Source organism: Taudactylus pleione, unplaced genomic scaffold (genome assembly GCF_031769625.1).
Source record: "Taudactylus pleione unplaced genomic scaffold, aTauple2 ptg000305l, whole genome shotgun sequence".
NCBI lineage: Eukaryota > Metazoa > Chordata > Amphibia > Anura > Myobatrachidae > Taudactylus > Taudactylus pleione.
The window spans coordinates 9,750,848-9,879,527 of NW_028284706.1; the positions used below are offsets into that span (position 1 = coordinate 9,750,848).

Sequence of the window (128,680 nt, forward strand, 5' to 3'; positions counted from 1 at the left end):
CATTAACCATTACAATAGTGACTCAATGCAGAAACATATACACAAATCACACTGATCTGTGTATGTTTCTGGCAAACTCACAGCTCAGGAGATGGTCTATTTGAAACTTCTAATTAGCTGCCAGTTTGCAACAATTACACCTGAGATTGTAATCTCGTTTCTTAGTAAATTCCCGAGTTGTATCTTTCTCATGAAAAGTACTTCAGAGTTTGGCCGATGGTGAGTTTATTCGAGTTTGCAATCTCACACGTGTTTTACAGTGAAAAGGGAGAAATCTCTCCCAAACTCACCCTAGTTTATCTTTAATAAATTTGCAATTTGAAAAAATACCTAAACTCACCCGAGATTGCAATCTCGACCAAACTCGAATCTTAGTAAATTTACTCCTTAGAATCTTTTTCAAATTACAAAGAAGAAACTTATACATTTGCATTAAGAATTTTGAAGCTGTGACAGGTCTCACATAATATGTGACCTACAGTATACACAAAAATGTAAAAAAACATTAGAAAGTAAGCCAGCAAAGTGCTACTGAGTAAACATTTGAAAAATATCCATAATGTGAAACATTTTCAGGGACAGATCTTTGAAAATTGTGACACTCCCTGTAAATCACTTGCAGTTGTCAGCTATGCTTTACCTCTGTTCTCTTCTGTCAACTCACAGCTTTTTTCAGTAAAAAAAAAATATAATCTCTTATGGTGCCACTCCTCCTGCAGCACAATAATGTCTGGTATAAGACACAGATGCTGTCATTTCTTACTCGCGCTGCATCACGCAGACAGAATACACCAGAGAATGCTGCTGCTCCTCGGCTCTCTGGTGCTGCTAGCTGTGCTGGGGACTGCAGGTATGAAGTAATGCTAGATCTTTGGAGAAGGGACAATTCTTTGCCACTGACCTTCTTTAAATTATCCTGTATTCACTAATAATGATTAAATAGTAATATAAAAAAAATGAAGCAGTGTATATAAAAGCATTTAATTACCTATGTCATCATTTCACTATAATTAGTTGTATTATAAAATGTAATCAATATTTATTGATACACACATACATATATATTGACTGTAATTACCTCAGCTCTGACTACTGGCCAAGCAATGTCATCGCCTGAACTCATAGGTTTTCCAGTAGCCACAACTTTTGTATTTCTGTATTTCTGTGTGTTTATATTGTGACAATAGGTTTATTTATGAAGTGTAACAGATGTCTATACATAGCAGGTATATTCAGCATAAAAAATCTAATTCAGAAGGCATGTACAAAGATCAAGTCAATAAGAGCACAAAGGGGCTGGTGCAGAATTAAATATCAGCCTGCTTGTGGAGCATATCTTGCATCCTTTCACCCTCCACATGTTCCAGAACCAAGTGTATGTATGCGTGATGAAGAGCCATATGCAATTCAGTTGCATCTCTATGTGCAACCGAAGCAGCGTAACTGGGCAATAATGGAGCATTCCCACAGAGACAATGTTCAGTGAGGCTGTGTTGAGGGCCATGCAGAGCAGGCTGAAAGCATAAATATGCCTGCTGCCAGACTTATGGTGCGTACACACGGTGCAATTTTTTTAACTAATATTGCTGTTTTCAACGGATTGGAACAACAAATCTTTTAAAAATTGGCTTGTCTAGGCACGATAACGATGCTGATGTGCATTCCCGCTGGTCGTTGGTCGTGGTCTTTGATGTCTTGAACATGCAGAAAAATCACCAAAAAATTTGGCACACATCGTTTCATGTAACGCACGATGCACGATTTCATTGACGACGAACGATTTGTTGTCACTGTTCCTGGACACTCCCCTCCAGCGTTTTGCTCCAGCTGATGGAGAGTCAGAAGATGCATCGTGAGGTTGCTTGCTGCCAAACGATATATCGTTAATGATTTGCAGTCATTAACGACCCATCTATATCGTTTGATCGTTTGTACAATCACTGCATATTTCTGCACAATATTGTTTGTCCGAGAGTGTTCAGGAGTTTAAGGGAAATCGATAACAAGATCTCATCTTGGTCTAAATCGCACCGTGTGTAAGTAGCTTCACAGTATGTTTTGCACCAGTGATATGTCTGGTGCATGTTCACACTGATGATGGATATCAAACTGGGCATCCGGATAGGGACAATCTGCTTGAAAAGATGTGTACAACTCTGCGTGCAGGCGAAAATGTACATTAATTTATGTGTACGTAATGCAGGGTCATTTATGCCCAACTTGTGTGTACCTCTGCATCAGCCCTATAATGTACATCTAAGGAGAGCCTTGGTCTTAGATTTTGTGGAGTAGAAAAGAGTTGAGCCTGATCAAGGGAACCACAGTTTCCATAAATTGATAGGCAGACAATATTTAATTAATCATTGGGCCATATTTGCCTACTCTCCCAGAGGTTGTGGGAGTCTTTTTGATTTTTCGAGTAGTCTCCTGCACCCCTGGAGTAGTAGGTGGATCTCTCACTCCCACCCACTTCCTAGTGAAGTGGGCAGGATGGGGATATAATATGGGGAATCTTGAATCCGTACAGAGTGGCTGGGATAAAATGTGAAAAATAATGTTCAGAATTAATATTCTAAACAAAAATTACATTAAATATTTATTGCTTTGTTATCATTAGTGGAACACAATAAAGATGATCGTTCATTACATTAAACTGTAAGTGTAGTCTTATTATTCATTTGTCTGTCCATTTTAATGCTGTTTTCACATTGTACAGCACTATATTACTCCTATTGGTGACTTTTTGCACTAAATTGTTTCCATGGAATCCTGCTTCCCATATCCTAATTGGTCTCTCTACCAAATATGGTGGCATTGATTGTTAGAGCAAGCTACAGGCGGCTCTCTTATTGCCACACCGAATACTGCATTTATAGAATGGAGATAGGGAGAGGGGAGAGAGAGAGAGAGAGAGAGAGAGAGAGAGAGAGAGAGAGAGATGCAGGAATAGAGCAAAGCAGCAACATTTGGAGGTCTCAAGCTTGGGAAAGGGCCCTTTATGATTCGTAATGTTGCTATTTTGCATAATGCACAACTTTATCGGGCATATTCAATTACCCACGGGACTTCTCCCACGAGTAATTGAGGGGTGAAAGTCCCACGGCGCGTTGGTTAAGCTATTCAATAGAATAGCTTTTTCCCTGCGTCCAAAAAACAGGACTTCCACGCGAGAACACACTGATTCCACGAGAACTGCGGAATCAGTGTGTTATTCTTGCTCGCGCGAGGCCGAATAGGGCGGCCTCACGCTGATTTTACCTCTCACCTACATGAGGTGCGAGGTAAAATCAAACAGCGGGGACTCGCGTGCGGGGTCTCAGGGACACCCGCGCATGGAATCCCCGCTAAATGAATTCCGTCCAGTGGGCCAATTAGCCGCGGGTTAAACCCCACAGCTAATTGAACATGCCCCTATGTCTCAGTATGTCTCCTGGAGTGCATACTTTATCTTTTCCTTGACTTTATTACCATTATACCTCTGATACCATGATAGTATATACGTATCATTCATAACACATTCTATTTCTTCATTTCTTGACAGGATCTACACCATCATGTTATGGTAAGTTGTAAAAGCACAGACATATTGAACAGATACTTGTTGCAGAGGTCATTCTCAATACAACAATTCTATAATGGCATGTACTTATTCATAATTACATGATAATAGCCTTTTATACAGGTGCAGTGATGATCAAATGTGTTTTCACACAGAGTGGATAATGTATTCTGCATTGTAGTTTATAGCAGTGTTTCCCAACTCCACTCCTCATGGACCGCTAACCATGCATGTTTTACAGATCTCCTCATTGTCACAAGTGAAATAATTATTACTGCCTGTGATCTTTTAAAATGTGTCAGCCAATCATGACTGCTAACACTAGGGGGTCAATTTACTAAGATTCGAGTTTGGTTGAGTTAGCATTCTCTGGAGAGTTTGGGAATTTTTATCCACTTGCAAATTTACTAATGTCAAACTTGGGAGAGAAATCTCCTTTGCTACAGGAAAAGTGCAGAGTTAGCAAACTCTCTTCAATTCACCATCGGTCAAACTCAAATAACTTTTCACTAGTGAAGATAGGATTTACCAAGATGAGAGTTTCAAAACTCTCACGAGAACGGACAAAACTCCTGTCCAAATTTGTGAAATTAATTCATCTGCCTGTGAGCTGCAAGCTCTGCAGAAACATATACAGGTCAGTGTGATCCATGTATGTTTCTGCCCAAAAAAAGTAAAATGTTTATAAAAAATTATGTAGGGTCCCCACCCCCAAAAAAGAAAAAAGCATAACTAGCCCTGGACTGCTCAGCCAGTCCTGGTTCCTAAAAATATGGGGTAAAAAATGAGTAGGGTTACCCTGTATTTTAGTAACCAGCACTGGGCTGCTAAGCCTGTAATGGTTTTAAAAATAGGGAGGGGGAAATTGCACAGGGGTAATAGTAGTGTCAAAAATTAGAAACTGTTTTTACCATGGAACTACAGGTTACATATAGCGGCCGCTCTTTGGCTGTGACCCACATGTACCCAACACATATACCAATACTTGTCCAGCATGGATCGCGTCACTCGTGAGACCAACGCAAGGGCAAAGGTGAGTATAGAATTTTTTCAGGTACCTCCTTTGGATTCTACTTGGACAAGTGGACAGAACATCTGGCAGCAGGTATGTGTGAGTGTTGTAAGGGTATGTAATAAACTTTTACTTTTCACGGTGTGTGTGTGTACTGTGTTTTTTTGACAATTTTTTTATAGTGGGAGTATGGGTGCCAGCTGCCTGCTGGCACTTGTAGTTCCACAAGTGCCAAAGGGCAGGCATGCTGGCACCTGTAGTTCCACAGTAAAAATCAATAGTTTCTTATTTTTGACACTACTATTACCCCCGTATCCACAGCCCACGGGTGCGGGGAATAGCCCCGGACTTCAGACTAAGCCTGGGACACTCGGGATAGGGGGGACCCCTTTATTGGGGGGGGTCCCCACCTCCCCTGAGATCCCCAGCTTGAGCTGACCGGCTTGTGGTGAAAATGCTTTGTCTAGGAAGACCCAATGATAAGGTCCCCTGGCTGTGGCATTACACCCCCCGCCGGATTAAGCCCAGTGCTGGTTTTAAAAACAGGGGGTCCTATACATTCTTTCCCCCCTATTTTTACAACCAAGACTAGCTCAGCAGCCCAGCGCTGGTTCCTAAAATATTGGGGGACCCTATTCATTTTTTTCCTCATATTTTTAGGAGCCAGGACTGGCTGAGCAGCCCAAGGCTGGTTATGCTTTGGGGGGGACTCTACAGTATCTACTTCAAAACTTGCAACTCGGGGGGGAGAATCTCGATCTGCTTCACCATCGGCCAACTCGCTCTCAGCTACACTCACATCTTTGTAAATTTGCCAGTTTCAAAAGGGTAAACTCACCCAAGTTTTGGTGAGGTAAATCGAGTTGAAAACAAAAAATTTGATCAGATTCAATTCTTAGTAAATTTATCCCTAGGAGTTTTGAAAAACACGCACTGTTTAGGGTCCCTGAAGACTGGAGTTAGGAAACACTGGTTTATAATATATTATCCATTGTACCATTGTCCTGCTGAAAGGTGAACACTCTCCCAAAATTTATTTTGCACCATCCACCCTCCAGTTTTAATGTCCAGTCCTGCTGAAGAATACCATCCCACAACATAATGATTCCACCACCATACTTCACTGTTGGGGGTTGTGTTTGCTGGCAAATGCTGTAGGTAGTGTTAGGTTTGCACCACACATAGAATTTTGAAATGAGTCTAAAAAGCTAAATTTTTGTCTCATTTGACCATAAAATCTTATCCTGCTTTCTAGTTGGGTCACTCCAATGTTTTTGGCAAACTTCATGCTTTTTCTATGGTAATGTTTTAATGTTTCTTTGTGTATGTTAATATTTTTGGTTTTAATTTTCTTAGAATGCATTTCATTTTCACAGCTTTCCTTCATAGCTACAGTACGACCAATGTTATTTGATTAGGGTTGTTTTTTTTCACAAAAATTGGACCTTTATTAATGATTAACAAATAGAGACTACATGAAATCCAAATGCTAGGGCAATATATTTCATGTGTGTAAACTTGGTGCTTCCATAGCACAGAGTTACATGGTGTCCCTAAAATAGCTTTATTTATTGTGTTACTAATGGTCATCTGCATCATCACATAAGGGAGGCCATCCAAGATGTTACCACCTCCAGGGGCACCGAGAGGGGGGGGAGTGGGTAGAAATTGCCCCTCTTCCTGAGGGGCCCGACAGGCGCCCAGGTCTGACCCCGCCCCCCCCTCCCTCACAGCAGCCCAGCACACAGAGTGTGCTGAGCTGCAGTGGGAGACTGCTCGTGGCTGCTGAGCAGCAGCCACAGCAGTCTCCTATGCCTGTGGGGGGGAGCGATCACACTGATCGCATCCCCCTGGCTTTGCACCAGGCTGAGAGGGCTCAGAGCGCTGAAAATCTTCATTTTTTTTAAGGGGGCGTGGCTATGCCTCACACGATTAGGCCACGCCCCCTGTTACCTAGGCTTGCCGCAGCTCTTGGCGGGCCTGACCACCTCCACAATGATGTCTGAGCCTTTCCTTCTATCTATCCCTCCCAGTGTCTCCTACCTTTGTGACAGGGGGTTAGGACTTAAGCCTGCCTAAGTCACCAGGCACTACTTTTTTCCCTCTTAATCCAAGTACAGTATCTCCAGTATGTCAAATGTGCTCATTGAAACATACATTCACACTAATTTTCACCTGACTTGCACAGCTACATGACACAAGGGATACTGCAGAAAATATAATGACATATCACATTAAACATAGTAATTACATGACAACATGGCATGTCAATACAACACATGAAAATACACTTTACATATCCAACTCACACCTTTTGGAGTTATAGTTATGGATCCAACAGAAATTGTGGGACCTGGGACTGAAAAATAGGCAGGGCCCCTCAACTCCCTCCCCACATGTTTCTGCAACTCCAGCCCTGCAGTGTCTCTCCAGCTCCAACCATCCCCTTTCTGTCTTTATAGCCAGCACACCTTTTGTCTTCCTAGCCAGCAACCTTTCTTTCATCCCAGTCAGCACCCCTTCTGTCTCCCCAGCCTGCACCTCTTCTGTCTCCCCAACCAGCACCCCTTCTGTCTCCACACCAGCCTCTCTTCTGTCTCCCCAGTCAGCCCCTTCTTTCTCCCCAGCAAGCCCCCTCTGTCTCTCCAGCCAAATTTATGTCTCCAGCCAGCATCTCCTGTCTCCACTGCCAGCCCCTCTTCTGTTTCTCCAGCCAGCTTTGCTTCTTCTCCAGTCAGCACCCCTTCTGTCTCTAGCCAGCCCATTCTGTCTCCCCAGCCAGTCCATTTTGTCTCCCCAGCCAGCACCCTTCTGTCTCCCAAGCCAGCCCCCTCCTGTGTCTCGAGCCAGCCGAAGCCTGTGTGTCTCCAGCCAGCCCCAGCCTGTGTGTCTCCAGCCAGCCCCAGCCTGTGTGTCTCCAGCCAGCCCCAGCCTGTGTGTCTCCAGCCAGCCCCAGCCTGTGTGTCTTCAGCCAGCCCCAGCCTGTGTGTCTCCAGCCAGCCCCAGCCTGTGTGTCTCCAGCCAGCCCCAGCCTGTGTGTCTCCAGCCAACCCAGCCTGTGTGTGTCTCCAGCCAGCCCGAGCCTGTGTGTCTCCAGCCAGCCCCAGCCTGTGTGTCTCAGCCAGCCCAGCCTGTGTGTGTCTCCAGCCAGCCCCAGCCTGTGTGTCTCCAGCCAGCCCCAGCCTGTGTGTCTCCAGCCAGCCTCAACATCACTTACTTACATTTTCCTGCCTTCTGATTGGCAGCTTAATTTTTGCATCTCTCAACAGTGTGACGTTATGTTCAGTGCGCTGCATTACAAAAAAAAAACATTATTGCCCTGTACATGCCCCTTCACCAGGCCTGTAGAATCAGCCTGACATTGGGGAGTCAGGGACTTTGGGCCTGTAAATCCACTGAGAGAAGATCTGGGAACTCCTGGTGGCCCTAGGCAGTAGGGCCAGGGGTAGGCCCTCCTCTATATCCGGGCCCAGGACTTCAGTCCCAACAGTCCCCCCTAATGGTGGCCCTAGCCACAATTTATGAATGTAATGTTCCAAACAAACTCTCATGGACCCCAACAAAATATAAACAAAGGAGAACCTGCCTTGGCCTGCCCTTGATTCCACTTGCCTTATGGCCCTTGGTGTCTTGGGCATCAGGAAGGTGCTTCCAAGAGTGTTGCTCTGGCTTGGTCTCGAAGTTCCACACACTCCACAGGTTGGTGCCATATGCCCCACATGGGTTCCTAAATGTGAACCCTGCTGGTGCAATACACTTATTTGAGGAGTCAGGATTAAGTGTGGATCACCCCTCATGATAGCTCTACTTTGCTCTGGCAATAGAGTGTACATGGAATCTGCAACCAGAAGTGTCACAGAATACATGGGTGTTTATCACATAATACCTGGTGGTGAGGACACATGTGGACAACAGGTGCAGTGTATAATCAAAGAATGGTGGGTGCAACACCATCTTGTGGAGCACTTCTCAGTAAGCCATACTAGTTACATGGAGGCACTCATATCATGGGTACTTCTCCCAGGATGGTCTATCAATAGTTTCCAATAGATTTCCAAAAACTTCCAGCAATCCGCCTCTTGCTTTCTCCAAGGGTGTTGATAGTACAGGAAGTTTCTCCCTACTACCTGCATTTACATTAGTTGCAGCACATTGCCCCTGTCACAATTCTAGAGGCTTTGCCAAGCAGCACTTGCTTATAGGGATTTACCCTCCTATCTAAATCGATGAGGTGACACCAGGGGACCTCTTTCATGAGCCTTACAGAGGCTCATGGTTTATAGGGAGAGCTTGCCTTTCTCAATCAACAATATTGTCACTTGCTGCTTGTGGCCATGGGCCCTTCAGCTGTAAGGAGAGCTGAGGTATTCTTCTCTTCCACTATGTGGACCTGGCAATGCCACCTAATGTTCATGTGGGAATCTCAATCAAAAATTGTCTAGTCCTTGTACTTATCTAGAAGCAATCTGCTGAAGTTGGCAAAACTAAGGATGGTTCTAAGACTCTAAAAGCTATGCTATAAGAAAAGTGTAGAATGCTTCATATTTATAAATTGGTTTTATACAAAAACAGATTGCAATTTACCAGAAGTAGTATGTTTTACTGAACAAACTTCAGGCAGTGTGCATATGTCTGACAAGATGTAAACAAATAGAATACTTTAACCATTTACATTTACTCTAAAAAAAATTTTTTTTTTCTTTCAGTTGGAAAAACTGGGGACGCTCCTCTCTGTTCCACATGCAATGGGACCTGTACTGCAATCTCTGGGTGCAAGTGTTCAACCACCTCATCATCATGTCTACCTGATCCTCAGACTTGTCTCTTGAACTCTACAGCCTGTTGTCCCCCAGGCCTGTCCTGGTACAATCCACAGGCTTGCTGTGTAGGTCAGTATTTGTATATATACAGAGGCAGATCTACTGTGAAACTAATGAAGTTTAAGCTTCAGGGCCCCTAACCCCAGAGAGGCCCTGAAGCTATTTTTTTTAATTAGTACATTTTTTAACAAAATCAATGGAGTTTTTTGAGTATGTGTTATTAAAACAAGGTTATTTTAGTGGTAGAATCATAAGCCAATATGTTGAAGTACTTAATATTGACCTTAGAATATGCTGTACAGTAGTGCATGTAGGGGGGATTTCTGAGTACTCAGAAACCACCCTGATCAGTAATGGCTGGCAGACATTCTATCTTCAGCTCCAACCAGAGGATAACTCTTATGAGCTGGCTGGGCACAGAATAGAGAGCTACTGTCAGTGCAGAGTGCAATACTACCAGATGCCACTAGATGTTCCGATCTCCATTTGTGCTATCCATCTGCCAGAAGATGGCCCTGCAGTGCTGACCACAAACTGAAAGTTGAGCTGACTGAGGGTGGCATGCAGCTTAGAGGCAGGAGCCTGCAGCATCAGGGAGAGACCTGACTCAGGGGGATTCCAGAGATTCCACACAGGAGGATCAATAGCTGGGATCCTACAGAGGAAGTGAGTACATTTTGGTTTTGTATGTGATCTATCTGCAATCTCTCTCTGGAGGGTTCTACATCTATCTATCTATCTATCTATCTATCTATCTATCTATCTATCTACAGTGTCTCTCTCTCTCTGGGGGGTTTCTATATCCACCAGCATATGGACTAAGAAACAGGCAGCTATTGAAGCGTCTGCACCAGCACTTTATTGGACTTTTTTATTCAGCTAAGTTTTATGATTTTTTTACTTAGCTATACCTAATATATACCTCGATTTATGTAATATTGTTTTTTATCTATTGTACCTTCCCCCTCCTTTTTTATAGACCCCACGTTGTCATTACCCTTTTTGTCCCCTATATTCTATTAAAACTTTTTTATATATACATACATCAATTTTATTAAGAGTATTTTTTATTCACTCCCTAATACACTATTATTAATTTTTTCACATTTTTCACTATATATTCAAATTGCACGGGTCACTCTTTTGGAATACTGGAATATTCATAATTGGAATATATCTACTAACTCCTCCTAAAAATCTGGTACGCATATAAAACTTACTTGTCGTATGTCCAACATCTTCCTACTAAATATACTACACTATCAGGCGCCTTTTCCTCTTTCCCTCTCTATATATATATACATATATATATGTATGTATAGCTAGTGAATTCTTAGTGCGTGTAGAAGCAAAATAAGGTTATCCGTGGTTAATCCTTGTCTTTGCCAGGGAAAACAGAATACATATCAATACAGGTGTCGGGACACCCGGAAGTGTGTGTACATGTAAAAAATGGCGAGGCACCCCCGAAAAAGATGGGGTGTCAGCTCAATCCAATAATAAACAAGGGGTGGTTGGATTCTTAGAGGAACAACGTGGGAACAAAAGAATTGGACCAGAGTGCCTAAGGTGCCGTACAGTGCAACTTACCGTATACAAGTGTCAAGTGCAAGTGCTTGTAGTGCATATATAATGTATGACCTATTAAAAAGAACTGTATCGCACAGACATGTTGGTAAAAATATACTTAACATATATGGTGAATAACCTAATTACAAAACTGTCACACAGACAGGTAGGTGAAAATATAAATATTATAGCCATTATACATGAAGACCTGTGATCCAGGCAACTATCCATATCCATACGTTCTAAACAGAAGATGACATCACCAGACATCCACTAACATGTTGACTGCTACAGTTCTACACATGCGCAATGTAGAGGAACAGGATCGCGGGGAGCGGTAGGGCCACGGGACTCACATCCGGCAACACGAAGCCAGATGAACATGGATGGGAGCCGGACCGGATATGATGCAGAGCTGACACATAGGTGAATACGCCGGGTGAAAACAGAAGTTTGACCTTACCAGAAGTGATGCAAGGAAAACAGACCAGGACTTACCGGAAGTGGGGCAGCGCTAACATAAATATTTACAAGCTGATCACATTTCAATTTTATAATTTTGCAAAATTCGGGAACTTCGGGCCTGATTCAGACCCACTCGCGAGCGGCTGTCTGCTCGCAAGTGGGTCGATGTTCTGGACTGAGCATACGCACGACGGACGTCGTGCGCATGCGCCAGACGCGACGAGCAAAGGAAAGTCCTTCGCTCGTTGTGTCTGATCAAAGGGGGCGTGCTGTCGATGTTGTTTGACAGCACGCCCCCTTTGGTAGGCGTGCCACCCTGACGGGGGCGTTCCCACGGGAACGCCTCCCGTCAGAAGCCGGCCCACTGACATCACTAGTGATGCCAGTGGGAGTGATTTTGGCTCTGATAGAGCCAAAATCACTCCGGAGCTTGCGGTTGAAAACCTCAACCGCAGGCTCCGGCTCGCAGTTTCGATGGCCGCGATGGTCGTGACCATCACGGCCATCAAAATGCACGCTCGTATAGCCTGTGGGTGGTGACCCTCAGCTATACGAGCGTCCAGGAGGATGCTCCATTTTCATGGAGGCCGGCCCTCATTCAGAGCGTGCGCTCTGCTCAGAGCGTACGGCTCTGAATGAGGGCCTTCATCCCTGCAACAGGGTATAAACAGCTGACCATATCTAAGGCACACTATCCCCTTGAAGAAGTCCACTAGTAGACGAAACGCTTGGGAGCCTGCACCTCACTGATAATATCCTCCAAAAACAAGATAAGATATTTATCTATGTTCCAGCACTTTATATATATATTCATATGTTTTCATTTATGCTTTTATTATTTTCTCGTCTGATTTTGTTATTCATTTTAACATTGTATGTATGTTACACATGTCCCTATTTTATTCATTAAATTGTATAATATTTATATTTTCACCTACCTGTCTGTCTGACAGTTTTTTAATTAGGTTATTCACCATATATGTTAAGTATATTTTTACCAACATGTCTGTGCGATACAGTTCTTTTTAATAGGTCATACATTATATATGCACTACAAGCACTTGCACTTTACACTTGTATACAATAAGTTGCACTGTACGGCACCTTATTCGCTCTGATCCAATTCTATTGTTCCTATATATATATATATATATATTATATATCTATCTACAGTCTCTCTCTCTGGGGGGTTGCTACATCTATCTCTCTATCTATCTACAGTCTCTCACTCCCTGGGAGGTTTCTACATCTATAATCTATCTACAGTCTCTCACTCTCTAAGGGGTTTCTACATCTATCAATCTATCTATCTACAGTTTCTCAGTCTCTCTGGGGGTTTCTGCATCTATCTATTTATCTATCTATGTACAGACTCTTACTCTCTAGGGAGTTTCTACATCTATCTATCTACAGTCTCTCACTCTCTGGATGGTTTCTACATCGATCTATCTACAGTCTCTCTCTCTCTCTCTGGGAGGCTTCTACATAAATCTATCTGCTTACAGTGTCTCACTCTGACTGGGTTGCTATATCTATTTATCTATCTACAGACTCTCTCTGGGAGGTTTCTACATAAAGCTATCTATCTATCTATCTACATTGTCTCACTCTCTGGGAGGTTTCTACATCTATCTATCTATAGTCTCTCTCTCTCCCTCTCTGGGGGGGTTTCTACATCTATCTCTCTATCTATCTACAGTCTCTCACTCCCTGGGAGGTTTTTACATCTAGCTATCTATCTACAGTCTCTCACTCTGTGGGAGGTTTCAACAACTATAATCTATCTACAGTCTCTCACTCTCTAAGGGGTTTCTACATCTATCTATCTACAGTTTCTCACTCTGGTGGGTTTTTACATCTATCAATCTATCTACAGTTTCTCACTCTCTCTGGGGGTTTCTGCATCTATCAATCTATCTATCTATCTATCAATCTATATACAGACTCTTACTCTCTAGGGAGATTCTACATCTATCTATCTACAGTCTCTCAGTCTCTGGACGGTTTCTACATCAATCTATCTACAGTCTCCCTCTCTCTCTCTCTCTCTCTTTCTCTGGGAGGCTTCTACATAAATCTATCTGCTTACAGTGTCTCACTCTCTGGTGGGGTTGCTACATCTATTTATCTATCTACAGACTCTCTCTGGGAGGTTTCTACATAAATCTATCTATCTACAGTGTCTCACTCTCTGGGAGGTTTCTACATCTATCTATCTATCTATCTACAGTCTCTCACTCTCTGGGAGGTTTCTACATCTATCTATCTACAGTCTCTCACTTTCTCGGGGGTTTGTACATCTATCTATCTACAGTCTCTCACTCTCTGGAGGGTTTCTACATCTATCTATCTATCTATCTACAGTTTCTCATTCGCTCTGGGGGGTTTCTACATCTATCTATCTATCTATCTATATATCTATCTATTTAAAGTCTCTCACTATCTGGGGGGTTTCTACAGTGCATCCGGAAAATATTCACAGCGCTTCACTTTTTCCACATTTTGTTATGTGGAACATCCTCACGCCTAATCAGTATAATTTCTGAGAGATTGTGCAAGTTTAGAAGATCTATTACCCTAACTGAATATTTTCACCATATATTATACAGGTGTACCAAAAAACTGTATACAACTAATATATTTATGAATTATATAACTGTATTCATTGAGAAAACAATTTATTGATAAATAATATGTAGCATGGATGCCCTTTTATTTTAAAGGTATTAATAAAAGTTAAATGTTATATGAATCCAATATGTATTCACAATTAAGGGGCATATTCAATTGGTTGCTAGAATAGCAAAAAAACCCGCACCTGCAAGGTTTTCCCAGCAGGTGCAGGTTTTTTGCTATTCAAATAGCTGTGGATTTTTTCTTTTTTTATGTGCCGGGAGGTTTTTCTTTATGCAACTCCAGAGCAAGTGTGATTTTTCCTAAAATCGCTTATTTTAGAAACATCACCGGGACTTGGTCTGGTACCCCCCTTGAGAACTAATTAAGCAATTGGAAGTTACCAATTAGCTTAATTAGTCCTTAATTACTTACCTTTTCGAAGCGGTGTCTTCTTCATCCAGCATCGGAAGCTGGGTCTTCTGCAGTATGTCATTGTGTGTGAGTGTTTATTACTGTCTGTAAGTGTGTATGTGTGTGTGTGTGCCCCCACCCAGTGTCTGTGTTGCCCCCCCAGAATGGGTGCTGAGAGAACTACATCTCCCAACAGCCCTTGCCAATACCTCCAGCCCCTGGAGCCTCCCAGCAGCCCTCGGGACTCCCAGCGGCCCCCTCTCCAGTAGGAAGACAGATAGTAGGCCCTCGGGAGCCACGGAGACCACCAGAGACTCTTTTTTGGGTCTTTTTACGCAGGTTTTCAGAGCTGAAAACCTCGCGACCACTTATTTTTAATTGGATACCACGGGTATCGGGAGCGCGCATACCCGCGGTATTCCAAAATTGGGCACAAGGTTTTTTTCCTCACTAAACCTTGTGCCCAATTGAATATGTCCCTAACAGTGCCCCAGCAATAAGCCCTTTCTTTCTCCTTTTCTCCTTTCATGGTTAAAATGTGGACATGTTCATAATGCAGATATTTAACCTGTCGATACCATATATTTTTGTTTAGGGTTAGGAATATTTTTAGGGAGAGGGTTAGGGTTAGTAGTTATGCATAAAACTGTATGTTGGCATTCTGGTGTCACTATGTTAAATGTCAACATTTTAACCATGTCAACATATTGCTTGTATACCTAATGTCCATGTCGATATTCAGAACCTTGTTGATATTCTTAATATTGACTTATCATACCACACCTGTCCAGATACCTAGTGATGATGACTGCAGCAGCGACATAAGAACAGTGGGCAGGACAGGCTTCCATATGCTGTTGGATTTTAACTATACAAAGGCGGATTCTCACATTACCATAGGGCCTGATTCAGAGATGTACATTCATCTGATGATGAATGTAAATCTATGATGTTTGTGGGTCTGCGTCTGCGCAGGACTCAATCTGCGCATGTGCAGAACGGGTTCTGCCATTACACTCACAGACCCCCCCAGCATTTGGTGGGTCACCATTCCCGGAAACGGGGGCATGCCATCCCCATTTTCTGGGAGGGATGAGGTCAGGATCTGCATCGGACACAGATTCCTGGGCTTTTACTTGACCATCAGTCGGTCAGCTCTAGCTCCCACTCTTCACCAAAGGACCAACCATCACGAGCATCGATTGCAATGGTGATCCCAGCCTGCGACGTTGGTCACAGTGCTGGGATCACAAATGCAGCAAGGAGGTGTCAGCTATAGCGAGCGGCCAAAATGATGGTCGCGATGGTCTTGACCATCGCGACCATCGGGCTTGCGACGAGACCCTGCGGTATGGTCTCGCTGCCGCGAGCCCAGGAGTGCTTTTGGGAACGTCTCCTTCTGAGCAGCCACGCCCCTGGCATGCCCACCAAAGGGGGCGTGCTGTCAATTACCATCGACAGCACGCCCCCTTTGGTGCGAGACCCATAACGACGGCTTGGCCGTCGTTATTCGAGTCTCGCACATGTGCATGATGGAGCCGCCTCCGTCGTGTGCATGCGCACTTGGGCACCATCGACCCACTTGCGAGTGCTCAGCGCTCCCAAGTGAGTGAGAATCAGGCCCTCAGTTCCTGAACCTCTCATTAACTATGACATAATGTCCTGTGCCAAAATGAATTTCCATAAGATAAGTTTTATTTTAGAGTCCCTTTTGATTGCCTTCCTTTCTAAATACTATATATATGTATATATATATATATATATATATGGATTGGGTATGAAATCCCAGCAGTCAGCATTTCTGCTGTAAAAATGCCATCAGCGGCATCCTGATGCTGGGAATCCTGACAGGGGTCGGGTAAGTATTTTAACCTTCCCCCTTCTCCTCCTAACCCTCCCTTCTTGCACCCTAATCCTAACCATTTCCCACCCCTCACCCTAACCTACCCTGTTAGGGCCTAAACCTAACCGTCCCCCCTTGGTGCTTATCCCTAACCTTCCCCCAGTGGTGCCTAACCCTAACCTCTCCCCCTAACCCCCACATGGTGCCTGAAGCTAACCTTCCTCCCCGCGGCTAACTGTTAAGGGCACCCCGGCTTACCTTCAATCGGAATTCCATCAGTCAGGATTCCGGCATCAGTCTTTGGGCGGCATTGGGATATAGCCGCCTATATTAAATCCCGGGTCAGGATTCTGAGACCGGGATTTCAACAGACGGCATCCCAGCCATCGGGATTTTAACTACATCCCATACTGTGTATGTATATATATATATATATATATATATATATATGTGTGTTTGTGTGTGTGTACAATGATAGAAATGTGGTGCTGTATCTAGAAATAACTCCAATTATTGTAGATTAAGGGAACCAATGTGTTTCACCAGTTCTCTGAGGAAGCCAGAGGACTGGTGAAACGCGTTGGACCCCTTGATCATTAACCTCTTCCATTTGGTCACCCTTTATATTCCTGTTTGGACTCATTTGCATGTCTTACAATGCATCTCCACTGGAAACTACCACAACTAAGATAAGCACCTTTCATTACTTTGTTTTTATCTATGTAAAGAAGTTTGTGAATAAATTCAATTAAATTGTGAAATAATACCACACTATGGAGGCAAGTTATTTTGCTTGAATAAGGTTGCTGCAATACCATTTGGTGGTGAAGAGATTTCCAAGTGGAAAGAGGGTTTCAAAAACTTTTCCCTGGAGGGATACTCTGAAGCTGACTATAAAAGACTGCTTTATACGCTTAACTGACAAGTGTATCCATGGTACGAATAGATATTGGAATACCTTGTTGAGATTAACTGGTATTTAATATACTACACTATCAGGCGCTTGTCTTTCTCCCCATTTTTTATATATATATATATATATATATATATGTGTGTGTGTATATATATGTGTGTAATATATGTGCATATATAGTATATATAAAAATGTTTTTCTATAGCTCCATCCCCAGTAGCTCTGCCCGCAGTTCCTGAACCTATTTTTCCCCAGCCCTGGTTACCACTATACAGTACACAGAGCATCCCAGAACAGTGAGCATCCTAATGATTCTATACAGTACACAGAGCTTCCCAGTTAACACTATACAGTACAAAGAGCATCCCAGTACACTGATCACCCCAGTAACTGCTATACAGTACATAGAGCACTCTAGTGACCACCATACATTGAGTTTCCTACCCAGTGACTGTTGTACAGTACACAGAGTATCCCAATGATCACCAAACAGTATACATAGCATCCCAGTGACAGCCATACAGTACATTAAGTAGCCCATACAGTACCAGCCATGACATAGTGCATCCTAGTGAAAATCATACAGTACACTGAGCATCCCAGTGACTGCCATAAAATTTATAGATCATCATATTGACTATCAAATAGAGCATTTTTGTGAATGCCACCCAATATTATCCCTCATCATTAATTAACCCCTCAAAAATAATTTATTCCCTCAGCTTCATTGGAACAGCATCAGCCAACATAAAGAACCCCAGTAACTCCCTCATCCAAATTATTCATTATCTGCCACATCATCAATTATTAATCCTTTATTCTTAACATTAACACACCCCATTTCAGCCTCACTCACTTGTTGCTGATCTGGGTATCCTGGCTCCCACAGGCAATAGCAATAAAGCAGAGGAAGCGTGTCCTGTGCTACATCTAAGGGGCCATCAGCAGAGGTAGGAGCCATGCACTGTAGCAATAGACAGTATGGTGCCAATTTTAGAGCAGGGAAGATGCTAGCGGAATATCCTATATACTGCAGCAGTAATACAGCAGTTAATAATAGTAATGATAGCATTAAAAACTCCTCAATCTGGGCCTGATTCAGAAGTGTACATAGTGTCAATGCCGCACGCAAGCAGCCAATGTTTTCTCTGTGCACATGCGTCTGAGTCACACTGCACATAAGAGGCAGATCCAAATTGCACACAAAGAGAAGAAACTTTGGTGGGCATTTCAGGTAACCCCCCGTTACCGCTAGCCAGTCACGGACCATGTTACAGGCATGTTGGGGTAAGCGACTGCACCTAAAGATGTAGTTCACCTGAAACAGGTGATTTTCAGATGGAGAATCTGTATCTCCATAGGACTCGTGCAATCTTCGATGGTGTATCTTAATATGCACAGCGACTAATTAGCTCCACAGCCAGTGCATATCTCAGTAGGAAGACGCAGTGTGCATTAAAACGCAGTCGCAGCTGCAACTGTGTCCACCTCTGAATCAGGCCCCAATCTGCATCAGGAGAAGAAGTGTTAGTGCAGCCTGCTGGGTGATTATCCCCCAAACAGTAAGAATCTGTGCATTCAATCTCTCCCATTCGGAAATTGGAGTGTAATGAGTTTACTATTAAAATGTTTTTGGGATAAAAATCTTTGATAACTAGAATGAGTAGGTCACTGATTAACATTAGGAAACAATACTGGAAGCAATACTGCAAAACTGAATATTAATTGGATTTGTAGATTGCTACATGTGTCACCATGTAACAATCTGCCTAAACTTCTGCTGGATTTATGGATTTGTAACATTTCACAATCAATACCAAACATAAGAAATATATATTCAACAGACATTAGCAGTCATGCACATTAATTATTAATCGGTCTGTGACAGCAATGATTACACTTATGTACTCACTAATGAAACTATATTAAAAAATATAAAAATAGACAATACTGTAAACATTTTTTTAATATACAGTAGCAGCAAACATGCTACATTTAGATCATTGTTAACCAATGTGACTTTATGTAATGACAAAGGGACTGATTCAGAGTTGGGAGCACTCATCACCTGGACAAACCACGCTGCAATGCAAGGGGAGCAGATACATTTATATTTTTTGCATGAATGGTAAATACTGGCTGCTGTTGCATGTAGCCCACAAATACTGGACAGCTTTATTTTTACAGTTTAATTCTGAGTTCACCTAGGACACGCAGAATCGTTCACATAGGAGGCTATATTCATACGGATAATATGCACATGCCATAGGGCTGGTGAAACTTCCGATGGTGCAACTAAGATTTATCAAGCATGATCGCCGCATCTCAGTCCTTGCACATTGGAATGTACATCAGGGAAGGGCTTGTAGTGGTATTAGCATAAAGTCACAGACGCAACTGCGGCAAAAGTATCAGGCACAAAGTTGGGAGGAGCTTATAAACATGTCGACATTTTGACCATGTCAGCATTATGCTTCCCATGTGTCAGTTATCCCTTTATTTTATATACTGTACAACAATAACAATCCATTCTTCATGTCTTCAGAAAATGTGGACATTAAAAAAAAGGTAACAGGATAACTACAAAAGCATATACTTTATTATAAATGTTAACCTTCATTGTCAATGTTTTTTCTCTAACAGAGGCACCATCCTGTTCTCCAGCATGTCTGTCAGACGAAGTGTGCCAATATGTCAACAGTGCTACAGATTGTGCAGCTAACAAAACCTTCTACAAAACCCCGGGCCTTAGTAAGTTGTTTTATTAGACCATTCATTGTGCTGTTTGTATGTACCACAAAACAAATATTGTGTACACATAGGTGCTGATGCAGAGATGCATGCAAGTCAGCCATTATTGCCCCCATTGTGAGCATGGAACTAAGGGCTCGATTCGGACACGCTCGCCTGATGCGTATGCAAATCCGGTTAACTAACAGCAAAGCAGGCGTTCGCATGGCAAGGCATTAGCATGCCCACTATGTCTTGGCGTGCGATCACTCTGTGTATGCAGACGCCCACCAGCCTGTCTTAAGACGCCCACTTGCGCATGTCATCTCCAGGATGTGTATGCAACCATTGGAAGTGAACGCAGCACTGGTGGTTGACCATACCCTACCACAAGCACTGTGAGCACTTCAGTGTACAATGCAGCCAGGTGACGTGTACTATGACGCTGCATCTTAATTATGCATGCTTCTGAAATGGCATTGAGATGCTCAGGCACGCCTGCATTCACACCTCCACTCCCCCATTTACAAAGACCAACCCCTGTCACCACCCACAAATGGCTTCTCCTGTCACTCACTCTGCTGAGCAGTCTATGCGCGCTCGATCACTCAGAATCGTTCGTGCACACGCACTGCGATGTGTATGCATGCACACATTGCAAAAATCAGCTGGCTGCATGCGAACGCTTCCTAGCGAGCGGGTCTGAAACGGACCCTAAATACATATATGCTTATGAATGCAGAGTTGTACGCATCTGTCCTTATGCTTTGATGACCCTCATCATTATCACAATTCACTTGCACCAGCCTATATTCAGTAGAAAATATAAGCCCCGCTTTGTGGAATGGAATGGCACCCTGCAGCCAAAAACGCTGCTGCAGTACCGCCCGGAGCGGCCTTTGGAAGCTACAGATGTGCACACTGCAGCTCTAACAACCCCTGGAGCATTTTAAGAATCAGTGCTCCGGTTAGTGCTGTAAATCCCGGACACTGGCTGCCCCACCCACCTCAGCATGACATCTTGATGGTACAGGGCACAGAAAAGCACTCTTACTGCACTGCTTGCACGCTCAGGTCTAAAGCATGTATAGTGTGAAAGCATAAATGTTCTACTCTGCAACAGCCCCATAATGTCTAGTAACATTTTTATGATGTGTTTTTTCTTGCAGGTGTGCACAATGTGAGCAGTAGAGTGACCTGCAAAGGCTCCAACATGACATTGTCTGTGGGTAAAAATTTGCTGGAGGTTCTGCATTACAACCCCTCTGCCGCTACGTTGTTGCAGTACACCTGTACAGGTGCGGTAGTCAGTACACTGGAAGGGAAGCGTGTGTACTCCCTGACTGTGCCAAGCAGTTACGATTCATGCGGGAATAAGATGACAGTAAGTTGGGAAATAAATTAAGCAGCATTATAGAATATGAAATGATTTAAAATACTCTTTGCTAATTCTTTTGTGCCATATCTTGAATTTATACCATTATATTTATACCATATACCACAATTTGTACTGACTAACCCTTTAAAATATTACTATAATAATACATAACAATAAGATATGCATCTTTTAAACACTTTTTAGTATTCAGTAAAGACTATTTTTCACTGCACAAGCTCTATAGCCAAGGATATGACTACATGGATGATCAGAGTTGTAAGAATTTCAGTCATAACTCCACTTGTGGCTGGGCTGCTACTATTACTGAGTTGTGCATTTGTGCAGACTTCTGTCTAACAGATCTATTGCACAATTTTTTATGTTTAAAAACTACACTGTGGGCCCGATTCAGCATATGCAGGTCTGCTGTGAAAGTATACCTAGCGCCTATTGAGTCACCTGTAATGATTATATAAAATATATAAAAAATATATACATTATATTCCTAGCAGCCAACCAGCACTAATACATGGAGATTGCCAATCTTCACACACAGAAAATATACCACAAAAAAATGTGTAGTACGCAGTGACGCTCAGAAATAATAAACCATATTTTAATAAATGACATAAATTTATTAACAATTATAATTCCAAAAACTGTATAGGACCTGGTAATATAAGCACATATAATAAAATATCTATAATAGTACTGTTAAAATGAGATCAAATAGAAAAAGAAATATCCGCACAGACCACTTTATATAAGATTATCCTTCCTTATTCCTTATTAATGTTCATATAAATGTGATAACAGTATATAACTTTTACGGACGGAGGTGCTCCCAGGACTATAATAAATCCCCATGAAATAGACAAAAGAAGCAAAGTATTCCTATATTGGGGCACTCACGGATTAATCATAATAAACTCCAGTGACCATACAAATCATAAAACATAACTTTTATTACGTCCTTTTAAAATAAAAACAATAGCGAAATATAATTATAAATATATAAAATTATGTGTTCTCCAATTATAAATCTTATCGTGGTAATCTTATTATTATACTATATATCGTCTATAGGTGTATTAATTCCACGTTATGTTGTTCTGTGTTGAATGTCTCACCAATAAATATATCGATCAATTCATAGAACAAATCCCTATATGAAATAAATATTTGTGGTTTGTTGAAGAGACTGCTGCCAGACAGCACTCAATCAATTCATTATGTCCAAAAAATCTGATGTTGTCTGTTAAACTATGGTTGTTATATTGATAGGTAGAAAATGTCACCTAAAATATTAATAGCTATTGTGACCCAAGACAAACTAACTGTTATGTGAATATTCAAGCAATGTTGGTGACTTGGCCGATGACAGTGTGTCACTGTCCTAACGGCTTTACTCATTAAATAATCACTGCTCTCTGTTCACTGAGCTGAGAGTCTGATAATACAGAATAGTCCCCTGATATGCTTAAATATCTAGCTACTCATTTGCATATGGGTATTCCAGCAGACTATGTTAGCATTTTAGGTGACTGTGTTAACATTGTTCATTCCGACTGCCTCATTAAATATTCAATGTTCTTATTAATTGAGCTCTAAAACCTCGCAGTCTGATATACCGATAGTCTCCTGATATACTACAAGGTTTAACTTTAAGTTATGGCACCTAAAGAGTGTTATAATTAGTTCAGCTGTAATATACAGAGGTTTCTTATTTTTATTAGATTTTATAGCCTTATTGGCAACATAGTAACGTTGTCCGTTCCGACTACCACATGAATAATCACTGCTCTCATTACTGAGCTCTACAATTCCATAGTCTGTTAGAACGTGAATAATCTCCTGATCCACCACTCTATCTAGCGACTTCTATTCACTTTCTCATTACACATTACTAGTTAGATGTTATGGCCTTGCTGGCAACATTATAACCTTGTCCGCTCCGACTACCTCATGAATATTCACTGCTCTCATTAGTGAGCTCTACACTTCCGTAGTCTGTTAGAGCGTGAACAGTCTCCTAACTCACTGCTCTGTCTAGCGGCTTCTGTTTACTTTCTCATTGGACTTAGCTATAATTGACATGGTATTCAACACGAACAAACATATTATAATAAAGACACATTAATTAAAAAACAACACAGGTCACACTATGCATCGCGTGCCCGTGTAACCCGATGCGCGTTTCGCATCATCTGCTTTATCAAAGGAGCAACCCGACCATCTGGTTACTGCTCACTATATCCTGAACTTCCTCCAATCGTTGTTGGAGTCCATGATTGACATGCGTTTTGGCCAATAGGACGTTATTCTCAACTGGTTCATTAAAGCTCATGATTGACATTGTTATTAGCCAATAGGATATGCCTGTCAGCGTATGCATTCGCTATTGCCTAGTCCATTGTAAAGATATGGCAAAGAAATAGAGGGGAAACATATCAATGGAAAAATTAAAAAATTAAATTAAATTAAGGTGTATTTAATTCTGATAAACATCTATCCTGGTTAATAAGGTATATTATAGTATGTATATATATATATATATATATATATATGTATATAATATATTTATCTTAATCCATTCTAGATATATTATAATGCAAATTGAATTGTAGAATAAAATTAGTATGATGTGAAAGTATAATTAATAAAAATAAGTGATACTGCTATTGTATGTGAGATGTACTTATGTGAAAATGTATTCTTATTTGTAAGTATTTATAATAATATTATATTATTAAAAATAAATAAATGTGAACATAAGTATTCCAACTAGTGATTGTGAAACAATTGTTCGGTGAAAAATTTAAAAATTAAAAAAATATATGGAGTGATATATAATAAATATTAAGTATTTAAGTTGTTATAAGATAAAATAAATTAATCACACATATTCCATGTCATATATCAATAATCACTCTTCCAGAGTGGAAAATATACCCTTCAAATATATAAATATATAGACTATTTCAAAAAAACTCCATAATTGATGTTATCATTTAACCCTAATGGTTGTAATCCACCCAATAAGAATATCCAGTGGCTCTCTCTTTCCAAAAGTTTCTGGATGATATTCCCCTAATTCCTAGATGTATCCTTTCCACTCCAAAAACTCTCATATGTTTTGGCTCACTCTGATGTTGATCATAAAAATGTCTTGAGACTGAGGTCAACTGTTTAAACTTCATCAAGTCTGACACTGAGTTCCTAATATTCCCTGCATGCTCAAGTATCCTATGCTTCAGGGGTCTGAATGTCATACCAATATTCCGTTTATCGCATGGACACATAATACAGTATACCACTCCAGCAGTGTTGCAATTAATATAATCTTGAATAACTCATTTAGTATTGTACTTATCTCTAAATTCCGTTGTCTTGATCATATAATTGCATGCTTTGCAGCTTCCGCATTTATATGAGCCTTTGACTACCACCTTTCTTTCTCTCTTGTTCTTGAAATGACTACAAACCAATTTATCTTTTAAGTTAGTGGACCGCCGCCAACTAATATTAGCCCTTGGTCCCAAGGCTTTAGACAGATCTTCATCCAAAATCAGTACAGGCCAGTGCTTCTGTATTACTTGTTGAATCTGCTGCCATTCCATACAGAAGTCCCCCACGAACCGAATCACTTCTGGTTAATTTTTCTTGATATGATTAGGATATAGAAGGGAATTTCTATTTTTCTGGTTGGCCTCATACCATGCTTTTTTAATAGCCCTTTTACTGTAGCCTCTTTTCAACAGTCGATTTTTTAGTTCTTCTGATCTAATGGAAAATGTCTGGGGATTAGAACAATTTCTCTTGAGACGTAGGAATTCTCCCTTCTGTATCCCTTTGAGTACTGGTGGAAAATGTGCACTGGATCTGTGAAGTACACTGGGTCTGATTCAGAGCCGCTCATAAGTGGCCGCTCATTCGCTCCGAGCGATGTTTGCCCAACTGCGTCAATATATCCCTGTGATATATTTCCACAGATCAAGAATCATCAGGGACGGAGTAATCGGATCATTCATTCCGATTAAGAGAGAACTTACCCTCCCATTTAACAAAGGATTTTTTAGATCTACCTCAAAAAACTCCTCTAGATCAGAGGCCCCCAAGAGGAAGATCAGGAGGGGGAAGAAACATCAGAAACCGAGATCGATGGGAAGTAGTGGAAACTCCGAGGTATCAGAGGCGTGCACAAAGGAGGAAATTAAATCTTTGATAAATACTGATGATGATAGATTACGAATTGTCAATTTGACGAATAGGAATCTAAATGATGCACACATCAATGTACTGAGTAGGGGACTTACTTTTTCCCTGGAATTAAATTTTGATAGATGTAAATGGGAGAAAGATCTCCAATTGCTTGGGAGAAAACTTTTACTTACTAAATTCTATTCCTCCACCTCGGTGAGTAAAGATAATCAATCTCAATGCAACACTAGTAATACAATATTGACTAATGATGATATGGAAGCATTATCCATTTTACAGAATCTTGGTGAGGATTCAGCAAATTCTGAGCCTACATCAAGACCAATACGTAAAAAGAAACGATCCTTTTTTCCGCAGACAAATATATGTCCTGTGGTTCTTACATTTATAGATTTGGTATCTAGAGATCTCGATGAGATGTGGAAAAACAAGAATCGATACCATAAACACATTACTAACCTCAACTTAGAAGACCAGAGAGCTCTCAGAGAAATTCAAAAATGGGAAGATGTGGTGGTTAAGCCCTCTGACAAGGGGGGTAATGTAGTGTTGTGGAGTAAAGAACAATACATATCAGAAACAATGAGACAATTAAATGACATCAATTGCTACAAACATCTGATATTTAACCCATTGGATAATTTCAAAAGACAATATGATAACATGATTGAGGAAGCCCATCAACAAGGTATATTGACTAAAACAGAATACTTATTTTTGAAAGTTGAAGAACCAGTCATTGCAACGTTTTACATGTTGCCTAAAATTCACAAAAATGACATTCTACCACCGGGTCGCCCGATAGTGTCTGGAATTAAAAATCTAACTGAACAAGCCAGCAAATTCCTGGATACGCATTTAAGAAAATATGTGACGACCCTTCCTTCCTACACACAAGATACGATGGATGTATTACGTAAATTGGATGAAGTCCATATAGAAGAAGGTGTACTTTTGGCAACATGTGACGTTGAGTCACTATATACAAGCATTTTACATGAAAGATGCATTCAGTCAGTAAGATACTACTTGGAGAAAGAAACAACTACGGATTTTGGTGACTTCCTCATTCAATTGTTAACTTTTGTATTAACAAAATATTTATTTGTATTCAATGACCAGTTTTATATACAGGTCAGGGGCACAGCCATGGGAGCATCCTGTGCCCCTACCTATGCTAATATTTATTTAGGATGGTGGGAGGAGATGGCCGTTTTCAATGACAAACATAAAGATTGCACCCGCCATATATTGATTTTTAATGAGATATATTGACGATCTGTTAATAGTATGGGATGGACCTCAAGAAAAGTTTGTTACATTCATTAATCTTCTCAATGATAATGATCTGAACCTTAAACTTACATATGAAGTAAGTAAAGAAGATGTTACCTTTTTAGATTTAAAAATAAGGAGAATGGAAGATGGGAAACTATCAACAGATTTGTACAGAAAACACACCGCAACAAATAGTGGGCCTGATTCAGAGCCGGACGCAATTAGTGCTCGCTCGTCCAGAAAATAGGGGTGGCTATTCAAATGAACCGTTCGCTCTTTGCGGTCTGTTCACGCCTCTAGGTCTGAATGAGCAAACAAAACTTGCAGTGGTTTTTTGGAAAAATACGCCCCCTGGCCACTCGCATCCTATGTCATGTCCGCTATTTATTAGATTAATTGAGTACATCAACCAGCGTATGAACTGCTCACTATTCTTGTGGTTGGTTTTTGCTACCACAATCTTGCGAGCAGTTCTGGCTATAAAATAACCCAGTGACGTGGTCAATGATGCTACTGTTTTAATTATGCACACCCTTAAAACGCCCGTTTTGACCTTTAAGCACGCCTGCGTTCGGATCTCCACTCCCCGTTTTCAAGCACCTTCCCCTGTTACCACCCACATACGCCTCATTCTGTCACTCAAAATAGCAGGCATTCGCTATTTAGCGAACAAATGAATTTCGGCCACACTGACTGGTTCGCGCATGCGTATAACGATCCGTAAGCATGCGCAGTTGGGCAAACATCGCTTGGAGCGAACGAGCGGCCGCTTACGAGCGGCTCTGAATCAGGCCCAGTGTACTTCACAGATCCAGAGCACATTTTCCACCAATACTCAAAGGGATACCGAAGGGAGAATTCCTACGTCTCAAGAGAAATTGCTCTAATCCCCAGACATTTTCCATTAGATCAGAAGAACTAAAAAATCGACTGTTAAAAAGAGGCTACAGTAAAAGGGCTATTAAAAAAGCATGGTATGAGGCCAACCAGAAAAATAGAAATTCCCTTCTATATCCTAATCAAATCAAGAAAAATTAACCAGAAGTGATTCGGTTCGTGGGGGACTTCTGTATGGAATGGCAGCAGATTCAACAAGTAATACAGAAGCACTGGCCTGTGCTGATTTTGGATGAAGATCTGTCTAAAGCCTTGGGACCAAGGGCTAATATTAGTTGGCGGTGGTCCGCTAACTTAAAAGATAAATTGGTATGTAGTCATTTCAAGAACAAGAGAGAAAGAAAGGTGGTAGTCAAGGGCTCATATAAATGCGGAAGCTGCAAAGCATGCAATTATATGATCAAGACAATGGAATTTAGAGATAAGTACAATACTAAATGAGTTATTCAAGATTATATTAATTGCAACACTGCCGGAGTGGTATACTGTATTATGTGTCCATGCGATAAACGGTATATTGGTATGACATCCAGACCCCTGAAGCATAGGATACTTGAGCATGCAGGGAATATTAGGAACTCAGTGTCAGACTTGATGAAGTTTAAACAGTTGACCTCAGTCTCAAGACATTTTTATGATCAACATCAGAGTGAGCCAAAACATATGAGAGTTTTTGGAGTGGAAAGGATACATCTAGGATTTAGGGGTTGCAATATCATCCAGAAACTTTTGGAAAAAGAGAGCCACTGGATATTCTTATTGGGTGGATTACAACCATTAGGGTTAAATGATAACATCAATTACGGAGTTTTTTTGAAATAGATAGTCTATATATTTATATATTTGAAGGGTATATTTTCCACTCTGGAAGAGTGATTATTGATATATGACATGGAATATGTGTGATTAATTTATTTTATCTTATAACAACTTAAATACTTAATATTATTATTTATCACTCCATATATTTTTTTAATTTTTTAATTTTTCACCAAACAATTGTTTCACAATCACTAGTTGGAATACTAGCGTTCACATTTATTTATTTTTAATAATATAATATTATTATAAATACTTACAAATAAGAATACATTTTCACATAAGTACATCTCACATACAATAGCAGTATCACTTATTTTTATTAATTATACTTTCACATCATACTAATTTTATTCTACAATTCACTATTTATATTATTTATTAATGAACACTAGATAATGCACAATAATTTATTAGGTCAGTGTTATAATATATCTAGAATGGATTAAGATAAATATATATATATATATATATATATATATATACTATAATATACCTTAGTAACCAGGATAGATGTTTATCAGAATTAAATCAACTTAATTTAATTTAATTTAAAAAAATTTCCATTGATATGTTTCCCCTCTATTTCTTTGCCATATCTTTACAATGGACTAGGCAATAGCGAATGCATACGCTGACAGGCATATCCTATTGGCTAATAACAATGTCAATCATGAGCTTTAATGAACCAGTTGAGAATAACGTCCTTTTGGCCAAAACGCATGTCAATCATGGACTCCAACAACGATTGGAGGAAGTTCAGGATATAGTGAGCAGTAACCAGATGGTCGGGTTGCTCCTTTGATAAAGCAGATGATGCGAAACGCGCATCGGGTTACACGGGCACGCGATGCATAGTGTGACCTGTGTTGTTTTTTAATTAATGTGTCTTTATTATAATATGTTTGTTCGTGTTGAATACCATGTCAATTATAGTTAAGTCCAATGAGAAAGTAAACAGAAGCCACTAGACAGAGCGGTGAGTTAGGAGACTGTTCACGCTCTAACAGACTACGGAAGTGTAGAGCTCACTAATGAGAGCAGTGAATATTCATGAGGTAGTCAGAGCGGACAAGGTTATAATGTTGCCAGCAAGGCCATAACATCTAACTAGTAATGTGTAATGAGAAAATGAATAGAAGCCCCTAGATAGAGCGGTGGATCAGGAGATTATTCACGTTCTAACAGACTATGGAATTGTAGAGCTCAGTAATGAGAGCAGTGATTATTCATGTGGTAGTCGGAACGGACAACGTTACTATGTTTCCAATAAGGCTATAAAATCTAATAAAAATAAGAAACCTCTGTATATCACAGCTGAACTAATTATAACACTCTTTAGGTGCCATAACTTATGGTTAAACATTGTGGCATATCAGGAGACTATCGGTATATCAGAAGACTGTGAGAGTTTAGAGCTCAATTAATAAGAACATTGAATATTTAATGAGGCAGTCGGAATGAACAATGTTAACACAGTCACCTAAAAGGCTAACATAGTCTGCTGGAATACCCATATGCAAATGAGTAGCTAGATATTTAAGCATATCAGGGGACTATTCTGTATTATCAGACTCTCAGCTCAGTGAACAGAGAGCAGTGATTATTTAATGAGTAAAGCCGTTAGGACAGTGACACACTGTCATCGGCCAAGTCACCAACATTGCTTGAATATTCACATAACAGTTAGGTTGTCTTGGGTCACAAAAGCTATTAATATTTTAGGTCACATTTTCTACCTATCAATATAACAACCATAGTTTAACAGACAACATCAGATTTTTTGGACATAATGAATTGATTGAGTGCTGTCTGGCACCAGTCTCTTCAACAAACCACAAATATTTATTTCATATAGGGATTTGTTCTATGAATTGATCGATATATTTATTGGTGAGACATTCAACACAGAAAAACATAATGTGGAATTAATACACCTATAGACGATATATAGTATAATAATAAGATTACCACGATAAGATTTATAATTGGAGAACACATAATTTTATATATTTATAATTATATTTCGCTATTGTTTTTATTTTAAAAGGACGTAATAAAAGTTATGTTTTATGATTTGTATGGTCACTGGAGTTTATTATGATTAATCCGTGAGTGCCCCAATATAGGAATACTTTGCTTCTTTTGTCTATTTCAAAATGAGATCAAAACCAGGAGAAAATAATTTGAAGTAGTCTTATAACCGTTAAGCCACACAATGCAACAATGTTTCTTCAGTGTTCCAAAAGTTGCAATATATTTCATTAGCAAATAAAAGCACACTTTATATGAAACTGTAGCAATGTCTCCAGTAACGGTCAGAAGCACAATCATTTAAATATTCAACCTTTAATTACTACTCCCTAGTCAATAGAGAATAGTAGCTGTTTGTAATTTAAAGGCATAAAAGTATATAAATCTCTTTCTCGGTCTGGGGTCTGGTTGTTTAAGGCAGTGTTTCCCAACCTCGGTCCTCAAGGCAGCACACTAACAGTCCAGGTTTTAGTGATATCCAGGCTTGAGCACAGATGGTTAAATCAAAACAACTGAGGTACTTATTAAGAGACCTGTGCTCAAGTATGGCTATCCTCAAAACCTGGACCGTGGTTGGGAACCCCTGATTTAAGGCTTATAGAGGAGAAACAATCTCTATGATAAAAGATAGCTGATGTTACACATATCCCCATTAATACTCCCTGTCCGCATGTCTCTGAGCACACATTAAGTAGCTTGCGGAAGCTCCACTTGGCTGCTGCCGCAAAATGCAAACCTGATACAAGGCCAAATTCAGGTAAGCAAGGTGAGCTGGCAATTAGGGATATTGGGCCTCATTCAGAGGCAGTCGTTAGATGCAAGCGGTCGCTCTGAATCAGGGCAGCCGCTTGCATCCTGAACGACCGCCTCCTTGTCGATCGCTAAGCTGTGGGTTAACACCCACAGCTCTAACGACCGACATGGGTGATAGTCGCGATGGTCAAGATCATCGTGACCATCGGGGCTTACGACCAGACCCTAGGGTAGGGTCTGGGCACTCATAAGCCCCAGGGAGCTTCCTGCTCTGTTTGATAAGGAAGTTCCCCACTGACATCAGCAATGATGTCAATGGGGACGCCCCCAAACGGCAAGCGTTCCGACTGGAACGCCTCCATTTGGCCAGGTACGCCCCCGGCCCGCCCAGCAAATGGTGTGAGCTGTCACTCAACCATGACAGCTTGCCCTGTCTGCTACGAGACCCCTAATGACAGAGCGCCCGTCGTTAGCCAGGTTTTGCGCATGTGCTCGACGGAGCCGGCTCCATCGTGCGCATGTGCTGTGGGGCAACATCGAGTCAGTTGTGAGTGCTCAGCACTCATGACCGACTCTGAATGAGCTCCATTGTCCCAGGCAGTCAGCCAGTGTATAATACAGTCACAGTGAGTTAGGCTAGCCAGGCCATCCAGAGGAAAAGTTTGTTGGCAGTAAAGGGTGAGACCCAGCCAAAAGATTTTTCTGGACATAGGAGAGGTAATTCAGCATGGTGTGGTGCTAATGATCAGTGGCACCTGTATACCTCAACGCGTTTCTCCATGTACTACGGCTTTCTCAAGAAGTAGGTGCTGCTGTGAAAGTATGCTAATATGTGCAATCGCAAAGCACTCTCACGGACAACATGCAGACATCCACTTCCACTCTCGCACATCTGTAAAACCTTGCAATCCAGCTAAAATATCTGTAACATCGGAGCCACTCACACATTTACAGCAGGTTAGACCTCACTTATAAATTGCTAACCGTGCTGTATGAAGTGAGCACTCAAGCTGCGTATGCCATCGTAGTGGCTAATTTATGCATGCCCCTGAAACGGCATTCAAACGCACTGACACCTGCGTTTTTCCAACCACCTCCTCATTACCACCCCCAAACGGTACTTCCTGTCAATCACTCTGTGATGGGTCTGTGTAGTCACTGTGATCGCAGTCCCGATCTTAGTGGGGCATACGCATGAGCAGTACACACTGGCATCACAAGGAGGGTGCGGGGGGTGCACCAGCTGAGGGGTGACACCAAAGTGCTGGCTCGCCCTCCGTGACAGGAGCCAGGTCCTGCATTATGTGCAGCACTCAGCTCCTAGCTCAGTGAGAGAGCCGGCACTCAAACAGGCTTGTCCCCGGGGGGCAGCCTGCACCTCCAGCAGCCCTGGTGTAACAAAACATGGGGGTTCGACCCGTGGGGCCACGCCCCCACCCGCGAGGCCATGCCCACTCGCGAGGCCACACGCACTGAAGAGTACCTGTCCTCCCTACTTGCACCAGGTGCGATGTCAGGTAAGGACGCCACTGGCAGTACGCAACAATCGGCTGCCTGCATACACAATCTCATCAGTGAACATTGTTGAATCAGGCCCTGTTTACTGACTAACCTTCTTACATGATGATATAACAATACATGCATACGTTGCGCACCAGGTACAGGGCTGTTGCAAGCCCTAGTTGATAATGGTAACAGCTACTTCCCCAAGTGGATGAATAGGGGAAACAACTTGGTATACTGGCGAAAATACTTAGATCCGTGCCCATACTTTTGTGTGTATGGCCCCTTTATGTGTACTCCACAGTTTTAATGTACCTGCAGACTAAAACCAATCAAAATTGATTAAAATCAGTCAACATAGATATTGTGTTTCTGGGGCTAAATCACACATTTACTAACAGACAATTTTTGATTTTTTTTGTAAGTATTAGTAAATGTGTAAATTAGCCCCAGAAACACAACATCGATGTTGATGGATTTTTATTTTAAATTGATCAAAATCAGCCTAGAGTAAAAATACCACTATGAATCCCGCTCATAACCCACAGCAAAGGGATTTAAATAGAGCTCAATGAAACCTTATTTATGTTTGAAATAAAGAGTGGTGAAATATTGGGACGTCTTTATTACGTGTTACTATTATACATTTGACTGCACACATACTTTTGAAAGATAATTTTTTATTGGTAGAAAGACACCTAAAAATGCTCCTTCCCATACAAATTCCACATGAAAGGTTATAAAAGCAACCCTTGTAAAGTACAGGTCAAGATCTGGTGTCCATCACCTTTCAGGTTGTGTGCAAACAAATCCAAAAGGCTTTGGGCCTGAATCAGAGATGGACGTTAATACGATCGCATCTGCAGTTTCACACAGAACGCAGCTGCCTATCCTAATAGTTGCAAAGCTTACCAAAGCATAAGGACACCCACCGATGTATATCGAGCGGCCATCTTGTCCTTACGGAAGGTCTGATTAGCCACAGATTCAGCAGCTCTCCTGACACACAGTGAGCTCTCATACTGAGTAGGAGATAGCAAGGGCTAATTTATGCATGCCCATGTAACGGCGTTCAACCAGTCAGACACGCCTGTGGTTTTTTACCCTTCTCCCCCGGTACCTCCCCTAAACACTGACCACCTGTCACTCACTTTGCAAATTGGTTTTCTGTGCATGTGGAATCACAACACAAACGCAGCGTGTGTGCAGTGTAGCTTAAACGCATGCGCAATGGCAAACAATCGCTTGATCTACATCAAAATCTTCATTGCATCTGTCTCTGAATCAGGCCCTCTATGTCTCTATGAATACCTAATAATCTTTATACCCAAATGTCGCTATTTAGCGGTGTATGTCGCACAAGAAATAATTGCTTTCCAGACTTTGAGTGTGTTCCAAAGCACAAAACGTTATTATTCACATAAAAAGCATTTAGTTACACGCTGTGATCTAAATACAATTAGCGCAAAAGATTATACATAAACAAGGTACAGTCGATACATACGCAGGCGCTCTGGATCCAGATTTCCGGCATCAAAGGTGAAGCCTCTGTCAAAAGAAAGAATATGATGACTAACTACTGGAAATAGAGTGCCTGAATATACAGTATACAGTACAGAGAGTGGGCAATACAAAAGAAACGAGTTGGCATAATCCTATTGGTTCTTCTTCTTGGTTCTTCTGTCATAGGTCAGTTTGTACAATGGTAGTTCAGCCCTCCAATGGCTCTTTGTGTGTGTTTTAACTAATCAATAGACACTACATACAAAGTACTTTCTAACACCTAATTCTCTATAAACCATAACTTGCAGACGCATGTTGCGATCTGCAAACAGATTGTGGTTTAGAATGGTACCAAACATGGTCTGCTTATCAGGTACTCAACCTTAGATATCAAATACATACATTTTACATCATAATTAATAACTTTAATATAAACCATAATGTGCATATGAGTGCGTGTATATTTATGATTATATGTAAGTATGCGTCGTGTGTCTTCATGCAGGGTAAAAGGTGCGCTGTATGCAGGGGTTGTTTATAGCGCAAAACATGCACTGTGTGTGTTCCTATTTATAATTGCAACTGTATATATATGTGTGCACACATTGTAGATACCAATGTGATCGTTTGAGTGTATATATATAAATATATATATATATACATAGCTTCAAACAGTAATATCACTTCTGTCCGAACTAAAACAATGACAGACAATGGAGTTTGTCCTGTTCACAGGTGGAGCAAGCTTTGGCAAGAAGTCTGATAACTTTAACAAAAGGCTTTCCTATGTTTATTCAGAATACAATTCTCAGTTCTTCTTAACCACATCAGCATGGGACACAAGACCTACAATTGCTAACAATAGCTAAATGTCTGACAATTGTTTCTAAATCCACATTCAGAACACTCCCTATGAGCATATCAGTGTCTGTGTTATACTTCGATTGCCACAGACATACTGCATCTGTATGCAAAGTAAACACTCACAGTATCTTTGTGTATTCCAATTACTAGTCCCAGGCATGTCCACAAGACTTGTCTGTCAGCACTGAATATATAAAGTCTTTAAATATATGTGTATTCATAATTATGTAAAGACTTTAACAGTGTGCAGTAAAATGGCAGATGTACACAACGCTAAAATAGTGCCATGCACAATAATATAATACTGACTATGCCAGATGGCATCATGCAAATATTATTTTTACAATTTAGGCCTCAGCCAAATATCCGGCTTCGACATCTCCCAGCAAACCAATGTCTTTTTTTTACCCTTCAAATCTCACATAAATAAATCAAAATCATCTAGTTACAGTCCTTTACCTGCAGGTTGGACAAAGCTAGGGGGGCTAGCAGGGCTTGTGCCTCTAATGGCGGAGGGGGTACCAGAGCTGAGACCTGGGGTGGGATCCAATATTTTATCTTTTGAAAACCTTGGAGTAGGGATGGAGGTTGGCCGGGTGCATATAGAAAATCCCTGCCTGACAGCCTGCTCTCTAAACTGCAAGATTAACACATGAGATCACCACAGTGTCAGATTAAGGTCAACATGGGTCTGGATCTAAATTTTATGAAAGGCTGCTCACACTTCCTCATTACATCTCACTGCTCTCCACCCTGCAGCTCATTACCCCCCCACCACACACCTCATTGCTCCACCCACAGCACTGCCCTCATAACAGTTCCCCCATATCTCATTGCCTTTCCACAGTTGACACTGTCCCAACAAGCTTACTGCTCCCCCCACAGCTGAATTCTGCATCACACCTCACTTTTGCCCGACCAAGCAGCTTACTGACCCCTAATGCTCACACTGCCCCATCACAGCTCACTGCTATCCCCTCACAGCTCACTACCTCCCTACTGCTCTTAATAATCCCATCACAGCTCACTGCCCCCACAGCTCACACTGCCTCATCACACCTCACTGTCCCCCCAGCTTACTGCCCACATCACACCTCACTGCTCCCTCCGCAGCTCACTTTCCCATCCCATCACACTGCACTGCCCCCCGACACGGCAACTCACTACCCCTCTACTACTCACACTGCCTCATCACATCTCATTGCTCCCCTCCTCACATCTCACCGCCCATTAACTGCTCTCTGCTCCCATCACAGATCACTGCCCCATAACATCTCACATAATTGGTCCCTTCTGCACCTCACTGCCCCATCACACCTTGCTGCATCCCTCAAACCTCACTGCTCCCTCTGCAACTCACTGCTCCAGCCCACAGATCATTGGCCCCTTACTGTTTACACCATACTTGCCTACTTTCAGGGAGATTGTGACAGCAACACCCATGAGCATGGCAGTAAAGTGGACCTGTACTGCTACGTCTGAGAGGCGTGCCATAAAACTGACCTGCATCCAAATGTAAACGAACCTAAAAGCAGTTAGAAAGATCTACTTGTTGATGAAAACACACTGAGACTTTTCAGAAAATGCATGTAGCCATAGGGATCATTGTGCCGTATAACTAGAGATGAGCGGGTCCAGTTCTCAAAGAACCAGACCCACCCGAACATTGCAATTCTGATTCGGATCTAGCTCGAGTTTCCCGCCTGACTCAGATCTGAACACAAGGCAAAACTTCATCCTCCCACTCTTGGATTCTCATGGGTTTTAGATTCTATAAAGGTCCTGGTGATTGGTGCCATTTACACTGTGGAGAGTGTACAGAACAGACATGTTCTGTTCTACTCTGTTGTTCAAGGAAGCAGTGTTGTTGGGCTAGGGTTGCAGTACATAAAGTGGGGGGTGTTGCTGTGTCACTGTTGTCTTGTCAATCAAAGGGCTCTGTTCTTCTCTGCTGTTCAAGGGTGCAGTGTTGTAGGGCTGGGGCTGCAGTACATAAAGTGGGGGGTACTGCTGTGTCACTGCTGTACTGTCAATCAAGGGGCTAAGGCTGCAGTTCATAAAGGGGTACTGTGTCATCCAGGGGTGCTCTGTCAATCCAGGGGTGCTTTTCTCAGTGTAAAAAAAATATATATATTTATTTTTTTGTGTGCTAGCTACGCTATTGTTCGGTGACACTGCCGGCCAGACCGCAGTTTATCATCCACGTATTTGTGACTCTGCAGGTTGTTCTTCTGCACTCCGCAGGGGTGCTTTAAAGTCCATAAAAGGGTGCTGTGTTGTTAATCAACGGGCTGCTGCCTTGTCCAGGGGTGCTCTTCCCCAGTGTAAAAAAAATAAAAGTTAAATAAAATTAGCATTCCACAGAAAATAAAAAAAATTAAAATTTTTAGTTTTTTTATGTGTGTGCTAGCTATGCTATTATTGTTTGATGACACTGCCGGCCCGACCGCAGTTTATCATCCACGTATTGTGACCTTATAAGTCATAGCGCAGTGTTATTTTTATTCATAACACTGTAAGTGGTAGCGCAATGTTTTATTCTTTTCTTATTCATAAAAAATATTGTGACACTGTAGGGATTCCTATGGCATGGTGTTGCAGCTGTATGTATATATATATATATATATATATATATATACATATGTTATTATTTTCTAATTCATAAATAGTTTTGTGACACTGTAAGTGGAAGCACAGTGTTTTACTCATAAAAAATATTGTGACACTGTAAGTGGTAGCGAAGTGTTTTACTCATAAAAAATATTGTGACACTGTAAGTGGTAGCACAGTGTGTTATACTTTTCTTATTCATAAAAAATCTTGTGACAGTAAGTTGTAGTGCAGTGTGTTTTTCTTATTCATAAAAAATATTGTGACACCGTAAGTGGTAGAGCAGTGTTTTACTCATAAAAAATATTGTGACACTGTAAGTGGTAGCACAGTGTGTTATTCTTTTCTTATTCATTAAAAATATTGTGACACTGTAGGTCATTGATACTGCAGTGTAATATTTTAAATTGGTACAAATTGACGTGTGTGCTGTACCCCACTTTATTTGTGTTTGTTGATATAGAGAATGATCAGTTGAGAGGAAAGCAGGAACCACATACAGTAGTGCTGGAGCTGCTGCCAGTGCCACCAGTCATGACGCTACTAGACTGTCTACATAATCTACTAAAGCTGATGCCCAAGGGCATACAGGGCTTAAGTCAGGGCATGTATAATCAAAGAAACAATCTTTTACAGTTGTAAAGAAAAAAACATCAAAGGAAAAGTTAGCTGCAGCAAGACATAAATTGGCAATATGCCTTTCACCATACGAAATGGCAAGGAAAGACTAAGGCCTTGGCTTTTATTTATGACTGGTGGTTCTGCCTCTTATGATGATGTAAGCCCATCTCCCTGCAGACATTTAAAAAAAATTAAAATCGCTAAGGCAAAGGAACCAACTTTGCACTCAGAAATGTCACAAATCCCTGAGGAGAGTCTAAGTGTGTCAATGGGTGCCATGTGTGAGCCTGACCTTTCCAAAACTGTACTCGAAGAGGAGCCTCCTTCCACAACTTGTGCATCCTCTACAAATGAGGGAATGAGCAGCACAAGTCAACATGCTGACATAGAAATTGAGGATGCTTCTGTGGAAGTGCACCAGGATGAGGAGGATATTAGTGTAGCTGATGCTAATAAGGATGTAGATGACGAGGATGCTAATCATGAGGATGTTCTTATATGTGGAATTATTTCTACCCAAATCCGGACAACAATTGTCAAGCCATCTGTACCTGATGTCCTGCCAGAGTAAGTAGAAGTAGGGACCCTAACCATCTAGGAACCTCCTCCCTGTTACATCATCTATAGCGCATCCATCAAAAGTGTTTGCAGAATTCAGAAACTTTGGCTAAAAAAGTAAAATCAAGCAGTCCAGCATCAGCTATCTGCCTTCTGTCTGCTATATCCAAGTACCTAGCATCTTCACCACCAACACCTTCTTCAATAATAGCCTCAATCATGAGCGGAAGAAGTCCTGCATTCAATTTGATGAGGCTAACTCAGTCCTCCCTTATCCTGGATTATTCATAAGAATCCTTGAGCTCTATGCCTGCTGCTGCTGGGAGTGGATTTTCATCCCAGAAAGGGACCAGGAAGACTACTAGTGGTAGTTCTAAAAAACAATTGATTGCTAAACAATCCTTTGCAAGGGGGAGAAAGTATGACAGCAGTAACCCAGTTGTAAAGCGGATCACTGACGCCATAACATCTATGCTGGTATTATATGTGCGTCCCATATCCGCTATTAGTGCAGTGGGTTTTAGACAGTGAATTGAGATCCTCTATTCCCGCTACTAAATCCCATCTAGGTTCCACATCACTAGAAAAGCAATTCCCAGCCTGTACAGGGATGTTAAAAAAATTTAATTAGTGTCCTCCAAAATGGCACTGTAGCCAATGTCCACACAACCACAGATATGAGGACAATTGGAACAGGGCAAATGCAAGATTACATGACTATAACAGCCCACTGGGTGGGTGTAATTACTTCAGCGTCACCAACAGCAGCAGCTAAGAAAAAGCAGCTTATTCAGAGGCATGCTACTCTCTGTATAACTGGTTTCACTAAGAGGCATACTGCTGGCAACCTCTCAGAAAAACTCAGGGAAGTCATTGCAAAATTGCTTACCCCGATTGGACTCTCCTCGGGATTTGTGATTTCTGATAATGCCACCAATATTGCATTACAGCTGGGTGAATTCCAACACGTCCCATGTTTTGAACGATAATAGATGCTTGCGATCCACACTGCACCAGGCTGCTAATAACCTGCGTGATAATAACCAATCACAAACCAGTAGATACATAGAATATAACTGGTTAAATAGCGCTCTGGTTGGGGTGCAGGTTAAATAGTATCATATGTCCCATAAGTGTGCAAAAATAAGTCTTATAGTAATAGTCACTGATTTTAGTCCACTTGTATATATTCCGTTTCCAATTCTTCTGTACAGTAAAAAACCTGGTCTCTCCACTGGGTTCTCACACCATTACCCCTCAATGTCAGTAGGCCATAAAAGACAAAAGTGGGGAAAACATATAGTGTAAAACCATTTACATTTATTTCAAATGAAGTATAGATAAAAAGTGGTCACGAACCATCAAGGACCTTTAGATGAAAGGCACAATATTAAGCATATAGGGGTATATATTGCTCCCCCTATTAAGCAATACCTTTCCACCATTTACAGGATTTGAATGGCTGCAACCCAAGATACACCAACGCGTTTCAACCAGTAAGTGGTCTTTCTCAAGGTGTGTTGTATGGTAAAGCTGACTAGGTTTTATAGTGAGAAGTAACTTCTCCCCTCAAAAGGGGCTTGACTAATCTGTCTGCACTTCTAAATAGAAAGGTCACTGTTCACATAGTAATATCTTATTTTATACCGCTATGTGTGTGTTTCAATCTCCTAATAATGTTATCTTTAACCAAGATATGTCCCACTGTATATTTAGTATTGCGGGGTTCCATGTTTCCGCCATGCGTTCCACCCAGTGGAACGCATCACGTGTTCGCTATTCTGAGTCCCATGATATTATTGTGGTGACAGCAGGGTTCTGTGTTATTGCGATGCATTCCACCTGGTGGAATGCATCACGTATGCAATCCCGAGTCACGTGGTGTTTATTCCAGCACGTGACTTCGGTAGAGCGTTCTGTCCGGAGAGTGAAGTTTCTTAGCATCACGTTCCACTCCTCGGCATGTCACGTGATATATATCACGTGATACACCACATATTGGAGTGTAGCGCTCCCTTTAGGGATTATTGCATTCCAGTTTTAATCATGTGAATTACTGTCACGTGACGTGCGTGAGTACTGAAACCGGTTATTGGAAGAAATTTCTATTTCCTAAGCAGTTTATTAAATGCTCGCTATAGTGATACATTTAATTAATTTTCTACTATAGAGTCAGGCAAATTTGTTTATGTTACATCACTATGTTATATCCAGCGGGATCACTGATCTACAAATAAGTGGCATCTGTATAGTATATTGCCCTGAGATTAATATTACATGAAGAGCATTAATAAATATCACCATGAACATATGTACCACGCAATGTGAATATAAATATAACACAATATAAATATAAATATAAAACAAGTAAGAACTTATATGAACATAAAACCTATAAACGAAGATAAATAAGAATTAAAGATGTAAAAGCAATGAAAGAATTAAAAATATTATGAGGGAATGCATATCAATTTACAGAGAAAGGTATGAATTTTTTGGGCAATTACATTTCTACTAGTATCACAAGAACCACTTGAGCTCGAAGTCTGAGTTGAGGCCGTCTGGTTCTAATGTTTTTGCCTCATATATATATCTCATCTCTGCTTTAGCAAGACATCTTTCCACTCCTCTTCTTCTCCAATTGCCTTCCACTTTTTTAATACCTTTAATAAGTTTAATTTCATTAACTGAACCCTGATGCTTCTCCAGAAAATGCTTAGACTGCTTTGCTTTGCTTAGAATGCTTTGGTTCGTGACACCCCTTCTAATAATTCTTAGGTGTTCCGCTCATCTTTCTCTCAACTTCCTTGATGTTTTGCCTATGCATTGTAGGCCACAGTTACACTCTATTACATATATACAGTTATTGCTATTGCATGTTATGAACTCTTTTATTTTAAACATTGTTGCATTTGAACTTGATTTGAATGTTTCAATTTTAGTTGTCTGTTTAGTATGTGTAGTACATACTATACAGGACCTACAAAGGTGGAAACCCTTCGTTTTTATCCTTCCTGTTCTCTTATCTGGTCTGGCGCTTTTCACTAGCCTATTGGTGATGTTGGGCGCTCTCCTATATGTAAACATGGGTTTATCCGGAATTATATATTTTAAAATTGGGTCCTGCTTTAATAGATACCAGTTTCTTCTAAATATGTTTTCAACTGATTTATATTTGTTATTATAGGTAGAAACAAATGCAACTCTTGGTTTCTTTGTTACGGTAGTGTTTGTATGACTTTTATATTCAATTAGTTCATTCTGTGGAATATTTCTCAACTCATCAATACTATATTCTATTGTTTCCTGATTATATCCCTTCACAATAAATTTTTGTTTTAAATTCTCAACTTGCTCATTAAAAATATCTTCATTTCTGCAATTTCTATGAACATATGTACCATGCAATGTGAATATAAATATAACACAATATAAATATAAATATAAAACAATTAAGAACTTATATGAACATAAAACCTATAAACGAAGATAAATAAGAATTAAAGATGTTAAAGCAATGAAAGAATTAAAAGTATTATGAGGGAACGCATATCAATTTACAGAGAAAGGTATGAATTTTTTGGGCAATTACATTTCTACTAGTATCACAAGAACCACTTGAGCTCGAAGTCTGAGTTGAGGCCGTCTGGGTCTAATGTTTTTGCCTCATATATATATCTCATCTCTGCTTTAGCAAGAAATCTTTCCACTCATCTTGTTCTCCAATTGCCTTCCACTTTTTTAATACCTTTAATAAGTTTAATTCCATTAACTGAACCCTGATGCTTCTCCAGAAAATGCTTAGACAATGAATGGTTCGTGACACCCCTTATAATATTTCTTAGGTGTTCCGCCCACCTTTCTCTCAACTTCCTTGATGTTTTGCCTATGTATTGTAGGCCAAAGTTACACTCTATTACATATATACAGTTATTGCTATTGCATGTTATGAACTCATTTATTTTAAATGTTGTTGCATTTGAACTTGATTTGAATTTTTCAATTTTAGTTGTCTGTTTAGTATGTGTAGTACATACTATACAGGACCCACACCGGTGGAAACCCTTCATTTTTATCCTTCCTGTTCTCTTATCTGGTCTGGCGCTTTTCACTAGCCTATTGATGATGTTGGGTGCTCTCCTATATGTAAACATGGGTTTATCCGGAATTATATATTTTAAAATTGGGTCCTGCTTTAATAGATACCAGTTTCTTCTAAATATGTTTTCAACTGATTTATATTTGTTATTATAGGTAGAAACAAATGCAATTCTTGGTTTCTTTGTTACGGTAGTGTTTGTATTACTTTTATATTCAATTAGTTCATTCTGTGGAATATTTCTCAACTCATCAATGGTATATTCTATTGTTTCCTGATTATATCCCTTCACAATAAATTTTTGTTTTAAATTCTCAACCTGGTCATTAAAAATATCTTCATTTCTGCAATTTCTATGGATTCTGCGTATTTGTCCCTTCGGGATATTCTTAAGCCATCTTGGATGGTGGTGGCTGGTCATGTTAATATATGAATTGTTGTCCGTTGGTTTTTCATAGTTTCTGGTGCACAAACTATCTTCTGTTTTATAAATAACTAAATCTAGAAAGTTGACTTAATTAAGATTAATATTAAAAGTTAGAAAAATATTAAAACTGTTATTATTAAGATATTCACAAAATGGTTTAAGATCATGCTCATTGCCTCCCCAAATAAAAAATATATCATCTATGAATCTTAACCAAACTAGTACTTTGTCACTGTAGGGGTTATTGTTCCATATCTTAAGATCTTCCCAGCATCCCATAAATAAATTGGCGCATGCCAGTGCCACTCTACTCCCCATTGCTGTACCTTTTATTTGAAGATAATACTGTCTGTTGAACCAAAAATAGTTATTGTGTAATATAAAATCTAGTGATTCTTTAATAAAATCAAGTTTGCCCATATCCACCTGTTCCTGGTTTTTCATTAAAAAATATTCCACAGCACTGATCCCCAAATGGTGATCAATGATTGTATACGGAGATGATACATCTGCTGTGATTAGAAAATGTTGCGGAGTGACTTTTATGTCTTTCACGTGTTTAATAGTATCTATAGTATCTTTAATATAGGATTGAACTTTAATGACTTCTGGTTGTAATAGAAAGTCTATATAATGTGCAAGGTTGGAAGTAATGGAATCTGTACCAGCTATTATGGGGCAGCCTGGGGGGTTAGTTATGTCTTTGTGAATCTTTGGAAGAATGTATATGACAGGCAATACTGGATGTTCCTTAATAAGATATTTTTTCTCTTGGGATGTTATAGTTCCTTTATCTTCATATTTATTGATAAGATTAATGAGATTATTCTCTATTCTTTCTGTGGGGTTTCCTTATAAAAGGGTGTATGTGGTTCTATCTCCTAGTTATCTCAAAACTGCTTGGTTATATTTATCCATATCCATAATGACAATCCCACCACCCTTGTCTGCAGGTTTGATGGTTATATTATAGTTTTTCTCCAAACCAATTAATGCCTCATGTTCAGTTTTGGTGAGATTTTGTTGTCCAATCTGTTAGGTGTTGAATTTATTCAATCTGTTAACCGGAGCAAATTTAAGCCCCTTACTCAGGAGATTGATTTCATCCTTTTGTAGAATTATAAATTTTGGTGGATATTTTGGAACCCTCTTCTTCAGTGATCTGTTTAGTATCATTTATTTTGGGCAGTTTTTTTACTCCTTTCCCCCTTTTGCCCCTATGTGTATGTTTCTTGTTTGCAGTTATACCCATCTGTTTCTTCTCCTGTCCCTCTCCAAAAAAACTTCCCTATCCTGGCCAGCTTTACTATACAACACACCTTGAGAAAGACCACTTACTGGTTGAAACGCATTGGTGTATCTTGGTTTCCTGTAAACGGTGGAAAGGTATTGCTTAATAGGGGGAGCAATATATACCCCTATATGCTTAATATTGTGCCTTTCATCTAAAGGTCCTTGATGGTACGCGACCACTTTTTATCTATACTTTGTTTGAAATAAAACACTATATGTTTTCCCCACTTTTGTCATTTATGGCCTACTGACATTGAGGGGTAATGGTGTGAGAACCCAGTGGAGAGACCAGGTTTTTTACTGTACAGAAGAATTGGAAACAGAATATATACAAGTGGACTAAAATCAGTGACTATTACTATAAGACTTATTTTTGCACACTTATGGGACATATGATACTATTTAACCTGCACCCCAACCAGAGCACTATTTATCCATTTATATTCTATGTATCTATTGGTTTGTGATTGGTGATTATTACGCAGGTTATTAGCAGCCTGGTGCAGTGTGGATCGCAAGCATCTATTATCTTTCATTACATTTACCTTGTCACCACATTTGTTTGCTGACCATGCTGGGGTACAGAGATAAGAGAAAGATGTTAGTCAATACCGTGTTTGACATGGTTGATGATAACTATCACAAGAATGATAATGTTGAATTGCTTGATGCTGATGTAGACAATTTAATAAGGAGGTTGGAAAAAGCTCTAACAGCTGAGAGCAAATTATGGTGGGAAATTACAACTTTAGAAAGATATATATCAGAAGAACTTATTCCCAAAGGATTGCAAATGTACAAACCATGTACATTTAAAACTATAAATGTAAATTTTTAAAAGGATTGGCAAATCATTCTAGACAGATGTTCCTTTTCATTGATGGATTTAATTATTAAGGAAAGGAAAATTGAACTAATTGAGAAAGAGAAACAGATTAATGAACTTACTTTGCTCATTAGTCCATTTAGAGAATCACAAGAATGTAAAGATCTAGAAAGTGAAATGGAAGTAAGAATAATACGTAAGGAAAAGGAAATCATTAATAGGAAACAAAGGAAATACATTAGAGACAAGAAAGAGACACTTAATACAATAGAAATCGAAAATGAGGATGATCAAAGCTTCGTAGAACCAGAAACCCCCCAGGAATGTCCAATACACACACCCAGATTTAATTACACTCCGCATTTTAAACCTAGGAATAGAAATTCTGACATGAATAGAAGATATCCTTCTCATTATCAACAATACAGAAGGACTGTCAGATATCATAATAGAAGAGATAATATAAGAGATAACTCTCAATCTAATGAAAGAAAGGATGTTTATAAGAAAAATAGAGAAAAGAAGAAAGCTATCCAAATAGGTATACAGGTACCCCCCAGAAAACATGGAGAAATAGAAATACAGGTATACTGGCATATCATATACGAGGTTATTTTACTACATCCAATCGATTTGAACCCTTGGATAGGGAAGTTTTTTTGGAGAGGGACAGGAGAAGAATTAGATGGGTATAACTGCAAACAAGAAACATACACATAGGGGCAAAAGGGGGAAAAGAGTAAAAAAAACTTCCCAAAATAAATTATACTAAACAGATCACTGAAGAAGAGGGTTCCAAAAAATCCACCAAAATTTATAATTTAAGTTCACACATTCTACAAAAGGATGAAATCAATCTCCTGAGTAAGGGGCTTAAATTTGCTCAGGTTAACAGATTGAATAAATTCAACACCTATGTAGATATACAGAAATTTGTTTTCTTAATTTATCTCTAAAAGAATACTTTATAAATCAAAAAATTGACAGCAATGAGGTGAATAATAGTATCTTTAGACCCAAATCTACTTTTAATCCCACTTTTAATCAAGGTTGCTTTTTAGAGAGTTTTAACGAAATAGTGTGTTCCGAAATAGAAAAATTAGACTGTAAACAGATTGGACAACAAAATCTCACCAAAACTGAACATGAGGCATTAATGGGTTTGGAAAAAAACTATAATATAACCATCAAACCTGCAGACAAGGGTGGTGGGATTGTCATTATGGATACGGATAAATATAACCAAGAAGTTTTGAGACAACTAGGAGACAGAACCACATACACCCTTTTAAAAGGAAACCCCACAGAAAGAATAGAGAATAATCTCATTAATCTTATCAATAAATATTTAGATAAAGGAACTATAACATCCCAAGAGAAAAAATATCTTATTAAGGAACATCCAGTATTGCCTGTCATATACATTCTTCCAAAGATTCACAAAGATGTAATTAACCCCCCAGGCTGCCCCATAATAGCTGGTACAGATTCCATTACTTCCAACCTTGCACATTATATAGACTTTCTATTACAACCAGAAGTCATTAAAGTTCAATCCTATATTAAAGATACTATAGATACTATTAAACACGTGAAAGACATAAAAGTCACTCCGCAACATTTTCTAATCACAGCAGATGTATCATCTCTGTATACAATCATTGATCTCCATTTGGGGATCAGTGCTGTGGAATATTTTTTAATGAAAAACCAGGAACAGGTGGATATGGTACAGCAATGGGGAGTAGAGTGGGACCGGCATACGCCAATTTATTTATGGGATGGTGGGAAGATCTTAAGATATGGAACAATAACTCCTACAGTGACAAAGTACTAGTTTGGTTAAGATTCATAGATGATATATTTTTTATTTGGGGAGGCAATGAGCATGATCTTAAACCGTTTTGTGAATATCTTAATAATAACAGTTTTAATATTTTTCTAACTTTTAATATTAATCTTTATGAAGTCAACTTTCTAGATTTAGTTATTTATAAAACAGAAGATAGTTTGTGCACCAGAAACTATGAAAAACCAACGGACAGCAATTCATATATTAACATGACCAGCCACCACCATCCAAGATGGCTTAAGAATATCCCGAAGGGACAAATACGCAGAATCCATAGAAATTGCAGAAATGAAGATATTTTTAATGACCAGGTTGAGAATTTAAAACAAAAATTTATTGTGAAGGGATATAATCAGGAAACAATAGAATATAGTATTGATGAGTTGAGAAATATTCCACAGAATGAACTAATTGAATATAAAAGTCATACAAACACTACCGTAACAAAGAAACCAAGAGTTGCATTTGTTTCTACCTGTAATAACAAATATAAATCAGTTGAAAACATATTTAGAAGAAACTGGTATCTATTAAAGCAGGACCCAATTTTAAAATATATAATTCCGGATAAACCCATGTTTACATATAGGAGAGCGCCCAACATCACCAATAGGCTAGTGAAAAGCGCCAGACCAGATAAGAGAACAGGAAGGATAAAAACGAAGGGTTTCCACCTTTGTAGGTCCTGTATAGTATGTACTACACATACTAAACAGACAACTAAAATTGAAACATTCAAATCAAGTTCAAATGCAACAATGTTTAAAATAAATTAGTTATAACATGCAATAGCAATAACTGTATATATGTAATAGAGTGTAACTGTGGCCTACAATGCATAGGTAAAACATCAAGGAAGTTGAGAGAAAGATGAGCGGAACACCTAAGAATTATTAGAAGGGGTGTCACGAACCAAAGCATTCTAAGCAAATCAAAGCAGTCTAAGCATTTTCTGGAGAAGCATCAGGGTTCAGTTAATGAAATTAAACTTATTAAAGGTATTAAAAAAGTGGTAGGCAATTGGAGAAGAAGAGGAGTGGAAAGATGTCTTGCTAAAGCAGAGATGAGATATATATATGAGGCAAAAACATTAGAACCAGACGGCCTCAACTCAGACTTCGAGCTCAAGTGGTTCTTGTGATACTAGTAGAAATGTAATTGCCCAAAAAATTCATACCTTTCTCTGTAAATTGATATGCATTCCCTCATAACAGTTTTAATTCTTTCATTGCTTTAACATCTTTAATTCTTATTTATCTTCGTTTATAGGTTTTATGTTCATATAAGTTCTTAATCGTTTTATATTTATATTGTGTTATATTTATATTCACATTGCGTGGTACATATGTTCATGGTGATATTTATTAATGCTCTTCATGTAATATTAATCTCAGGGCAATATACTATACAGATGCCACTTAATTGTAGATCAGTGATCCCGCTGGATATAACATAGTGACGTCACATAAACAAATTTGCCTGACTCTATAGTAGAAAATTAATTAAATGTATCACTATAGCGAGCATTTATTAAACTGCTTAGGAAATAGAAATTTCTTCCAATAACCGGTTTCAGCACTCACGCACGTCACGTGACAGTAATTCACATGATTAAAACTGGAATGCAATAATCCCTAAAGGGACCGCTACACTCCAATATGTGGTGTATCACGTGATATATATCACGTGACATGCCGAGGAGTGGAACGTGATGCTAAGAAACTTCACTCTCCGGACAGAACGCTCTACCGAAGTCACGTGCTGGAATAAACACCACGTGACTCGGGATGGCATATGTGATGCATTCCACCAGGTGGAATGCATCGCAATAACACAGAACCCCGCTGTCACCACAATAATATCATGGGACTCAGAATAGCGAACACGTGATGCGTTCCACTGGGTGGAACGCATGGCGGAAACATGGAACCCCGCAATACTAAATATACAGTGGGACATATCTTGGTTAAAGATAACATTATTAGGAGATTGAAACACACACATAGCGGTATAAAATAAGATATTACTATGTGAACAGTGACCTTTCTATTTAGAAGTGCAGACAGATTAGTCAAGCCCCATTTGAGGGGAGGAGTTACTTCTCACTATAAAACCTAGTCAGCTTTACCATACAACACACCTTGAGAAAGACCACTTACTGGTTGAAACGCGTTGGTGTATCTTGGGTTGCAGCCATTCAAATCCTGTAAATGGTGGAAAGGTATTGCTTAATAGGGGGAGCAATATATACCCCTATATGCTTAATATTGTGCCTTTCATCTAAAGGTCCTTGATGGTTCGTGACCACTTTTTATCTATACTTCGTTTGAAATAAATGTAAATGGTTTTACACTATATGTTTTCCCCACTTTTGTCTTTTATGGCCTACTGACATTGAGGGGTAATGGTGTGAGAACCCAGTGGAGAGACCAGGTTTTTTACTGTACAGAAGAATTGGAAACGGAATATATACAAGTGGACTAAAATCAGTGACTATTACTATAAGACTTATTTTTGCACACTTATGGGACATATGATACTATTTAACCTGCACCCCAAGCAGAGCGCTATTTAACCAGTTATATTCTATGTATCTACTGGTTTGTGATTGGTGATTATCACGCAGGTTATTAGCAGCCTGGTGCAGTGTGGATCGCAAGCATCTATTATCGTTCAAAACATGGGACGTGTTGGAATTCACCCAGCTGTAATGCAATATTGGTGGAATTGTCAGAAATCACAAATCCCGAGGAGAGTCCAATCGGGGTAAGCAATTTTGCAATGACTTCCCTGAGTTTTTCTGAGAGGTTGCCAGCAGAATGCCTCTTAGTGAAACCAGTTATACAGAGAGTAGCATGCCTCTGAATAAGCTGCTTTTTCTTAGCTGCTGCTGTTGGTGACGCTGAAGTAATTACACCCACCCAGTGGGCTGTTATAGTCATGTAATCTTGCATTTGCCCTGTTCCAATTGTCCTCATATCTGTGGTTGTGTGGACATTGGGTACAGTGCCATTTTGGAGGACACTAATTAAATTTTTTTAACATCCCTGTACAGGCTGGGAATTGCTTTTCTAGTGATGTGGAACCTAGATGGGATTTAGTAGCGGGAATAGAGGATCTCAATTCACTGTCTAAAACCCACTGCACTAATAGTGGATATGGGACGCACATATAATACCAGCATAGATGTTATGGCGTCAGTGATCCGCTTTACAACTGGGTGACTGCTGTCATACTTTCTCCCCCTTGCAAAGGATTGTTTAGCAATCAATTGTTTTTTAGAACTACCACTAGTAGTCTTCCTGGTCCCTTTCTGGGATGAAAATCCACTCCCAGCAGCAGCAGGCATAGAGCTCAAGGATTCTTATGAATAATCCAGGATAAGGGAGGACTGAGTTAGCCTCATCAAATTGAATGCAGGACTTCTTCCGCTCATGATTGAGGCTATTATTGAAGAAGGTGTTGGTGGTGAAGATGCTAGGTGCTTGGATATAGCAGACAGAAGGCAGATAGCTGATGCTGGACTGCTTGATGTTACTTTTTTAGCCAAAGTTTCTGAATTCTGCAAACACTTTTGATGGATGCGCTATAGATGATGTAACGTGATGCTAAGAAACTTCTCTCTCCGGACAGAACGCTCTACCGAAGTCACGTGCTGGAATAAACACCACGTGACTCGGGATTGCATACGTGATGCATTCCACCAGGTGGAATGCATCGCAATAACACAGAACCCCGCTGTCACCACAATAATATCATGGGACTCGGAATAGTGAACACGTGATGCGTTCCACCGGGTGGAACGCATCGCGGAAACACAGAACCCCGCAATACTAAATATACAGTGGGACATATCTTGGTTAAAGATAACATTATTAGGAGATTGAAACACACACATAGCGGTATAAAATAAGATATTACTATGTGAATGGTGACCTTTTTATTTAGAATTGCAGACAGATTAGTCAAGCCCCTTTTGAGGGGTGGAGTTACTTCTCACTATAAAACCTGGCCAGCTTTACCATACAACACACCTTGAGAAAGACCACTTACTGGTTGAATCGCATTGGTGTATCTTGGGTTGCAGCCATTCAAATCCTGTAAACGGTGGAAAGGTATTGCTTAATAGGGGGAGCAATATATACCCCTATATGCTTAATATTGTGCCTTTCATCTAAAGGTCCTTGATGGTACACGACCACTTTTTATCTATACTTTGTTTGAAATAAATGTAAATGGTTTTACACTATATGTTTTCCCCACTTTTGTCTTTTATGGCCTACTGACATTGAGGGGTAATGGTGTGAGAACCCAGTGGAGAGACCAGCTTTTTACTGTACAGAAGAATTGGAAACGGAATATATACAAGTGGACTAAAATCAGTGACTATTACTATAAGACTTATTTTTGCACACTTATGGGACATATGATACTATTTAACCTGCACCCCAACCAGAGCGCTATTTAACCATTTATATTCTACGTCCCATGTTTTGCTCACACAATCAACTTGGTGGTGCAAATTTGTTTTTAAAAATGACAGGGCTCTCCGTGGTCCTCAAAATTTCTGGGCATTTTTGCCATTCAGCAGGTGCATGTAGAACATGCATGTCAAACTCAAAATACCAACTGGGCCGAATATTTAAGGTCTAAGGGTATGTGGGTCGCAAGAAAAAATGTTTTATATGCAATTTTGAAAGGTTTCTTATTAATAAAAACAAATGCAGTGCCCCTTGTAGTAGTGCCCCTTATGCAATGCTCCCCTGTATTAACGTCCTTATGCAATGCCCCCTGAAGTTGTGTCCACTAGGTAATGCCCCCTGTATAAGAGCCCATTATGCAATGCTACTGTAGTTGTGACAATTATGCAATGCCCCCTGTCTAAGAGCTACTTATGCAAATACACTGTAGATGTGCCCATTATGCAATGCCCCCTGTATAAGAGCTTCTTATGCATTGCCACTGTAGTTGTGCCCATTATGCAGTGCCCCCTGTATAAGAGCCCCTTATGCAATGCCCCCTGTATTAGAGCCCCTTATGCAGTGCCCCCAGTAGTGCACATTATGCAGTGCCCACAGTAGTGCCTGTTATGCAGTGCCTCTAATAGTGCCCATTATGCAGTGCCTCCAGTAATACCCCTAGTAGTGCCCCTTATGTTGTGCCCCCAGTAATGTCCCTAGTAGTGCCCACAGTAGTGTCCATTATACAGTGCCCACAGTAGTGTCCATTATGCAGTGCCCTCAGTAGTGCCCCTTCTGCAGTGTCCCCCATAATGCCCCTAGTAGTGCCCCATTGGTAGTGCCCATTATGCAGTGACCCTAGTAGTTCCCCCAGTAGTGCCCATTATGCAGTGCCCCTTATGTTGTGCCTCCAGTAATGCCCTTTAATTCTAGGGGCCTTGTTCCTCCTCCCAGTATAGAACAGGCCCCACTGCTGTACATACCTCTCTCTTACTTACCTCTATTGATGCTAGCCACTGGGCACCGCTCCTGCATAAACGCTGCCGCTAACTGGATCTAACTAGATCCAGCAGAGTCCTCTCATCATGGGTGATGCCATGACGTCACCCGTGCACCCACAAACTGCATCACTGGGAATGCTGGCCTCTGAAGCGATCAGAGGCTTCTTTAGTCTCTGATAGCTTTAGAGACCAGCATTCTCAGTTTTAAATACTGTAAACACTGCCCGATTGGAGCTGAGCTCCGATCGCAACTGGGGTTTGGGCCGCATGATATTTGTATTTGGGCACACATAGTTGGGCTGCAAATAATGTTTATTTGGACCGCATGTGGCCCGCGGGTCGCATGTTTGACATGCCTGATGTAGAAGACTGCAGCACCTGTAAGAAATGTTGAATTTGCCCTGTCACCAGCTGAAGTCAGAGGTAATTATGAGGTGGAAACCACCCTTTATATGCTTGAGCGGATGGAGAAACAGCAAAAAGCCTTCCAAAGCTTCATGAAGAATGACATAGGAAGAGGAGGGGGACTGTACATTATTCAAGCTCAGTGGAAAATACTTTCCATGTTGTGCAGAGTGCTGAAACCATTTGAAATAATCACCTGTGAAGTGAGTTCAGACACTGCCAGCTTGAGTCAGGTGATTCCCCTCTTTAGACTGTTGGAAAAGCAGCTTGAGAAACTGAAGGAGGAGCTGAAATGAAGAGATTCTGCTAAGTATGTCAGACTTGTAGATCAAATCCTTTATTCATTTCGCCAGGATCCAAGGGTTGTCACGATCTTCCAATCAGAGCAGTACATTTTGGTGACCGTGCTCAATCCTAGGTTTAAGTTATATAATGTGTCTTTCTTCCCAGTGGACACAGATATGAAGAGATGCAAAGAGCAGTTGGTAAGCAAATTGTCAGCTCAAGCGGCAAATGATGCTGTGATGGCTCCTCCTTCAGTTTCTACAGCAAGTGTGGCTGCCAGGGAAAAACTGAACTTTCCCAAAAAAAGACACACTGCCGATGCAGATGAGTCAACACAACCAAGTTTTGAAATTTGGTCTGGTCTAAAAGATATACCTACAATTAATGAGATCTTTACCTTGACTCCATCTAATACTGTCACCATTCAAAGAATGGTTGTGGACTATTTTAATGATAGCATCCAAATAGGCATGTCAGACAGTCTGTTTCACTACTGGCAAAAAAATTTTTAATTTGGAGGCCATTGCACAAACTGGCTTTGCTTTACTTGAGCCCTCCAGTGTGTACTCAGAAAGAGTTTTCAGCACAGAGATCAGCGTAGGATCAGCGTAGGAGGCCACTTCCTCAAAATGTGGATGTTCATCAAAATAAACTACAAATTCCATGTGGAAGACCTTTACTGCCAATCACATCCAAAAATGTAGGCACCTGAGGCTGTAATGGTGGATTCCAGCGGGGATTAATTATTATTGTGTGAAGATGATGTACACACTAGCAATGTCAGCTGCCCATTGGTAGCTTGTTTTGTGGGAACCCAAACAAACCAATCACTTCAGCCACAATTGGCAGTCCCTGTCGCTGAAGTGATTGGTTTGTTAAACTGTGCATGTCCTATATACAACATAAGGGTGGGTGGAAGGGCCCAAGGGCAATTCTTTGCATTATGTGCTGTTTGGGGCATTGCTGCCTGACATTTTTAATTTGAAAAGTTAGTGAAACTGGCATCCTGTCTGCCACTGCTGTGTTGCAATAGTTTAAAAGATGTCCTGTTTTTTTTTCAATTACAGTGCTTTTGTGATGCTGTTTTGATACTTACTTTTTTTTCTAGAGTTTCATACTGTATTTATTTCAGCTAAAGTCACAAACTTGCAAAATACTATTATGCCATTTTCCAACCTTGATTTGTAGATACCAACCTGCTGGGCTTGGTTTTCCTTGATCATAACAGTCATGTTTGGTCAGATGCAACTCAAACACCAAATAGAAAGGCTATTTTGTGATGGTATCTGGAGATGTTCTCTCTCCTCCCCTCCCAACCTTCCCATCCATAATCCCAGAAGCACAATGATAACAGATGTTTAGTACCAGACTTTAATAATCCCTCTGCCCCCGGCAGAGGGATTCAGAGCATCCGTTTTGTGTGCTGCCACAGACAGCATCTCCTGCATGCCCCTTTCATTTAAAAAAAAAAATACTGGACTACCACAAGAGCTCAACTGGGGCAAAGACTGATGTGACTGAGTCTAATATTCTTTGAAATAACTCCCCACCTCCCTCCCTCATAAATTTGCTTTGGAATACAAAGCTTAAATTAAATTTACTATAAATCAACCCTTCCTTTCCCTACCTTAAACTACATACATACTCAGAAATATGTTACCATATAAAATTCAGACGCAATGGTGATTTGTGCTATAATGGTACCTATAATTACCAAGCTGCTCCTAAATGGAATCTCATCTGATATCCCACCTTCCCATAAAAATAAAATGATCTGGAATTGTCAGTACTTTAGATTCAAAAGTCTTGTTACCTACAGTATACAATAAGTTGACTATCCAGACAAGGAGCACTTACATAAGAATATTGAACAGTTTATTATATATAAATTAACCACAAAACAAGAAAAAATAGATAAAAATGCATTAATATAAACAGTATATAAAAGATATACACATATATAAAATATATACACATAATAAAATTCAGCTGGTAATTTAAGCTGTAATTGCTCTCATATAGGTAAAATAACAATCCAAATAATGGATACACCTCTGCAGTAGGTGTTTCAAGTATGTATCAGTGTTAAATACCCTGTGCTCCAACACTTCTGGCAAAGAGATGAATAGTTTTGCGATCTCAATTTAGCTCTTTTTATTTATTGCTGTAGTATAGATCCAAATGCCAAAAAAGCTGTAAAAAATGATGAAGCTCATATAGTCTTTCACACCAGAATAGTTGATGTTAATACTTGAGCTGGAACATGATATCCGTATTGCCACTCTTATTTTCTAGTATATAGTAGATATTTTAATTAGCATAAGTGGGCAGTTTGTAGCATAAGATCAACAATGCATGTTTCAGCCCTGGTAGTTTGAACGGGATGCAGTTTATAGACCGGTAGACTGAATGCCGCCGGTCTATATCTTGACACGAGGAACCCGACAGGGAACTTCAGATAGGCGTCAGAATTTTGACACCTATCTAAATCCTGATGCTGAAACAATGAAGGATGGCAGCCCTAATGAGTTAAGTCCAGCACGTCCTTTGCGTTAGTCGCGGAGGGGAGGGTTAGGTTTAGGGAGTGTCAAGGGGTTTAGGGTTAGGTTTTGGGGGGGAAGGTTAGGGTTAGGCACCTTTAGGGGGGATAGTTAGGGTTAGGCACCCCCGGGGGCAGGTTAGGGTTAGGCACCCCCCTGGGAGGGTTAGGTTTTTACAGTGCAGGAAGGGGGTTTTAGGTTCAGACACCCGCGGGGGGACACTTAGGGTTAGGCACCACCCCAGGAGTTTTAGCATTCGGCACCCCTAAGGGAGGGTTAGGGAGGGAGAGGGGAGGGCTAGGGCACTTACCAGACAGCGTCGGGGTCTCCTGCTGTTGGGCTTCTCTAAACAGCCGCCGGTATTACTACTAATAATACTGATTCCGTTTGAACTTATCATCCATATGTATACATGGTTATAGTTTCCAAGCAATACCAGGGTGAATGTATCTTACCGCCGACCAGCTGGTGGGAGCGCGCAGCAATCTGTCAGCTGATTTTGGACAGAGCTCTGTGATTACCGCAGGAGGACTTTGTGATGTTCCTTCATACCACGGTCTCTTGTTCCGGAAGGCACCTGTTCTACAGCCAGAGCATAGTTGATAAAGGAGCAGGTAACCAACATGAGAGATGGAAGGAGACCCTTACTCGTTTCTCCACTGTATAGCAAAGCTATTTTGCCAGATGGTGTCTACCCTATCTACCAGCTGGCAGCGGATTTCTTTAGAGGATATCTGCTGTCCTCCACATTCTTGGTTTGTTCAACTCTAGTGGTTGGTGGCCCACTATCCATACCACAGCAGCCAACAGTAACCCGGCCCTACCAATACTGAAAAGCTGGTTCCTGATCCTGAGCTTCTCCTTCTTCTGTGCTGATCACAACATAGTGGTCTATTATCACACAGTGCCTTTATAAGGATGAGTCCACTTATATTGACTTTTACTGGCCCTCATACTGAGGTGCCTACACTATATGTCTCCAGTTCCCTAGCTGTTCCTTATGAGCTCTCTCTTCCTGGCTGCCTCCCATGTACTTTCCCAAGCTGGTTGATATTGCCCTCTGTTGCTATTAATTTATATTGTGACATCCTGCCTAACTTAAATTTTGTCATATTTCCAGTTCATTCATAGGCATAGTTTGGGGACAGCTATTCTCAGCTCTGAGGAACATATTTTCTATGGCTGTGATGTGCCACCTAGTGGTCATCACTTAAACAATTCCAGGACATTAAATTAGCTCTATTCTCACTGGCAGTTCTAGACCTAATTGCCAGAACTCAATCTGGAATGAACATTTGGAAAACATCTGAATGGGGCTTTTTCCTGCAACACATGATACCATTTTGTTTCCTTTTGGCCCTGTGTCATAACTGAATATTTCCCACATTGTGACACTGGCTTTTCACTGATGTCTTAATTCAGGATAACTTGGGCCCTGTCATCTGATGCTACCAACGCATCTGTGCCTTTTTGTATAATTTATTTCACTGTCCTTATAATATTATAATATATATATAATTTTTTTATCTGCAGGAGTCTGCACATTAGCTGCTTTGTCTCATAAAAATAAGAAATCCTCACCTGGCATTATCCTGGGTATATTTAACACTAAACCCAAACCGCTAGCACCAACCATCAATCAATCTAGCTCATCCAATTCACTGTCACCTTCAGAGATGTAGATAGACCCTGCCATTTAGGCAGTTCTCACTAATCTTGTGAATGGAATTAAACTTACTTTTCAGCAAGAACGGAAGCTGGCTGTGGATGACTTCAAACCTGATATTGCTGCTTTGGGTATTAGAACAGATGTCCTAAGACAAATAATTTATATCGCTTTCAGGGAGTGGTAGACAGAAAGTTGGCACTGCTATTTTTGGAGATTGCAGATCTTAAAGACAAACAGGTAGACCAGGAAAATAGGTGCAGAAGAAACAATATCTGGATTAGGAATGTTTCTGAAATGTTCACTCCAGCTGGGCTTCAAGTTTCCTCAAGGACCTCTTTATGCATTTACTGGCCATTGAACACAAATTTCTACTTCATTACACTACTTACTAGAGTTTTGCGGTTTGGGTTCCACGGAAAAAAAACATGATGGTCTTTCTGCCATGTTCAGATCTTAAAATAAGGCTAAACATCATCTTCCCGACGTTGGACCTCGCATGCTTTGAATTACATATTAAAGTCCCTCCATCGTGATTGGGCACCATTTCACACAAGAGAATGGAGAGAGAAGTTGTGGGAACTGGGCTGCAGGACTAAATAAATGCCAATAAGAGGAGTGGACAGGAAAAGTCTTATATAGGAGCCCTTATTCCAGTATTCAGGAGCACTTTGTATAAATAAAAAAATTGATAAGAGCACTGGTAAGGCAGGGGCACTGTGGGCCTGATTCAGAGCTGAATGCTCTGACCAGAGCGCTCGCTCTGAATCAGGGCCCTCCTCCCTAAAAATGGAGCGGCCTCTTGGACGCTCGCATAGCTGTGGGTTACCACCCACAGCTATGCGAGCGTCCATGATGATGGTCACGATGGTCAAGACCATCGCGACCATCGGGCTTGCGAAGATACCCTGTTGTAGGGTCTCGGTGCCCGCAAGGCCTGGAGTGATTTTGGCCCTATCAGAGCCAAAATCACTCCCACTGACATCACTAGTGATGTCAGTGGGGCCGGCTCCAGACGGTAGGCGTTCCCATGGGAACGCCTCCATCTGGCAGCCACGCCCCCGGCATGCCCACCAAAGGGGGTATGCTGTCACTCACCATCGACAGCACGCCCCCTTTGGTGCGAGACCCCGAGCGACGAATTCCTCGTCACTCGCCGGGTCTCGCGCATGCGCACGACGGAGCTCCCTCCGTCGTGCGCATGCGCATTCGGCCACCATCGACCCGCTTGCGAGCGTCCTTCACTCGCGAGCGGGTCTGCATCAGGCCCTGTGTACTGTGGGCTGGCTGCAGCACTGTGAGGCACAAAAAGCACCATAGTACAGTAGTTGACAGCAACATTTTGTTTGTTACTAAAATAAAAAAACCCTACTGGGGCTCTTTTTTTTCTATATAAAAAAAAAAGATTAGTATCACTGTGTGGCACTGTGTGCTGCTGCTGCAGCACTGTGAGGCACAAAAAATCTCATAGAAGTGGACTGCAGCACTGTGTTTGTTACTAAATGAAAAAAAAGTCTACCGGAGCACATTTTTCTAAAAAAAAAAAATTAGGATCACTGTGTTAAAGGGGCAATGTATAGGCACAGGAGCTGATTCAGAGCTGCTTGCTAGGTGCGATCGCTCTCACAATGTGTAGGCAAATTGCGCACGCAATGCATTAGCACACCCAGTATTTCTTAGAGAGCAATCACATAGTGTATGCAGACACCCACCAGCCTGTCTTAAGATGCCCACTTGTGCACGTCATGTCCAGGAAGTGTATGCAACCATCGGTACATCGGGTAACATCAGAGGCAATCGCAGCACTTGAGGTTGACCATACCCTGCCACAAGCACTGTGAGCACTTCAGTGTACAACAAGCCAGGTGACGTGTACTATGATGCTGTCTTTTAATTATGCACACCTCTAAAACGCCGTTGAGATGCTCAGACACGCCTGCGTTTGAACCTCCACTCCCCCATTTTTAATGGCCAGCCCCTGTCACCACCTACAAATGGCTTCCCCTGTCACTCACTCTGCTGGGCTGTCTAGTCGCAGCGAGTGAATGCATTGTGAACTTTCGCTAAGGTATGCGCATGCGCACAATGCATGCACACTGCATACCATCGGCAGCAGCGAGAGTATGCATCCAGCCAGCGGGTCTGAATGAGCTCCACTGTGTGCTGCTGCACTGAGAGGCACAAAAAACACATTAGGGGGTAAACTTGCTAAGAATTGAGGGCCTGATTCAGACCCACTCACAAGCACTATGCGCTCGCAAACGGGTCGATGGTGGCCCAGTGCGCATGCGCGGCGTGCGCACTGTATGCAAAAAGCACTCGCTCCGGCACTCGCATCCAAAAGGGGCAGCTGTCGATGTTGATTGACAGCTGCCCCGTTTGGAAGGCGGGGAAGGAGGGTGGCTGAGCAAACGGAGGCGTTCCTACAGGAACGCGTGCCATTTGTTGGAGGCCCTACTGACATCACTAGTCATGTCAGTAGGTGGACTTCCTGCTCTAATAGTGCAGGAAGTCCACTGGGGCTTGCGGCAACGAGACCCTTCCGCAAGGGTCTTGTCGCAAGCCCGATGGTCGCGATGGTCTTGACCATCGCGACCATCATCATGGCCGCTCGCATAAGCTGTGGGTGGCAACCCACAGCTATGCAAGCGGCCAAGAGGCCGCAACAAAAAAAACACACGCCCTGATTCAGAGCGAGCGCTCGCTTTTTGCGAGCGGCTCTGAATCAGGCCCTGAGTCCAATCGAGTTTGTTTTTGTTTAAACTCATTTTGCATAGCTGAACTTCGGGTGATTTGATGCTCCTGAAACTCTAAAATTTACTAAGAAGTGAGTTCAGCTGTGATCGAGTTGGGCGATGGTGAAGCAGATCAAAATTTCTCACCCGAGTAGCAAGTTTAGACTCACCCGAGTTTGCAGTGTTTTCTCGGCTCAACTCTCCCGAACAAGCAGCCTTCACATATCATTGAGATTCTACCTGTAAAAAAAGGGTTAACATTAAAAACAAATGACGTAGGGTCCCCACCCAAAAAGCATAACCAGCCCCGAACTGCTCAGTCAGTCCTGGATCCTAAAATTATGGGGAAAAAAATGAGTAGAGTTACCCCGTATTTTAGGAATCAGCACTGTGCTGCTGAGCCTGTCCTGGTTTTAAAAATAGGGGAAAAAATTACGTAGGGGTACCCCTATTTTTAAAACCAGCACTGGACTGAAATCCAGCCAGGGTATAATGCCACAGCCAGGGGACCCTCTCAACGGGTCTCCCCAGTCAAAGCATTATCACCCCAAGCCGGTCAGCCCAAGCCAGGGATATCAGGTGAGGTGGGTACCACCCCAATAAAGGGGTCCCCTCTCTCCTGAGCACCCTGGGCTGTGGGTACGAGGATAATAGTAGTGAAAATATATAGAAACTATTGCTTTTTACTGTGGAACTACAGGTGCCAGCGTGCCTGCCCTTTGGCACTTGTGGAACTACAAGTGCCACCAGATGGCCGGCACCTGTACCCTCGCTTGAAAAAAATTGTTAAAAAACACTCACACAACGTAGTAAGTACAACTTTATTACATACACTTACCACACTCACACATACTGTACTTACCTGCTGCCAGATATTCTGGGCCTCATTCAGAGGCGGTCGTAGGATGCAAGCGGTCGTTCTGAAACAGGGCGGCCGCTTGCATCCTGAAGGGCCGCCTCCATGTCGGTCATTAGGCTGTGGGTTAACACCCACAGCTCTAACGACCGACAAGGGTGATGGTCGCGATGGTCGAGACCATCGCGACCATCGGGGCTTACAACGAGACCCTAAGGTAGGTTCTCGTCAACCCTAAGCCCCAGGGAGCTTCCGGCTCTGATCGAGCAGGAAGCTCCCCACTGACATCACTGATGATATCAGTGGGGCCGCCCCCAAACGGCAAGCGTTCCGATAGGAACGTCTCCGTTTGGCCAGGCACGCCCCAGGCCCGCCCAGCAAATGGGGCGAGCTGTCACTCAACATCGACAGCTCGCCCCATCTGCTACGAGACCCCTAACGACAGATCACCCTTCGTTAGCCGGGTCTCGAGCATGCGCACGACGGAGCCAGCTCCGTCGTGCGCATGCGCTGTGGGGCAACATCGAGTCGGTCGTGAGCGCTCAGCGCTCATGACCGACTCTGAATGAGGTACTCTGTCCCCTTGACCAGTAGAAATCCAATGTGAGTACCTGGTAAAAAAAAAAAAAAACCTATATTCACCTAAGTCATCATGCTGGTCTCCGTAGCATCACCGGGTCTTAGCAAAAAAAGAAACCGACACCCGGACCATAAACGGACATTAGCGATGTATGAGTATAAACACATGCATCGCTACCCGGCTACTGACTGACTGACCAGGTCCATGGGAAATGTCAGGAGCCAGAGCCAATCAGCGGCCGCTAACTGTATTAACCCTTTAGATAAGGTTTACATGCAGACACATACACAAATCACACTGATCTGTGTATGTTTCTGCCAAACTCGCAACAGGTGGTCTATTTGAAACTTCTAATTAGCTGCGAGTTTGCTACAATTACACCCGAGATTGTAATCTTGTTTATTAGTAAATTCCCAGGTTGTAACTTTTCATGAAAAGTATTTCCCAGTTTGGCTGATGATGACTTTATTTGAGTTTGCAATCTCACCCAATTTTTTCAGTGAAAAGAAAGTCATCTCACATGCGTTTGTCTTTAGTAAATTTGCAAGTAGAAAAAAATGCCTAAACTCACACGAGATTGCAATCTCGGACCAATACGATTCTTAGTAAATTTACCCCTAGGTGTGGACTGCAGCACTGTGTTATTTAAAAAGCCTACTGGCGCATTTTTTTTTTTTTAAAACAAAAAAAAAATTCTAACATCATCAGGGTGTCATCCATATACTAGGAGTGCTGTGAGGCAGTTTATGCTGTGTGAGGCACTGTTAAAAATAATTAATGTAAAACTTGTGTGTTTAAAAATATAACATCATTATTAGGGTGCCACATGGCTTATAATAGGGGAGCTGTGAGGCAGTTTGCTGCATGTTCAGGTACAGTTGAACATTTTTAAAATAACACTTGTGTGTTAAAGAATATAACGTCATTATTAGGGTGTCACCATTATACAAGGAGCGCTGTGAGGCAGATTGTTGTGTGTTCAGACACTGTTAACATATTTTAATATAAAACTTGTGTGTTAAAAAATATAACATCATTATTAGGGTGCCACATGGCTTATAATAGGGGATCTGTGAGGCAGTTTGCTGCGTGTTCAGGTACAGTTGAACATTTTTTAAATAACACTTGTGTGTTAAAAGATATAACGTCATTATTAGGGTGTCACCATTATACAATGAGCGCTGTGAGGCAGATTGTTGTGTGTTCAGACACTGTTAATATATTTTATTTTAAAACTTGTGTGTTAAAAAATATAACGTCATGATTAGGGTGCCACCCTTATACTAGGACAACTGTGAGGCACTTTGTTGTGTGCTCAGGGGCTTCAGGCAGAAATGTTACAATTAAAACATCTGTGTTTAAAGATATACAGTATAACATCATTTTCACCCTTATATTAGGAGCACTGTGAGGCAGTTTGTTGTGTGTTCAGGTACAGTTAAAAAAGTTTACAATAAAACTTGTGTGTTAGCACGGCTTATACAAGGGGTGCTGTGAGGCAGTTTGTAGTGTGTTTAGGGCCTTCAGGCACAGTTAAAATCATTAAGGTACCACCCGGCTTATAATAGGGATGCTGTGAGTCAAGATGGATAAGTCAATAGATGAAGAAATAAAGTTTAGGAAAGAGCACCTCAAATCTAAAAAATATTTCACAATGTTAAAGAAAACATCACCTGTAATATTAATAAAGGGAAAATTTACTGGCAAAAAAATAAATAAACAAGCCAACATTCCATACACCACACACAGTGGCAAGAAAAGGCTCAGGCCATGGCCTTTCTTTGCAAGTGGTGGTTCTGCTACTGATGTTTCATATAGTAGAATACCTATTGCAGATGCTGGGGCCAAACACAGATAGGCATCTTCTAAAACATCACATGCAACACCTTTTCACTCTAAGGGGTAAATTAACTGAAATGAGTTTTTAGAAATGGAGATGTTGCCCATAGCAACCAATCCGATTCTACTTAACATTTAACTAGCACATTCTAGAAGATAATAGCTGGAATCTGATTGGTTGCTATGGGCAACATCTCCACTTCTAAAAACTTTTATTTTTAGTAAATTTACCCCTAAGTATATATGTGTCACCTTAAAACAGACAAATCAGTTCATCAAAACAAAACTAACACTGAAGAACAAACTGTATAATCACAAATTTCACAAATCCCTGAGTCCAGGAATGCAATGAGTGAGTCTGACATTTCTAAAAATGTACTCTTAGAGAAGCCTCCATCCACCCTCTGCAAATGTGGGTATGAGCAGCAGTAAAAGAAAAGATGGTGACTTAGAAATTGAGGATAATACCGTGGAAGTGCAAAAGGATGAAGGGAATATTTGTGCATCTAATACTAATAAGGATGTTGTTTGTGTAAAAGTAAGTCAGCCACTAATGGTAGCAGTTCTTGTCAGTGATAAGAAGAAGGCCATTGTCATGGACTTATTTTTACCCAAATCCTGACATTTCTCAAACCTTCTGTACTATGTGTGAAGCTGAAGTAAGTAGATGTAGGGAACTTTAACCATCTAAGAACTTCTTCCCTGTTATGTCATTTGCAGCAAGTTCTTGCTAATTATTTGGGAATATCTCAAGAATCCTGTAAAATAATAACAACTACAAGCAGTCTAACATTAGCTGCCAGCAGCATGGATAGATCTCAGCACATGCCATCTCCACCGCCAACACATTCATCAATCTCCTCATTAATGATCTGAGGCAGTCCTCCTGCATCCAATTTGCAAAAGTGACTCCCCCCCTATCCAGGATTCCCCAGAAAAATCCTTGGGCACTAGGGCTGCTGCTGCTGCTGCTCTGAGTGAATCTTCAACCCAGAAGGGAACTAGGAAGACTAGTTTCAAACAATAATTGACTGTTAAACAATCCTTTGCAAAAGAAAGAAAGTACTTTATGAAAGCAGCAATCCAGTTGCATAGTGGATCACTGAAGCCATGACGGCTATCATTAGATCTGCAGTCCAATATCCACCTTTAATACATGTGATTTTAAACAGTTAATTGAGGTCCTGTGTCCATGCTACCAAATTCCATCTCAATTCCATTTTACAAGAACAATGTCTCGTCTGTACCAGGATGTTAAAAAAAAAACTAGTTCTTATGGTCAAATGAAAGATTACATGACTGTGCCAGCCCACTGGGTGGGTGTAACGCCTTCAGCAGCAGTATTTAAAACTCAAGACCAGCTTATTTACAGGCAGTCTACTTTCTGTATCACCAGATTTAGCAAGAGGCAAAAAAAACTTGGAGGTGTTATAGCAAAATGGCTTACCGTGCTGAGACTCTCCTCAGGATTGGTAATTTCCAATAATGCATGTAAAATCATGTGAACATTACAACTGGGTGCTTTTTAACACATCCCAAGTTTTGCTCACGCAATAGACTTGGTGGTTCAAATAAAAAAAACATTATTGGGGCATGCAGGAGATGGTGTCTGTTTCTGGAAAAAATTCTGGACATTTTCAGCATTTAGCAACCACATGTAGAAAATTGTAGCAGCTGCTAGAACAAAAAAGGAGTGTAGACAGCAAGAATAATTTAATACACAATAAAACAATAAACATAAATGCACATATACATATAAATGAAGTGCCTAATGGCTGTGTTGAATAAATAACCAAGCTGCTATAAATGAGGAAGATGAAAAGTTCCTTCAATATAACTTCCCTGACAATATCAGTCCATGTGTTGGAAAATAATATTAGTGGAATAAGGTCTCACCCAATATAGAGCTGTCCACAATGTCCAATCCACAGTAATGAAAGATATTTCCAATGGGTATGGCACAGGAGTGTGGGAGATAGAGATGAAATAAATGTTCGTTACCCTGAGGGTGCCTGTGACCGGACGCCTTTCGCCTAGGCCGTCCCTGGTCACGGGTTAGCGCTTTTGGACTCCCACTCACCGTCAGTGACCGCCTGTCACTGACTCCGCCCACTGCGCCGTGGGCGTGTAACGATGCTGCCACCACCAAACTCTACCATCGGCGTTTGGAACCGCTTATTAGGTACACTCAGGCTCCTGCCTCGGAACCTGGAACCGCTTCTGCTGCGTATGCGTTTGACTAACTGCAGACACACCTCCTGGTTGGTGTCGGCTGTTCCCACCTGATCCCTCGCAATGGACCAGGTCTGCACGGTAGCTGGCAGAGGGCTTGAACTTGGAGACACGGAGCTCTTACCCAGAACAGCAGGAGAACGGAATAGCGTTTTGCGCAATTCTGTTAGTCGCAGGATTGAGATACCATTGAAGTCAGGCAAGGTGTTTATTGCTCAAAGTCTTAAAAAAGACCCTCCCTTCCGCCTGAAGGGGAATATCAGCATACAAGATGTTACAGCAAATCTTCTCCACACAGGAGTTACAGGGTTGTACACATACAGGGCTCACAGTCCCTCTTTTTATGTCATTCTTACACACAACATTACAGGGGGCAAATCCACCCTGTGCTCCTTCTAGCCAATCATTCTAGCTCAGAAAACATAAATAAATACGTCTTACATTTCACAGAAATGAAATCAATTTCCTTGATACCACCCAAAAACATTTGCTTTCCTAAGCACAAACTGAGTTAGCATATACTGTTCTGAAAAGGTAAATATAATGCAAATTCCTATTGCATTCGTCTCTTCACATGTCTATGACTAAACCAGTTTGGGCTTTCTGAGTCTTACACCTTCTAAGTTCTTACACAACATAGAAGCTTCCTAAACACAAACAACTTGTCTTTTACAACTTTGCTTGGTATACAGACACACAGGAGTCTCCCTAGCCCGCATTTCAAAGGAAAGGCTTCTTCAGTCACCACCTAACCCCCCACTGCCAGGCTATAGGGTAATTACCATATCCATCAATAGGTGAGGACGTCTAACCAGCAGTTTGTCTCCAGAGATCAAGACATTTTACATTTCTATAAGTGCATTTAAACCCATATTACATACAAAAAATATATTCAAACATGTCATAGACTATACTACTTTACTTTATACACCAATGCATTGCAGATGCAGTGCTCTACCGCAAAATGTGTATATTAATACAGTTTACTATTAACCATGTACATCTGTGCTTTTAAACTGTCTACTTTAACGGTTTCAGCGCTGGTCGCAGTGGGAGCTGGCTCTCCCTGTCCCGCAGCGGCCATGACACACTCTACCCTACACTTCCCCAGTGCAGCAAGTCCAGGCCGCGGCATATAGAACATTAAAAACACTTATCAACACTCAGCGCGTAGCGCAGAGTATACATTTTGGGCGCCTGGCGCCTTTTAAAAATGGCGGCACAGCACTGGGGTTAACCCCTTCAGTGCTGTGGCAGCCATTAACCCCGTGTGGTCGGCCTCCGGCCACACTTCTCCCCCCCCCTCAAGCGGGCCACCAGAGGGCCATGTCCCAACGATTTGGCTCCTGGTCCCGCAGTCTCTTGGGGGGTTCAGGGAAACTACCTGGGGGGCTTCGGCTCCGGCCTGGACAGTTCATCCATATTGCAGTGGGCCTTTCCTTGTTGGTACACAATGTCCCAATAGTCACACTGAAGTCCAAGGCTCCACCACAACAGTCTGCCAGTTTCCCTTTTGGGGGACCAGTCACACACACAGTGCTGAAGGTGGTCCAATGCCCAAACAATTGCCAACTGCTGTGTTCCAATTGTGGCATACCCCACCTCCCACCATAGCAGTATACGGCTCAAACAAGCCAAAGGGTGCTCCTGCCCATCTGGCTCCTCCTGGCTCTGTACTGCTCCCAGTCCGTGCAATGACGCATTAGTTCGTACCACAATGTCCTGATCCTGAAATTGCGCCATCTGCACTGGAGCTGGTACCAGAGCCTCCTTCAATGACTGGAATGCCAACTCACAAGCGGGTATCCAGTCCACTGACTTGGGAAGTCCCTCCCTGGTCAACTCTGTAAGGGGTGTCACTACAGTACTACTACTCGTCCGTAGGGCCTTACAGTTTCTAAGGTCAGTACCTGTCTTGGGGCTGTGGGACGGGGACAGTCTCTGGTTGCCTCCACACCTACTGGTCTGGGCCTACCACTGTCTCCCCCCACTCTATACCCTGGGCACTGCACCTCTGTCATCTCCACCGGGCATCCGTCTGCGCTATCTGTCAGACCTGCCCTACCATCCTCCTCCAATGACCTATGACTAGGGGAACCTACCCTGTCACCTAGGTCTCCTCTCACCACCTTGTCCGCTACCTGTTCCACAGTGATGGCGGGCAGATCACCAGCCTCTGAGCTCCGTGTGGAATCCACCACGGGTAGGCTGCGTGTCTTCCCCGATCTACTTGGCACAAGCAGGGGACCTTGCTCCCTAACTGGCCTATCCCCTTCTACCTTCCTGGCTACCCTGTACCTTAACCCTTCCCGCCAGGTCACACTCACTGCCGCTACCCCTGAAAGGCCGCTGCCAGCTTGGCACGATATGCCTTCCAGATATGGGTCAGCAAGCTGAGCTTCCCTGAACTCCTGTCTGGGGCCCTCACTTCCTTCTAAGTAGGGACAGTCTACAGGGGGATATGGGTTGGGATTGCTAGGGTCAGTTTGGTTGAGGTCAGTCAAAGGGAAGTCAGTGTGGTCATTCATACTCACCGCCGGAGTTGGCAAACCACTAGGGACAGGAGCATCACTGGGCACCCTCACAGGATCCGACGAGCCGGAACCAACATCCTCTGCGTTGCTAGGGGACGTAGGCATACCAGAGGCAAAAGGCATGCTGGGTAGATGTGCTGATCTAGCCGCTGTAACCTTTTCCTCTGGGCTGGTTGATGCTGTGGTAAGCTGCGCTGGCAGTTGTCTAGCCGCTGTGGTCTTTTCCTCTGGGCTGGGCTGTTCTGGTGCAGTTGAGGTAGACTGTGATCCGGAAACTTGACTCCGGGCGATGGCGTCAGCAAACGTGGTAACAATTCCACCACCAAGGTCATTCCCCAGGACCACATCGGTTGGAAGGCCATCCATGATGGCAACGTCCCTCAACTCTGGGCCAGCTCCCCAGTCCAGGTAGACTCTCGCCACAGGTACCTCTTGCTCCATTCCGCCTGCCACGGTCACTTTGGCAGTGCGACCTGGCAGTACTGCAGCAGGATCAATTAGGCTGGGGCTTACAACAGTTATTGAGGCCCCAGAGTCTCTTAATCCTTGTCCCTGCAGGGGCCCCACTTGGACCATCTGCAGGTGCCGCCACATATTTTGGGGTGGCCCCTTGGCAATGCAGGTGACTCTCTCCGTAGAGTTCACCTGATTCTCCCCACACTCCATTGGACTGTCTGGAGTAGGAACAGTCTCTTTGGGCTCACCTCCCCGAGTCAGGCAAGCAAGCCGGGCTCCAGCACTCGGGTTTGGGGCACGAGTCTGGGGTGCTTGGGGTGTGGGACAGTTCATCCTCAGATGTCCGATTTTCCCACAGTCATAACACTTCTTGTCCAGTCGGGGCCCCGGTGGTCTCTGATTATTTGCAGGGACAGGGCGGGGCGATTGCTGGCCAAGAGCACCCGGGTTGGAGGATGCCCGCTTTGGGGGGTGATGAGCAGAAGAGGGGTGTTCCCCTGGTTGTACAGTCCATTGGGGTCTGCTGATAGTCAGGCACTTCTGCCCTTGTGGCCGAATTGCCACATACTTGTCTGCTAACTGGGCCGCCATCTTCAAGCTGGGTGGCTCCCTGTCTAGCACCCACTCCTTCACCTCTAGGGCGCACCTGCGGTAGAACTGCTCTTGGCACAGCAGATCAATTAGTGCGTCCCAGGTAGTGGCACCAGATCCCTTCACCCACTTCACCACGTACTGCCTCAGCTGGGTGGCGAACTGCTCATGGGTGCTGGTAGGGTTCTTGGGCAAGTCCCGGAACTTTTTCCTGTAGGACTCAGGAGTGACAAAGTATCGCTGTAGGAGGGCCCTTATGACTTCGTCATAGTTACCGCAGTCCTCGATGGCCACTCCTCGATAGGCCTCCAGGGCCTCTCCGTGCAGTGTGGGCACCAGGTGTCTGACCCACTCCTGCTTGGGTAAATCGTGTAGTTTACAAGTCCTTTCAAATACTTGCAAATGTCCATCAATGTCCCCATCACTGTCTGCAAACTTGGCAAACTGTATACGTCCTGATCCTGGTACAGCAGTCTGCAACGGTGCTTGGGGTACCACGGGCCGTGGTGCCCGCTCGTCATGCCACATCCAAATGATGAGCATACATTCTTGTTCCGTTGCCTTTTCTCCGCTAGGGTATCCATTCGTTGGGATCCCTGCCATGCTGGGGAATGCTGAGAAACATAACTGCTGCGAGAGGGAGCGGGATTTGTTGCTCTCACCACGTTCTGAGGGGCGTCCTTTGTTACGCTGGCCGCACTTTCCACCTCCGTCTGATGCAACTCCATTCCGCTGTAATCAGTCATCCTGCGCGTTCTCCTGAACTGCAGTTACTCCTCTCCTGAGTAACTCGGCTTCTCTCGTCGGGTGACCGAAAAGCCGCCTGGGATTATCCCACCGCTATGCCACCAGATGTGACCGGACGCCTTTCGCCTAGGCCGTCCCTGGTCACGGGTTAGCGCTTTTGGACTCCCACTCACCGTCAGTGACCGCCTGTCACTGACTCCGCCCACTGCGCCGTGGGCGTGTAACAATGCTGCCACCACCAAACTCTACCATCGGCGTTTGGAACCGCTTATTAGGTACACTCAGGCTCCTGCCTCGGAACCTGGAACCGCTTCTGCTGCGTATGCGTTTGACTAACTGCAGACACACCTCCTGGTTGGTGTCGGCTGTTCCCACCTGATCCCTCGCAATGGACCAGGTCTGCACGGTAGCTGGCAGAGGGCTTGAACTTGGAGACACGGAGCTCTTACCCAGAACAGCAGGAGAACGGAATAGCGTTTTGCGCAATTCTGTTAGTCGCAGGATTGAGATACCATTGAAGTCAGGCAAGGTGTTTATTGCTCAAAGTCTTAAAAAAGACCCTCCCTTCCGCCTGAAGGGGAATATCAGCATACAAGATGTTACAGCAAATCTTCTCCACACAGGAGTTACAGGGTTGTACACATACAGGGCTCACAGTCCCTCTTTTTATGTCATTCTTACACACAACATCACAGGGGGCAAATCCACCCTGTGCTCCTTCTAGCCAATCATTCTAGCTCAGAAAACATAAATAAATACGTCTTACATTTCACAGAAATGAAATCAATTTCCTTGATACCACCCAAAAACATTTGCTTTCCTAAGCACAAACTGAGTTAGCATATACTGTTCTGAAAAGGTAAATATAATGCAAATTCCTATTGCATTCGTCTCTTCACATGTCTATGACTAAACCAGTTTGGGCTTTCTGAGTCTTACACCTTCTAAGTTCTTACACAACATAGAAGCTTCCTAAACACAAACAACTTGTCTTTTACAACTTTGCTTGGTATACAGACACACAGGAGTCTCCCTAGCCCGCATTTCAAAGGAAAGGCTTCTTCAGTCACCACCTAACCCCCCACTGCCAGGCTATAGGGTAATTACCATATCCATCAATAGGTGAGGACGTCTAACCAGCAGTTTGTCTCCAGAGATCAAGACATTTTACATTTCTATAAGTGCATTTAAACCCATATTACATACAAAAAATATATTCAAACATGTCATAGACTATACTACTTTACTTTATACACCAATGCATTGCAGATGCAGTGCTCTACCGCAAAATGTGTATATTAATACAGTTTACTATTAACCATGTACATCTGTGCTTTTAAACTGTCTACTTTAACGGTTTCAGCGCTGGTCGCAGTGGGAGCTGGCTCTCCCTGTCCCGCAGCGGCCATGACACACTCTACCCTACACTTCCCCAGTGCAGCAAGTCCAGGCCGCGGCATATAGAACATTAAAAACACTTATCAACACTCAGCGCGTAGCGCAGAGTATACATTTTGGGCGCCTGGCGCCTTTTAAAAATGGCGGCACAGCACTGGGGTTAACCCCTTCAGTGCTGTGGCAGCCATTAACCCCGTGTGGTCGGCCTCCGGCCACACTTCTCCCCCCCCCTCAAGCGGGCCACCAGAGGGCCATGTCCCAACGATTTGGCTCCTGGTCCCGCAGTCTCTTGGGGGGTTCAGGGAAACTACCTGGGGGGCTTCGGCTCCGGCCTGGACAGTTCATCCATATTGCAGTGGGCCTTTCCTTGTTGGTACACAATGTCCCAATAGTCACACTGAAGTCCAAGGCTCCACCACAACAGTCTGCCAGTTTCCCTTTTGGGGGACCAGTCACACACACAGTGCTGAAGGTGGTCCAATGCCCAAACAATTGCCAACTGCTGTGTTCCAATTGTGGCATACCCCACCTCCCACCATAGCAGTATACGGCTCAAACAAGCCAAAGGGTGCTCCTGCCCATCTGGCTCCTCCTGGCTCTGTACTGCTCCCAGTCCGTGCAATGACGCATTAGTTCGTACCACAATGTCCTGATCCTGAAATTGCGCCATCTGCACTGGAGCTGGTACCAGAGCCTCCTTCAATGACTGGAATGCCAACTCACAAGCGGGTATCCAGTCCACTGACTTGGGAAGTCCCTCCCTGGTCAACTCTGTAAGGGGTGTCACTACAGTACTACTACTCGTCCGTAGGGCCTTACAGTTTCTAAGGTCAGTACCTGTCTTGGGGCTGTGGGACGGGGACAGTCTCTGGTTGCCTCCACACCTACTGGTCTGGGCCTACCACTGTCTCCCCCCACTCTATACCCTGGGCACTGCACCTCTGTCATCTCCACCGGGCATCCGTCTGCGCTATCTGTCAGACCTGCCCTACCATCCTCCTCCAATGACCTATGACTAGGGGAACCTACCCTGTCACCTAGGTCTCCTCTCACCACCTTGTCCGCTACCTGTTCCACAGTGATGGCGGGCAGATCACCAGCCTCTGAGCTCCGTGTGGAATCCACCACGGGTAGGCTGCGTGTCTTCCCCGATCTACTTGGCACAAGCAGGGGACCTTGCTCCCTAACTGGCCTATCCCCTTCTACCTTCCTGGCTACCCTGTACCTTAACCCTTCCCGCCAGGTCACACTCACTGCCGCTACCCCTGAAAGGCCGCTGCCAGCTTGGCACGATATGCCTTCCAGATATGGGTCAGCAAGCTGAGCTTCCCTGAACTCCTGTCTGGGGCCCTCACTTCCTTCTAAGTAGGGACAGTCTACAGGGGGATATGGGTTGGGATTGCTAGGGTCAGTTTGGTTGAGGTCAGTCAAAGGGAAGTCAGTGTGGTCATTCATACTCACCGCCGGAGTTGGCAAACCACTAGGGACAGGAGCATCACTGGGCACCCTCACAGGATCCGACGAGCCGGAACCAACATCCTCTGCGTTGCTAGGGGACGTAGGCATACCAGAGGCAAAAGGCATGCTGGGTAGATGTGCTGATCTAGCCGCTGTAACCTTTTCCTCTGGGCTGGTTGATGCTGTGGTAAGCTGCGCTGGCAGTTGTCTAGCCGCTGTGGTCTTTTCCTCTGGGCTGGGCTGTTCTGGTGCAGTTGAGGTAGACTGTGATCCGGAAACTTGACTCCGGGCGATGGCGTCAGCAAACGTGGTAACAATTCCACCACCAAGGTCATTCCCCAGGACCACATCGGTTGGAAGGCCATCCATGATGGCAACGTCCCTCAACTCTGGGCCAGCTCCCCAGTCCAGGTAGACTCTCGCCACAGGTACCTCTTGCTCCATTCCGCCTGCCACGGTCACTTTGGCAGTGCGACCTGGCAGTACTGCAGCAGGATCAATTAGGCTGGGGCTTACAACAGTTATTGAGGCCCCAGAGTCTCTTAATCCTTGTCCCTGCAGGGGCCCCACTTGGACCATCTGCAGGTGCCGCCACATATTTTGGGGTGGCCCCTTGGCAATGCAGGTGACTCTCTCCGTAGAGTTCACCTGATTCTCCCCACACTCCATTGGACTGTCTGGAGTAGGAACAGTCTCTTTGGGCTCACCTCCCCGAGTCAGGCAAGCAAGCCGGGCTCCAGCACTCGGGTTTGGGGCACGAGTCTGGGGTGCTTGGGGTGTGGGACAGTTCATCCTCAGATGTCCGATTTTCCCACAGTCATAACACTTCTTGTCCAGTCGGGGCCCCGGTGGTCTCTGATTATTTGCAGGGACAGGGCGGGGCGATTGCTGGCCAAGAGCACCCGGGTTGGAGGATGCCCGCTTTGGGGGGTGATGAGCAGAAGAGGGGTGTTCCCCTGGTTGTACAGTCCATTGGGGTCTGCTGATAGTCAGGCACTTCTGCCCTTGTGGCCGAATTGCCACATACTTGTCTGCTAACTGGGCCGCCATCTTCAAGCTGGGTGGCTCCCTGTCTAGCACCCACTCCTTCACCTCTAGGGCGCACCTGCGGTAGAACTGCTCTTGGCACAGCAGATCAATTAGTGCGTCCCAGGTAGTGGCACCAGATCCCTTCACCCACTTCACCACGTACTGCCTCAGCTGGGTGGCGAACTGCTCATGGGTGCTGGTAGGGTTCTTGGGCAAGTCCCGGAACTTTTTCCTGTAGGACTCAGGAGTGACAAAGTATCGCTGTAGGAGGGCCCTTATGACTTCGTCATAGTTACCGCAGTCCTCGATGGCCACTCCTCGATAGGCCTCCAGGGCCTCTCCGTGCAGTGTGGGCACCAGGTGTCTGACCCACTCCTGCTTGGGTAAATCGTGTAGTTTACAAGTCCTTTCAAATACTTGCAAATGTCCATCAATGTCCCCATCACTGTCTGCAAACTTGGCAAACTGTATACGTCCTGATCCTGGTACAGCAGTCTGCAACGGTGCTTGGGGTACCACGGGCCGTGGTGCCCGCTCGTCATGCCACATCCGAATGATGAGCATACATTCTTGTTCCGTTGCCTTTTCTCCGCTAGGGTATCCATTCGTTGGGATCCCTGCCATGCTGGGGAATGCTGAGAAACATAACTGCTGCGAGAGGGAGCGGGATTTGTTGCTCTCACCACGTTCTGAGGGGCGTCCTTTGTTACGCTGGCCGCACTTTCCACCTCCGTCTGATGCAACTCCATTCCGCTGTAATCAGTCATCCTGCGCGTTCTCCTGAACTGCAGTTACTCCTCTCCTGAGTAACTCGGCTTCTCTCGTCGGGTGACCGAAAAGCCGCCTGGGATTATCCCACCGCTATGCCACCAGATGTGACCGGACGCCTTTCGCCTAGGCCGTCCCTGGTCACGGGTTAGCGCTTTTGGACTCCCACTCACCGTCAGTGACCGCCTGTCACTGACTCCGCCCACTGCGCCGTGGGCGTGTAACAATGCTGCCACCACCAAACTCTACCATCGGCGTTTGGAACCGCTTATTAGGTACACTCAGGCTCCTGCCTCGGAACCTGGAACCGCTTCTGCTGCGTATGCGTTTGACTAACTGCAGACACACCTCCTGGTTGGTGTCGGCTGTTCCCACCTGATCCCTCGCAATGGACCAGGTCTGCACGGTAGCTGGCAGAGGGCTTGAACTTGGAGACACGGAGCTCTTACCCAGAACAGCAGGAGAACGGAATAGCGTTTTGCGCAATTCTGTTAGTCGCAGGATTGAGATACCATTGAAGTCAGGCAAGGTGTTTATTGCTCAAAGTCTTAAAAAAGACCCTCCCTTCCGCCTGAAGGGGAATATCAGCATACAAGATGTTACAGCAAATCTTCTCCACACAGGAGTTACAGGGTTGTACACATACAGGGCTCACAGTCCCTCTTTTTATGTCATTCTTACACACAACATCACAGGGGGCAAATCCACCCTGTGCTCCTTCTAGCCAATCATTCTAGCTCAGAAAACATAAATAAATACGTCTTACATTTCACAGAAATGAAATCAATTTCCTTGATACCACCCAAAAACATTTGCTTTCCTAAGCACAAACTGAGTTAGCATATACTGTTCTGAAAAGGTAAATATAATGCAAATTCCTATTGCATTCGTCTCTTCACATGTCTATGACTAAACCAGTTTGGGCTTTCTGAGTCTTACACCTTCTAAGTTCTTACACAACATAGAAGCTTCCTAAACACAAACAACTTGTCTTTTACAACTTTGCTTGGTATACAGACACACAGGAGTCTCCCTAGCCCGCATTTCAAAGGAAAGGCTTCTTCAGTCACCACCTAACCCCCCACTGCCAGGCTATAGGGTAATTACCATATCCATCAATAGGTGAGGACGTCTAACCAGCAGTTTGTCTCCAGAGATCAAGACATTTTACATTTCTATAAGTGCATTTAAACCCATATTACATACAAAAAATATATTCAAACATGTCATAGACTATACTACTTTACTTTATACACCAATGCATTGCAGATGCAGTGCTCTACCGCAAAATGTGTATATTAATACAGTTTACTATGAACCATGTACATCTGTGCTTTTAAACTGTCTACTTTAACGGTTTCAGCGCTGGTCGCAGTGGGAGCTGGCTCTCCCTGTCCCGCAGCGGCCATGACACACTCTACCTACACTTCCCCAGTGCAGCAAGTCCAGGCCGCAGCATATAGAACATTAAAAACACTTATCAACACTCAGCGCGTAGCGCAGAGTATACATTTTGGGCGCCTGGCGCCTTTTAAAAATGGCGGCACAGCACTGGGGTTAACCCCTTCAGTGCTGTGGCAGCCATTAACCCCGTATGGTCGGCCTCCGGCCACAGTGCCGTGGTATATTTCTCGCTTGGGTCCAGGTTGCTCACCTCAGCTGAAAGAGGTAACTGGGTCCGAGGGTCTCCTCTCAGATCTCCTGAAGCCTCACCAGTGATGTTAATGGTCACCTGCCTGGACTGGAAAGTGTGTTCGCTCTATCCACTCTCCTCCTTAGTGCCAGCAACCTGCCGGACTGCCTCCGTGTAATGCAGCGTGCCGGGCTGCCTCCATGTGATTCCGTCTATAAACTGCAGGGTTCAATGCATAAATAGTGAGAGCCAGCTGTCCGGTAATCTTCGTGGACGGCAGCTGGTGGTAGCGGCTAGGTTTTTCCAAGATGCCAGTGCCAATCGGAGGAAATAATACACAATAAAACAATAAACATAAATGCACATATACATAGCAAAAGGCAAAAAAAACTTGGAGGTGTTATAGCAATCCTTGTGTACCCTATCCCTGTGCTTCTGTACAAGTCCCATCTACACCTCCAGTGTACTCCCAAGTGGCATCCTTGTGCACTTAGTCCCTGTGTTCAGTACAAGTCCCATCTACACTTCAAGTGCGCCCCCATGTGGCATCTTCGTGTACCTTGTTCCTGTTTCAGTATAAATTCATCCCTGCACATCCAGTATGTCTCCGGAGCATCTTAGTGTACTCAGTCCCTGTGTTTCAGTCCTAGCCATTCCTCTGTGTTATTTCTAGTGTTTCCTGTGTTACGTATCTATATATATATATATATATATATATATTCAGTCTTCTGTCACTCCCAGGTACCTGTCCAGAGGGCTGTGACCTGCTCATTTGGTGCAGCGAAAACACAAATCCCAATTGGAGGGGTCACTGGAAAAAAACACCAATTAAGTTCGACTCCGCGCTTCTGGGCAGGTCTATTCAAACCTTGGTTTGGCCGCAATTAGGAGACTTAGCCTGTAACCCCCCAGTTCTTAACCTCATCAGAGGTTTCCCTAGTACCCAGTTGTGACAGACTGAAGGAGGAGATTAAACAAAGTGATCCGCTAACTATGGCTTAGTAGATCAACTTCATTATTCACTTTGCCAGGACCAAAGGGTTGTCAAGATCTTGCAATTTGATCACTGTATTTTGGCAACTATGCTTAATGGTGATTCCCTTAATAAAGCAACTAGAAAAGCAGTTAGAGAGATTGAAGGGGGAGATTAAACAAAGTGATTCCTCTAACTACAGTATGGATTTGTAGATCAACTTCATTAGATCTTGCAATTTGATCACTACATTTTGGCAACCAATGCGTGAACCTAGATTAAAGTTGTATGTAATGTCTTTCTTTCCAACTGACACAGATCTTAAGAGATGCAAAGAGCTCCTTGCCAGCAAGTTGTCAGCTCAAATTGCACATGACATTACAACATCTCCTGGTTCAGTTTCTCCTGCAAATGCTGCTGCCAGATGACAACTGACCTTTTCCAAGAGAGCCACAGAGTGTGAGGATAATGTGTCAACACAGCACACCACAGTAAAACACCATTTTGACATCTGATCAAGCTTAAAAGAATTTCCCACGATTGTTGACACCTTTACTGTGTTTCAATCTGATACACTAACCATCAAAAGGATGGGGGAGGATTATTTTAAAGAAAATTTACAAATTAGCATTCCACACAGTCCTTTTGATTACTGGGAGGGAAAAAAGGCAATTTGGAGCCCCTTGTAGAAACTAGCTTTGGTGTACTTAACTGTCCACCCTTCAGTGTATACTCGGAAAGATCTGCGTAGGAGACTACTTCTCAAAATGTGGAAAAACTCATGTTCCTAAAAGCAAACCACAAATTCTATTAGGAAGACCTTTGCTGCCAAATGCAACAAAGTACAGAGACTTCTCTAACTGTGAATTCAAGTGGGAATGAGCTACTATAGTGTGATGATGATGATGTTAACTCTGATGATGGTAAGGAGGATGAGGATGATAATGTCATATTCCAAGTGTAGAGATGATTAACAATGCTGTTAGCAGTCTTAAGCCCATTGGTAGCTTGTTTTGTGTGGGCCCAAACAAACCAAGCACTTTAGCCACAAAAGTGTCAGTCCCTGTCACTGAAGTATTTGGTTTGTTAAACTGTGCATGTCCTTTTTAATATATAACATAAAGGCAGGTGGATAGGAGGGCCCAAGGACAATTCCATCTTGCATCACTTTTCTTTTCATTAATGGCTATATATTTTTAGGGGGCTTTGGTGAATGTCTTTTTTGCATAGACAAACATTTTTATTGGTTATTGGTCTAATACATTACTAATTTGCAACACATTTTTAACCAGAAATGTGGTGCCTCACATAAAGAATTATGGAGCATATTTATTATTATTCAGTAATATGAACGTGAACAATATAAATTGTATTTTTGTATGGCCTTTTCTTAGTTGCTGCAAAACAAGTCCCCATCTCAAATTAAATTATCTTAATCAATTAATTAATCAATCAATCAATTAATTAATCGTTTACCTCTCTTTCACTACATAGTCATACCTACTCCACCTTCATTTCCCTGTAATGCCCTCAGGCCTCTGATCTAGTTCTTCATTAAAGAAAACTTTGCAGCACTGCTGTGCTGCAATGTTTCATAAATGTGCTATATTCATTTGAACTGCCATGTGTTTGTGCTGTGCTCTGTTGCTTAGTTTAGCCAGCCAGCCTTTGGCCAATGTTGGTGTTCAATATTATGAGCTGTGAGCTGGTCAAAATTTACTGGAAATGGCTGCAAATTAATGTTATTTAGGTTAATAATATTGTTGGAAAAAAACAGGTCCATATTACATGATTTTACATGTTTTTTTAAATGCAAAGAAAAATACAGATATATAACCAAAATACATGAGGTAGCTTTGGCAAAACCAAAACACAATGATGAAATAAAACCAAAACATGGGGGTCCGCGCACATCTCTACTATTTACGCACCAAGGAGAAAATGATTGCCATGGCAAAAGACAGTCCCTCCATGATTTTTTGAGATATGTACATTCAGATCTTCTAAGATGTTGCCCCTTACAGAAACACAGACTTGCTACCCATTACATGGGTTCTTCGGCAATGTAACCTCAAATACAGCTGGAATTCAGTTTCTAATTATGGGTCACGGCAGACAATACAATACACTCAGCCAAAACATTAGAGCAAGGTCAAAAGCTATTGGAATCGCTGGGGATTCTTCCAGAGTGTTCTGTTGCTTCCACCTTATATGGATCTCTAAAGCCACAAAGGCGTTGATCCCTGGCTCAGCAGTGGTCCAAAACAGGCCGTCGGCAAGAAGGAAACACCTCCATTCCCCGACCTCCTTTATTGTTGTGACCAAAGGTCTGTTTGTTCTTTCCTACTGATATGCAGTGTGTAGTCTCTCTTCAGACCCTGTTCTTGTGGATGCAAATGCCTTTATACCCTAGTTCCAGGGCTTTCTCAGTTGTTTGATTTAAAATCTTGCTTGTGTTTATGGTCTCCTGTCGTTTATCTCTGTTTGTCCAGATGTCCTATGGGGTGTGCTATTAGTTGTTATTTAGTACTTTGTGACCTCACATATTGATCATTTATTTAGTGCACCTCCTGTGATACTGGGTTAGCCCTTATAGTTTGCTGAGTTAGATTTGTTGTACTATTTAAAATGTTTATGTTACACACTGTTCATTATATTCTTGCCATTACATTCCTGCTAAGTGTTCCTAAGTAACAACTAGCAGAGATTTTACCATGTGTGTTTATTTTTGGCACATCTTTGTGTGCTGATGGTACTGTACATGCTGTTTTAGAGGGTTCCTGACCTCTTGGTCGGGTGCTTTGGATGGAATCAGTAAGTAATACCGCCAGCCACATGGTTCAAATCCCGGCAGCAGAAGCCCAGCAAGGGTGAAGATGCCGACAGCTAATTTTGGTCCTACACCCTCCCCTATCACTCCCTTAGGGGTGACTAACCCTAACCTCCCCCCTAGTACCTAACCCTAACCCCCTTCTAAGTGCCTAAACCTAACCTCCCTTCCCCGCAGCCTAAACCTAAGATTCCCGGGGGGGTGCCTAACCCTAACCTCCACCGGGGGTGCCTAACCCTAACCTCCCCTTCCCCTAGCCAAAACCTAACCCTCCTGGGGGGGTGACTAACCCTAAGTCCCCCTGGGAGCCCTAAAACCTAACCCTCCTCCCCCCCGGCTTAACTTCGTTCGGTATGCCGGGCTTTGGGCATAGGTCTAATGGCAGGCAGCAGGATTTCGACGCCTGTCATTAGTACCTTGATGGGATTTGACAGTCGGGAAGCCGGCGGTCGGCATTTCAACTGTCGGCTTCCTGACTTCATCTCCTTTGGACATCTTCTGTGATATTGTACTAGACCTCCTAGTTTGCTGAGTAAGGTTTAATATACTATCTAGAATGTTTATGTTCTAGAATCTCCATTCTATGTTCAACATTGCTTTTCCGCTATGCATTACTATACAAATTACTTATTATATGTTCCCCTCCTTAGTTTAAAGTTGGATACTCAAACTGTTTAGATCTTGCTGCTTTGATTGTACTAGCCTCCCCTGGCTTCTTGCAATCTGTCCAGTAAGTTTCAACTCTACTTTATACTCGCCACCTAGTGGACCTACTTTACCCTAACTACCTACTAGGGAGGCTGTTATTAGATTTTTTTTGTACCGGTTTCTTAATTGTATTTGGTTTTATAGGACTGTTTACCAGCTCATATTGTCCATCAATTGCAGTTTTGCCACCCTCCTCTGCTTGTGTTTCTAAGCTCTTCCCCACTCTCTCTTTTATTATTTAGCCCTCTCTCACATTGCACTTGCTTTTTCATATGTATGTCCCTCCTGTGACTTTCCCAAACCCCCCCCCCCCATTAGATATTTAATGGATTGCATGGATCTATTCCTACACATTTAAACCTGGAACCGTTTTGTTTTGACAGACCATTAGGGCCCTGGGGGTCTTACTGGACCTTGGTTACCTTTTCAACTGCCCCCATGTACCTTCACTGCTAAACTTACACTACTTTTACTGTTGAATATGTGTATATGCCCTACTGGGGCCTAAACCTTTAAGGATTTGGTCCTCATCAGGCTTTTCTTTTTTTTATTTTTGAGTGGATTCTCCCCTTTTTCTGTTATTTGTGCTCTCGATCCTTCCTCCCAACTCGACTGGACATTCACCCCTCCATCCTCTATATTGGTCAGATTTGCTACTTGTGATGTGATCCAGTCCTAGTTTCACATGGCATTGAAAGTCCTTTTCACCAATGTCAATGACCTGAACTGACCACGCACTGGTTCTGGGGGCTTGGAGATGGCAAAAAGTGAACACTGCTTCAGGAGATGGTTATACAAACCACCCTTATCCTGCACCTATACAGAGCACTAAACCTAGCAGCTATTCATACAGAGTACCTGCTTCAGGAGACCCATTTGACTGGTAAGCACTCTCTTTTGCATGGTAACCTATTCTCACAAACATGCTTTACTTCGGCTAACTGTAAGAATTGAGTGGCGATCTTGGTCAGTAGAAAGGTCCCCTTTGTGGTCACTAAATTGATAGCTAACCAGTAAGGCCAATATTTGATCCTCATTGGCACTCTCCACACTGACACAATTTTGCATAATCCCTATCTATGCTCCAAATAGTGGTCAAGGTGCATTTTTTGCTAGTTTCTACAGATATATTGAGCGAGTTGCCCAGAGACATATTATACTTGGGGGAGACTTTAGCAATGTTAAAGAACCTTCCCTAAACAAAATGACTCCCTGCACACTAACGAGTAAATTTACTAAGAATCATGTCTGTCTGAGTATTAAATACGCTGAGCATTGCAGGGATACAAGTGAGTTTAATTAAAGCAAACTCACTAATTTACTAAAATTTTTATTTTACTGAATCATGTTTTCCACTGATGCAATCATGTTTGCAAGTTTGTGTATTCAGTCATATTTGGACTGAGCACAATAGAAGTGCCTATCAGCAGCTTGTTTAACAGAAGCATGCATAGATAAATATGTTATTTGTTCATGCCTTTGAGTGTAAAACAGGCATTAAGTGGTTCAAATTAAAGTGCCCCCCCAAAAAATAAAGCATAACCAGTACCAGTTTTTGAATAGGCCCTTGTCCTAAAAATATGGGAAAAATTTGCATAGGGGTCCCCAGTATTTAAGGAACCAGCACTGGGCTCAACTGTCACGGGGGTAATGTCACGGGGGTAATGTCACACTCCTAACGGGGTCATCCTGGCCAAAGCATTAACTCCCCAACTAATCATCCAACACTAGGGATTCCTGGGGAGATGAATAAAAAAGTCCCCCTCTCCAGTGTACGCCAAGCCTGGGCTGAAGTCCAGGGCTATCTGCCGCACCCCTAGGGAGTGAGTGCGAGGTTGATAGTTGTAAGAATTAGATTTAAACTAATATTGTACTTTACAGTAGGACTATAGGTCCCAGCAAGACTGCTACACTTGGAGACCCACAAATGCAAACAAGCCCGGGCATTAGGAGCCCACTGGGTCCTACAGTCCCCCTGTAAAGGAAATATTGAAAAAAAATTGCTTTACACAACGAATGTTTTATTATTTTAGTACATATTCACTCACTGAAAGTTAGAGCCAGGGCTGGCTCAAAGAGCCCAGTGCTGGTTCTTAAAATACGGGGGACCCCTACACAAATTTTTCCCCATATTTTTAGGACCAGGATCGGCTCATTGTGCTGGTTATGCTTTTGGGGAGAACCCCACATCATTATTTAAAAAAAAAAAATTAACCATTTAATGCCTGCTTTACACTCATGCATAAATCACACTGATCTGTGTATGCTTCTGCTAAACACACTGCTTAAGAGAGGGTCTTTTTCAAACTTCTATTTTGTCCAGGGTTTGCTTCATATACAATCGTGTTAGCAGACACGATTTTTGGTAAATGCCCCTGTGGTAGTCCTTTCAATGTAAAGCACCTACGAATTTGGCCAATGGTGTATTGATTTCTATTTGTGCTTTCACTCGTGTTTTCGGAAAGATTTGTGTTTTGTCATCCATGTTTGTCTTTAGTAAATATCTGTGTTTGAAAAACAGGGCAAACATGCCTGTGAAAGGCATCTCAAACAGACATGATTCTTAGTAAATTTTTCCCTAAGCCCTCACTGGACCTTCCGCGTATCTCCTGAATCCTCCTTAATGGCATTCAGAGGTTAGGGATTCTTGGTGTTTTACAAATATGCTAGAGACAATACCCATTACTCTGGCCCTCATCAGATGTACTTGAAGATAGATATGTTATGGGTTTCTCATTCTCTTGCTCTGCTGATAAAACAAGCGGGCATTTCCTCATTCTCATAGACTGCCCCCTTGGAAGCCATGGAGGTAGCAACTAGAAGATGCAATATTGTTAAATCCCACTACTCACCAAGAAATCCAGTTGTCTATTTTAGAGTAATTCCAGATTAACTCCTCAGAGGAGGGTGATTGTGAGGGGCCCATAAGGGCACAAAACCGGGTTGGCTTATCAGTAAAACAGCAAATTAAAGAAAGCAAGTATTTCTCGAAGCTGAGATCACTAGGCTGTTGACTAGCTCACCCAGATTGACTACCTTATGCTGGGTACACACCTGATAGATACAGTATATCTGCAGATGATGGTTGCTTATACACACTGAAAAACCATCATCTGTCATCTGGCCATGGGTCCCGCTGGCCGAGGGCATTACACCCCACGGCCTCTGCTGCAAGTATATGAGCGGTTGGCAAACCGTTCGTACACACAGCGCAATGGGCAGATATATCTGGTACACACTGGCTGACAGGCACCCAAAAAATTGGCCAATCAATTAATTGGCCAATATTTCTGCCAGTGTGTACCCAGCATTAGAAGCCTACTGAATACTATACTGTTGTGCCAGCTGCAACAAAGATATTATGACAATGCAGATAAGACAAAAAGGAGCCCTGGGGATGATCAACAAACTCAAACTTTTCACAACTGGAAAAATTACATGTGACCCAGGCAATATGATTCAATATGATTACTATGAGGAACTTCACCTCAAGAGTAGTTTACTCAGACACTCATAGACCTCCCCTAACCCATATTTAACTGATATTTAATCTTCTTCCTACCCTCACTGAACAACAATGTGATGCACTGAATGCATATTTCTCTGATGAAGAGATTTTAGTAGCAATCAAGGAACTCAAATCTGCAGCAGACCTGGGCCCTGAGGACCTAACTCCACAATAGTATAAAAAATGTGTGGAGTCTCTAGCACCTTTTCTAATGGATTTTTTAACAAAATCCTAGATGGAGTTTCTTTTGCCCTGGATTGGCTGTCATCTAAGTCATACCAAATCAAGGCTCTGACCCAGAACAGTGCATTAATTACAGACCCATATTTCTGCTAATTGTTGACATTAAAATTTATGCTAAGATATCAGCAAACAGACTGAGCCCCACTCTTCCTACTTTGATTCCCCTGGATCAGGTGGGGTTCACACCTATCCACTAAGCTCTTGATAACACTCGATGATCTATTGACCTGATCCACGCTATTTATGCTCAAGAGCTCCCAGCCTAGGTACTGGGGTTGGACGCTGAAATAGAGTTTTATCGCATATTATGGCCTTTCATGTTTAGGGTCTAAAGTTCGATGGGTTTCAGAGGGAAGTTCTAAAATTATATTGCAGCCATATACAATAACCCCAGAGCATCAGTGTAGACCAGTGGGGTTGCCTCTTCACTCCTTACTATCGTCAATGGCACCAGACAGGGATGCCCTTTGCCTCCTTTAATTTTTCTGGTGATTATAGACCATTACACATTAAGTGGATCAAGGTGGGCAGTCAGGAACATAAGATTGTGTTATATGCAGACAATGTTCTATTGACCGGAGCAGCCTCCTCACTTCCCCACTTACTCAATATGTCAGCCCCTCTGCATATAAAATTAACCAGCAGAAAACAGAGGTCTTAGATTTTTACATTTCAAGGGAACCTAAACACACAGTGGCACAACACAATCCTTTCTAGTGGTATCGATGTCAGATTAAATACTTGGGTGTCCGTATCACAAAGACTTATCACCAGTTATTTCAAGCAAACTATCCCAAGCTTCTTGTGCAATGTAAGTCAGATATTGGGACCTGGAGTGGCTGGATCAATGCCACCAAGATGAATTTATCGCAATTACTAATTTATGCATGCCCACGAAATGGTGCTTAAATCGTCAGACATACCTGCGTTTTTCTAACCACCCCCCATTACCACCCCCAAATTATTTTCTTTTAGGATTGATATTATTTAGCTCACTTCACAATGCATAATATACTGTATATCTACTAATACTTTCATTTATGAATTGCTGTAATCATAGACCTCTATGGATAAAATTTTGCGTAACAAAGAATAAGAGGGTAAGGGGTTAAGATGTTTTTTTTAGACTGAGGAGCCTATTCATCATTACTAAAAAATCGATGGAGGTAATTAGGTTTAGAACTCGCATGGAGTTCTACCTAATTACAAGAGGACTTCATCATTCCTCCTCTCCATAAGTATCTATTCCGAAAAGCTGTTATTTTTGTGATGACAGCTTTTCAGAAAATAGATACTTTTCCCTATCTACTCTAACTTATCGCAGCTGGAATCAGTGCTGCGCATATGCTGTTACGTTCACAAAAGCGGTGCATGAACAGCGCTAATTATAGCTGTGGTAATTCTGTGTCCGTCCACCACTCCCAACTCTCCCCCTCCACTCCCACCTACCTGCAGCCGCAGACCCCGGACCTCCCGTCTGGAGATTTATTTATTTTTATTTTGAAACTTTACTGGGTTATTTTTGTTTTCTTTTAAACTGTACTGTGTTCTCCCAGGAGAAAACACTCTGTCAGAGCAGCAGCCGGAGGCAGAGGAGGGACCAGGGAGCGACGGAGGGAGCCAAGGAGGACGTGCTAACGCTGAAAGCAGGTAAGTATAATCCACTATATGCCAGCTGAGAGTGGCGTATAGTAACACCATCAAATTCCGAAAATACATAATTTTCGGAATTTGATGAGTAGCCTAATATCTATATCCCCATACTAATGTATGGGGTGTGTGGAAATTATCACAGGCAGACTTAAGCAGGAGATATCAGTGATATCACCTGTGTTAAATGTGTTAATAAATACTAAAAAAACGGTAATTAAGGAAAATGTCCTTAAAACCGTTATTTTAGTGTTGATTAATAGGGCCCTGAGGGTGAAAACTAGGGGGTTTGTACACAAATGGAATTATTTTATGATGTTGTGGCTAAATAATATTAAGTATTATGAAGGTAATGATTGTAAAGGGGTTGATACTGAAGTAGCTAATTATTTTATAGGAGGGGTTACATATTGGGGGAAAGATAAAGGAGATAAAAAAACTATTATATTTAGGTTGCAACTACTCTCTTTACTGTAAGTAGGAAACTCACAATTACTCTCTGTATTGTATAGCGGTCACTGATGATCGCTTTATTGTGTGAGTCACTGATACTGTCTATATTTAATGGCAGTCTTTGTATTATAAAGTGGTTACTGATGCTCTCTGTCAGGATTCACTGGTGTTTTTTTGGGATTCTGTGCCATCACATGCTAGAAAAAACAACCCAGTGGCAAGGAGTCTAACAGGGTACTGCTATTCACCAGGGTTTTCTGCAAGGGAATTCAGACTCCACTGCAGTATTCCTGCAGGTCAAGGCCCCCTGGATTGAACCCAAGCTAAAGATAATAATAGTGTGCAGAGGAGATAATACTGAAATTCAATGGAAACAATGAGAGGAGATTCCTGTGGACTACTGGAACCAGTAGTGTATATGCTAGAGTCACTAGTTAGCAGCTGAGTAATTAATAGAGTTTCCACAGACACTAACGAGCAGGCACAAAATCAGCAAAATATCCACAGAAGATACTAGAGAGCAGGTAATTAATCAGCAGAGGATCCACAAAAGACTCTGGAGAGCAGATAAATAACCAGCAGATGATCCACAGAAGACACTGTAGAGCAGACGAATAACCAGCAGAGGATCCACAAAAGACAATGGAAAGCAGATGAATAACCAGCAGATGATCCACAGAAGATACTGCAGAGGATCCACAGAAGGCACTGGAGAGTAGGTGAATAACCAACATATGATCCAAAGTAGACATTAGAGAGCAGGTGAATAACCAGCAGAGAATCCACAGAAGACACTGGAGATCAAATAAATAACCACCAGAGTATCCTCAAGAGACACTGGAGAGTAAATGAATAACCCACAGAGTATCCACAGGAGACACTGGAGACGAGGAGGGAATCTAGCAGAGCATCCACAAAAGGTAACTACAGTAATAACTGCAGCAGCCACACTGGTCAGCACAATTGCAGACAAGGTTCTGACCCTAGTGCTGTAAAAGAGAGGATTTTAGATAGGACTCCCTATTAGGAGGGAGAATGCTGTTAGAGAAGGGCATCCTTGAAGGCATACCCCCAGAAATCACTGTTAATGGCTCAAACAAGATGGTGGTGCCCAGCGGGATACTAATAGAAGGGAAACCCTTGGAATCGAAATGCGGTTCTGGAGCTATCTAGTAATATTCTCGACTATTCAAACATATGTGAAAAAGGAACAATATGTAAAATTTATAAATTTTCAATAAGAAACAGTGCACTTACCCTTCAGAAGATAGTAGTAAACGTTGGACTGGGAGAGTAGGCAAGTATGCCGTAGAGGATCCTCCAAGTAAGGTCCAGTAAGGTTTTAGACTAACAACTCGAAAACATTACTGAAACACTAACAATTACACTTAAATATTACAGATGCTACTAATATATAGCCTCAATTGTGTGCTATTTGGAAAAGGTTTATACACATAATATGTGTATGTGTGTGTGTGTAAATATATATATATATATATATATATATATATATATATACACACACACAGGGCTATATATATATATATATATATATATATATACACAGTATATATACATACAGCGGGTAAAATGAGTATTGAACACATCAACATTTTTCTCAGTAAATATATTTGTAATGGGGCTATTGTAATTACATTTTCACCAAATGTCAGCAACAACCCATGCAAATCACACATGAAATTAAATCAACCCGTATTTGTCCATAAATTAAATTATGTGTTATAATGTGAAATGATACAGGGAAAAAGTATTGAACACAGGAAGAAAGGGAGGTTCAAAAAGGCATTGATAGCCAAGATACCAGCTGAAATCTATCAGTAATTAGAAAGCAATCCTTCCCCTTGTCTGTGCAAATTATATACTGTAAACTGGTTCAATCCCAACTGATGGCCTATAAAAAGGTGTTGCATTACCAAGGTGTCACACAAGAAACCATCTAATGATGGGTAAAAGCAAAGAGCTCTCTCAAGACCTTTGCAACCTTATTGTTGCAAAACATACTGATGGCATTGGTTACAGAAGGATTTCTAAACTTCTGAATATTCTAGTGAGCACTATTGGGGCCATTGTGAAGAGCATCATTTTACCATAAACCGGGCACAACCAGGTGCTCCTCGCACGATTTCTGACAGAAGAGTGAAAATAATTATCTGAAGAGTTGTTCAAGAGCCAAGGACCACTTGTGGAGAGCTTCAGAAAGACCTGGAATTAGCAGGTACAATTGTTTCAAAGAAAACAGTAAGTAATGCACTCGTCCACCATGGTCTGTATGCACGCTCACCATGCAAGACTCCATTGCAGAAGAAAAAGCATGTTGAAGCTCATTTAAAGTTTGCTGCACAACATTTGGATAAGCCTGTGAAATACTGGGAGAATATAATCTGGTCAGATGAGACCAAAATCTGCTGCCATCTACCAGGATGCTGAAGATGAAACAAGGGTGGACATTTCAGCAAGACAATGGCACTGCACATCACACCAAAAACACCATACCAACAATGAAATTGGAGGTGGGAACATCATGGTGTGGGGCTGTTTTACAGCATATGGTACTGGCATACTTCATATAAATGAAGGATAAATGGAAAAATGTACCGAGACATTTTTGATAAAAATCTGCTGCCACTTACCAGGATGCTGATGGTGAAACAAGGGTGGACATTTCAGCAAGTCAATGATCCCAAATACACAGCCAAGGACACTCTCAATTGGTTTCAGAGAAAGAAAATAAAGCTGCTAGAATGGCCCAGCCAATCACCTGACTTGAATCCAATTGAAAATCTATGGATAGAACTAAAGATCCGAGTTCATACAAGAGGCCTACGGAACCATCAAGATTTGAAGACTGTTTGTGTGGAAGAATGGGCCAAAATCACACCTGAGCAATGCATGCGACTAGTTTCTCCATACAGGAGGCGTCTTGAAGCTTTCATTACCAACAAATGCTTTTATACGAAGTATTAAATAAATTTCAGTAAGCGTGTTCAATACTTTTTCCCTGTGTCATTTCACAGTATTACACATAACTTAATTTATGGACATCTGTGGTTTGATTTCTTTGCATGTGTGGATTGCATGGGTTGTTTCTGACATTTGGTGAAAAATTAATTACAATAGCCCCATTCAGTGGCATAAGTTCATCCCAGACGCCCGGAGGCAAGTTATAATTTGGTGCCCCCCCTCCCCGTCACAGCTGCTGACACTGTAATGTAGCAATTTGCATGCAGACAGGCTATAGATAGATGAAGGCAGCAGCTGATGGTCTGACATGGAGCTCTCCACTAGTGTATGGTGGCTTCTCAGGTGCCGGGAAGTGGTGCCATGTATTGGGCGGCCGTGACGGTACACTCCGGGTACATAGTTACAGCCCTAAGCGGGGTGAATATGTTGTGGACAATGGAGGAGGTGTCCCTTCAGAGCTGGAGCCCGTCGGCAAACTCCTCCATTGTTGCATCCATTATCTCCCATAGTTCTTCCCCTGCTTCATATATTCATAAGTGCAAGGAGAATTGTCTTGATTACTTCTGGCATTTTTTATTTAATGCTTTTTATTACATTGTGAAAACAAAGGCTAGAAATGAACTTTCGCACAGAAGTTCAAATGATTTGTGTAAAGTGTATAATAGTAGTAATGATGAAACATGATCTCCATATGATTTTTTGATGGTTCCAAAATTCAAAGCAGAGAATGCGCCTAAAAATGTGCTTGTAACCCCCAAAGTCCAAGACCAGCTCCCCCCCCCACCGCCGACTCCAACGCCAGGCAACGACACCACACCACCCTCATTAGGCTTGGCTTGCCGGACACTAGGACAGTCTTAGCTTACCATATTGATTTTTACTGCCTGTCTCCAGTCACAGTGCCACAGCCCACAGACACAGGCTGTGTCTGTGGGCTGTAGCACTGTGACTGGAGACAGGCAGTAAAAATCAATATAGTCCAGGGCTGCCATCAGAGATTGTAGGGCCCGGGACTCTCAAAACAGGCAGGGCCCCTCCCCTTTGGTGGGGGTGGCAGTTTGTCAGAGGTGGGTATTACTATGGATAATGTGGGTAAGGCATTACTGGTGCATAAACCAGTTAAATTATTAATATTTTGTTTTCAAAAGTTTGGCCTTTGATGAGAGCAGGATGAGAGAGCATGGTGAGGGTGAGAGAGCATGGTGAGGGTGGGAGAGCATGGTGAGGGTGGGAGAGCACTGATCTCTGTACCTGATGTCTCTACCATGGGAAGTGGGATCCCCTGCAGCCTCTCCTGCTCGTCTGAGCTTTTCACCTTCCCCATCGTGTGACAGCGGATGCAGACAGCTTCTCCCCCCGGAGCTACTGTTCCTCCCTCTCCTCTGGGTGTACTCTTCGTGGCCTGGCCCGGCCTCTCCACGCTGGCTGGCACAGTGGCTCCTTCTCCAGGCACGCAGTTGATGCTGAGAGGCCCAAGTAACAGTGATGGCAGCCCTGGACACAGCCTCTCTCTTCCGGGTCCGGCCACTAGTCTCTCCACGGTCCGCACTCTGCCTTCACAGTAGTCAGTGCCAGCCGCCGGTGCAGTGTCAAAGGCTACTCAGAAGGGGCAAGCACAGGGTCGCGGGCAATCACATGATACATGAGCTCCGCGGCACGATGCGATCAGAGAGACCACAGCGTGTAGTGGAGCCGGAGTAGGTGCGCCGCTGATGCTGATTGGCACTCAGCTCAGCGGCTCCTCTGGCTCTGTTTTTTTTTACTGTTAGAGCGAAAAAGCCAGTACTGGTAGGCGTAGGTGGAACGGCGGCAACTGACTCCATTGTCTCCGGGAGTTCTGCCACTGGTCCCATTACATATTTTACCCACGGTATGTATATATATATATATATATATATATATATATACACACCTTCCGCACATACAAGCTGCAGCACTCGGATTTTCGTGAAAAGGTAATTTGTATTTAAATCACATCATGTAAATTCACCGGTTTGCGGGACTAGGACATGCGATTACCGGAAGTGGAGATGATATGGGGATACACACTGAAAACATATTCTGGATGCTTTATTCAGGTTGGCCATGTGACTCATTCAGGTAGGCGTTTTATACATGAATAGGATAACCATGGCAACTCAGAATCAATTTGAAATAAACGTGATTATTATTGTCAGTAAAATCACTTAAGGACATTAATGAATGTTAGCGATTTCTAAGTGTATTTTTAAACCTCCATTATAAGGTAAATTGTTTTTATCTGTGTAACACATATTGTTGTTTTTTGTATATATTATGTGGATATGCTAATTAAGGTCATGTGATAATTGTGATTGGTTGAAACTGGTTTAAATACCAGGCCATTTGGTATTCCCCTATACCTTGAAAAAGACCACAGGATGGTCGAAACATGTTGGTGGAGAGGAATATTCTAACTATCTTGTGACGAGGGAGGAGGACCGACATCCCTGTTGGTGGTATACCCGGGTTTTTTGACTACTGCTTGAATTGATGCCCTGCTTGTCTCACACCACATCCGGTAGGAGTGCATTATTGGCACCTTTGTTTTTGTACACTTTCAATAAAAGGTTTTATACTATATTGCTCTCCTCTCTGTTCCATATACGAATTGGGAGTGTTACCACATTGGAATATTTGAGAAATTACATTGGAGTTGAAAATAATAGGAAGATCCATATGGATTAAAGACTGTATGTGTGACTAAGAACCCACGTCCATGGTCTCCATATTCTGATCATCTAACGGTTGGATTTTAATTTGAATCAAGGCACTTATATGAGTCACCCTAAACTGTTTTTTCTACATATTCATTTGGATGAGTGATAGGTGTCACTCATAAGGTTGACTTGTGCTAGTACTTTGGCGCAGAATACGGACATCACTTTTTTTTTTCATGTGTGTATAAGGTGTATATCAAATATAAATGAATTTCATGTATGTACACAAATTTTGTTTGAGCCATAAAATTATTGAAAATATTGTATAAAATTACCTGTTGTGTGTATACGGCGTATATAAAACATAAATCCATTCTGTGTTTAGATTTGGATCACTTTCCAAAGATATTTCATGATGGTGTGCAAATATTCAAAAATACAGAACATATCCAAAATACCCCTGGTCCCAAGCATTTTGGATATGGAGACTCAACCTGTATATATACAATTGCATATATATAATTAAATATACCGAATATATACTGTATATGTATTTGATTTTTTTTTTTTAATCGTCAGTTTTCATTTTTAATTTACTTTGTAATATATATGTATTATTTACAGAAAAACGATACCCATGTAAAATACACGAATACTTTTAACATTCCTGGAAACATTAATAATGGAATCATCACTGCCGCAAACCTCACCATTAATTTTTCCTGCACATACAATCTTACCATGGAGACATCTCTGTACACTGTGATCAAACCAGTCAAGAGGTATGTATGTACATCTACTTTACACTCAACATTCTCCACAATGTTGTAATAAAATGCTAACAGCTCTATAAAGCAGGGGTTCTCAACTCCAGTCTTCAAGTACTACCAACAAGTCATGTTTTGCGGATATCTTTAATCATGCACAGGTCAGTTAATATATTTTTCTGCATCAGTAATTATCCTACCTGTTTCTCCAGACATAAATCCTTAAAACATGACCCATTGGGAAAACTTGAGGGTTGAGATTGAAAACCGCTGATAGAGTATTGTACTTTCATACTGCTATGAAATTGATTTGTGTTGCATACTGTCTCTACTATCAAGAAAGATGTTTTAAACATCTACTACTTGTCACAGCACACAGAACCTGAACACGGGAACCACAGGAAGTGATGCTCAAACAACACTTGGAGCCTACGTCAGCCCAACATACACTCAGCCCTTAATGGAATCACAAATGCAAGAATTAACTTTGGGAACAATTCTGTATTTTGGAATGAGCACAATGTTCCCTGACCCTGCCTTTGTTCTACGGATAGAAAAGTGTTTTGCTACCCCTACTAAAAATGGTAAAGGCTCACTTAGACTTCAACTGCTCCAAGGAGGGTAAGAAAAACTCACCAGATAAACTATGTAATGATGGTTCATACACTGTAGATCACATTAAACCATACATTCTCGACAGCAACTAAAAATTACATTCAAGATCACATAAACAGGGGAAATACAGTCTAATTATGATTTTTTTGTGTGCTACAATCTCATTTTTTTGTACATTAAATACTATTATTAAATAAATGTGCATTTTTATACATTTTACATAGTCATGCCAAATAAACCCAACAATGGAAAAAAGTTTCCACCATTACCCAAATTTTGTCTGGATTATGCATAACATAATTCATAATATAAAGAAACATAAGCCAACCATGAAATACAAGAATTGCTGTCAAATCAAAAGTCAGTTAGAAATGGAGGGAGTTATACTAGCAATTGTGTATTTGTTGTATTCTGATAGATTAAATGCATCATAGCCACAAAATAGATTTGGAAAGGAACTTTCTGTGAGGGTCACCAATATGTCATATATTTCCAAAATTATACCTTTTAAAGCACTGCCTTTGGTATAATACATAAAACAAAGAACGTTGTGAGATTATTATTATTTACTAGCTGATGTACTCGCTTTCACTCGGGTAGACCTTAGATATCTTAATTTCCTTCATACCATCTTAACTTAACATAAATGCTTAGTTTATTGTATGCCTCGGTGTAAATGAGCATGCTAGTATCAAGATTAAGTAAATATTTATTTTTTATTTTTTGCAAACAATTTCTTTTGGCATTAAGAGCAAAAAATACTCAGAAACACATTTGTACAAAGACATGTAGGTTGGGACATGTCAAGGAGATACTCAGCGGAGCCGGTGTAGTTGTCCCCCTTGTTGTCGTGGGACATGATGGAGAACTCCTTCCAGTTGTCCACCACTTGGCTCACAATTAGTTCATGCACCTCCCTAGCCATTAGCTTAATGTCATACATGAGATAGGAGAGGGACCGCAAGAGGCAGGCTCCGACTCCTATGATGGTGTGAGGCACCATCTTCCCTTTATCGTTCAAAAACTCAATTGCCATGTTTGAGAATATGAAAAATCCAAAAACTAATGTTTAATTTTTAGCAGTAGCAGCTCCAGAGTTGGGGCTGCAGCCCAGTCCAATATTCAAATAGGGGAGCCACACCAACTGTCACCCCAACTGCTGCCAGACATCACTGGCAGTTGGTGTGGCTCTCTTAACTGAATATTGGACTGCACTGCAGCCCCAACTCTGGAGTTGCCATTCAACCCAGATAATGAGCTTACAGTCCCACAGCACTGGGGACATGTTGCTTTATCACCCAATCACCTTGGTCGAGAGGAAACGTTTTACCACTTTTCCTCTCCTTAAGGTGCTGAACATCAAAAGATTCCTTCTTAGTGGGTGCTTACATCATGGAAGGAATATACTTCCAGAAATTCATGTTTCTAGGTCCTTGGATTTGTGATGAGTGTTGATGAGTTAAGTCAGTCAGGACATTGCACAGGTGGCAGAAACATTTTAGCCCTTTCACGCTTTGGAGTCGAATTTAGAAAAATCCCTGATTAGTGGTTACCTACTTCATGGTTGTCATATACTCCCTGATTTTCATGTTTTTAGCTACAGAGATTTGGGTTGAGTACAGTCAGTCAGCACATTTGATTTAGTATTAGATTACTTATATAATGCAGGGTATATAGTGCAACCCACTGACACCAGCCAGGCATTGCTGTGTGATGGATCATGTAGCACACAAAGAACCTTTGCTATGTGACAGGACCTCATGTATCAGATTTCTATTTCCATACAAATTGTAAGCTTGCGAGCGGGACCCACTCAACTTTCTGTTTGCTATTTCCCAGTTTCACTTTATTACTGTTTTGTTCAAAATTGTAAGGCACAACTAAATATGTTGGTGCTATATAAATAAATGTTTAATAAAAATAATGATAATAATTGTCAGTTCTAGCACCCAAAGTGCAGTCAAATAACTTGGGGTAAAATTAGTTGATATATTTGGGTGAATACTTACTTTTATTTATTCTGTACATTCTAGGAGTTCCATGTCTAGATGTTCTTCCAACATATGAAGGAATACTTAAAAATCCCATAAAAAATATCCACAGACATTTTTCCAAACAATATGTCTAAAAAAAGTTAATTTAAAAAAAAAAAATAGGACATTCCAAAGGGACAAACATTCGATAAAAAGTTTAGGGACAAATATTTCAATGTAAATTAGAGATCATAACACTTACATTTGTGCTTTATGTGCTTTGAGCTACGTACATTGAGCATTCCGAGTTTAGAAAATGTAAAGCAGTAAACTCTCACATTGGTCGAGTTTTATCTTCAAAATAGGAAACATCTGGATGAGAGTTTAAATCATGAGAGTTATTTGAGTCTAAAAACATGTGAGTTTGCATGTGCTCGGACTATATCACATTGGAAGAGTTTAAAAATTGTGATGGTTTACTGCTAAACTCTCACATTTTCTAAACTATCAACCTATTACATTTGGCCCCCATGTCTCTAAATCTAATACATTTCTTTGTGCAGTTGTGCAACCAGTAATGGACCTTCTGTCAAAGTGGTTGAAAATGGGAAATCCAAACAGGTCAGATTCAGTATGACCGCTTTCACCTTCCGGGGATTTAATAACGTCTATATATTCTGTGACGCTCGGCTGTGTAGCATTGCAAGTGGGAAATGTTCAGCAGTGAGTGATCTTTTTATTTATACCCCTCCCCTTGCATAAAACCTTCCCTTTCTTCTATACTTCTATTTGGGATAGTTCCTTATTTTTTATGTTTTTTGTTTTTTTTCTCCTTGCAGTGTTCAACATCTCGTGATATCTCTGAAGAGACTACACAGTTCACTTTGGGACCTTTCATAGTCATTGGTAAAAACAATAATCAATGATACTGTATGCTTGCTAAAATTATTCAACAGACATCAGGACATTCTATAAGGCCCATTTTATTAAAGGAGCCAACAAGTAATATGATTTTAGCCCACCAGGATACTTAATTTAATATTAGGCTTCCTAGTAGTGGAGCCTGTGTTCCTTAAAAAGCTTTGCCCCAAAAGATGCTTTACCTGTCAGACTACCCCTCTCCCTTGACGCCAATCTGGAACCATCTGCTCTTTCCTCCCAGACAAAACATACATTCATGTCCTCACTTTGAAATACAGCAGGGGTCACATCTTTCCATCACATGACTGGGGAAATTGTGCCACCTTCCTTTACGGACCCTTGAGAAAAACACCATATTCCACAAACACTGATTTTATCAATATCTTCAAATCTGACACTTTGTGCATACTTCTTCTCTCATTCTCCCTCCTCAATGTACTTCATCCATAGAGCAATATTTTATGTACCAACCTGCTGATATAAGCTTTATATTCTACTTGTATCAATCTATATGGGCCCCGGAATCCCCACCTCTATTTGCACAGAAATTAGATTGGGAATCCAACCTGGGTTTCCCACTGGGACCTGAAACTTGGGACATTATCAGAGAAACAGTCTTCAAATGCTCCATCAGAAAACTTTTACAAGGTGTCTGTCACAAACTGCACAATCTGCTGCAGACGCCGGGCCACTTACCTGGTTCCCCGCGCCATTATCCGACTCTGTGACAGACCCCCTCCAGCTGCAGCTTTTTCACCTCCTGCAGTATTCCCGGCTTCCATGTGTAGCATCCTCAGGGCTGGCTGCTGGGTGCACCATGACAGTTTGAATCAGGTGAATGTTCATCCACCAACAGAAGACCAGTTTGTGGTGACCTGACGTCTGCAGCTAATCCCTGCTCTCCCAGGGGTATATAAGGATTCTCCGAGCACTGAGCGCTTGCCAGTGCAATGTTGTCCTCAGCTTAGCTGTGTGAGTTCCTGCGGTTATTCCTGCGAATGTTCTTGAGTGCAGATCATCATCTTGCTGCACCACTGGCTCCAGTATACAGTTACACCCCGGTCATCCTGCACCATCGGTACCGATATCCTGCACCAGTCCAATATCCTACACCTTCGGTTCCAGTCCAATATTCTACACCATAGGTTCCAGCCCGATATCCTATACCATCGGTTTCATCCCAGTGTCGTCCAGTCCGATTCCTTCCAAGAGATTCAGTCATCAGCTGCCATTACAGTGAAACCCAAGCAGAAGACTGCAACCTGCACAGGGAACACAGCTAAGCCCAAACTTCCTTACAGGGGTCCCTGGTGAAAACCAATGGTGTGTTAGATTCTACACGTCTGTTCTGCGTCTCAGACAATCACCCCAGTACTGTTCAGCTTCCTTCAGCCTCATACTACATCTCAAGAGCTGTAAGATAATCCAGTCTTCACGTTTGTGCTTTAGAAACTAATCCAACCAGCAACTCCAGTCCGGCTCCACAAACACAAGCGTGACAGTGTCTAGTTGGAACCTAGAGCCTGATTCAGACCCGCTCGCTAAGATGCATACTCTCGCTGCTGCCGATGGTATACAGTGTGTATGCATCGCACTGCGCAAGTGTATACCTTAGCAAAAGTCCACAATGCGTTCGCTCACTGCACATAGACAGCCCAACAGAGTGAGTGACAGGGGAAGCAGTTTATAGGTGGAAACAGGGGCTGGCTATTAAAATCGGGGGAGTGGAGGTGCAAATGCAGGCGTGTCTGAGCATCTCAGTGGCGTTTTAGAGGTGTGCATAATTAAAAGACAGCATCATAGACATGTCACCTGGCTTGTTTTTACACTGAAGTGCTCGCAGTGCTTGCGGAAGGGTATGGTCAAACCGAAGCGCTGCGATAGCATCCGATGTACCAATGATTGCATACACTTCCTGGACATGACGTGCACAAGTGGGCGTCTAAAAACAGGCTGGTGGGTGTCTGCATACACTATGTGATCACTCTCTAAGAAATACTGGGCGTGCTAGTGCATTGCTGTGCGGGTGCACTGCCTACACAATTTGCATACACATCGTGCAAGCGATCGCATCTAGCGAGCGGCTCTGAATCAGGCCCCTAGTTCCAGAACGACTATACTGACTGTACCCCAACATTTCCAATTTGTGTTGGCTGCAATGTGCTGATATTGGTATATTTCTTATACACCTGGTGGAGATGCCCGAAACTGTCTCCCATTTACCAGTTACCTCCTATCTTTTTTTTCACATACCCCTCCCTTTCTCTCCTAATAACTTTACACCACTTCATGTGATTACATCACAGACAAATATAGAAGTTAGAATGACCTTGAGCCTACATTTGGGACATTTATATCCCTTCCCTTTTCCCCTACCCCCAAACCTTTATAAACCCTGACTGTGCCCTACTGCAGTCAATTTCTTTTTTTTGTCAAACTGCATTAATGGCATATTAATTAAGCTTATTATTATTATTATTATTATTATTATTATTATGATCTGTGATATATTTTCACTTACTGCCAGTTTGCTCCCTTCCTCTGTTGTTGAATTAAATATATATATATATATATATATATATATATATATATTAGGGGTGTGCACCGGCCACTTTTTGTGTTTTGGTTTTGGATCTGGACCTTTCTTCGTGTTTTGGCTCTGGATTGGTTTGATCTGTCTTTTTGAAAAAAAGCATGAAAATAGCTAAAATCACAGAATTTGTGGGTTTTTCTGCTCCTATGCTATTATTAACCTCAATAACATAAATTTCCACTCATGTCCAGTCTATTTTGAACACCTCACACCTCACAATATTATTTTTAGTCCAAAAGGTTGCACAGAGGTAGCTGCATGACTATTCTAAGCAACACAAGTGGGTGGCACAAACACGTGGCCCATCTAGGAGTGACACTGCAGTGGCAGACAGGATGGCAGTTTGAAAAACTAGGCCCCAAACAGTACATAATGCAAAGAAAAAAAAGAGGTGCAATATGAAATTGTCCTTGGGCCCTCGACCCACCCTTATGTTGTATAAACAGGACATGCACACTTTAACAAACCAATCATTTCAGCGCCAGGGTCTGCCACACAACTGTGGCTGAAATGATTGGTTCGTTTGGGCGTCCACAAAACAAGTTGGCAATTAATCTGTCCCTGCACAATGGCTCTACAGAGGCAAGATGTTGTCGTCATCCTCCTCATCCACCGATTCCTCACCCTCTTCAGTGTTGTGTACATCCTCATCCTCACAGAGTATTAATTCAGTACCACTGGAATCCACCACCACAGGTCCCTCTGTACATTCTGGAGGCTGGTCTCCCTGGAAGAATTGATCTTCATTTTGATGAACATCATCTTCTCCACATTTTGTGGAAGCAACCTCCTACGCCTTTCGCTGACAAGGTTCCCGGCTGCACTAAACACTCTTTCGGAGTACACACTGGAGGGGGGGCAACTTAGGTAAAATAGAGCCAGTTTGTACAAGGGCCTCCAAATTGCCTCTTTTTCCTGCCAGTAAAAGTACGGACTGTCTGACATGCCTACTTAGATGCTGTCACCTATGTAATCCTCCACCATTCTGTCAATGGTGACAGTATAATATGCAGTGACAGTAGACATGTTAGAAATTGTTGCCAGGTCCTTCAGTCCGGACCAGATGTACAAACTTGGTACTGCCTGCCCTGCATGACCACCAGCGGGTTGCTTAGGATACCTAAGTTGTTTCCTGGCAGCCCCAGTTGCTGGAGAAGCTGAAGAAGGAGCTGTTGACGTGTCACATTCTGCTTCAGCTGACAGTGTTTTCACCAGCAGGTGTTTGCACCTCTGCAGGCTTGTGTCGGCTGGAAAGAGAGACACCACATAGGCTTTAAACTTAGGATCGAGCATGGTGGCCAAAATGTAGTGGTCTGATTTCAACAGATTGACCACCCTCGAATCCTGGCAAAACGAATGAAGGACTTCATCCACAAGTCCCACATGCTGAGCGGAATCGCTCCGTCTTAGCTCCTCCTTCACTTTCTCCAGCTGCTTCTGCAAAGGCCTTATGAGGGGAATGACCTGACTCAAGCTGGCGGTGTCTGAACTGACTTTACGTGTGGCAAGTTCGAAGGGCTGGAGAACCTTGCACAACATGAAAATCATTCTCCACTGCACTTGAGTCAGGTGCATACCACCTCCTTTGCTATGTCATAGGTGGATGTATAGGCTTGAATGGCCTTTTGCTGCTCCTCCATCCTCTGAAGCATATAGAGGGTTGAGTTCCACCGCGTCACAACCTCTTGCTTCAGGTGATGGCGAGGCAGTTTAAAGAGTGTTTGGTGGTGCTCCAGTCTTCGGCATGCAGTCGCTGAATGGCAAAAGTGGCCAGAAATTTTTCAGGCCACCCAAAGTTTCTCCTGCACGCCCCTGTCATTTTTCAGAAAGTTCTGCACCACAAAATTTATTGTGTGAGCAAAACATGGGATGTGCTGGAGTTTGCCCAGATGTAATGCCCGCACAATATTGGTGGCGTTATCAGATATCACAAATCCCCAGGAGAGTCTAAGTGGGGTAAGCCACTGGGCGATGATTTCCCTCAGTTTCTCTAAGAGGTTGTCGGCGGTGTGCTGATACCGTTGATACACTGCTGTTGTACTTCATCCTCCTTGCTAAGGACTGTTGGAGGGTCAATTGTTTAGTAAAAGTAGTGGTGTTCCTACTTCCTCTCTGGGATGATGATTGACTTCCAGCAGCAACAGCAGCAGCGGCAGCAGTAGGCATAGCAATGCAGGATCCTCCGGAGGAATCCCGGATAGGAGAGTCAGTCATGCCAGTGACATGGCCTGCAGGACTACTTCCGATCCTGACTAAGGAGGAAATTGATGAGGAGGGAGTTGACGGTGTGGTTTGCAGGCACTTGGATACAACAGGACAAAGGGATTTAGGTGTCCCTGGACTGCTTACGGTCTTAGCCAAAGTTTCTGAACTTGACAGTAACTTTTTATGAACGTGCTGCAGGTGACGTATAAGGGAGGATGTTCCTAGGTGGTTAACGTCCCTACCCCAACTGTCTCCCCTGATGCCTGATTTAAACAAACAACATTACCATCAGAATCCTCCTTGTCAACTTACTCCTCAGCGCCAGCTACACCAGTATCCTCATCCTGTTGTACTTCAACAGTGACATCTTCAATTTGAATATCAGCAAGTGGACTGTGGGTGTTCCTTCCAGGACTTGCAGAGGGCGTGCAAATGGTGGAAAGAGCCACCTCTTCCTGTCCAGTGTTGGGAAGGTCAGGCATCACAACCGCCGCCACACTTGGATTCTCCTTGGGGATTTATGATATCTTCTTAGAACGCACAGTTCTTTGCTCTGCTTTTGCCAGCTTAACTCATTTGATTTTTGTAGCAGGAGGAGGGCTTCCATTGTCATGTGAAGCTGAACCACTAGTCATGAACATAGGGAAAGACCTTAGCCGTTCCTTGCCACTCCGTGTCGTAAATGGCATATTGGCAAGTTTACGTTTCTTCTCAGATGATAAAAATATTTTTTTTAAGGTCATTTTCCTGAACTTTGTCATTTGGGATTTTATATGCACTCTACTATGACATTGGGCATCGGCCTTGGCAGACGACGTTGATGGCATTTTATCATTTATGTCATGACTAGTGGCAGCAGCTTCAGCATTAGGAGGAAGTTTTTCTTGATCTTTCCCTATTTTATTTTTATCGGACAAAGTTTGGTCCTCCATTTATGTTATATTGATATATATACGTGCGGCTAAGGAGCACACAAACACAAAAAAGAGAATTTTTTTTTTTTTTGGAGTGCAATTTGGGGGTTACACCACCCTTTAAGAGATGAGCCAGCCGGCCCTTTACTTATGACACAGGTGCATGCTTGGCACTGCTCCTTTATTGATGCACGTGCAGCTACAGCCCACACAATTCACAAACACAGAAAAGAAGAATTTTTTATTTTTTTTGGAGTGCACTTTAGGGGTTTCACCACCCTTTAACTGACTTATGACACAGGCTCACGCTTGGCGCTGCTCCTTTGTTGATGCACATGCGGCTACAGTGCACACAATTCACAACACAGAAAAGAAGAATTTTATTTTTTTTAGTGAACTTTTGGGGTTACACCACTCTTTAACAGACTTATGACACAGGCGCATGCTTGGCGCTGCTCCTTTGTTGATGCACGTGCAGTTACAGCGCACACAATTCACAACACAGATAAAATTATTTTTTTATTTTTTTTGGAGTGCACTTTGGGGGTTACACCACCCTTTAAGAGATGAGCCAGCCGGCCCTTTACTTATGACACAGTCGCACGCTTGGCACTGTTCCTTTGTTGATGCATGTGCGGCTAAAGCCCACACAATTCACAAACACAGAAAAGAATTTTACATTTTTTATGAAGTGCACTTTGGGGGTTACACCACCCTTTAACAGACTTATGACACAGGCACACACTTGGCGCTGCTCCTTTGTTGATGCACGTGCGGCTACAGCGCACACAATTCACAAACACAGAAAAAAAAACATTTTATTTTTTTTGAGTGCATTTTGGGGTTACAGCACACTTTAACAGACGAGCCAGTCGGCCCTTTACTTATGACACAGGCGCACGCTTGGCACTACTTTGTTGATGCACGTGCAGCTACAGCGCACACAATTCACAAACACAGAAAAAAAACTTTTTTTCTTTGCACTTGGGGGGAGCACCCCTGATTGACAGATCACCTCCTGGACAACACTACAGCACCCCTTTAGGACTACAGCCTTTATGGGACACTGCACAACTCAGCCCAGCCAGCGCCTATAGACTTTGGAGTGGACACAGCCCAGCCAGCCCCTATGAACAACAGCAGCACAACACAGCCCAGCCAGCCCCTATGGACTTTGGAGGAGCAGACACAGCCCCTATGGACAACAGCAGCACAGCACAACACAACACAGCCCAGCCAGCCCTAACTCCCACTCTCCCTCTTCACTGTCCACAGCCGTAGTGAAAAATGGCGCAGACACGGGGACCGTTTATAGAATCCAAAACCTGCGAGATCCGACAGCGGGATGATGATGTTTTGCCTCGATTTCAGATCCTATTCAGGCGGGAAAACTCGAGCCTGACTCGGATCCAACTTGGATCGGGGGGCTCGAGGGGGTTTGGATTTCAGAAATCCGAACCCGCCCATCCCTAATATATATATATATATATATATATATATATATTTTTTTTTTTTTTAAAGCTTTGCCCCTTGTTGCCCTAACAAGTCAAGTCCCTTTTTTCAAAGAGATAGTCTTCTCTTTCAAGTAAATCGCTATGCAATAATATTCTAATATATCTGTATAGTTGTATGTCACGTCTAATGCTCTTGGTCCACTTAAATTTTAAAGCGAATCACATTCTACTGTTATTCTACATGACCTACTGCTGTCTTTCATGAATTAACAATCTCCTCTAACGGATTCTTATACTACTTACAAAGGCAGTACACACCAGTCACATTTACAGTAATCGCTTTTTTTGTTTTGTTTTAGACCATTCCTACCTAACCAAACATACTCAGAGAATATGGTGGTAGCTCCTCCTTCTGGAACAGATAGGGTTAACAGTATAATTAGTTGATTTTGTTGATATTTTATTTTTTAGCATTGGCGATTATGCCAAATAGGAACAGTGCGAAGTAGTGGTGAGTGAAACTACAAAAACCAATATATGGTAATTTACTTAATTCCAAGTCTGCCTGTTAGGTGAGGAAACTGAGCAGGTACCAATAATAGGAAATTGTGGGTGTTCAAGAGAAGTTTTATTACTATAGCAATGAATAGTGATTGTAAACTTTTTGATCTATTCTCTGTTATAAAAACTGAAATAAGTCTCTCCAATAGAACAGAAGTACAAAGGGCCTGATTCAGACCCACTCGCGAGCGGCTGTCCGCTCGCAAGTGGGTCGATGTTCTGGACTGAGCATGCACACGACGGAGGGAGCTCCGTCGTGCGCATGCGCCAGACGCGACAAGCGAAGGAAAGTCCTTCGCTCATTGTGTCTGATCAAAGGGGGCGTGCTGTCGATGTTGATTGACAGCACGCCCCCTTTGGTAGGCGTGCCGGGGGCGTGCCTCCCTGACGGGGGTGTTCCCCCGGGAACGCCTCCCGTCAGAAGCCGGCCCACTGACATCACTAGTGATGTCAGTGGGAGTGATTTTGGCTCTGATAGAGCCAAAATCACTCCGGAGCTTGCGGTTGAAAACCTCAACCGCTGGCTCCGGCTCGCAATTTCGATGGTCGCGATGGTCTCGACCATCGCGGCCATCAAAATGCACGCTCGTATAGCCTGTGGGTGGTGACCCACAGCTATACGAGCGTCCGGAAGGACGCTCCATTTTCATGGAGGCCGGCCCTCATTCAGAGCGTGCGCTCTGCTCAGAGCGTACGGCCTCTGAATGAGGGCCAAAGTCCATTGTGATCAGCTTATACAGTAGGTGTAGGTTCTGCCAAAGCAGAAACCTGTGTCATGCACTGATGTCACAGTTTGTGGGGCACTGACTAACAGTATTGTCATATCGATGGCATTTCGCAATTGTCCTTTCTCCTTTAAAAGCGTCTTATTTCAAGAAAAGCTCTGAATGTAAGAATAGAATAAATTTAGACTGATTTGCAAACATATGCATAAATGTTAATATAGTTCTCATTATTCTCTTTGTCTATAGAGTCAGATTACATGGATGATTCTGCCATCTCTCACAGAGGTAAAAATATTGTAACAGTTACAAAAAAGTTTTAAAGCTCCAGATAATTGTTATCAGAAACAATGCATGCTCTTAACATTAGAGGTGTAGCCTAAGTGAAACTTAATTGCACAGTACAGTTATTGTTATCCATTCCATTCTTAAACAAATATTTTGTGTTCCTCCACATTCTCTCTTGTATTCCCATCATTATGTGTTGGCCACAATGCAATTTGGCGGGTCATAAAGACTATCTAATACCCATCCTTTTCATTGGTTTGTGATGTAAAAGTGGCTTCTCAGCTGCACAGTGAGCACACCCTAGCCAGTGTATAAAATATTTGTAGATATTAATACTCATGACTTGTTATATTTTTCCATACATACTTATATACACAGTATGTGTGTGTGCATGTATCTCAAAAAGGTGCCTACTAGTGCAATAGTTAGAAATAAATCACCAATGTGACATCCAAATATATATACTGTATATAAACGTGTTCAGTGTGAACCCGAACCAGAAATTGTTGGTACCTGGTCAATAGAATGTCGTCACCAGAATGTTGACAGGTTCTGAATGTCGACAGTCAGAATGTCAATAGGCAGGATGCATTATGCATCCCAATATGCATGCAATGTATCTCGCCACTCATCGCATGCATGCCAGCATTAATTACGCTGGTATGTATGAAGAAAAATGCAAAGGACAGCTCTCTCGGTAATAGCTGTGCTTTGCGAGTGAAGGACTTCTGGGTCTATGACCCAGAAGTCCCTCTGGTGTCCTTCTGCGCATGTGCAGAAGAACGCATGTGCTGTGGTGGTGCTAGGAGAGATCCGATTGGATTCCTCACACCTCTTTATGATTAGAAGCCCATAGGATTTCTATAGGGTAAAGCCATCTGAAGATGACTTTGCCCACCGCATCCAAGCCTTGGTTTATATGAGAAATGTGGTCAAGCCCCTGAAAACTGCATTTTCGGGGGTTTGACCGCAATTGTGACATTGCTGCATCCCGCAAACTAAGGTCATTATATTGACAATCAACATGCTGACATGCATTTAAGTTGACATGGTTAAAATGTCAACACGTTCAGGATGAGCACATTTAACATCTTGACACCAAGATGTTGACAATAACATATGTTTTTTTGATGATTGTTAGGGTTAGGGTTTAGTTTAGGGTTAGGTTTTGGCTATAATACCAAAAAACAATTGACATTTTGGTGTCGACATTCTGAACATATTGACATTTTAAGCATGTCTTACATAATACCTGTCTACATAATGATTGTCAACCTAATGGCAATGTCAAAATTCTGACTGTCAAAATTCAGAACCTGCCGACATTCTGGTGTCTACCTTCTAAATGTTGACAAGTCATATCACACCCAAATCAATATAATAACGCTTATCTGAGCTAATCTTGACAAAGCTCCCTCCTGTGATTTCCTTCAATTCCAAAAACATAGACATAGGGGTATATTTACTAAAGCGTGGGTTTTTAGGAGTGGAAATGTTGCCCAAAGCAACCAATCAGATTCTACTTAACATTTATCTAGCACCTTCTAGATGCTAATAGCTAAAATCTAATTGGTTGATATGAGCAACATCTCCACTTCTAAAAACCTGCACTTTAGTAAATATGCAGGGTGAATCATCCAGTGAATGAACAGTTAAGGGAATTCTCATATTTAAAGGGGATGGTGTATGTAGAAGATACAACATAAAGACTATTTTGAGACATGTGCCATCATCATTACTATGTATACTTTTAAAATACGTTTTTTGTTCAAAGTTTAAAGGAATAGTTAGAATTTTGCAACCAAAAAACAGGAGAGGTGTAGAAATTACGTGAATGAATGCACAATGCTAGCAAAGGAACAGACTTGTCCAGTAAATTAATAATATGATGTACATCAATACAGCATAGTCAAAAGATCTAATCTAAGATTGTATACACTGAAATGTAAGATTACTGTGTTAAACCTGAAAATGTTCATTCACTGGCTGATTCACCCTGTGTGTCAATCCATAATGTATAATGGGCTGGTCGGGATGCCGGCGGTCAGAATACTGATAGCGGCATCCCAAAAGTCAAAATCCCGAAACCTTGAATGTAAGTCTGCTAACCCTATCCCTCCCATCCCCCCACAGCCTATCCCTCCCTCTCCCCCGCAGCCTAACCCTCCCCCTCTGCAGCCTAACCCTCCCCCCACAGCCTAACTCTAACCCTGCACCAAGTGCCTAATCCCAAACCTAACCCTCCCCTAACCCTAATATTTACCATTGGGATGCCAGCGGTTGGGATCTATCTGCTGTCAGGATTCCGGCGCCGGTATTCTGAGGACTGGCATCCCGACCGCCGAGATGCAAACTACATCTCGTATAATGAAATAATAAAGAGGATCTCTGCGTCCCATATAATACAAAGTAATTTATTGACACCAATAACAAAATGAACGTACAAAATAAAAATTTAGAAAAAGCTCATATAATATTTTGAAGGCAAATCAGCTCACTGAAACACCACTATACCAAATGCATTTCATCTGAGGCACTGGCACTGTGCCTACTCTCACTTCATATGGGATGTATTGTGAGTGGGGCACTAAGCCTACCTTTATATCATCAGCAATTGGGATCTTGAGAGAAAAAATTATTTGCTGGGCCAAACATAGCCAAAACCAAATATCCAGTAATGTGAAAACACTGTATAGTCTTGTATCAAAAACCATAATATATATATATAAAGATATATCAATATCAAATTGTATGTGTATAACCTCATGTCCATAAACCAAATATCGGATATCTTAAGAGGCCTTTGTTCATGTATGATTACAGGAGATACTTCCTGTGTAGATGCAGGAATTTCTAAAAAAAAAAAAAAAACATATTCAGAACACCTACTGTATATTCTCCCATTCACAACTGGATGCACTAAGGAGTCTATGTTTACATAAACGGCGGAAATTCTCTTATAATTACTGCAAATTACTACATCCTATAAGTCCCCTATATTTAAATAGACCTGTGAGAAATACTTCATGCACAACAGTGGAAATTCTCATAATACCAGATATTACAGTATCTTTAATGTCTTCTATTGTTTTCATCAATAGTTTTTATTGTAAATTAAGAAGAGATAACCAGAAACAAACAAAAAGGATTTCAAACAGGGAAGGTACAACATGATAAAAGGGAAGGAACGGGCAGGGTAGAAACAAAGGGCCTGATTCAGCAAGGATCGCAACTGTGATTACACAAGCAATCGGCCGATTGTTGCATTCTGCACATGCGTATTTTATATATTTATTTATTACCAGTTATTTATATAGCGCACACATATTCCGCAGTGCTTTACATCGCAGTGCGCATGCACAAACCGGCCACTATTATCGGGACTCCAATCGCAGTGACTGCGCAGACCCATCACAGAGTGATTGACAGAAAGTGCCGTTTGTGGGAGGTGACGGGGGGTGGTCGGCAAAAGGCAGGCGTGCCAGTGTGTTTGAACGCTGTTGCAGAGTGGTACATAAATTATCCATTGCGATCGCATACGCAGCCTGAGCTCTCACTGCGTACCAGAAGGTTAGCAATTTCTGAGTAAGGTCTGACCTTGTGCAAGTGCGATGAAACTCGATGTTACCGATGGTTTTGTAGTCTTGCACAGTATTACGGATGTGTGTAAGGTAACGTAGTGCTGCAACGGCGTAACGATTAGCAGACTGCATGCATAATCGCAGTTGCGATCCGTAGTGAATCAGGCACACATACAATAAAAGGGAATGATATAGAACAGAGTAAACATTATATATATTAATGAAATGCAAAAGTAAAGCACATGGTACAAGTTTGAATAGAAAGTCATAAAACATAAGTAAACAAGTTAGGAAGAAAAATCATTTATCAACAGTAAATCTAAAAATGCTAAATTAATTTTATGGACAATCTTGAATATAGAAAGTTGGGGTGTTTCCAAAGTGGAGCTATAGGAGTTTTGTTAGCTATGAAAATGTGTCCCAAATTATAACTTTTAGGCATATCTGAGAGATAGTCATGGAGAGGGATGTAGTTGGATTTTTAGCACCTTATAAATAAAATCAAACACATCACCTACAAGGAGCAAATAGAAGGGCACCCCAAAAAAATGAAAATGTTGCCCACCTCCATGCAGTTGTTCCAAAATCTGGATTGGGAAGGCCAGATGGTGTGCAACTTGGTCTGTGTGTAATACAGATGGTGAAGAATTTAGTTTTGGGATTCTAGATAATTGTTAGTGTGTGTATAGGTGTGAGTTAGTATTACTCATGTAACCATTCAAATTGCTATATCTTAAGTAACTTTATGCAATTAATCATATATTCCTATCTTTTTGCCAAATTCCGTAATACCATCTTATATACGTATAGATAATACTTATGCACAGGAGTATAATACCAATAGTCAGATTTCAGCATTCACTCCAAACTCACCAATTGCTTAATTACCAGATCTTATCTGGACGATGTTGTTATATTAGTTTCTGATTAAAACCAAGAGATATATAAGGTTCTAATAAAAACCAAGCAAATATGTGCAAGAATTCTTCTTATTTAATCACATTCATTCCACCTTCCAGTAAAGGTATCTGTATGACATTTCCCGGCATTAGTGCCGGGTTGGGCAATCAGTCTGAAAGGGGACTCAGACGGTTCACACCCGGGAGTGGCGCGTGAACATAATTCCGGGTGCAACCCGGCATTCAGATATATAAGAGGAATTTATACATAGCATATATCTGCTTGGTTTTTATTAGAACCTAATAGGGGGCATGACCTCGCAGATGGGGCATGGCCTCGTGGGAATGGGTGTGGCCTCGTGGCCCGAACCCCTTTGTCCAATACTTTTTACTGTTTGGGCGGAGGGGTGGGGGGGTGAAGGAGGTGCGGACTGCCCTGTCCTGTGTGCAGTGCTGGCTCCCTCACAGTGTCAGAGCCGAATGCTGCACTTTATACTACAGGGTGACACCCAGGTGAGGCCTGCACCCCCCTTGTGATGCCACTGGTGGGGGGAGGGGAACATTTAGGGTTAGGCATTAAGGGGATGATTAGGGTTAGGGACTAAGGGGGGAGGGTTAGGTTTAGGGTGCAGAGAGGGGGAGGTTAAGTTTAGGCACTAGGGGGGAGGTTAGGTTTAGGCACCATGGATGTTAGGGGTAAAGAGAGGGGGAGGGTTATGATACCTACCGACAAATGTTGGTATCCTAAACCAGTTGGGATTTTGACCACCGGCAATCTGTGGAATGAATGTAATTAAATAAGAGAAATTCATGCATATCAGACATCTGCTTGGTTGTTATTAGAACCTAAAATGAAAATATTATCCAGATACCTTTAATGGAAGGTGGAATGAATGTGATTAAATAAGAATTCTTGCACATATCTGCTTGGTTTTTATTAGAACCTAATATATTAAACACCTGTGCATTAGTATATATTTATTTTATTTTGTACATCATTCACTAGTAAATGTTTTATTCTCACAATATTTCACATTTGTCGCCATTTTAAATGATACAATAAAAATGATATTTTAAAGAAGTGTGCCTTCTAAGGACAACATCTTTTCTTCCTCTCCAAGTTTCAAACACCTAGGTAGTGGAAATACTAAATATGGATATGTCCCATAGAATTACCAAGAGTGAGCATAGTTAAAGTTTCTGGGATGGTCCGAAAAAGTGGGCCGCACAGTTCAACCAAACTAGTCATCAGGTATATAGTGCAATATAAAGACTTCAGGCAAGGGAAGATGGTATTGGGCCTATAAATGGGAAAAGGGGACTAAGGTATTTGTGTATACAAGATCTGCTACACACATCAACCCACTAGAAAACCAGGATGTGACCTTTTGATATGGAATCAAATGGGATAGCACTTGCAGAGAGAGTGCACTGACTGGTAAAGTGAGATATTGAGAACTGGTAATCATAACTTAAGGGGATCCAATATTGCTTTAGGTGTATCAAAGGGCCACGCTGGAAAGCAGTCCAAAGAATGTTATTAAGTGGATAATCAGGTAAGAGGGAGAGCCCAGTCGCCGTTTAAAGAAACCAAACATGCAGAATGCTAAGCAAACAAGTCAGGAACTATCAACCTACCATGGCTTCTGTGCTTAGTTAGGGTGAGAGAAGGTCAAACGAAGGGGTTTTGTTCTTGCAAATATAAAATATAAAAAGATTATGCAAACATTGTAAAAAGTCTTTAAAAATAGAATAAGGAATAGTGTGGAAAAGGTACATACTGTATGTTCTGTCAAAATAATAATTTTTAATGCTGATATAGGACCCAGCCAGGAGACCTCAAAACCCAATCAACATTTCACAAAGTCAGCGACATGTTGTAACATAGGGTCAAAATTTACCTCTGCATAACTTGCCAATTTATTTGATTAGAAATACCCAAGTAGAGAATAGATTCAGCCTTCCAATTAATAGATAATGGAACTAAAGATGTGTTAACTTTATGCAAGAGAGATTGATAGTTAAAGCTTCCTTCTTTGTAGTGTTTAATTTCTAAAAAGGCTGCACTATACAGATGGGCCCAGCTAGTTAGTTGCTCCATACAGCCATGTAGCGCGCCATGCATCTCGCGCCACACAGAAGCCTTGAGTCGCGCCACACAGAGTGTTTCGTAACGGAACATAGCATACCACTGGAAAAAAGTCATATCGTGTAATACAACTTTTTGTCCACCAGGTGTCACTTTTCCTAAACTACACAGCGCATGCATGAGATTTCCAGTGTATTTTCTGTATCACTGCCAGATGATTGACTGACAGAAACTGTGATTCGGTACACTATAGTACAGCATTTTGGTAATGGAATCAGGGCTGTAGAAGAATGTGTAATAAAGTATTAAATAATTACAGTACAGTATGTGTGTGAGTCCTGTACTTAAAAAATATACATATTTTTGTCTCAAGGGCTCAGACAGGGGTCACAGGCGTGCACAACTTTCACTGAGATGTGATGAATGTGTTTACAAGCACTGTACTAATATGGCGTGATTCGGTAGCTCGAGCGTCTTTTATGCAACTTTTTACATTCAAATGCGTCAGCGATGCAAACTGATAGCATAATCAGCTTCTGCTGATTAAAATGATATGCAGCATGCCTATGTTCTGTGAGCCAGTGTGGGTGTATCTGCACGCGAAACACTACGTTATAGTATCAGCTACTGTAACACTGTAAAGTAGTGATTCGCTTGCAGATATACCCAAATCCCCTGGATTGCTTTGATTGGTCTGCTCCAGGGCATTGCATTATAGCACATTCTTTCTCTTCTGCACAATTTTAATAATTTGTTTGTTTCATTATATTTGTACTTTCACCTTTCTATGCAGCCATAGCTGCTCTTACTTTTTTCACTGCACTTTTCTCACTATGGCAGTGCCCTGGGGTGGCTAGGCTGCGTTGATTTAGGGGTGTCCTGTGCTCTGGATTTGAACCCTAGTATGTTAGGGACCTACCCTAAAGAGGTTACCTTGATATGGTGGGTAGGCCCATAACCTTGGCCATGATTATGCTAAAAACATCTATTGATTGCAAAATTATATTGCATTTATATATTATCAGTAATTTGAAGTTGTGAACCTGAGATTTGTCTGTTTCTGAGATACACCGAAATCACATGTGCCAATAAGATGCATTTGAAGGTAAAAAAAGACGCACAAAAAAATGCTCGGCGCTACCGAGTCACACAACACTCCTGCACTATGTGTGGAGCAACTTGTAGCGCACGGAGGATAGATGAACTGTATGTGGACTCATCTCTATTACTGTGCTGCAATGTCCCTGTCCCTAAAAGTGACCCTAGATGTATATTACTGTACAGAGTCCCAATAAAGCAGCCATAGCTTACATTGACCAGAAGACGCACACTAAGCATTACTTAAAGACAAAGCAACTGAAGTTCAGTTATTTTAAGGAAGTTTACTGAACTCAAAACATTTCTGTCAATATCCCACCACTTGGCATTTCTGCTATACAGTAGACATTGTATTGTACACATAACGGGGCAAGATTTTCATAAAGAGAGATCATGTCAGGTTACAATACTTTTAAAATACACTACTTTGCACTTCCCTTCTCCCTTCCTCTCTGTATATGGCCACCAAAGTTCCTTCACCACCTCCCCCCACCAGCACGCATCACTATTAAACTCCACTAAGCTCATTGTATGGCTCACCGCCACCCTCACCATCATTTGCTTCTATTCAATGCCACCGCATGCTGAGCCTGCTATTGACATTGTACACATTGCCTTCTTTAATACACACACTTCACATCACATACACGACAGGTGCAGCTCTCAACATGGCTGGTGTGTGTGGGCTAGTGGGTAAGGTGTTCACCTTTCACCTTGGGTGTCCCAGGTTCGAGTCATGGAAAGGGATACTTTTTTTTTTTAAAGTTTTTAAATCTTCACTACAGGATTAAAAATAAATCACTTGGTTGTGTGTGAATTCTGTTATTTATACAAGCACATATACAGATGGGTCCTCATACATCCAGCCTCCTTGCACGTTAAACAGGCCTTCTAATCGTGCCATGCCATGGCGTGACTCGGTATCGTGTCTTGTTATGCAACTTTTTACCTTCAAATGCGTCTGAATCATACAGTGAATCGAATTGATAGCACAAGCAGTTTCTGCTGATTAAAATGATATTCAGCATGCCTATGCTCTGTGAGCCAGTGCAGGTGTATCTGCACGCGAAACACTACATTATAGTATCAGTGACTGTAATACTGTAACATAGTTTTTCGCTTGCAGATACACCCGCACTCACTCACAGAACATAGGCATGCTGAATATCATTTTAATCAGCAGATGCTGCTTGTGCATATAAGATACATTTGAAGGTAAAAAAAAGATGCACAAAAAACGCTCACAGCACTCCTGTGACCCTAGACTCAAAATATTTCTCTTGACATCCCACCACTTGGCATTTCTGCTATATAGTAGAAATTGTATTGTACACATTACAGGGCCATTCATTTTAACAGTGTGGTATTCAGTAGTACAAATTTCATCAGTGGAGTACTCGCCACCTAGAGGTTAAGCAGTGTATTACATGCCATGGCTTATCTTTCATTGTAGAATACCACGACACGCCACAGTACAGCCATCACATAACTTTCCATGGCGCGACGCAGAGGCCTGGAATGGCGCGCTATGAACAACAAACTAGCTGGGCCCATCTGTACGTTTCTATCTATTCAATTAAGCAACAGTTATACACAAAGGCATCTTATTTAACAAATGTATTATTATTTTATATAGAAAAAGCAACAGCAAAGTAAAACATTAACAGATATTAATAAAGCAAAACAAATAAATAAATCTAATACACCTAAAATAAAAATACAATAAACCTATTAATGGTAAAAATAATAAAAATAAATAAATGAAAAATAGAAAAATAAATATAAACAAAAACATTTTTAATGTGTCAACTTAATGTTACTGTAGGTATCAATTACTCCTCAGTGAGTAAAGGTACGAAAAGAAAAACAAAACTTTTATTTTGTTTTTCCAACACTTGCTTTAACACAACACAAGCTTGAAGCAAGAATCTCAGATAAGAAGCTGTTTATTTTTATTTTTGGTATTCACAATAATTGAAGCACTAGCACTTGATCTAATTTTATTAACATACTGCACTAGTAGGCATTGTTACTACTCTCTCTCTCTCTTCCTATAAACATGTTTTTTATACCTTCTTTACCACTATAAGGTAGAAAAAAAATGGGATACAAACCACAAGACAACTTCTTTGAAATACACTCCTTTATTTTCAGGTTTGTCCTTTACTGTACTGGTTGGGAGCCTATTAAGCCTTTGGATACTGGGCTTATCTGAGACTGTATATCATTGGAATACAACTATCTAAATTGAGAAAAAGATCCGCCACACAGCTTGTCAGTCATTCATGCAAATTGAAGAGATCCTAGGGAGATCCTAGGAAAATTATAAATCAGAGACTTAAATAGTACATTTTCCAGTCATTGTTCAATTGATTTTGCTACACTGCTGATTCAAAGTTTTAGAAGATCCCCATGTTTTCAGTTTTTATTGAAATGTACACAGTTTAATGTCTAAATTTACTCTGAAATGAAAGCATAATAAATCAACTGAAAATAAAAAAAATCATAGAATCATTTTGTTTAACAAAATGGAATCAACATTTTTGACTAATCAAAGTAGCCACTATATAATACATTATATAGACATAACCGCCAAACCCACTTGAGGCTTTCTTTCTACATATACTGGGGTTGCTACAGAGGGGGACACTATAGCACAGCCACTGCTTTTTTGTACACAGAAACTGTGCAAAATTATGCTAAAGCCGCAGGAGAAAAAAAGATGGCCACTTCCAGCTACTCTGATCCGCTGCTGTCTGAAGACGCAGCATCGGATTAACTGCGTGAACATAAAAAAATCTGAGTAACCCTCAGGTTACTCAGGATGTCCGGTGTAATCTCACTGCTAGAACCAGTGAAGCTGCGTCTAAGGATGCAGCCACTGGCTTCGACATGCCCAGAAGACCATTTTCTGGAACACTCCCTGTTGCCGCCCCAAAATGCCAATAGCATGTCAATCATGCTGCAGCTTTTGGGCACTGTGACCAATGTTACAGAAGTAGATCTGCATAAGCGCAGTGCGGTTCCTGCACAGATCCACAACCATCAGCCAACTGTCAAAATAATCAAAATAGCGTCCATCTCTGAAGCAGCTTCATTGTTCACTGTTGCAGAAGTTCAATGAGTTGCATTTGTTGGTTGCTTTCATCTTTCTGTCCTGTTCATCTCAAACCAGCTCAATGAGGTTTAAGTCTGGAGACTGTGCTGGTCGTTCCATGATTTGAAGCCTACCATCTTGTTCTTTTACACTAAGGTAGATTTGACATAGCCTGGAGTTACGTTTTGGGTCAGTATCTTTATACGGAATGAGCCTTTGACAAGCTAGGTGTAGACTAGAAGGTTTTGTATGCAAAATGTGGTGAAAAGAAAGAACAATGCTGTGGGAGCCCTTTTGATTCAGGGTGCCAGTCACTCTGTGCAAGTCACCAAATGAGGATACAGCAAAAGAGCCTCAGACCATCACTCTTCATCTTCATTGTTTGAAATTTGGTGTCACATGTATTTATTTTTATTATTTACTAAAAATGTAAAAGGTAAATGTTTTTCATAACAAAGTGTTCTAAAACATGTAGTGTATATATGAGGGTAATCCAGAAAGTACAGACCGTTTTCCTATTAATAAAAAGTAATATATATATTTTTTATCTTTGTCTATTTCTCCACATAAGCACCCTCTACATTTAAGCATTCATCATATCTCTCCACAAGCTTTAGACTCCTCTTCTTACTCGGCTGCCTCTATTACATTGAACAAGTTGTTGACAGCAAGTTTCATCTCATCATCACTTTCCAAAACGTTTTTCATCCAGGAACTCTTGAGCTGAGTGAACAGGTGAAAATCGCTTGTTGCAAAGTCCGCACTATAGGGTGGAAGTTCGAAAACCTCCACCCAAAACTTTGACAATTGATGGGCGTACCAGGTAATCTTCGTCATGCACGTTGTTCATACATTATTGAACATTTCACACCATTTTCTCACATCATCGCAAACCTGCTTTAATTGACACATTTTGGCATTCAAGAATCGGATAACCCATTGCACATATGGAAGGATTTTGCATTGTAGGGTTCATTTTACAATGCATAACATTGCCAAAACCAATAACAGTACCCCACTCACAGAGCACTTAGAACCAGGTTAGGGACACAGCCCAACCTTAAATGAGTGGTAATGTGCCAACAGTCTTTACTTTCTGGTTTACCCTGGTAAAAAATAAATTACATAAATAATTGTGGGGAAATACTAATTTTAAGCACGCAGAATAGATGCTTGCTCAAAGTTATATTTTTCTTTCTGCTTGTTATGTCATTTGTAAGTCAGTTGTAAGTTGTATACTGGGGCAAGTTAGGAATTTTTTATAGTTGGTGTTCAATAACTCCAACTTCAAACACACGGGGCCAAACGTAATAGGGTGAGAATTTAGAAAATGAAAGAATTTAGCCGTAAACCCTCACAATATTTTAAACTTGCCCAATGTAAAAGAGACCAAGAACAAGCAAAGTCGCATGTTTTTAGACTCAAGAAACTGTCATGATTTAAACTCTCAAATGTTCAGTGGCATAACCAGGGGAGGGGGTTGAGCAGGGCTTTTACCCTGGGCTCCATCTGATCGGTGGCATGGGGGCACTGGGGGACGCTGCCGGCCACAGTCCAGGACACTGTGGTTAATGTAGTGGTGATCGGACAGAGGCCCTGATTCAGAGCCGGACGCTCTGACAGAGCGCTCGCTCTGAATCAGGGCCGTCCTTCTCTTTTTTTAGAGTGGCCTCCTGGTCGCTCGCATAGCTGTGGGTGACCACCCACAGCTATAGTGAGCGGCCAGGAAGATGGTCGCAATGGTCAAGACCATCACGACCATTTTGCTTGCGCCGAGACCCTTGCGGTAGGGTCTCGTTGCCGAAAGCCCAAGAGTGCTTTTGGCTCTGACAGAGCCAAAAGCACTCCCACTGACATCACTTGTGATGTCAGTGGGGCCGGCCCTAAATGGTAGGCATTCCCATGGGAACACCTCCGTCTGGGCAGCCACGCCCCCGGCCTGCCCATGCTGTCACTCAACATCGACAGCACGCCCCCTTTGTAGCGAGACCCGGAGCAACGGCTTGCCCGTCGCTATCTGGGTCTCGCGCACGCACACGACGGAGCCGGCACCGTCGTGCGCATGTGCACTGGGCCAACATCGACCCGCTTGCGAGCGCTCGCAAGCGGGTCTGAATCAGGCCCAGAGTTCAGTCAGCACTACACAGTAACAAACACACAGCCGCCAGCACCGCAGGCTGTGTGCTTGTTTTAATTAGCAGCCAATGAGAGTCAGACAGATTCTCACTGACTGCTGCGCCCACTGCCGGAACGGGGCTGGAGCTCACTCATGAGCTCCATCTTCCGGCTCTCGCAGTGGGTGATGGGAGAGACGTCATGACAATGACATCATGATAATGCAGAGCGGGCCGTCCGGCGGCAGGAGCAGGAGAGGGGATTCAGGCGAGTGTTTTGGGGGGGGTTTTTTACATGTGTGTCTTTGTACTGCTGGGGGGGCCACTACTGGTGGCATTGCATTGGAGGGGGGCTACTACTGCAGGCACTGTATTTGGGGGACCACTACTGGGGGGGCTACTACTGGGGGCACTGCATCGGGGAACCACTACTGGGGGCACTGCATGGGGGGGACTATTGCTGGGGGCACTATATAAAAGGCACTACTGGTGGCACTGCATAGGAGGAACCACTACTTGGGCACTGCATAGGGAAGGACTACTACTGTGGGCACTATATAAGGGGCACTGCATAGGGGGGACCACTACTGTTGACACTATATAAGGGGCAGTACTGGCAGCCTGCATAAGGGGGATCACTCCTGGGGGCACTGTATAAGGACCGCTGCATAGGGGGGGATCACTACTGGGGTCCTGCTTAAGGGGGATTGCTACTGGGAGCACTGTAGAAGGGGCACTAATGGGTTCCTGCATAAAGGGGACCACTCCTGGGGGCACTGTATAAGAGGCACTGCATAGTGGGGATAACTACTGGGGGCCTGCATAAGGGGAGCTACTACTCGGGGCACTGTATAAGGGCCACTACTAGGGCAGTGGCAAACTCAGGATTTGTAGAGGGGGGTTTCAAAATGCCTTATTTTAGAGTGAGTGTGGCCAGTCCATGAAGAGGGTATAATTAACGCTTAACTATCTTTAATATGTGTCATACAAAGTGTATTGTGTGTCATAATTCCAACATATACAGGATCATAATCACAGTAAGCCATTAGATGCAGCAGTAGGGTCATCCTGCCTGAGCTGCAGCCCTATTGCCGATTGCTACAGTGTAAAGGGCTGCCACACTCAGTAATGCCCCCCTCTTCCCGTATCCCTCTCCACTCTAGCGACTCAGTGCTCATCTCCAGGCTAAGGATTCTGTATGCTGCTCCTGCTCCAAACTGCTGCTGGGCCACTGCTCTCTCCCCTGCGGCCGCTCACTCCCACTCCCAGATTGCTATTGGTGGTAAGTCACTGTGGCAGCATGGCCGCGACCACATCATGGGTCGTGACGTTGTCAAGCCTAGCATTCTGAGGCAGTGGGAGGGAACTGGGAGGGATGAGGGACTGGAGTTAGACTGTGATGGGGGATGAGGGATTTTGAGATTATGGCAGCGCTGCAGCAGGCAAGAGCAGGTGGGCATCGACTAATTAGATACCGCTGGCGGGGTGACAGTGGACGAGCCCTCAGGTCTGTCTAATCCTAACTTTTACCAGGTGTTTCATTGTTACATAAAGTAATAGATTCCAATCCAGTATACTTAAGTATTTGTCATTTTATTAATTAAATAAATAGATCTAGCCCTTAACTGGGAGCACATATCCCCCAGGGTTATAATGCAAAATAACAACGATTGATTACAGTACAGAGGTTTTATACCTTCCTATTAATTAGTTAATATGCCCACTTACATCATACTCCTAGAACATACTACATTATTCCACATTATGCAAGCATATTCACTTATAACATTCATCAGATTAGGCATAGTTTAATCTTATGGTCTCTTTCCTTGGCAATCAAAGAGAAGTAGATTCCTTTATGAGATGATCATGGTGTTCTGCATCACTATATGTGGTGCATAAATTTCACTTGCCCAGAGTGATACATAAATGGTTAAGCACTTGTACACTTTTTCAGATAAACAACTTCATAGGGAGTTGCCCTTAAAGTAATCTCAACTAATTTATTTGTTTAAATGTGTACAAAGCAAAATGGCTGGTCAAAGGCCATATTGAATTTCATGAACTGTATTCACTATAAAGCATATGTAAATATAGAATTATGTAAAATATAATGTTTCTTGTAAATTAGTTTTCCACAATTTCACCCTTAGATATATACATTTTACATGTGCTATATCTCATCTCCATCTCTTGTATGTTTTCATTTTTAAAGTAATCATCTGAATACAGCATAGGCCAAATCTGTAGAATAAGAAGAATCGGAATTATGATCTCAAGAATAAACTTTGTCTGTACATAAAATATGGTTGAAAATACTTTTCTAAACCTGAAAATCAAAAATTAGGATCTAATCATGACCATCATAAATCACATTCAGAATCTTTATACTCATTCAAATTCTTCTTTAACATCATGAGCCTCATTTATGTAATTGATAATAATGGCTTCTTCATCTGTAGTATCATTGGTCAAATAATTTCAACAGTGAATTCCAAGATTTGTATAAAAAGTTACACAGTTACACATTCTCCAATCTGTACAATTAATTAATCAATTACGTGCGGTGTTGTAGTAACAATTCATTCCTGAATGTTTTTAATTCATGTCCAACATATCTGAAATGTCTTATCATAAAGTTCAGTATCATTGTCAATAAATTTGTCCAGTTCAATAATTTCATGTTAATTATCCACATATCCCCAATTATCATACATAAGGATGTTAGCAAAGGTAGTACCAACACGGTATTTCACTGAAGTATCAATCAGGGAAATTTATTTTTTATTCACTGGATCAATATCTCTTGTAAAACGTCTGGCATCCTGCAAAAGAACTTATAATAAATTATTATTAGTTATAACATAAAATTGTAGTATCAGTCTGCCTAAAGAGCAAATATCTTCTGAATTAATTGTTAATAATTTGTAAGCATACTTTCCACATAGGTAATAAAGATCATTTGGTAAAAGGAAAGGAACATCAAATCCTAAATATCATGGTAGTAACTAACATTCCTAACATGTCTGAACTATATGATCTGTCTCACTATTTGTAACACTATTGGAACTAATCACTGGTAGTGTATAATCAAATGCCTCATTGTAAAAATACATGTTATACATTCAGCACTTTTAAAAAAATGTCCTTGCATTGTTCAGTACAGCAAGGAACTTTGGGCCTGATTCAGACCCACTCGCAAGCAGCTGTCCGCTCGCAAGTGGGTCGATGTTGTGCTCTGCGCATGCGCACGACGGCGGGAGCTCCGTCGTGCGCATGCGCCAGACGCGACGAGCGAAGGACTTTCCTTCGCTCGTTGTGTCTGATCAAAGGGGGCATGCTGTCGATGTTGATTGACAGCACGCCCCCTTTGGTGGGCGTGCCGGAGGCGTGCCTCCCTGATGGGGGCGTTCCCACGGGAACGCCTCCCGTCAGAAGCCGGCCCACTGACATCAACATCGACAGCTCGCTCCGTCTGCTTCAAGCCCGCTAACGATGGGTGATCCGCCATTAGCCGTCTCCGTCATGCGCATGCCCTGTGGACCAACATCGAGTTGGTTGCGAGCGCTCAGCGCTCGCGACCGACTCTGAATAAGTCCCCTTTTAGTCCCCTTTAAGCTTGGATATCTCTGACCTTTTTCAATGTGAGCCACGGATAAAGGTGTCCTTCTCAGCAACCTTTATAGCTGTATCTGTTGTCAGCATTACTTTGCCATGCCAAGGACCATCCCATTAATCTGTAAGGGAACCAGAACATAACAAAAACTTCTCATCATATCATAATCTTTAGACTGCATTTCATCTGCTGGACCAATTGCAGATGCTGGTTGAACATCCTTGTTGAACTTTCCCGAAAATCTTCTTGTTGTAGCTGCTTAGACAATTGTATAAAATATCGAACAGTGAAATCGTATTGTCATTTCAAATCAGTCTTTAGATTAGTAACACATCTTGATTGTAGTCCAAAAAAAACACTTAATAAGGAGAGAGATTGAGATGAGGCTCAGGTGTGATTCTAATACTATGAAGCACCAAATATAGGCTTTCAGACAATGCCATTCCTGTCTCGTTTGTAAGATTAACTCGCTTATTTTTTATAACACCATTAAGTCTACTATGACGTGTGTAACTTTGATTCTATTCCCATCATTTCACTTATTTTAAAAACTTCCCCTGTAACATTAGTTCCCCTGTCACTTTCAATAACACTACAATAACACTTAGGTAAACTATACCTTACATACAAATTCTTGCAAAATCTCTTTTCTTAGCATCTCGGAGCTGTAAATTCAGTAAACTCTGCAATATCTAAAAACATGCTAACAATATACTTTAAAACATCCTGAAAACTTGACAAGAACATACTTTAATCTTTTTTTTCTATGTTAACTGAGTAAAATCAATTATCAGTATCTGTAATACTTGGAAAATGTTTTAGTAGGTACTATTAAACATTGTTTATCAACCTTCACATAGCTTTCACATTTAGCTCTGGCTCGAGCATACCAGTAAAATTGTACAATGCAATTCATATTTTCTGCTCTTACATGTACTAACCCATGAACACCTTCTGCAAGGGCTGGTAATAATTTTAATTCCACTCAAATACCCAATATCATCTTCATTTGTAATAATGCTTTAATTTTCCAGACATTGACCTCATTGTGAGAAGTATTTCCCTCATATTGTCTCAAATGGTCAAATGTGATATCCTTAAACAACATCAACTGAGTGTCTATATCTGGCTTATCATATGTACTTAAAATTTCCTCTCATACTACCCTGTCAGCTAATATGTTACCCATGGAAATAATATCAATCGGTTTAGTATGTACCTGACACTTAATTACTGCAATTTATTTTTGGTAAACATATCGCCACTATCAGTTCTTTAACTGTTTGTGCATGTAAAATGAGAGTTCCTTAAACTATGCGGTAACCCCTATGCTTCCAATTGCTATAATCAATGCTGTACGTTCAGCTAACTACGTTGAGTATGGTAGTTACTGCATATCCTGTCACCAAAAAAAAACATCATATATCTGTCTGTAACAGTAAAGAGAACCAAGTCAGAATTATCTTAATTAAACTTCAGCTAGAACAGACATTGCTGAAGTTTCCATTGTTGAAAAATATTTTTATATTTCATTATTGCAAACAGGTTCATTGTCTTCCTTTTTCCTCACCATCAACCATAATCCAACCATATTCCCACCTGTAGCACAATTCAAAATATGACATCTGTGATCTGTAAGATTGATAGGAGTCAAAAATACCATCTCCCATCGAGAAAATCTGGCTGTAGGAACATATTTAAGTTGAGCATTACAAAATATCTGAACAACAATATGTGAAACATATAGATGCAATTCAACTTAAAACAATTAATGTCACCCTTTAAGGATATAACTGTCTTCGACCTGGTGGAAAACAACGTCCTGTATATTTAAACTTATCAGTATACAGTTGTATTTTGTCCCATTAAACTTCATAACCTGCTTCTGTAAAAGAAACAATTGTTTAGTAAGTCTGAAATAGCTTGGAATATAACAGCAGATCACTGTTAGATAAGGACTGAGTCATCTATAAGAACAAAAAAAAATCAGATTATTCTACAAGTATTGTAAACTGTTGACATTTTTGGAATATTACCCCTGTCTTTTTGAAATACTGTGTAGATACTGCATATCTACTAAAAAGTATGTCTCATAACCTTCTTTCATCAATACTCTTGGCTTAGGTACAAACGAAACCTATGATGCAAGAATACAAGCACAATCCCCTGCTATGAGATAGTTAAAGCATCTTATCCCCTTCAAACCAACTTAGTTTCTCTACAGTGCAGCTGTTGAATCTGTGAGGGGAATACAGAGAGAGTGGTAACTCACTCTGACGTACTAAGTACACAGACGGACAGTTTCTCACTCTGACGTACTAAGTACACAGACGGACAGTTTCTCACTCTGACGTACTAAGTACACAGACGGACAGTTTCTCACTCTGACGTACTAAGTACACAGACGGACAGTTTCTCACTCTGACGTACTAAGTACACAGACGGACAGTTTCTCACTCTGACGTACTAAGTACACAGACGGACAGTTTCTCACTCTGACGTACTAAGTACACAGACGGACAGTTTCTCACTCTGAAAATATTCAAACAAGTAAAACAATTACCATTAAAGTTACATTTATCTGAATAAATGTTTACAATCCTGCTCTGTATATAGGAAGTATATAGGTTCATATCTCTGTCCCTAATCTATTTTTAGTTCACTTTCAACTGAATTTTTTCTAAACTATTTTATATAAAGATTCATAAGATTTTTTCCCTTCTTTCTCTTCTCTGCAAGAGGTTTCTCTTATGCTGTTTTGAAGTTAACAATTAAGTTAAAGGAGTATTCTTCCCACTCTAGATATTGAATTGTTACCCTATTACGTAATGCATCATTCATCCTATCCATAAAAAGTCCCTTAAACATATAAACAACCTGTCACGGCTGCCGACACTTGAGACTCCTGGAGGGAGGCAGGCCTACTAGGCACAGTACACTGGGGTGCCTAGTCTCAAACAGCACAGAGATTCATATATGCAATAATAAGTATTGAAGAGAATCCCCAAATATATATGCAATCTTTAACATATAAGAACTAACGTGGCAGGGAACCCAGAGTCCAGTATGAGGCTAACACCTCAGGATGGCATTGAGGACCTTGGGCAGGGTAGAACCCTGTAGTAATGGAAATCCGGAGCAGAGCGAGAACCGCAGAATAATATAGTTCCCAGGACAGGGCCGAGACCTACAGTGCAGTGAGAGATGCAGCAAACTTGAGCCTTGTGGTATAATGAAGAATCATAAAAACAGCTAAAATCACATAAAATGGTCCTGTTTTTGTTCCTACAGTATAATTAACCTCAATAACATTTATTTCCAGTAATTTCCAATCAATTTTGACCACCTCACAATATTATTTGCTTCATCTAGTTAAGGCCAAAAGGTTGCAACCAGCTAGCTGGCTGACTAAGCTAAGTGACACAGTGGGCAGCACTAACATGTGGCAGTTCAGTTTCTAATTTCCAACATGGATACAGTGTGTTATACAGTGTGGGTTGGATACACCAATAGTGCACTTACTGTGACAGCAGTGTCAGCTGTGCAGGATTGCTGACAGTGTCCTCAGTACATGGAATGGCAGTGCTGCGGTACTGGCAGTGTCCTCAGTGAAGGGTACCGGTGATGTCAGCAGTGCGGGGGTGCCAGGGGTGTCTTCAGTGCAGGTTTGCTGGCTGTGTCGGCAGTGCGGAGGTGCTAGTGGTGTCTTTAGTGCAGGTTTGCTGGCTGTGTCGGCAGTGTGGGGGTGCTAGTGGTGTCCTCATTGCAGGTTAGCTGGCTGTGTTGGCAGTGCAGGGGTTGCTGGTGGTGTCCTCAGTACATGGAATGGCAGTGCTGCCAGTGTTCTCAGTGGAGGGTACCGGCGGTGTTGGCAGAGCGGGGGTGCCAGCGGTGTCCTCATTGCACATTGCAGGTTTGCTGACTGTGTCGGCAGTGCAGGGGTATTGGTGGTGTCCTCAGTGTGGGAGTGTCGGCAGTGTGGGGGTCGCTAACGGTGTCCTCAGTACGTTGGGCAGCAGTGCAGGAGTGTCTGCAGCAGTGGTGTTGGCAGCAGGGGATGCTGCCAGTGGAGGTGCCAGCTGTGTCGGCAGCGGGGGGTGCCGGCAGTATCAGGTGGCAGGGGATGGCGGGCGCAATCTTCTTTTGCTCTTTTGTGTTGTTTTCAATGGGCTTAACGCTGACTGCCTGAGAGCCATGACAGATGGCTCTCTCAGCCAATCAGCGTGAAGCCAGCTCAAAACAAAACCTCGTGACTTGACAGAGGGGTCACGAGGTTTTGCTTTGGGTCAGGGATCCGGGGCAGGCAGGAGATCCAAGCTGTGCTCGGATTGCCCCGGATCCCCGAAATTCGGGTGGGTTCGGATCTCTGAGATCCGAACCCGCTCATCTCTAATTAAAATGGACTTACAAGACAAACACTGAAGGGAAAGGTGTGTAAGGTATATTGATAGGGGTGTGAGGGATTATCCCTCTTGGGACGGCGAAATATGAAATAGGTGATATACTTTACATATATATGAAAATTACATATACTGTACAAATACATATAACACAAAGACATTTATAAAATACACCCAGGAACAAAATATATATGTAATGTTGTCACTGCTTTCATGAAAAAATAAATAAATTGCTTCTCTCTCTGATGATATCATTCAATACAATTATTCACATCAGCAAGCACTTAGTCATTTCCATTTAATAGATACATTAGGAATGAAAGTAAAGGTATGAAAGACATGTATTGTACAGTTCTGCTGCTTCCTATTTTACCTAAAGCATAGGGTGGGGAGTGAAAGACATGTGCTCCACACTTGAAACTAGAAAAAGCCCTGACACAAGAAAGCAAGTCTTGATTGGAATCTGCCATGTTAGAGAGTTACATATCAGAAGAACTTATTCCTAAAGGGTTAAAAATCCATAAACCATGTACATTTAAAATGGACAATGAGGAATTTGAAAACGGAGTGGGAAATCATGTTAAATAGATGCACTTTTTCACTAATGGGTCTCATTATCAATGAAAGGAGGCTAAAAATTACTGGAAGCGAGAAGCAAATGAATGAACTCACATCCCTCCTAGATCCATTTAGGGAATTGAAAGAATGTAAGGATATAGAAAGAGATAAGGAAGTGAGTATAGTGTGTAAAGAAAAAGACTTGATCAATAAAAAACAAAAGAAATACATCAGAGATAAGAAAGAACTATTAAGAATAACAGATATAGAAGGAAGTGGGAATATGAGCGATATAGAACCAGAAACCCCTTTGGAATGTCCAATCCATACACCTAGATTTGATTATACCCATAATGTAAGAACACCGAGGAGACGGAAGGCTAATAGTAGAATTAGAGACAATCATCTCCACTATTGGAACACAGATAGACCACATATAGAGATAATGAGAAAAGAGATAAGAGAGAGAAATTCCGGCAAAGTGAGAGTAGAGTAACGTATGAGGATAAAAGGGAAAGGAGAGGGATGCACAAAGATAAATATGAATGTCCAAACTATAGAACATGGAGAGATAGGGATTATAATGTATCTCCCTATACAACGCCATCTTCCCACTTCAAATCGCTTTGAAGTAATGTATGAGACAGAAGTTTTTTTAGAAAAAGCTAGATACTAAGCTATAGCTATCCTTATGGCGCTAAAACATTTTAAGATTAGATAGAAGGAAGATAATTAAAACAAGATAGTATAAGGAAGAAAAGTAAAAAGAATGAGAGAATTTCCCGCTCTGAGTAAATGGCTAAAAATTATATGTATTTATTTTATTCTATAGCAAAGTATTCAGAAAATTGTTTCACAAATAACAATAAATACCAGGTACCTGGAAATATATAAACAACAATATATAATAAAAAGCACAATTGCAATTAGTGAAAAAATTGTCTATAATATGTCTGTGTGTATATATTCACACAACACACAAGGTGCATCTGCTTATGGTGCAAAGAATTAAGCCTGACTGGCTTAGATAATGCCCAGGGACCTGTAATCCTTTTAAAACAGGAAATAGCATATATAAAAACTTCTGTCTCCTGCTACAATGTTAACCATTGGCCAAATGGCTGAAGTATGTTCCATAAATAATAGGATTGGTTATTCCATTTAAACGTGATGTTGCTCTGTCTCCTGTAATACGGAGTGAGGTGGTAAGACCTTAACACTAACTGGCATTACCTAGCGGTGGTTAGATTCTCCGTTTCCTCGTCAGTGCCTGTGCTCTGGTGTGTAGCACCTCGGCGTCCTTATGCTGCACTCTCTGCGCCTGGTGTCTCCTCACTCCCCCGACTGCTTAGATGCCCGTGGAGCAAATAGAGGCAGCGGTACTTCCTCATCTTTGCGGCCCCCTGCTGGAGGCGCTGGTTACGCTACTAACATATTTTCACTAGTCAGTGAAGATACGTAAGTAGCTTAAAGATCGTATTTCTTACCAATTCCGATTATTCA

General features: G+C 42.0%; 1 protein-coding gene across 1 annotated transcript; it reads left to right on the plus strand.

Moving 5' to 3' along the window:
• Positions 1 to 781: 781 nt before the first annotated feature.
• LOC148511565 (uromodulin-like) lies at positions 782 to 115,860 on the plus strand. The gene is made up of 11 exons (XM_088442152.1): positions 782 to 850; positions 3,542 to 3,562; positions 9,278 to 9,460; positions 19,852 to 19,959; positions 21,108 to 21,322; positions 93,337 to 93,494; positions 93,852 to 94,100; positions 96,631 to 96,790; positions 96,907 to 96,973; positions 105,687 to 105,725; positions 115,547 to 115,860. The coding sequence occupies exons 1-11, from the start codon at positions 799 to 801 to the stop codon at positions 115,636 to 115,638; spliced, it is 1,344 nt and encodes a 447-aa protein (XP_088298278.1). The 5' UTR covers positions 782 to 798; the 3' UTR covers positions 115,639 to 115,860.
• Positions 115,861 to 128,680: the final 12,820 nt, after the last annotated feature.

What these genes read in the sequence shown, in the direction of transcription:
- LOC148511565 (XM_088442152.1), top strand. Translation starts at nt 799, where the DNA reads ATGCTGCTGCTCCTCGGCTCTCTGGTGCTGCTAGCTGTGCTGGGGACT. An exon ending in CATGCGGGAATAAGATGACA is followed by an intron (nt 21,323 to 93,336) that starts GTAAGTTGGGAA and finishes TATTATTTACAG; the next exon opens with AAAAACGATACCCATGTAAA. An exon ending in CAAGTGGGAAATGTTCAGCA is followed by an intron (nt 96,791 to 96,906) that starts GTGAGTGATCTT and finishes TTCTCCTTGCAG; the next exon opens with TGTTCAACATCTCGTGATAT.